General features: G+C 43.2%; 1 protein-coding gene and 1 pseudogene across 10 annotated transcripts; one reads left to right on the top strand and one right to left on the bottom strand.

Moving 5' to 3' along the window:
- Nucleotides 1-9067: 9067 nt before the first annotated feature.
- LOC138843967 (eukaryotic translation initiation factor 1 pseudogene) lies at nucleotides 9068-9559 on the bottom strand (annotated as a pseudogene).
- Nucleotides 9560-12536: 2977 nt separating this feature from the next.
- PTPDC1 (protein tyrosine phosphatase domain containing 1) lies at nucleotides 12537-116336 on the top strand. 10 transcript variants are annotated; one of them, XM_089336030.1, is made up of 11 exons: nucleotides 12672-12810; nucleotides 46684-46771; nucleotides 78097-78268; nucleotides 80534-80614; nucleotides 80801-80919; nucleotides 82178-82315; nucleotides 86416-87671; nucleotides 96594-96779; nucleotides 98964-99074; nucleotides 104764-104952; nucleotides 106335-108659. In XM_089336030.1, exons 2-10 carry the CDS (start codon nucleotides 46690-46692, stop codon nucleotides 104935-104937), a joined length of 2319 nt encoding a protein of 772 aa, XP_089192156.1. In that variant the 5' UTR covers nucleotides 12672-12810; nucleotides 46684-46689; the 3' UTR covers nucleotides 104938-104952; nucleotides 106335-108659. The 10 variants fall into 10 exon arrangements, 8 of the variants coding, with proteins under 8 accessions (XP_008255514.1, XP_089192159.1, XP_089192156.1 ...); XR_016236323.1 differs by lacking the exons at nucleotides 12672-12810; nucleotides 46684-46771; nucleotides 104764-104952; nucleotides 106335-108659 and adding exons at nucleotides 77290-77611; nucleotides 113652-113756; nucleotides 114712-114837; nucleotides 116012-116336; XM_008257292.5 differs by lacking the exon at nucleotides 104764-104952 and having other exon boundaries at nucleotides 12537-12810.
- The last annotated feature ends 7203 nt before the right edge of the window (nucleotides 116337-123539 follow it).

Below are 123539 nucleotides of genomic sequence, written 5' to 3'. Positions count from 1 at the left end.
TCCATTAATTGTTTCCTTAATGCCTTTTATTTTGAGGCATGCTTAGCAATACCTTTCCCACCTAAGAGTATAAAACCTCTTCTATCTGTGTTCTAAAATTCTTACAGGTTTATGTTTACATATTAATTATTCTGCAATTACTATAGTGTAAGATTGATTGGTTTAGTGGCTGTGACAAGTTTTTTTTTCTTTAAGATTTATTTATGGGGCCAGTGCCGAGGCGTGGTGGGTGAGCTGTCATTTGTGTTGCTGACATCCCATAAGGGTGCAGGTTCCTGTCCCAGCTGCTCTACTTCCAATCCAGCTCCATGCTCGTGCACCTGGGAAAGCAGTGGAGGATGGACCAAGTGTTTGGGTCCCTGCACCCATGTGGGAGGCCTGCATAGAGCTCCTGGCTCCTGGCTTTGGCCTGGCCTGGTATCAGCCTTTGCAGCCATCTGGCCACTGTGACCATCTGGGGAGCGAGCCAGCAGATGGAAGACCTCTCTCTGTTTCTCCCTCTCTCTCTCTCTCTCTGACTCCCTAGATGGCCACAATGGCCTGTGCTGGACCACATCAAAGCCAGGAATCAGGAGCCAGGCGCTTCTTTCAGGACTCCCACATGAGTACAGGGGCCCAAGCACTTGGGCCATCCTCTGCTGCTTTCCCAGGCCATTAACAAGGAGCATCAGAAGAAGAGCAGCTGGAACTCCCAACTGGTACCTATATGGGATGCCAGCATTGCAGCAGTGAGTTTACCTCTTGCGTTGTTTTTTAAAATTGATTTATTCTAGATTAATAACTCTGAGCTATATTTTTGAAAATATTTATTTATTTATTTAAGAGAGATCCAGAGAAAGAGAGACAGTCAGGGAGAGAGAGTGAGCTTCCATCTGCTGGCTCATTTCCCAAGTGGCTGTAATGGCCAGGGCTGAGCCAGCCCAAAGCCAGGAGCTTCATTTGGGTCTCCTGCATGGGTGGTAGGGGCCCAACCACTTGGGCATCTTCAGCTGCTTTTTGCAAGCCATTAGCAAGAAGCTGGATCACAGACGGATGCCCACAGGGGATGCCAGTGTTTCAGGAGGCAGCTGCTTTACTCACTACACCACAACACAGTCCCCTAAAGCTATTTTTTTAAATGAGCACATTGATGCTGCGCAGTTTTAGAAATTCAAGAACAAACTAACACTGTGGAAAATTTTCTTCATCATGTGATTCTCTAAGTACTTTTTTTTTTCCTTTCCCATCAACGTCTACTTTTTCCTAAAATTTTTTGGAAGTGTGTCACTTACGCTGTAATAACATTATATGAGAGTACTTAGCAATGAAGTTGACAACAGACAATGCTTGACTGGGAGGACATGGGACACCGACCAAACCACAAAGCCCTGGATTAGGAAGACAAGATGATCTTGCAGCAACACAATTGCTTATAAAAGTAGTAATATTTGGCAAAGGGTACAGAGGCTTCTGTTGACAAAGTGGAGTCATTAGTCAGTGCCAATGGACTATTGAATAAGGACAGGGAGGAGAAGGAGGCGGCTTAGGCCTTAAAGGATGAATATATGAAATAAAAAAAAAATTGGAGGCAGACGGCAAATGTAAATGCTGTGACGTGTCTGCCTGTGATTCCCAGCCTGTAATCCAGTGCCGGCTCAATGTTGAGTTCTCAGTAAATGAACATTCCCTTCCCTTTTCTCTTATCCTCTGGTTTCTCCCAATCCCCATTGTCCAGCACCGTCACCAGCATGTGTGAGGCACTTAGCGTTTGATTTCAAGTTTGAAGGACTAAAAGTACAGGTAACTCAGGTGAGAGTCTTGTTACATACTAATAATTATAGTCGCCCATGTGTTGAATACCTGTTCTACATCAGTCACTTTTCATACTTATGTTCATTTAATCTTTGTGGTAGCTCTGCAAAGCATAATTCTTGGTATTTCCATTTTACATGTGGAGAAGCAGGCTCAGGGAGGTAAAAGGGACGAGTTACCCAGTTAACATGGGAAGAAGGGGCAGGTGCTTTGGAGAAGTAGTTAAGCTGCCTAGTGCTGGTGACGTCTGCATCCCATACAGGAGTGCCGGGTTGAGTCCCAATGACTCCTCTTCCAGGCCATCTCCCTGCTAAGCTGGGCCATTTCGGGAGTGAACCAGCAAGTGGGGGCCAGTTAAGGTATGAAACACCGAGCTGCCTGACCACAAAGTCCAAGTCATTTTCCAGTACTCCTTTATGGCCTCTAAGGTCCACAACTCCCGGCGGCACAAGTACTCTAATCATTGACCAGGCATGTGCACGCCCGAGGTATTCCAAGTGGGTGTTTGTTTTCTCAAATCGACGAGACTCAGACCCACAGATTGTGCAAGACCACATGTGCCAGAGAGCTCATTAACCTCCGTGAATTCCTGCAACTCTACTCCCCAGAGAAGCAAGGCGGCAGATGGTCAGCGTGCTGCTCACTTCCTCAGCCGCATGGCTATTTCTAGACAGTTTCGGCCCCGCAGACGGGCTTGGAATTTCTAGGGAGTGTTGGACTGGCACGTTAAGTTTAGTTAGAACCTTAATAACCACTTATTATCTGTTGAAAAGGTAGCCAGCCGGCCAATATAGTAGGCAACTAGAGTGTACTAGAAAGAATGGCCAATGGGGAGAGAGGAGAACTGAGTTCCAGCTCACTACTTTTAAAACAAAAGTATTCATGAAACGCTGTTTGAAATATCTGTTAATGTGCCAGGCTCTGTGCTCTGTTCTACGTATTTAGCTAGAAAGGCTTGAGGGAGACCATCACATAATGATTCCTAGTGCTCATGGGGGGAACGGGGTGAATACACTTTAGTTGGCATACTTAAGCGAGTTACAGCAAGGTCTGTGTGCTCCCTTCTCAGAAAGCAAACGACATCGTAGGGAAAGAGAACACGAGGCTTCTGCAGACGATCGTGCTGGCCGACTGTCAGACTAGAGAGGATCTTGCACCTCAGTGCTCTGAAAGAAGAGCTACAGATGTTGTGGATGTTCTCATAACTCACAATTTCTCCCCTAAGGAATGCTTAGCAGAGGAAGGGGTGGATAGACTATCCTTGCTGACCTCTGTAGTGCTTTACTGTAATCCGTAGCACAATATGAGTTATGAATTATGCCCTGACTCTACATGATGAGCCATCCCGGTCACTTGCAGAAATCCCAGCTTCAGCTAAGGGCTAGAAGCAGTGCCGAGGGATCTGAAGGTGGCTTAGCATTACCTTGGATAGAAAATACGTGGCCATTTGAAAGCTTTTATCTGCTATTTCTTGGTGTCCTAAGAGTCCATCTTATTGTGACTAAAAGAAAGTCTCATACTGCAGGGGGAACACCCCCTGATTTTGTCAAAGCCAAAGATACACAGCCTCTAACTTGAAGGAATGGAGAGTCTAACGGTGCATACCACTTCAGTTAGGCCCTGCCAGTTAGTATTTTGCATATTACAAGCACTTTCATATCCATCTTCTCATTAACCCTTACACAAACCCTTCGGGTGTTTGCTATCCTCATCCTATAGATGAACAAGCACTGGCTCAGTGAAATGTAGTGATTTGTTTAGTTGCAGATATGTTGAGTTTTAGAACTGATGTCAAGTCCATTTGTGTGGTAGACAGTGTTTCCACATCTCCCAGAACTCCCCGCCTTGCCACCCCCATGTACACATCCTGTATACTCCTTGGGATGTGAGCACTTAACGTACAAAGTGCTTTCATGATTGCACAATGGGCAGTTATGCAAAGATAATTCACAAAACACAATGTCTGGTAAGCATGAAAATATGCTTGACTTCACTAATCAAAGAAATATAAATTAAAACAATGCTATACATTTTCACCCAAGCTTGTCAGAAATTAAATTGTGGATACTGCCAATGTTGGCAAGTCATGTGCACAAGTTAGCATTGTTATACATTCTTAGAAGTATAAATGAGGGGCTGGCACTGTGGCATAGAAGGTTAAGCCTCCACCCTTGGTGACAGCATCCCATATGGATGCCATTTGTAGTCCTGGCTGCTCCTCTTCTGATCCAGCTCTTTGCTGACAGCCTGGGAAAGTAGCAGAAGATGGCCAAGTGCTTGGGCCCCTGCCCCTGCGTGGGAGACCTGGAAGAAGCTCTTAGCTCCTGGCTTTGGATTGGTGCCGCTCTGGCTGTTGGGGAGTGAACCAGCAGATGGAAGACCTCTCTCTCTTTCTCTCTCTAGCTCTCTCCATAACTCTGCCTCTCAAATAAACTTTTTTTAAAAAAATTAGTACAAATGAGATTATTTTTCTGGAAGGCTATTTTGCAATATGCAAAAAAAGTTTTTTAAAGAGGTATATAGATTTGATTCAGCAACTCTATTTCTGGGCATTATCCTAAGGAAACAGCCCAGGAAGTCACAAAGTAACATTGTAAAGAAAAATTAGAAGCAAATGAACATCTAGAGGTTAAATTATGTCACAGCTATGCGGTGAAATACTATGTTACCATTAAAAATGAATTTCTTGGGGCTGGCACTGTGGCATAGCCAGTAAAGCCATCACCTGCAGTGCCGGCATCCCATATGGGCACTGGTTCAAGTCCCAGCTGCTCCACTTCAAATCCACCTCTCTGCTATGGCCTGGGAAAGCAGTAGGAGATGGCCCAAGTCCTTAGGCTCCTGCACCTGTGTGGGAGACCAGGAAGAAGCTCCTGGCTCCTGGCTTCGGATTGGCACAGCTTTGGCTATTGCGGCCATTTGGGGAATGAACCAGAGGATGGAAGACCTCACTCTCTGCCTCTCTCTAATTCTGTCTTTCAAATAAAACAAATCTTTTTTTTTTTTTTTTTTGACAGGTAGAGTTATAGACAGTGAGAAAGAGAGAGACGGGGAGACAGAAAGAAAGGTCTTCCTTCCGTTGGTTCACTCCCCAAATGGCCGCCATGGCTGGCGCTGTGCCGATCTGAAGCCAGGAGTCAGGTGCTTCCTCCTGGTCTCCCATGTGGGTGCAGGGGCCCAAGCACTTGGGCCATCCTCCACTGCCCTCCTGGGCCACAGCAGAGAGCTAGATTGGAAGAGGAGCAACCGGGACTAGACCTGGCACCCATATGGGATGCTGGATGCTGGCACTGCAGGCGGAGGATTAGCCAAGTGAGCCACGGTGCCAGCCCTCCTTTTTTTTTTTTTTTTTTTTAAAGAATTTCTCTCCCTTGGCTTTTTTTTTTTTTTTAGCTTTTTTTTTTTATCTTTTATTTAATGAATATAAATTTCCAAAGTACGACTCATGGGTTACAATGGCTTCCCCCCCCATACCGTCCCTCCCACCCACAACCCTCCCCTTTCCCACTCCCTCTCCCCTTCCATTCACATCAAGATTCATTTTCGATTATCTTAATATACAGAAGATCAGCTTAGTATACCTTAAGTAAGGATTTCAACAGTTTGCTCCCACACAGAAACATAAAGTGAAAAATAATAGATGATTTTTTTTAAATGATGATGAAATCAGATCAGACCTATTGTCATGTTTAATCCCAGTGAGAGTCAAGTTGGGAATTGATAATTTCTTTTTTTTTTTTTTACAGAAGATCAGTTAAGTGTACATTATGTAAAGATTTCAATCGTTTGCACCCCCATAGAAACACAAAGTGAAATATACTGTTTGAGTACTCGTTATAGCATTAAGCCTCAGTGTACAGCACATTAAGGACAGAGATCCTACATGAGGAGTAAGTGCACAGTGACTCCTGTTGTTGACTTTACAAATTGACACTCCTGTTTATGGCATCAGTAATCTCCCTATGCACCAGTCATGAGTTTCCAAGGCTATGGAAGCCCCTTGAGTTCTCCGACTCTTATCTTGTTTAGATACGGTCATAGTCAAAGTGGAGGTTCTCTCCTCCCTTCAGAGAAAGGCACCTCCCTCTTTGAAGACCTGTTCTTTCCACTGGGATCTCACTCACAGAGATCTTTTTGCCAGAGTGTCTTGGCTTTCCATGCCTGAAATACTCTCATGGGCTTTTCAGCCAGATCCGAGTGCCTTTAGGGCTGATTCTGAGGCCAGAGTGCTATTTAGGACATCCGCCATTCTATGAGTCTGCTGAGTATCTCACTTCCCATGTTGGATCACTCTCCCCTTTATTTATTCTATCGGTTAGTGTTAGCAGGTACTAGACTTGTTTATGTGCTCCCTTTGACTCTTAGTCCTTTCATTATGATCAATTGTGAACTGAAATTGATCACTTGGAATAGTGAGATGGCATTGGCACATGCCACCTTGATGGGATTGAATTGGAATCCCCTGGTATGTTTCCAACTCTACCAATTGGGGCAAGTCAGCCCGAGCATGCCCCAAATTATACATCTCTTCCCTCTCTTATTCCCACTCTTATGTTTAACAGGGATCACATTTCAGTTAATTTTCAACACTTAAGAATAACTGTGTGATAATTACAGAATTAAACCAGTCATATTAAGTAGAACAGGCAAAAAAAAATACTAAGAGGGATAATGTATTAAGTTGTCCATTAGCAGTCAGGGCTATGCTGATCAAGTCACCATTTCTCATAGTGTCCATTTCACTTCAGGAGGTTTCCTTTTTGGTGTTCAGTCAGTTGTCACCGATCAGGGAGAACATATGGTATTTGTCCCTTTGGGACTGGCTTACTTCACTCAGCATGATGTGTTCCAGATTCCTCCATTTTGTTGCAAATGACTGGATTTCGTTGTTTCTTACTGCGGTATAGTATTCTAAAGAATACATATCCCATAATTTCTTTATCCAGTCTACCATTGATGGGCATTTAGGTTGGTTCCAGGTCTTGGCTATTGTGAATTGTGCTGCAATAAACATTAGGGTGCAGACCGCTTTTTTGTTTATCAATTTAAACTCCTTTGGGTAAATTCCAAGGAGTGGGATGGCTGGGTCGAACGGTAGGGTTATATTCAGGTTTCTGAGGAATCTCCAGACTGATTTCCATAGTGGCTTGACCAGTTTGCATTCCCACCAACAGTGGGTTAGTGTCCCTTTTTCCCCACATCCTCGCCAGCATCTGTTGTTGGTAGATTTCTGTATGTGAGCCATTCTAACCGGGGTGAGGTGAAACCTCATTGTGCTTTTGATTTGCATTTCCCTGATTGCTAGTGACCTTGAACATTTTTTCATGTGCCTGTTGGCCATTTGGATTTCCTCTTTTGAAAAATGTCTATTGAAGTCCTTGGCCCATCTCTTAAGTGGGTTGTTGGTTTTGTTTTTGTGGAGTTTCTTGATCTCTTTGTAGATTCTGGTTATTAACCCTTTATCTGTTGCATAGTTTGCAAATATTTTTTCCCATTCTGTCGGTTGTCTCTTCACTCTCCTGATTGTTTCTTTTGCAGTACAGAAACTTCTCAATTTGATGCAATCCCAATAGTTGATTTTGGCTTTGACTGCCTGTGCCTCCCGGGTCTTTTCCAGAAATTCTTTGCCTGTGCCAATATCTTGAAGGGTTTCTCCAATGTTCTCTAATAACTTAATGGTGTCAGGACGTAGATTTAGGTCTTTAATCCACGTTGAGTGGATTTTTGTGTAAGGTGTAAGGTAGGGGTCTTGCTTCATGCTTCTGCACGTGGAAATCCAGTTTTCCCAGCACCATTTATTGAATAGACTGTCCTTGCTCCAGGAATTAGTTTTAGATCCTTGATCAAATATAAGTTGGCTGTAGATGTTTGGATTGATTTCTCGTGTTTCAATTCTGTTCCATTGGTCTATCCATCTGTTTCTGTACCAGTACCATGCTGTTTTGATTAGAACTGCCCTGTAGTATGTCCTGAAATCTGGTATTGTGATGCCTCCAGCTTTGTTTTTGTTGTACAAGATTGCTTTAGCTATTCGAGGTCTCTTGTGCCTCCATATGAATTTCAGCATCATTTTTTCTAGATCTGCGAAGAATGTCTTTGGTATCTTGATTGGGATTGCATTGAATCTATAAATTGCTTTTGGGAGAATGGACATTTTGATGATGTTGATTCTTCCAATCCATGAGCATGGAAGATTTTTCCATTTTTTGGTATTCTCTTCTATTTCTTTCTTTAAGGTTTTGTAATTTTCATCGTAGAGATCTTTAATGTCCTTGGTTAAGTTTATTCCAAGGTATTTGATTGTTTTTGTAGCTATTGTGAATGGGATTGATCTTAGCAGTTCTTTCTCAGTCATGGCATTGCTTGTGTATACAAAGGCTGTTGATTTTTGTGCATTGATTTTATATCCTGCCACTTTGCCAAACTCCTCTATGAGTTCCAATAGTCTCTTAGTAGAGTTCTTTGGATCCTCTAAGTACATAATCATATCGTCTGCAAAGAGGGATAGTTTGACTTCTTCCTTCTTGATTTGTATTCCTTTGATTTCTTTTTCTTGTCTGATGGCTCTGGCTAAAACTTCCAGAACTATGTTAAATAGCAGTGGTGAGAGTGGGCATCCCTGCCTGGTGCCAGATTTCAGTGGAAATGCTTCCAACTTTTCCCCATTCAATAGGATGCTGGCTGTGGGTTTTTTATAAATTGCTTTGATTATATTGAGGAATGTTCCTTCTATACCCAATTTGCTTAGAGTTTTCATCATGAAAGGGTGTTGAATTTTATCAAATGCTTTCTCTGCATCAATTGAGATAATCATATGGTTTTTCTTCTGCAGTCTGTTAATGTGGTGAATCACATTGATTGATTTGCGAATGTTGAACCATCCCTGCATACCAGGGATGAATCCCACTTGGTCTGGGTGGATGATTTTCCTGATGTGTTGTTGTATTCTATTGGCCAGAATTTTATTGAGGATTTTTGCATCTATGTTCATCAGGGATATTGGTCTGTAATTTTCTTTCAGTGCTGCATCTTTCTCTGGCTTATCTCCCTTGGCTTTAACAAAAGCAAGCTGCCACACTGTGGGTTCTAATGAGAGGCCACATGGCAGAGAACTGAGAGTAGCCTCTGGAGCTGAGAGCAGTGCACAGCTAACAGTCAGCAAGGAAGTGGGACCTCAATCTAGAGCTGCAAGATGAGTTCTGCCAATAACCCGAGTGTGGGTCTTGCAGTCTGGGGACAAAAACTGACAGGACTTATGACCCACAGAAACAAAATATTTTTTGGTTCTTTTTGGTTTATTGCATGAAGGAGTCAAACTAGTCCAAATTAAAAGCGAACCCCAAATGGTTACATTACACAAGCTGTGAGGTTTTTAAACTTGGGACAAGGGACAGAAAGGCAATTCTACTCGTTGCAAGGAATCCACACTTAGGCTTCTGTGAGCCGCAGGCACTTAAAACCCATGAACCTTCAGCCAGTGCAGTCTCTCCCAGGAGCTGGCGTCCGTTCTTGTGCTGGTCACCCTGCCGCAGAGTTACCTCTCCATGTTCTGGATGCTCCGCTACAGTACCTTTGCAGACAAACTGCTTCCCAAATGCCTTCACTGGTTTCTTTTTACTGTAATCATCAGCGATCCCTCAGACAGTGGTAAGGGTCTTCCTGCTGTTTCTGTGTAGAATTCTTATACGGATATAATCCTCAGCCCCAGCAGGAAGCAGCTTGTCACTCTCACTTGGTTGAAAGAGCGGAGGTTCTGCATAGTGGACATAAAGTACGATTCCCAGCTCAATGCCTGGGGCCAACCCATAGAAACTGAGATAACAAATGTGCGGTCTTTCAAGTCATTAAATTTGAAGTCATTTGCTATGCAAAGGTATCTAAGATACTTTAAGTAAAAAACAGGTAATGGAGTAGTAGGATATGCTCTCATTAAAAATAAATATTTGAATAAATAAAATCAGATTTCTTGGATGATATAAACCACTATATGTATTACCAATACTTCTCTGCTTTTTAAAAAAAGATTTGTTTATTTGAAAGGCAGAGTGACACAGCGAGGGAAAGACAAAAACAGATCTTCCATCCGCTGGTTCACTTCCCAAATGGCTGCAACACCTTGGGCAGCACCAGGTCAAAGCCAGGAGCCCAGAACTCCGTTTGGGTCTCTCATGTGGGTGGCAGGGGTCCATGTACCTGGGCCAGCAAGCAGCTGGATTGGAGGCAAAGCCGCTGGGACTAGAACCAGTGTTCCATTATGGGATGTCAGCATCACAGGGAGTGGCTTAACCTGCTGCACCACAACACCAGACCCTTTTCTGCCTTTTTTTGAGATGTTTTCCATGAACATACAGTTTACTTTTAAAAGATTTACCTTATTTATTTTAAAAGTCAGAGTTAGAGAGAGAGGGAGAGACAGAGACAGAGATCTTCCATCCACTGGTTCACTCCACAAATGGTCACAATGGCCTGGACTGGGTCAGGCTGAAGCTAGGAGCCAGGAGCTTCTTCCAGGTCTCCCACATGGGCGCAAGAGCCCAAGAATTTGGGACATCTTCTGCTGCTTTCCCAGGCACATCAGCAGTGAGCTGGATCAGAAATGGAGCAACTGAGACTCAAATCAGCGCCCATATGGGATGCTGGCTTTGCAGGTGGTGACTTAACCCACTACACCGCAGCACCGGCCCCATGAATATTTATTCTATAATTAAAGAGAAATGTATGTCCATTCTTTTCTTTTAAAAAGTTTTATCTATTCACTTATTTGAAAGGCAGAGCAAGAGAGAGTGAGAGTCAGACAGGGAACTTCCATCCTCTGGGTCACTCCCTAAATGCCAGCCACAGCCAGGGCTGGGCTAGGCTAAAGGCAGGAGCCTGGAACTCCATACAGGTCTCCCTTGTGGGTGGCAGAGGACCAAGTACAAGAACTGTCATCTGCTGCCACCCAGGGTACACATTGGCAGGAAGATGAATTAGAACCAAAGTAAGCACCGGGGCCATCTTCCACTGCTTTCCCAGGTGCATGAGCAAGGAGCTGGATTGGAAGTGGAGTAGCCGGGACTCAAACCAGCACCCATATGAGATGCCAGTGCTGCAGGTGGCAGCTTTACCCACTATACCACAGCACCAGCCCCATTATCCTCATTTCTAAAAACAAACAAACAAAAAAACAACTATTTAAAACTTTGGGAGCAGAGTTTATATGTGATGGTGTCATGATAATGCAGCAGTTTTAAGCACTGAGAAATTTCGAAAGTTAAGAGTTTAAACAATGTAGTAATCACTTTTCTCCCTCACTGAGGAATACTGTTATTGAGTTAAAGCTACAACTGGTTTTTTTTTTTTTTCAAGGCTTTTCAAAACAGCATCACTTATTTTGAAGCACAACTCAAAATTGTAGTTTTAAAAAAATACATTCAATCTTTCATCTTATCCAAAAAGTTAAGTAAACATGGAATGAAAGTAAAGTTGGATAGGCTTTTGCACATATTACCCACATTTTGGTGAAACACTCATCAAATTATATTAATGATGTCTACATAATCCAGATTTCCCATAACAGTGCTGATTTAAAACTTAAATTCTAAGTTTTTGTTATGATTCCAGTAGCTACAACATACATCTTTTAAGTGACTAGAATTCAGTATTTTTTAAAAAATTATTATTTGAAAGGCAGAGTTAGAGAGAGAGGTAGAGAGAGAGGTCTTCCATCCGGTGGTTCACTCCGCAGATGGCCTCAACAGCCGGAGCTGCGCCAATCTGAAGCCAGGAGCCAGGAGCCGCTTTTGGATCTTCCCACGCGAGTGCAGGGGCCCAGCACTTGGGCCATCTTCTACTGCTTTCCCAGGACACAACAGAGCTGGATCGGAAGTGGAGCAGCCAGGACTAGAACTGGTGCCCATACGGGATGCTGGCACTGCAGGCAGCAGCTTTACCCGCTACGCCACAGCACCGGCCCCAAAGAATACAGTATTTATATCAGGTTTCTTCAGGCTCTTACATCACACACATGGCCTCTACTTTTGTGTTTTCATCTCAGTCTCTTCACAGGTCCAAGTGCACCCTCCCCCGCTCCCTAGGGGGACTGTTAATAAACACTCTCAACTCCCTACCGCCTACTAATCTTCCTCACTCTTGGCTGACAATCCGACTGCCTAGAAGTCACCTGTCCACCCACTCGTTGGCAGCATCCCACAGGGGCTCTGCACGAGGCCAGGGAGTTAGCCTGAGAGGACATGGAGAAGAGCGGGCAGCGTGCTGGGGACCACGATGAGGGAAGGTGGTTGGGCCAGCGCTGCCCCCGGGGTCTCGGACAGCCGGCACCAGGAGTCTGCGCCCCGCGTTCCGGCAGAACGGACTTGCAGCCGTCGGCCCCTCATGGCCCGCACCTGCTCACTACCCGGTGCCCTCCCATCCTAGGCATGGCCAGCTTGGTCTCTGCGTATGGCTCTCGCAGTCTTCAGCGTCCCCACGTGTACACCACAGGTTCCCGGCGTCATCCCCTTATACCAACGCACGGATCCCAAAGTCCCAGCTTTGCTCGCCGCTCTCCCACTATCCCCGCGCCTTCCCCTCGCCACCCGCGCCCGTTCGAAAGCGCCGGGAGCCGCCTGCTACGCCACGAGACGACTCATATCTCTATTGGCTGGAGACAGTCACGTGAAGCTGGAGGCGTCCGCCATTGGCTGGAGCGCGGAGGGATGCGCTAGTGACGCGGCCCCAGTAGGGGCGCTCGGCCGCGGTGAAGAGGTCTGAGCACGCGCCGAGAGAGGACGTTGTCCGGCGGCGAGTCCAGGACCGGTGCTGCCCCAGGGCGCGGCGAGGGCCGCGGGGTCCGGGGCGGCCCGTGAGGGTGCGCGGGGCCGACGACGGTGGCGGCCGCGTCCGGGGCCCGCAGAGCCTCGCGGGCGGTGGCTGCGGCCGGCCCCGCCCTGGCAGCCTGCGCCCTCCTGACCCTGGCCGCCGTGGGAGACGCGTACCCGCCTGCGCGAGGGACCCGCTATCTGCAGCAAGAGAAAAGAGGTTCGGAACCCGTACCCTGGTTAGCTGCGGGCGGAGAACGCTTGTACTGATGGATTTCTTTAAACGTCCGGTGGTTAAGTGAGGCGTGCTTGGAGGCGCATCCTGGAGGGCGTGAGCTTTTAGGGCAGAGGTCGTGAGGGTCGCATGTTCAGGTGCCTTGCAGAGTGAGGTGCCGCGGGGGAATCCCCATGCACTCGGGTGGGGAGCGCCTCTCAGCTCCTGCTGGCGTCAGGTTTCTCATGACGAGCTGAATACTTGGATTTTTACGTGGAACCTCTATTTTTAAATGTTGACAGCTAGTTAAAAAAATATATTTACAGGTGGTTCCAAACGGCCAGTTTGTGACCTCTGGTTTAGACCTGATTCTGTCACTTAAATTAGTCCGGTGATCTTGATCAAGTGGCTTCTGTCAGGGGTATGCATTCTCATCAAGAGCGATCTTGGTAACGCTCTTGGAGGGACAAAACGATCTTACATTCTACAGTGCAGAGAGCTGCGGAACACGAACGGGTACCCAGGGTTCAGGGACTTTAAAAAGTTCATGGAAATTGAATTAAAAGATGTTTATTTGGATGCAAACATTTTGAAGTCCACATGAAGGGTTTTTCATAATGCACGCTTTCCATGCATTTTTTTGAAGCTCCCTTGTGTATGCATCTATGGCATTTTCCGAAGGCGGCAGCATAGGAAAGAGTCTTAAAAAGACTTCTGAGAGGGAGAAGAGGAAAAAAGTTCCCAGAAACCTTGCTTTAGGGAATTAGATAAGCGGATTTTCGTGTTTTAGTTTTGTGTGTTAAAAGATTAAAACAAGTTGGCATTCGCAGACTAGGAGCTGGAAGAACAGAGTTCATCTCACAGAAGCTTCCCACTGATCACTGTTGGCTAGCACACACACGCATATCTACATTATTTTACTTGATATCCACAGCAAAGTGTCATTCCGTTTTCTTCATGAGAAGACTGAAGCCTGGAGGCTTTGCCTGACTCACATGATCAGCTGTTAAGTAGAAGAACTGGGAGTTAAATCCACTCGTGTTGTCCCTGACCACCAGCCTGTGTCCAGAACTCATTGTGTTCTGGAATTCTGCCTTGCGACCTTTTAAACAAAGGTCTCCAGCCCTCACTTGGGTGACTCCCCAATTTGTGATCTAGGGACCGTTCTGAGAACAGCTGCAGCACAGCCTTATTTCCTACTCAATCCCAGTATCTTCATGGAATTCCATTCAGGGGACCGAAGTTCCTTCTTCTTCTTCTTTTTTAAGATTTATTTATTTATTTGAAAGGTGTAGATACAGAGAGAGAGATTGATCTCCCATCCTCTGGTTCACTCCCGAAATGGCCACAACGACCAGGGCTGCAACAGGCCAGAGCCAGGAGCCCGGAGCTGCTCTCACGAGGGTGCAGGGACCCAAGCATGTGGGCCATCCTCTGCTGCTTTCCCAAGCTCATTAGCAGGGAGCCAGATCAGAAGCTGAGCAGCCAGGCCAGAGCCAGCACCCATGTGGGATGCCAGCACTGCAGGCAGACGCTTAACCCTCTGTGCCACAATGCTGGCCCCCTAAAATCTCCTTAGCTAAGCCGAGATTCCATTTCCTCTTCCTGTCAGGTGATCATCCGAGCTTTGGTAGAAAATCCTTTCTAGGAGGCAGCCTAGGTTTATGTGGCAGCACCTTGCACTACTTTTTTTTTTTTTTTTAACTTTTATTTAATAAATATAAATTTCCAAAGTACAGCTTATGGATTACAATGGCTTTTTCCCCCCTACAACTTCCCTCCTACCCTCAACCCTCCCCTCTCCTCCCTCTCCCATTCCATTCACATCAAGATTCATTTTCAATTATCTCTATATACAGAAGATCAATTTAGCATATATTAAGTAAAGATTTCAACAGTTTGCACCCACACAGAAACACAAAGTGTAAAGTACTGTTTGAGTACTAGTTATAGCATTAATTCACATTGTACAACACATTAAGGACAGAGATCCTACATGAGGAGTAAGTGCACAGTGACTTCTGTTGTTGACTTAACAAATTGACACTCTTGTTTATGGCGTCAGTAATCACCATAGGCTCTTGTCATGAGTTGCCAATGCTATGGAAGCCTTTTGAGTTCGCTGACTTTGATCTTATTTAGACAAGGTCATAGTCAAAGTGGAAGTTCTCTCCTCCTTTCAGAGAAAGGTACCTTCTTTGATGGCCCGTTCTTTCCACTGGGATCTCCCTCCTAGAAAACCAGGCACAGGACATTTATTTTAAAGTTATTAAACATTTTTAAAAACCACAGTTCACCCACAATCTAACAGTGATTTTTATGTTCTGTTGTATTGCTGGAAAGGTTGAATATCCCTTACCTGAAATGCTTGGGATAAGAAAGTGTTTCAGATTTTGAGCTTTGGAATATTTGCTTATGCATAATGAGATTTATTAACTGGAACCCTGGTCTAAATATGAAATTTGTGAATTTTTCAAATACATCTTATACTTGTAGCCCGAAGGTAATTTTATATAGTATTTTAGTGCCCCTGAGTTTTTTGTTTGTTTTATTATTATTATTTATTTACTTGAAAGGTAGAGTTACAGAGAGAGGAAGAGAGATCTTCCATCCGCTGGTTCACTCCCCAAGTGGCTGCAATGGCTAGGGTTGGGCCAGACTGAGCCAGGAGCCAGGAACTTCATCCAGGTCCCCCATGTGGGTGCAGGGGCCCAAGCACTTAGGCCATTCTCTGCTGCTTCCCTAGACACAATAACAGGGAGATTGGTTGGAAGTGGAGCAGCTAGGACTTGAATCATCGCCCATGTTGGATCATAAGCAATGACTAATGCACTATGCCACAACCCCCGTTCCTACACCTGCGTTTTGACAGGTGTGGAATTTCCAACTTGTAGTTTCATGTTGGTACTCAAGAAGTTTTCATGTTTTTGGATTAGGGATGCCCAGCCAATGCTATTAATTAATAGTATCCCTGTTGCTAATCACATAATTGTTCAAGTTTACAAAATTTAGAAAATTCTGAGATAAAGATTTGAACTTTGAAATTCCGATTGGAAATCTGAAAAGTATCCTGAGGTTAAACCTTACATCACAGTTCTCTTAAAGACACATTGCATTCTTTGCCAAACCAAAACCAAAAACTACCCCAATATCTGAGTATTTTTAGTTCTTAAATTAGAAGTGCAATGTGAGTAAAAATATATACAGTGCCATGTTTCTTCAGAATCATTTTTTCTAGTTATATCTGTTGTTTCCCATATCACTTCAACCTTGACAAAAGATACGTTTACTTAATTTACCTGTGTATTTGCTGTTTCAAAAAGGATGTAAGCTGAATAGTCAAAACACTTCTTTGCAAGTATTAACTGGATCATTTAATGCACTTAGTATGTTGTTACTGAAAAAAAATTTTTTTCTGGCTCCCATAGAGGCAACGTGGGGTAGACTAAATGAAGTGAGTTTTGGTTTAAGAATCTGTGTTTTAATCCCATTTCCAACACTTTCTGGTTGTATGACGTGGCCTGTGACTCCTGTCTTTCTCTTCTCATCTGTAAGACAGGAACAGTGCCTCCAGGGTCGTGATGTTGGGGGAAGCGTGTATTAAGCCTGGGCAGAGTGCTAAGCACAGCGGTTTTTCTGTGGAAGCTAGTTCTCTCTCACTCTCTTTAGGGCAGATTTGTGGGTTACAGTTCTATGCTAGTATTCAGACAATTTTCATTTTCAAAAAAGATAGAATTTTGGAGGATATATTATTTATGATACCAAAAAAATCCATAATGAACCATCAGTGTAAAAAAAAAATAACATCTGGCACAATGGCAAGTTCCTTATCATGTTTTGCTATTTGTGACCATAATCATCCAGTTGTTAATTCAGGAAATATTTATGGATACTTTTGTGTGCCAGGCACTGGGGGAGATACAGCTGATATAACAGTGAAAAAGAAGACAAGGTGCCTTTTTTTTAAAAGAGATTTATTTATTTGAGAGGCAGAATTACAGAGTGAGGGAGAGACAGAGAGGTCTTCCATCCACTGGTTCACTTCCCAAGTGACTGCAGTGACTGGAGCTTGGCCAATCCGAAGTCAGGAGCAAGGAGTTTCTTCCAAGTCCCACACACAGCTGCAGGGGCCCAAACACTTGGGCCATTTTCCACTGACCTCCCAGGCCAGTAGCAGAGAGCTGGATCGGAAGAGGAGCAGGCCTCTATGGGATGCCAGCACTGCAGGCAGAGATTTAGCCTGCCATGCTACAGTGCCGGCCCCAGTGCCTGTATTATTTAGAAAAATATCTAGTCAAGTCCTTTTTGCCTGTTTTATAATTGGTTTGTTTGGGTTTTTTGCTCCTGAGTCATATGAGTTCCTGTTGTATTTTGGCTATTGCTTGTTGAACAGATATGTGGAGCAGTCTTCAAAAAGTTGGTGGCAAATGCATATTATAAAAAAAGTATGCATGGATTTTAAAACTTTTTGAACAAAATAAACTTACCTTTTTAATAGATATTTTTAAAAGATGCATTTATTTATTTGAAAGGTAGAGTTAGAGAGAGAGAGAGCGAGCGAGCGAGCTTCCATCCACTGGTTCACTCTCCGTATGGTTGCAGTGGCCGGAGGTGGGCTGATCTGAAGCCAGGATCCAGGAACTTCCTCCAGGTCTCCCATGCAGGTGTAGAGGACCAAGTGCTTGGGCCATCTTCTGCTGCTTTCCCGGGCACATTAGCTGGGAGCTGGATGAGAAGTGGAGCTGTCAGGACTAAACCAGCAGCCTTACCCGCTATACCATAGCACCAGCCCCATAAACTTACCTTTTAATTCTGTTTGTTTTTTTTTTTAATGAACATTTTAAAGTTCCCTCATATATGGTTTGCAAATATTGCTCTTGTTCTGTAGGTTGCTTTCTCATTTTGTTGTTTGCTTTGCTGTGCAGCAATTTTTCAGGTCCTGTTTGCTTTTACTTTTGTTGCCTGTGCTTTTGGTATCGTATCCAAAAGTTCATTGCCAAGACTACTGTAAGAAGATTTCTCTGTTTTCTTTTAGAAGTTTCAGAGTTTCAATTATTACATTGAAATCTTTAATCCATTTTGAGTTATTTTTCTAAGGGTGTAAGATAAGGGCCTGGTTTTTGTTTGTTGGCTTGTTTTGGGTTTTGCATATAAATACCCACTTTCCCCAACTCCATTTATTGAAGATATCATCCTTTCCCCTTTATGTATTCTTGGTACCCTTGTCAGATATTAGTTAATCATATATGTATAGATTTATTTAGATTACTTTTTTTTGTCATGGTTTAGACTTAACATTTTCCTGTTGGGAGTAAACCTTATGGTTTTAATCCATACACTTTTGAGTGTCAGATTTTACCATAAGGCTGTCACCTCGCTTGATTCTGGCTGCTGCTCTTTGTTTCTTCTGTGTGAGACCGAATGAGTGGCAGCCTCTGGATCAGACTCCTGTCTGGGTGCTATAGTGTTTATACCACTCTAGAAGGCCCACAGGGAATTACTGGAGGCAAATAAAGTCTTGTTTTTGATCTCCAAGAGTTATTTCTATTCATTAGAGTTCAAACAGTACCATTTATTGTGCTGACATCTGATAATTTGTGGCATTTGCGCTTCAGAAGGGAAGTTGCCTTGCCCCATAGATGAACTGGGACATCTTTCATCAAAAGATGTTGAGCACTTATTATGTGCCAAGCATTGTAATGATTTAAATGGATCCACTACAGGATTCTCTGGAAAATTCCTGTATGGTTAAGAAGGGCTAGGTAATGTTAGCTACTCATGGAAACTTTTTATTATTTAGAATCATGACTTTGCAAAGTCAGCCTTGATAGTTTGTTTTTATTCTTTATAAAGACTGGAAAGGCTTTAGTCAAAAAGATTCCAGAGAATTTGCATTTTCTCCATACTCTTGACTCTTCTGTTACAGGGATTAAATTTACTGTTTATTTAATAAGTGTTGTGATTGTTTTTATTTTATTCTATTTCCTGTACTGTTTCCCAGGAAGTTTACAGGCAAATATAATCATCTTTTTAAAAGTGACACTTTTTTCTAAAGGTAGTAAGTGTTGTCAAATTTAGAAAATAGTGATAGAAAAGAAAAAAAAAACACCCATAGTCTACCCATTAATATTTGAGTGTGTATTCTTCTAGTCTTTTGTCTTTATTACATATATGAGTACTTTGAAAAGTTTGTGGAAAATGGAATCAAAAGGCAGATTTCGTTTGGCGCAAAAATTGTTTGAATCCATGTAAATTTTTCCATAATACACATTTTTCATGAACTTTTTAAGAAAGATTTATTTATTTATTTGAAAGTCAGAGTTACACAGAGAGAGAAGGAGAGGCAGAGAGAGAGAGGTCTTCCATCCATTGATTCACTCCCCAACTGGCCACAACAATCGGAGCTGTGCCAATCTGAAGCCAGGAGCCAGGAGTTTCTTCTGGGTCTCCCACATGGGTGCAGGGGCCCAAGGACTTGGGCCATCTTCCACTACTTTCCAAGGCCATAGCAGAGAACCGGATTGGAGGTGGAACAGCCGGGTCATGAACCGGTGCTCATATGGGATGCTGGCACTGCAGGCAGCAGCTTTACCTGCTATGCCACAGCGCCGGCCTCTCATGAACTTTTTTGAAGATCTTACCCCCTTTCTCTATATATATCATAGAAATGATATCATACTCTTCTGTAGCTTTACTTTTTAATCCAAATCTGTGGTAAATAAGTATGCTTTTACTCACATGTTTCTGTTTCTTTTTAAATAAATGTTTTATTGCTAGAATTGGAACCAGAGGAATCTTGTTAATAAATTACTGTACAGGATAAATTCAGATCCTAAACTGTTGACCCAGGAACAAAATCCACTTCTGTGCTCCTTTTCTTTAATTCTTGCCTTACCCTAATACAGAAGGATTCTGTCACGGGAGCGTATGAAGGAAGATTTATCTAGTCAGAGTTATAGTCAGTTAGCACTTTAAATTCTCTTCTTTTCAGACATTTTCATCTAACCTGTCACAGTGCTTAATTTTCACTTTCTTGGGGCTAGTGGCAAAGCATTGAGAGTGAAGTTATGAGGATTTGGGGTAATGTGGGAAAATAAAGTCATATGCTTCAGTTCTTCACAATTGTAGGAAAGGAGGGAGATGCCTGAATAAATATGTTTAAAGTTGGATATTAGATATCCATGTTTTAAATTTTTATATTCCAAAGTAAAAGACCTTTTAAATTCCATCTTGCTTTTTGTCTATGACCTCAAACTTTTTAGAAATTTATGATCTGCTAGTGTGAAGATATATTTGACTATTAAATTATCCCTGTTTGGAAATAATACTTTTGTCTTCATTATAAATGCTTTTATATTCTGTGAGAAATTATATACAAGTGACTCATGCCACAGATTGTTTATACCAGATGTTAAAAACAATGGTAGGAATGTATTTTAAAATGTAACATTAAAGTTCATTTCTAAAAATACACATAATTGTAACCAGCACAATTATAATTATTTGAAATTTGAATTTTTATCCCTATATAAATAGAAGATTGGATGTGAAAATTTAGGAAATACCAATAAGCCAAAAGAAAAAACACATTCACTTACAAGGCTACCACTGTTAATATTCCATTAGTATAGTCGTCTGATTTACTTTCTCTTGCTTATTCTGTGGTAGAGTCTGTTCATAATAGTTTTATAAAATAACAGCTCTCCTGTGAGTGTTTTCTGACCCTTGTTAAAAACAGAATTTCCACCAATTAGTTTAAAGATGGAATTGGCTCTCGTTAGCAAGTCACGAATTCCCCAGCTAGAGAAAGGTGCTTTGTGAGCTGAGCAGAGGTTGGCTTTACATACAGAAAGGGTGGAAGAAAGCAGAAACAAGGAACAAAAAGCAGTTGATCATTACAGTTATTTTCCTATGGGTTTAAAACAAAGACTTTCTTTTCATGGATGCTCAGGTAAACTGGGCCCCTTCTGATTGTTTGCTGTGAATCTCCTAATATTTGGAAAACTAGCCTGTTTCAGAGTTCAGTCTGATGACATGGCACCTAGGACAGGTGACTCCATGCTAGTTGGGGACTGTTGGACCTAGTGTCAGAGCTTGATCCAAAATAATGGCTTCCCATAACTTCTATTTAATACTCTCGGTATTTGAAATGAAAATGTGTACATTAAGTATTTTTAACTTATTTCATGAACAGATGGTCTTCTTCCCCATTTTTAAATCAGAATCTTTTATCCATCCTATGTATAAAACAGATTTTTAATTCCAGGTTGGCTGCCCCTGCATATCTATAGACATCTGGGCCATTGTGTGCTTTAGGGCAAAATATGAGTAAACTAACTGTTTAAGTTTGTTTTAGTCATCTGAATAACCATAAAATAATAACCAAATGAGAAAATAATATAATAATGGAAAATATAAGAAAAAAGGTCAACCATTCTCTGATTATCTGCATTTTGGTCAGTCTCTTTCAAGTCTTTTTCTATACATATTTTTACATACTGTATATACAATTTTACATTTTTCATTTAAATTACAGAAATCCCTACCATTTTAAATTTATTTTTCATATATTGCCAGAATGGGGCCAGTGTTGTGGTGTAGTGGGGAAAGCCACCGCCTGCAACACCAGCATCATCATATTGGCTCCAGTTTGTGTCCCAGCTGCTCCACTTCCGATCCAGCTCGTGTTTCGCCTGGGAAAAGCATGTCCCAAGTGCTTAGGCCCCTGCCACCTAAGTGGGAGACCCAGTATAAGCTCCTGGCTTCTGGCTTCAGCCTAGTCCAGTCCCAGCTGTTGTGGCCATCTGGGGGGTGAACAGCAGATAAAAGATGGATCTCCCTCTCTCTCTCTGTAACTCTTTCAAAATAATAAATTTTATATATTTCTATATAATATCTTATATACTAAATCATATACTAATATAATATATGTCAATATAATATATAATAATATATAATAAAATATACAATAACCTACATAATTAACATGACATACAATACACTAACACACAGCAACATATAATATACAATGTATAACATGACATACAATACAGTGCATAATATATGCAACGTATAACATGTGCAATATATACATATAGCACACACCATGTAATACATAAAATATTGCACTTATATCGCAGATATAGCATGTACAATATGTGGCATATCATGCCCTATAATACATGCAATATGTTATATGTCATAGATCATGTCTGATATAACATGATTGTATGTGATACATTTTATATTGTATGGCATATATATAAATATAGGCACATATTATAATACTAACTATATTACATATATTATTAGATCATATATAATTATTATATAATATATAGCATAATTATACATGGTATATTATATGGCATACATATTCTATATTCTGTAATATATATTATATATATTTTATCATACATCATATATTATGCATCATATGTTATATGAGAATGATGTATATTACACTTGATCTTAGCCGAAAGGCTGAGAAGCAATGTGAATGATGTATATTATAGATAAGATGTCACACATCTTATTATATAGCATTATGTTATTATGTAATAAATCATATATAACTAGTATTCCAATATGTGCCTATGTATGCTGTATAGATATTTGTTACTTGTATATGATATATAATATATATAACATATGATATATATAATACTTAGTAGTATATATGACATGCACTATGTAATGTGAATATGATATATACATTTATATTACATTCCATTTATATATACTATGAATGTATTACATATAACATAACATATATGCATGGCATATGATACATAACATATTACATATATTGCATTGTGCAATTTGCCACATATTGCACATCCTATATGTGGTGTGAATGCAATATCTTACATATTGCATGGTATGCACTCTGTTATGTATTGTGAATGTTATATGTTACACGTGTATATGTCGTGTTATAAACTATTATATGTTGCTATGTGTCATGTGTTATATATTGTCATATTGATTATGCATATTATTGTATTACTATTATATTGTTATATATTATATTGATACATGATACTTGATATTTGATATATAAGATATACAATATTACATATTATATATGATAATGAGCTATGATATAGTAATCTATTATATAGAATGTGTGATTATATATGATATATGTAATAATTGATATATACTTTATATATTTAATTTTATATATTTATATAAATAAATAAATATTTTACACACAGACACATACACACACACAGGGAACACCAGCGTAATGTAATGCTGCTAATGCCAGCATATATCCTGCTCATCTCCTCTCACCTGCAGTCTCCCCTATGCTGACCATAGTGACTTGGATCATTCTCTTGTTGCTGGTACTTTCTGTAAGTGGTCTACCTTCACTCTGTCATATTGAACATTATTACTGGATTGTTACCTCTTTCTGTGTACCCATGGCTGATTAGTATTACCCCATACTGACCAGTCTCTACACCTTCTTCCTCCATTCTGTGTACCCATTTTGCAAAGATCCTACCATGCATTAAACAGCCTGCCTTGTTTCATCAGGAGGCTGTGCAGAATCACCTGACTGTAGTTCAGTGTTTTCTTTCCTGTGAGCAGAAGCTCTTTGAAAACAGAGATGATAAGCAAGGACCACAGGAGAGGCTTTCTTCTCTGATTAGTTGGGCTCCCTTGTGTACATGGGGAAGATATTCTCATTTAGATCATTGACTTCTGTTCCATCTGATGCAAATGGTTAGATAATTCAGAACAGGAAAAACACAGTTCAGCTAATCATTTGTGGATTTGTAAAATGTTGATAACCTTAATGATTTAAATTATCATAGAGATTATAGAGTAATTAAACTTTTAGCCCATACCTTCCAAATTCTGTTTGACCATGGTAGACTCCTTGATAGACAAATGAACTCGATCCCTCAGATTAGTGAAGACATTGATAAAGTTGAACTGTTTGTCTCTATATTTTAGAGTTTTAAAATCTTGGAGGTTTTTAAATCAACCTTTCTAGATTATCACAACGTAGAATGGAAGTAATATCCTTCTGTTATGTAAATTATATTGGTTTCAGCAGAGTGGATCTTGTTGTGTTGGGGAAGTGATCTTAATACAGTGATTGCTTGCTTTGTGCCAGATGTTGAGCCAACTCAGCCTGTCACAGAATCTACCCTTCCTTCACTCCTCAGTCCGCCTCTTGGGTCTAACTGAACAGATCTGATTCTTCTTCCATACAACAGTCCTTCATATATTTGTATTCTTTGTTCTCTGGGTGTATTCTTTCATCCTTTCTGGCAAAGTTAACCTCTTAAGGGCCAGGGACTTTTATTTATCCTTGTGTGCCTCCCACAGTACTTGGTACCCAATAGGGACTCAAACATTTATAAGGGGGATTGAAAAAGTTCATGGTAAAATGGAATTCATAAGTTCATTTCCCATGAACTTAAAGTTATTTTCATGTTATTTGAAAGGCAGAGCGGGACAGAGAGATAGAGATTACATCCTCTGGTTTCTTTTTTTTTTTTTTTGACAGGCAGAGTGGACAGTGAGAGAGAGAGAGACAGAGAGAGAAAGGTCTTCCTTTGCCGTTGGTTCACCCTCCAATGGCCGCCGCTGCAGCCGGCGCACCGCGCTGATCCGATGGCAGGAGCCAGGATCCAGGTGCTTTTCCTGGTCTCCCATGGGGTGCAGGGCCCAAGCACCTGGGCCATCCTCCACTGCACTCCCTGGCCACAGCAGAGAGCTGGCCTGGAAGAGGGGCAACCGGGACAGAATCCGGCGCCCCGACCGGGACTAGAACCCGGTGTGCCGGCGCCGCAAGGTGGAGGATTAGCCTATTGAGCCACGGTGCCGGCCATCATCCTCTGGTTTCATTCCCCTTGTGCCCATAAGAGCCAGGGCTTGGCCAGCCTAAAGCCAGGAGTGAAGAATTCAGTCTGGGTCTCCTATGTGAATGGCAAGGACCCAAGTTCTTCAGCCATCACCTGCTGTCTCACAGAGTTCACATAAGCAGGCAGTGAAACCCAGGCACTCCGTGTGGGATGCTGGTGTCCCATGCGGCATCTTGATTGCTGTGCCAAATGTCCACCCCACCACAATTTTTTTTTAATCCCTCTCACACTGCATTTAATCGTGAGTCCTTAACTTGGTCTCTTCCCTCTAAACATGCTTTTGTTTGTGCTCCTTTTAAGCTGTGTTCTTGATGCATTCTGTTCTCTTACCTTGAAGTAATAGGCCTTTACAGTGACACAATTTTATATGTGTACAAGTTGTGAAAATATGAAGGATAGCTAACTTTATCATTATGAATATGTTAGAGGTTTCTGTTGCTGGCCAGTTATAACTGAATAGTGCATTATCTATTTTAGTACTCATATTGTTCTAGCTTTTGCCATTGGGAACTCTTTAATGTATATATCCCTGTGATATTCCCACCTGTTTGTATTTTGAGCATTTCCTATACTTTCTAGGACCATAGGATGCTACAGGCTCACCTTGTCTATTCCCTGCTCTAGCCCTAAAATCAGCCTTTTCAACAAGGATCCTTGATTTACTTAATTGGAAAATGGTATCAGAAACCAAATTTGCTCTGATGTGCTTATCACTACTAGGGTGTCATTGCTTTTTAGGCCTTGTCCGTGACCAGGGCTAAGAAATGCATGTATGTACATTATCCTGTGTGTGTATACATATCTGTATCATAGTAGTCCTCCTTTATCTGTAGTTTCACTTTCTGCAGTTTCAGTTATCTGTCGTCAGCTGTGGTCTGGAAATATTAAATGAAAAATTCCAGAAATAAAGAATTTATAAGTTTTAAACTACTGTTCTGAGTAGTGTGATGCAAACTCACACAGCCCTCCTCTGCCCTTCCTGGAATGGGAACCAGCCCGTTGTCCAGTGTACCACACTGTGCTACAATACCCCTCAGTCACTCACTAACTGACTTGGTTATAAAATCAGTTGTTGTATCACAGTGCTTTTGTTCAAGTAACGCTTACCCTGTATCACAGTGCTTACATCATTCACCTCACTTCAGCCGATCACGTAGATACTGTATTCTCTCACATCATGAGAAGATGGGTGAGTACAGTACAGTAAGGTTTCTTTTTTATAAATGTTTATTTTTTGAAAGAGTTACAGAGAGAGGGCGAGAGGGGAGAGAGAGGGAGAGAGAGAGAAAGAGAGAGAGATCTTCTATTTGCTGATTCACTCCTCAAATGGCTGTAACAATGAAGGCTGGGCCAGGCCAGAGCCAGGAACCAGAAGCTTCATCCAAGTCTCCCATGAGGGTACAGAGTCCCAAGTACTTGGGGCATGTTCTGCTGCCTTCCCAGGCACATTAGCAGGAAACTGGATCAGAAGTGAAGCATCCAGGACTCAAGCCAGTGCCCATATGGGATGCTGGCATCTCAGGCGGCAGCTTTACCTGCTTCACCACAGTGCCAGCCATCAATAAGATATTTTGAGAGAGACCACATTGACATAACTTTATTACAGTACATTGTTATAATTGTTCTATCTTATTTTTATTAATTTTATTATGCCTAATTTATAAATTAAACTTTGTCATAGGCATGTATGTATAGTGAAAAACTGATATAGGACTTGATACTGTATGCAGTGTCACACATCCTCTGGGGTCTTGGGACGTAACTCCTATAAATAAAGGAGAACCACTATGTTTCCATTTTTATTCCTCAGGGCCTACATTAATCTAAACAGGAGTTTGCCCTGGTGTCTGAGGCTTACATGGCTCATTCTTACTCAACTGCAACCTCCCAGTCCACCGTAAGACACCTGGCTCCTACTATGTGTTTGCTTTTTCAATCCTAGTGTATAGATACAGAGTATCAGAATTGTTAACCTATCCATACATAGGAAACAGAATTACTAACTACAGTACAATGCTTTTGTGTAGTTCTTGTTTTCTCTTTTACTTTCCGTTCATTTCCAAGCTACTTACACTCTATCTTTATCCCTCATGAGGTCATGTCCCACATTAGTACAATTAAATCCTTTAGTTATAGTCTGCATTCTGTATAAGATCTAGCCCACTCTCCTAGTTTTTTAAATTTGCATTTTAAAAATGAAATTAAGATCTATTCTTAGTTGTGAAGATCCATGGGTTTTGACAACTCGATAACATCATATATCTGTCACTACAGATATACTACATTAAACACAATTGCTTCCTGGCCCTGAAAAACAGTGTGTGCTTTCCATAACCAGCCCTGTGCTTTCCCATACCCTGGCACAGACTGATGTTTGTTGTCTCTGTAGTCTGGTCCTTTCCAGAAAGGCATATGAATGCAGTCATAGGGCATGGAGCCTTCTCAGGCTGAATATTTTCACTCGAGCACGGTGCATGTAAGATTGCACATATTAATGCTCTTTCCCTGGGATCATAGATCAGTATTGTTAGTATGAATGTAGCATCTTGGTGCTTGTAATTTTTGGTGAATACCAAACAGTGCTGCTATCCAGACTTGTATATAACTTTTTGAGTAGACATAGTTTTCACATCAGTTGGGTAAATACCTAGGAACATAATTTCTAGTTCATGTGGTAAGCTATGTTTAGCTTTATGAGAAACTGCCAAAGCATCTTCAAAGTGGCCATGCCATTTTTCTTTAATCTCACCAGTAGCAAAGAGAATGTCTGTTCCTTTCTAGCCTTCTCAGCAACTGATAGTTTGTTGTTTAGGAAGTGTTTTTTAACCATTCTGATATGTAATGATGTGTCATTGTGGTTTTTGTTTGTACTTCCCCTCTTCTGAGCATATTTTAATATGCTTATTTGCGATCATTATATTTTTATTCTTTTAAGAATTATTTTTTATTTATTTGAAAGAATTACAAAGTGGAGAGGTCTTCTGTCCACTGGTTCACTCCCCAAATGTCCACAACCAGGAGTTCCTGGCTGAAGCCAGGAGCCTGGAACCTCTTCCGGGCCCAAGCACTTGAGCCATCTTATGTTGCTTTCCCAAGGATATTAGCAGCCTTCTGGACTGGAAGTGGAGCGGCCAGGTCTTGAACAGATGCCTAAATGGGATGCTGACAGTGCCACCCCTATCTTTATAAATTTTTTGGTAAGGTATTCAGATCTTGAGCCCATTTTTTTTTTTTGGTAAAGATTTCAGTAGAAATTTAAAGATATAGTATCAAGCTTTAGTGTCAAGGTGTTATTTGTAATTTAAAAATGATTGTAAAGTACAAATAATACAGAAGTGAATAAGGGCCGGCGCCACGGCTCACTAGGCTAATCCTCCGCCTTGCGGTGCTGGCACACTGGGTTCTAGTCCCGGTCGGGGCACCGGATTCTGTCCTGGTTGTCCCTCTTCCAGGCCAGCTCTCTGCTTTGGCCAGAGAGTGCAGTGGAGGATGGCCCAAGTGCTTGGGCCCTGCACCCCATGGGAGACCAGGAGAAGTAACTGGCTCCTGCCATCGGATCAGCGCGGTGCGCCGGCCACAGCGTGCCGGCAGCGGCGGCCATTGGAGGGTGAACCAACGACAAAAGGAAGACCTTTCTCTCAAGTCTCTTTCTCTCACTGTCCACTCTGCCTGTCAAAAAAAAAAAAAAAAGTGAATAAAGGGAATAAATTAGGATGTACTCTTTCTCCTTACTTTGAACCCAAATCTCCTAAAATAAGTGATAATAACAGATTGGCATATATGCTGTCAGTTTTTCACCTATGCCTCTAGTAACACAAGTGCATTTTTTATGTGTGTTTGAAATTTTTTACACCTAGATGTGACTACACTAAAATTATTACTCTGCAGCTTGTCAAGTGGTCCCTATATAACAGTCAGTGTCCCAGGTCAGTACACATAAATCTAACTTGTTAAAAACATAACTGGTGGGGGCTGGCACCATGGCACAGCAGGTTAATCCTCTGCCTGCTGCGCTAGCACCCCATATGGGTGCCGGGTTCTAGTCCGGGTTGCTCCTCTTCCAGTCCAGCTCTCTGCTGTGGCCCGGGAAGGCAGTGGAGGATGGCCCAAGTGCTTGGGCCCCTGCACCCATAGCGGGGGAGACCAGGAAGAAGCACCTGGTTCCTGGCTTCGGGTCAGTACAGTGCCGGCTGTAGCAGCCATTTGGGGGGTGAACCAATGGAAGGAAGACCTTTCTCTCTGTCTCTCTCTTACTGTCTGTAACTCTACCTGTCAAATAAATAAATAAAATCTTAAAAAAAATAACTGGTTTATATTCCATGAAAAATATACCCTATAATTTGCTCAATAATTTCTTTAATTTTAATTTTTATTAATATCAAGAGAACAGATTTCATGTCATAGGTACAGTTCGGAGAAGGTAACCATACTAACTACTTTGATGGTACCAGGTCATAGCTTTTTAGATCCTTGCTCCATTCTGAGTTGACTTTTGTATAAGGTGTAAGGTAAGGGTCTTGTTTCATTACTGCTGCATCAGTAGTTACAATTCTCCCAGCACCAGTTGTTGAAGTGATTGCCCTTTCTGCAGGGATAAATTGTAGCTCATTTGTAAAAGATTAGTTGATTGTAGCCACATGGATTAATTTCTGGGGTTCCTATTCTTTTCCATTGGTCTATGTGTCTATTTTTGTGCTAGTACCAGGCTGTTTTGATTAAAACTGCCCTGTAGTATGTCTTGACATCTGTCAACCATTTCTTACTCAAAAATTAAAATCATTAACCACTATTTATCTCCTACAGCAAAGATACAACAGACACACTTTTATAGGCACCAATGGCCTTGTATCATGTACATTTTAGCTTATTTCTTAAATAAAAATATAATATGGGCTGCCGGCACTGCAGACAGCGGCTTTACGTGCTATGCCACGGCACTGGCCCCTATTATCTTTTTGATATCCTCAAGATTAGTAGTGGTGACCTCTCTGGTATTCCTAATATTGATAATTTTGTGTCCTCTCTTTTTTGTCTTCTTTCCTTCTGAATCCTTTAAGTTTAGTTTAATTTGGTTTTCTTTATTTTTTAAATGGAAGCTTAGCTTATTGATTTTAGATCTTTTTTCTTTCTTTTTTAAAATATGCCTTTAAGGTGTCGGTGCCATGGCTCATTTGGCTAATCCTCCGCCTGCAGTGCCAGCATCCCATATGGGTGCGGGGTTCTAGTCCCGGTTGCTCCTCTTACAGTCTAGTTCTCTGCTGTGGCCCAGGAGGGCAGTGGAGGATGACCTAAGTGAGTGGGCCCCTGCACCCTCATGGGAGACCAGGAAGAAGCACCTGGCTCCTGGCTTCGGATCAACGCAGTGCTGGCCGTAGTGGCCATTTGGGGAGTGAACCGACGGAAGGAAGACCTTTCTGTCTGTCTCTCTCTCTCACTATCTACAACTCTACCTGTTAAATAAAAATTAAAATAAAATATGCCTTTAATACTGTAAATTTCTCTCTAAGCACAGTTCTTGTTGCAGCTGCTACATTTTTATTTTGTATTTTTAAGTTATTTTTAATTGTGGTAAAATACACATAATATTAAATTTACCATCTTGAGGCAGGTGTTTAGCAGTTAAGATACCAGTTAAGGTGCCTGTATCCCATGTTGGAGTGCCTAGATTCAGTTTCCAGCTGCAGCTTCTGATTCTGGTTTCCTGTTAATGTAGATTCTCAAGGAAGTGGGATCCTGATACCAACATGATAGATTGAGTTCCTGGTTCCTGGCTTAGGCCTGGGCCAGCTTCAGCTGTTATGAGCATTTGGGGAGTGGACTAGTAGTATCTCTCTCTCTCTCTCTAAGTTTTAAAGAAAAATAAGTTTATTTTGATGCACAATTTTTGAAGTTGATTTATAGCTTTTTCATAATATGCATTTTTTCATTTTCAATTATCTTTTTATATACAGAAGATCAACTTAGTATATACTAAGTAAAGATTTCAACAGTTTGCAACTACACAAATACACAAAGTATAAAGTACTGTTTGAGTAGTAGTTTTACCATTAATTCGCATAGTACAACACATTAAGGACAGAGATCCTACATGAGGAGTAAGTACATAGTGATTCATGTTGTTCATTTAATAATTGACACTCTTATTTATGACATCATTGATCACCCAAGTGATCTTGTCATGAGTTGCCAAGGCTATGGAAGCATTTTGAGTTCACCAACTCCAATCTTATTTATGCAAGGCCATAGTCAAAGTGGAAGTTCTCTCTCCTCCCTTCAGAGAAAAGGTACCTTCTTCTTTGATGGTCTGTTCTTTCTGCTGGGATCTCACTCACAGAGATCCTTCATTTAGGTTTTTGTTGTTGTTGTTGTTGTTGTTTTGCCAGAGTTTCTTGGCTTTCCATGCCTGAGAAACTCTCATGGGCTTTTTAGCTGGATTCGAAGGCCTTAAGGGCTGGTTTCTGAGGCCAGAGTGCTATTTAGGGCATCTGCCATTCTATGAGTCTGCTGCATAATATGCATTTTACACAAATATTTGATAGTCCCCTGAATGCATAGATTTCAAGGGTTTTTAAGACCAGAATCAGTTTACCCCTTAATTCCGTTTTTCACAACTTTTGAAAAGTACTCTGGGGATTACCATCTGAGCTGTTAAGAAAGCCCTTCAGGTGGCTTTGATGGGTGTTGTAGGAATTATTGACTTATTGATCAATTCAGTAGTATCTGTGATGGTGTCTTTGAGATTGGTTCATGCCAGGTGTGGCTGCTTGTAGAAAAGGGATAGAAATATGAAAATATTTTTTGTAAAAATCAGCTTCCAGGGCTGGTGCTGTAGTGTAGCAGGTAAAGCCACTGCCTGTGCTGCCAGCATCCCATATGGGTGCCAGTTCAAGTCTTAACTGCTCCACTTTCTGCTAATGTGCCTGGGAAAGCAGTGGAAGATGAGCCAAGTACTTGGGCTCCTGCACCACATTGGAGACCCAAAAGAAATTCCTGGCTTCAGATTGGCCCAGCCCCTGCCATGCCAGCCATTTAGGGAGTGAACCAGAAGATGAAAGATCCCTCTCCCTCTGCCTGTCTCTCTCACTGTAATTCTGCCTTTAAAATAAATAAATCTTTTAAAAAAGAAAAGAAAACCAACTTTATCTGTTTTATCATGTGTGGTTTCTGGAAAATCTGAATCAAGGAGCATATTTCTTTAAGTGATGAAATAGGATTCCTGCTGAAGTGTTGTTTTTCCCTCTTCTGTGACTGGTCTCCTGAGAACCTTGGAGCCTTCCCTAAGGTGTGCTGAAGGTGTGAGATCACAGAAGCCCATAAAGTTAGAAGTGAACTGCCAGAGCTAGCACAACTTCAGGGTGGCACTTAGTCCTGTCTCTGAGGACTAACTTTGCCAAATGCTGCAAAATTTTGGAAAAGGAAAAGACATTTTTAAAATGTTGCCCAACTACCTGGGATGGGAGTGGAGTGTATTTGAGAAGAAAAGATATTTTATATGGTTTTTGTCATTCATTGAAGGTTGCAGATTTAGAGATGAAGCCATTTCATTTTAAAAGAACTCTGCTTTTGTTTTATAAGGGATCATTGGAGTAGTTTATAATAATACTATGAATCTGGACTTTGGGTCAGTTTCCACCAGTTGTAGTCACAAACGGACCAATGTGGTAGGGGATGTGGATAGTGGGGAGGCTGGGGGGAGGGAGGTGGGAGGAGGGCAGGGATATGTGGGAATTCTGTTCTTTCCACTCAGTTTTGCTGTGAACCTAAAACTGCACTGAGAAGTAAAGCCAGCTTTAAAAAAACAAATGGGAATAATAGTGATGCGCACTTCAGTGTGTGGTGAGGATTAGATGAGTTAAGATATGAAGCACTTGGAGCAGTGCCTAACATGAGTGAACTTATGTGATTTAGTCATTGTCATGTTCTTAATGGCCATAAAAATATTTATATGGCCTTCACAGATTACTCATGTGCTTGGGCTTTTATCCATATTCCCTGCCCTAGCAAGCTTAAGCTCTTCAACCTCAAATTCATTGGCTGTGACGGCTGCCTAGGATCTAGTCATCTTGCCAGTATTTCTTTAAGTGTAGATAGAGGATCTCCTGCATCAGAATGACCTGGAATGTGAATTCATAAGACAGATTGTTTTCCAGGTTGAGCATCCCTAATCTGAAAATCTGAATTCCAGAATGCTGTAAAATCTCAAATTTTTTGAGAACACACATGATTCCACAAGTGGAAAATTCCACATCATGAAACTGTTTCATGCACAAACTTATTAACTATTAAACTTATAAACTATTGTATAAAATTACCTTCGGACTATGTGTATAAGTTGTATTTGAACCCACATGAATTTTGTGTTTAGACTTGAGTCCTATGCCCAAGATATCTCATTATGTATTCACAAATACTCCAAAGTCCAGAAACACTTCTGGTCTTCAGCATTAGGATACAGAATACTGGACCTGTACTCCTACAGACTGAGGTTTTAAGGGTAGAATTTGCATTTCTGCAAGCATCCAGAGTAATCATGATGCATTCCAAAGTCAGTGCGGGTGCTGGGAGCGTCTGGGGCCGATTACACCACTTCTGACCTCCCAGGCACTGCTTAATGCAGCTCCCCACAAATTCTCTCCAAAAAATACACATGGAGATTTTGGCAGAACACCATGTGTCTGGAAAATAGAAGGGAATGTAGTGACCTAAGAATTCTTCAGCTTGTGTCAGAACCCAGACTCTTGTGTGAAACAACTGTCTTATGAAACAGAACATTATGTCAAAGTCTTATTTCGTGACTACTACTCTTAACAGTGTGAGTAATAGTACATTGCTGCACTTAACGTTTCAGTATTAGGTACTAATTAGCTAGTGTATGACTAATTCTAAACAACTGAGTCATTTTGGGGGCTTTTAGGGATAAAAACAAACTGAATGATAGAGTGGGCAAAGGATCTGTCATTGGCAACAGGAAGTGAAATTACATAATACGTGATTGTGCAGTGAAACGACAGGATTACTAGCCGTCTCTCCTGACTCCACGGCCCTGTGTATGAAATAAATTTGGTTGTGAGTGATGGTAATGTTTTCCTAAGTCTTCCTGAGAAGCTCAACTACTACTAGGACTGTTGGGAAGGTAGTGAGTAGAATCCTTTGTAAATTCTTACAAAAAATAAGAGGAAGGGGGCCGGCGCTGTTATGTAGTATGTAAAGCCGTGGTCTGCAGTGCCGGCATCCCATATGGGTGCCGGTTCAAGTGCTGGCTGCTCCTCTTCCAATCCGGCTCTCTGTTGTGGCCTGGGAGAGCAGTGGAAGATGGCCCAAGTACTTGGGCCCATGCACCGGCATGGGAGACCAGGAGGAAGCACCTGGCTCCTGGCTTCAGATCAGCTCAGCTCTGGCTGTTGCGGTCATTTGGGGAGTGAACCAGCAGAATAGAAGACCTCTCTCTGGCTCTGCTTCTCTGTAACTCTGTCTTTCAAATAAATAAATCTTTAAAAAAATAAGAGGAAAATGAACTGAATACAGACTAGGAATGGAAAAAAACAAAAAACTATGACCAGTACTGGTTTCCCAGTGACAATAGCAGGCATTTATTGGGTACCTATCTGCCAGGCACTGTACTAGAAACACACACACACACACACACACACACACATTCTCTCTCCCTCTCTGTCTCTCTCTATTGTACTAGAAACATACATATTATTCATGAGTTACACACAGAGTCTGTCTTCATCCTCATAACAACCTAAGAAAGTAGATAGTCTAATGCTCATCTCACAGAGGAAAATGGAACTCCAGATTGTCCCTATAGCTGACAGTGAAGATGATCGGGGGCATCCACATTTCCCACCAAGAGGAAGTAAGAAAGACCAGGTTTACCCTTCTGCCTTACACAGCTAGAGGATTGGACTGCTTCCTTAAAAAATGGCATTTGGAGATTGGAGAGCAAGCAGTCAGGACTGCCATCTCTGGGAGAAGACAAACGAGCTTGCAGTTGCACCAGCTGTCTCCCTGGGAGCAGTTTCTAGGCCTTGGTGCAAAGTGGGGGCCCCAGACAGAGGCTTACCCGAGATGGGCAGAGGGCAGTGGTCAGTGTGGTCAAGGTGGGTGGAATTTGCAGAATAAAGTCTCGGCAAGAAGGGAGCAACACTCAGAGCTTCAGGGTGTGCAGCAGATTTGTCAGGTGTTGTTATTGATCTCCACAAACTCTGAGGCCTGCAAAAGACAATTTCCTGAGTAGACACAGTTTCTGAGTAAACAGAACAATTCCAGGGCTTTCCAAGGGCTGGCAGTACTTCGTACTCCTACAAGCCAGATTTGCAAGGCCTCATGATCCCCAGAGCAGTAGGGAGAATCCTTGGAAAGGTGTTGCCTTGGCAGTGGCAACACAGGCTGCTCTGGAGCTGCCCTGACCACACTTCAAAAAACAGACCTTGAAAAGATTCATCAGACTCCTAGTAACTGTCTGCTAAGACAAGGAAAAGAAGCCTGTGTTGAGGCCTGCTAAATAAGGAATGTGGATTTCCTAGAATGGAAGGAATTAAGGTAAGAGGAACAAAGTAACGCTCGTGTTAAGCAAAGGAGAAAGCTGAGGCAAGCAGACTGAGACAAAGGCAGATGATCAGCAGACACAGGCGCGTGGCCAGGGGAATTAACTGTGCTGTGGTGTGCTCCTTAGTACGGCAGAGGTGAAGTTAGAGCTGAGTTTCCGTTCACAGTGCTAGTACTCTGCAGAGACAGGTAGAGCTGACTTTGTGTTTCAATGCGCAGACTTGGAAAGGTCTTGAAATATTTTGTTTTTCAAACTAAATGTTTTATTATATGTCTCTGGAAATTGGCACTTTAGGCATGTAATGAGACCATTAAAAGAATCTTTCCATTCTTCCACTGTTTTTCCTAGGTTAAAAAATTTTATTTATTTATTTGAAATTCAGAGTTACAGAGAGAAGCGGGGGGGGGGGTATCTTCCATCTGCTTGTCATTGCCCATCCTTGGCCATATAGTTGCCACACTCTTTCTGCATCTATTTATACCATGTGTTTTAATGCCCCTGTTCATTTTGTCTCTAACAGAATACAAGCCATCCAGCTCCAGGTGGTCCTGAGGCAGGGCTTCCAGCCTGTCCCATCAGATGAGATAACTAGTCCTCTGGATTGAGCAGGACAGTCTTTTTCCTAGGGCAACCTCAAATACCTTAGGACATACAGCAAAAGAATACTCGTAAGCAGCTCTATATCCACTTGTCAGCTGGATGAAGACACAGAAATTGAGATTTTGATCCATTCTAACCCCATAAGATTAGGGGTAACTTCTCTTGGGGAGGGGAATGTTAGGTAGGAAGTTAGAAAATTAGCCTGAGGATGGGGGGTAGGCAGCCTGAGGAAAACAAAAGGTTCTTCAGAGAGGCATGTACAGCCCATACCCCAGTAACTTTACAAGTGGTCTCAGCCTTCCCCCCAAGGAAAATCTCCCCAGGAGAATGCTCTCTACTGCACCAAATTGGTTACCTAGCCTGGTAACACTAGGCAATAATAAAACCTTCACAGCCTTCTCCCAAGGGAGGCACCCTAGGGGAAGCTCTTCTGCCAGGTGCCAGGTGAGCTGCTCGGTCTGACAGCACCAAGTAGTGAAACGTCGGGAGGAATTTTACCCAGTTCACGTTCAGCAAGCCCTTTGTCCTGGAGAGGTGGCGGGGATGGAAAAACAGCAGGAAGAACTGGATCTCATTCACTTATAAGCCCCAGTCTGAATACAGACTGCAAGCTCAGCTCTCAGCTCTTTCCTGAGCTGCCCACATTGCCTGTTAGATATATTCTCTCCGTTAAGTCATCTAACTTTACTTTCCCCAGTCTGTATGGACACTCTCTTGCAGATTCTGTTTGGAGAGGTGCCCATCCATTCTGATGGATGCCCTACCCCATTAAACCTTGCTACCTTGCTTACCAAAAAAAAAAAAAAAAAAAAAAAAAAAAAAGATGGTCCAAAGAATGCCCCATATTTCCTAACATGACTATAAAACTGTTATTTTTAAAAAAGATTTATTTATTTATTTGAAATTCAGAGTTACATAGAAAGAGAAAGAGGTTTCCATCTGCTGGTTCACTTCCCAAATGGCCGCAATGACCAGGGCTGGGCCAGATATTCCAGCCTTGTTTGGCCTGATCCTGGAGTTGTCTGGCCTTGTCCAAGAAAGTATGAACATGATTTTGTACCTGTCTAGTTTGACCCATAAACATTTTTGGAGCAGACACCCCCTTGGGCAGCACTTAGCAGGTCCAGGGCCTGCCTCCTTTGAAAGACTGGGTTTAGCAGTTCTGTGGTGAGGGCCCTCGTCGTGGCAGCTTTCACTGGATGGAGGCTGTGTTCCGTTTTTTTTTCCCCAAAGGAAGTGGCCCTGTTTTGATTTGCTCTTGAGAGCCTGGTTTAGGAACTTTGCTATTTCCCTGCACCTAGGAATTTGTAACTTGTTAGGGAAATGCTGGGGCTGTCCTAAGGTTACAGAAGTAGGAACTTGCTTCATGGCCTGCAGCCTCTCTGAGGCTAGTCTTCTCTTCCCAGGGAGGAGGCCAAGCCCTGAATAATTAAGCTTCTGGTGGACTAGCTGTGCTTTTCCCCCAATGCCTGCTAGGAAGTTAAGAGTTTTAGTTAATGCACAAGACCAAGTCTCAGGTTGTAGAACAGACTAATAGATCATCGACATTCTGGATTATTTTGCAACCTCCTCAAGAGACAGATCCTTTGAGTCCTCTGTGAGGGCCTGTCCAAATAGGTGTAGGACTGTCAAGTTAGCTGTTACTGTAAGCCCTGTTTTTTAACCCACTTAAAGGCAAATAGGAACTGGCAAGAGGGGGTTTTTAGGTTTAATAATAATCAGGTAGGCTTTAAGGCCTGGTGAGGTATGTGTGAGGCTCAGACCTGTGTATCTTTTTTTTTTAAGATTTATTTATTTATTTGAATGTCAGAGTTACACAGAGAGAAGGAGAGGCAGAGAGAGAGAGAGAGAAAGAGAGAGAGAGGGAGAGGTCTTCCATCTGCTGATTCACTTCCCAAATTGGCTGCAACAGCCGGAGCTGCGCCAATCTGAAGCCAGGAGCCAGGAGCTTCTTCCAGGTCTCCCATGTAGGTGCAGGGGCCCAAGAACTTGGGTCATCTTCCACTGCTTTCCCAGGCCATAGCAGAGAGCTGGATCAGAAGTGGAGCAGCCAGGACTCAAACCGACGCCCATATGGGATGCTGGTACTGCAGATGGCGGCTTTACTTGCTATGCCACCGCACCGGCCCCCTGTGTATCTTATCACATAGGATACTGGAAGAGACATTACAGGAGAGGTGTGAATCTTCTTAAGGAAAGCACCCCCATTGACTCCCAGTACCTGGCTGGACTAGGAGGAGAGCTGGGCAGTAGATCATCTTTAATTCTGTAGATTGCCTATTACATTTTAGAATATTACCAACTTGAAACAAAGAGAACATTTATCATCCAAAAATAGAAAACATTAAATTGGGATTCATATTTCAAGTTGGAGAAAGACGTTCTAAGTGTGTATCTAGCACCAGAGAAGATAAAGGCAAGGGGTAGGCATTCACCAGAGTGATCAGCATGTGCTTGGAATACCCACATCCCATATCAGAGCTCTCCTAATTCTGGCTTCCTGCTAATGTGCACCCTGTGAGGCAGTGGTGACAGCTCAGGTAGTTAGGCCCCTGCCACCCACATTGAGTTCCTGGCTCCTGGCTGTGACTTGATGCTGCCTTGGCTTTGCTTGCATTTGAAATGTGAACCAGCAGATGGGAGTTCTGTCTGTCCTGTTGGTCTGCCTTTCAGGTAAATAACAAGTAATTTTTAAAAATTCATTTTTAAAAAGTTAACAAAATTTTATAAGTTAGACTATAATGAAAAAGTTAAGGCTGCTACATAGAACACTTACCATAATTAATACATATTTTAATAAAATTTGCTACATGTATGATGAAGAATTGATATATAATATTAATTATATGAAAACAAGGAATTGAGATGTTTATAGAAAGAGGCAAATGTCCCAATAGGAAAAAAAGACAAATTCTGTAGCATTTGTTAATAGGAAATTCATAAGAAAAAAACCTCTGGAAAACTACTAAGTAAAGAAATGCAGAATAAAACAAAGAGAATTCTGTTAAGAGTATTTAAAATGCCCAACATTAATGAAGGTAAGAGAAGATACACCTAATAGGCTGGTGCATACTGGATTGGTATTGAGAATAGCAGCTTTGCAGGCTGGAGTCACAGATAAGGTGTCCCACCTGAGAAAATGGAGATCATAACAGTGCACATCTCAGAGTATTTCTGTGAGAGTGAATAGATTTGATAAAGCAAAGCACTTAATATAAATTGTGGTACAGGTACACAATCAACTAAAAGGATACTACAAAAACTAATCAAAGTAAATTTAAAAAGCTTGCTCCCAGTCCACAATTTTGCACAATTTGGGGACATGAAAGAAAAAATCCTACCACTTACCTTTTACTGGTCTCTGATTGGTATTAAGCTTCATATCAATATTATTGTTTGCTAGAACACTATAGAAAATTACTTTAAAAATTCTTTTATGGTTAGGGCTTTCAGCCTAGAATTCTGCAGGTAGCCAGCTTATCAGCTAAGTATGTGGATAAAATAGACATGTTTTTTGATAGGTGCAGGCTTTTGGCCTAGTAGTTATGATACTGGTTGGGAAACCCACATCCCACATCAGAATGCCTAGGTGCAAGTCCCAGCTCTGCTCCCAATTCCAGCTTCCTGCTAATGTGCACCCTGAAAAGCAGCAGCTGATGGAACAACTAGTTGGATCCCTGTCCCCACATAGTAGACCTAGATTGTGTTCTGAAATTCAGCTGTTGCTGGATTTGGGGAATGAACCATAAGATGAGAGGTTTCTGTCTCTCTATCCCCACTTCCTCTCTGCCTCTCAAATAAATTAAGTAAATAAATTCTTAAAATGTGTGTGTTTTTTTTTTTCAAATGAAAAGACTTTTTAAATCAACAGATCCAGAGCAGAATCCAAGCAACAGAAGCCCCCACACAGGGCTGTAGTTAGAATCCAGGAAGACAACTATTTAGTAGGCCTAGGAAGCTTTGGTCCTCAGTCCACAGAGCTCAGAAAGAAGTATCTTCAAAGAGAAGGTAGGGAATATGATGTGGCACTGTTTAAGGCTTGTAAGCATGTGATTTATGTTACTTTTGTCACCAAGAAAAATATGATTAAAAACCAGGGAAAGTCTGTAGAAGAAATGCGTTCTCCCAAGTTTATAATAAAACAAAAATATGCCCTTGTTTTAAACAGCTGATGAGTGGAAAAAAGAATTCATTGGACACTGAAGCTTGGGGTATTTTCCTTTGAGCAGTGTAGGTTTAGTGACACAAGATGGTTATTTAAATGTATTATACTTCTTGTGTTCAAGCACAGTACTTGGTTTTCTTTAAAATGTGTGTACAGAATACAATAATTTAATTGTATTTTATCTTAAATTTTAAAGTAAAAGCATGACAAAATGACATGAAACTGAAAAATGAAACTTCAAAGTTGACAGTCTCGGGGCCAGTGTTGTGGCATAGCAGGTAAAAGCTGCCGCCTGCATCCCACATGGGCTCCAGTTCATGTCCCAGGCTGCTCTACTTCTTGTTTTTTGTTTGTTTGTTTTGTTTTGTTTTGTTTGTTTTTAAATTTGAAAGGCAGAGTTGGGGGTGGGGGGGAGAGACAAGGAAAGAGAAAGAAAGAGGTCTTCCATCTGCTGTAACGGCTGGGGTTGGGCCAGGCCAGAGCCAGGAGCTTCATCCCGGTCTCCCACATGAGTGCAAGGACCAAGCTGTTGGCTATCCTCTGCTGCTTTTCCAGGCACATTGGCAGTGAGCTAGATCAGAAGTGGAGCGGCCACGACGCAAACCAGCACCCATATGGGCTGCAGATGGTAGCATAACCCATTACACCACAGCACCAGCCCCTGCTCCACCTGTGATCCAGCTCCCTGCTAATAGCCTGGGAAAAACAACGGAAGATGGCCCAAGTGTTTGGGACACTGCCACCCATATTGGAGACCTAGATGAAGCTCCTGGCTCCTGGCTTTGGCCTAGCATATCCCTGGCTGTTGTGGCCATTTGGGGAGCAAACCAGTGGATGGAAGATCTCTTTCTCTCTGTCTCTTCCCCCTCTCTGTGTAATTCTGGCTTTCAAATAAATAAATAAATAATTTTTTTTAAAAATTTAATAGCTCTGGGGAGGCAGCCTATTGGGTTTCCCCCACCTGACAATAAACATTTTCCATTAAAAAAAGTTAATAACTCATTGTAAATGTCCTAGAACAATACAGTAGGTTTAAATTAAAAAAGTTAAAATCTCAATATAAAAGAAATGATATAGTTGGAAGAACTTAATAATAGAAGAGTGAACAGTGATACAGGTTAACTGATTTATCTGTTTTACATAGAATCAAAATTGACAGAGTAAGTAGTGATTAAAGCACATTAGAAGTTGTTAAAATACTGTGATGGGGGTGAGCTTTGTGGCACAATGAGTTAAGCCACCCCTTGGGACACCTGCGTGTCTTATTGGAGTGCTTAGTTCAAGTCCTGGCTATTTGATACTTCCAGTCCACCTTCTGCTAATGTGCTTGGGAGGCATTGGATGATGGCCCAATTCCTTGGACTCCAGCCACTTATGTAGTAGACCTGGATAGAGTTCCTGGCTCCTGGCTTTGGCCCAGTCCAGTGCCAGCTGTTGCAGACATTTGAGGGAGTGAACCAGCTGGTGAGATATCCCTTCCCCTCCCTCCCACTCCCCCCACTCTTTATCATACTTTCAGGTAAATAAATACATCTTTAAAATAAAATATTGTGATATATTAAATGGGGGCAAGGGAAAGTTTGGCATGGTGAGAAATAGGATAAAACTAGGCAGTTTCCTTACTTTTAATAGCAGGCATTCAGTTGTATGGGACCTAGCTGTAGTGAGTATCTCCCAGGATAACCAGAGCATTTACCTCTGGGGAAGAAACTTTGGCTGGGAGGATAAGGGATGGAGGCTTTTACTTTCATTACGTGCTGTTTATTCACTTTTAACTCACATATGTTTAATTATCCCCAATGAATTTCTGATTCTTAACCTTAAAGTGTCTTGCAAATCATTTGTAGCCAGCTTTTTCTTTGTTGATGTATCCTGATGGGTCTTGAGACTGCTGAAAATACTAATGTGATGACGAGACACATCTGCTGTGCAGGGGAGCGCGAGATGAAGGAGGTGACCATTTTTGTTCTTATGGGGGTAAGATGTCAACTCTGGGGACTAGCATATTTTTAAAAGATTTTATTTATTGGAAAGAGTGACACAGAGGGGAGAAACACAGAAAGAGATCTTTCATCTGCTGGTTCGCTCCCCAAATGGCTACAGTGGCGGGGGCTGGGCCAAGCCAAAGCCACGAGTCCAGAATTATATCCTGTTCTCCCAGTTGGGTGGCAAGGCCCAAGTGGTTGGACCATCATCTGGCTGCCTTCCCAGGTGCACCAGCAGGAAGCTGGGTGAGAAGTGGAACTACCAGGACTTCAACCTGCACTCCAGTATAGCATGCCAGTGTTGCAGCTGGCAGCCCGACCTGCTGCACCATACCACCAGTTCTGGGGTCCAGCGTAGTAATGACATTAGCGTGTAAATAAGATCAGGCACCCAGGCTGGTGACAGGGTCTAGAATCATTCCAGGTGAAGACTGGTAAAAGGAGCTGATGAAGACCATCTCGGGGGACCATCGTCACCAGCTCTAGATCTGTGTGGGAAGGAAGTGTATTCTGTGTGGGCAGACATGGGAGCAGTGGGTGGAAACCAGAGTACAGCATTATGAGGAGTCTCCAGCTACCATGCCTACATATGCGGTGGCGTCCTGCAGTTGTTCACACAGACCTTGAGCTTCTGAGACAAATTCTGAAGATAGTCTGAGACCTGGATTGCATTCTGGCTACAAATTCAGCCCCAGCTGGTGGCAGTTGAGGGCCTTGGGGGAGTGAATAAGTGGGTAGGAATGATTCTCTCTCTCTCTCTCTCTCTCTCTCTCTCTCTCTCTGCTTCTGAAATTTAAAAAAGCTTTTATGAAATAATCAGGGCTAGAATTCCAACTGCTCCAAAATTCCATGATTCTAATAGCTGTGTGTAGGAATTTCAAAATGTTTTGCAACCACATAAACATTATCTTTGAATTCCATTTTCCACAGACTTTTAAAAATTGCTCTTGTATGGTAATAATTGTTTTGCTCATCAAAATATGTTTAAGAGAACAGTCCAATTTTATAAAAAGTACTGTGGTGAAAATGTTTCCTCTAAGTGTAATTTTAATGGTCATTCTTTGAAGCTAAGTGTTCGCTAATGAGTTTCCTGAAACAACTTGTTCCATTAGTCCTTTTACTTCCTGTCTTTATGTAATACTCATTTTAAATGTTAGGCACAACATAGTATTTTGCATTAATTAGTATTATACTCAATTTGCAACATTATTAATTATAGAAAGCATTCTTCTTTTTAATGGCATTTTAGGTCACTGTTATGATTTTAATTCCTATATTTCTTTTGAAAGAACAGCTTCCTCAAATAGGACTTTAGATTTTAAGTTTTGTTCTTTTAGATCTGCATTTGGGGAGTGAACCAGCAGATGGAAGATCACTTTATCTTGGCTCTTTTTGTTACTCTGCCTTTCAAGTAGATGAAGAAACTTTTTAATACAATTTTATTTTATAAATAAATTTTAGTGGACATTTTCAAAGAATCAGAAATTCGTGAAGTGATTGTTTTTCTAACAAATGAACAGATGTTCCAAGAAAAATATCAGTTGGGGCTGAATTGAATAACCACTGTTCGTTTATCAGTGCAAGAAGTTTCAACAGATTTTTAGAGCCTTTTAAAAAATTAAAATCATTTAATAAATCAATCAAATTAGTGTTGGCTCCCTAATCATTGATGCTCCAAAAATAAATATGATTTGGTAAAGAAATGTTACTGCCGGCGCCGTGGCTCAATAGGCTAATCCTCCACCTTGCGGCGCCGGCACACCGGGTTCTAGTCCCGGTCAGGGCGCCGGATTCTGTCCCGGTTGCCCCTCTTCCAGGCCAGCTCTCTGCTATGGCCAGGGAGTGCAGTGGAGGATGGCCCAGGTGCTTGGGCCCTGCACCCCATGGGAGACCAGGAAAAGCACCTGGATCCTGGCTCCTGCCATCGGATCAGCGCGGTGCGCCGGCTGCAGCGGCGGCCATTGGAGGGTGAACCAACGGCAAAGGAAGACCTTTCTCTCTGTCTCTCTCTCTCACTGTCCACTCTGCCTGTCAAAAATAAAAAAATAAAATAAAAAAATAAAAAAAGAAATGTTACTATTGTTAGAAAAAAGCACTTAGCATTGTATGATTTTCTGTTGTACCATGGTCAACTCTATAAACTTCTCTGGGTTATGTGGTTGCACTTCATGAAAATAACTATATAAAATTTCACAACTTACTTGTTATTGTTTTCCTCAGTACTTAAGTTGAGCTACAGTTAGTCTGTGACTACTGAATTGTTTTACAAAATGTGTTTGTTTACAAAATGTTTGCATCATCTTTATTAGAACTCCTTTCATTTTTTTTGACAGGCAGAGTTAGAGAGAGAGAGAGAGAAGGGTCTTCCTTCTGTTGGTTCACCCCCCAATTGGCTGCTACGCTGCGCCGATCTGAAGCCAGGAGCCAGGTGCTTCTTCCTGGTCTCCCATGCGGGTGCAGGGCCCAAGGACTTGGGCCATCCTCCACTGCACTCCCGGGCCACAGCAGAGAGCGGGACTGGAAGAGGAACAACCGGGACAGAACCAGCGCCCCAACCGGGACTAGAACCTGGTGTGCCAGTGCCATAGGCGGAGGATTAGCCTAGTGAGCCGCGGCGCTGGCCCTGAACTCCTTTCATTTTCAACTGTGTAATAGTGAAAAACACTAAACTCTAAAACAAAAGATGGTATCAGCTGCTACCCTGGTATTCAGTGTGCATAATGACCCAACGAAATAATTTCACAGCTCTGTAAAAAGGGCTAATAGCTACTTTGTAGAGTTACTGTTATAAAAAGGTAATTTAATATTTGTGTCTAGCACATAGTAAGACCTGAAGGAAGATGATCATTTCTGGTGGTTTTTTTTTTTTTTTTGGACATATAGAAGATTTGCTTAATCCTTACTGGGAACCCTATCATTTGAGCAAAGCAGCAGTCAGTTAGCCATATGAAGGTACTTCAAAAAGTTAGTGGAAAAGGTAATTAAAAGTTCATTTGGGAAAAATTGAAATCCATGCATATGAGGGATCTTCAAAAGTTCATGGAAAAATGTATTATGAAAAACTGATGTATGGGTTTCAAAATTTTATACCAAAAATAAACAACTTTGTTTTTAAGATTATTTATTTATTTTAAAGGCAGAGTTACAGAGAGGCAAAGAGAGAGAAAGAGAGAAGGTATTCCATCTGGTGGTTCACTCCCTAAATGGCTGAAACAGCCAGAGTTAGGCCGATCCAAAGCCATGAGCTTCTTCCAAGCCTCCTCCTAAGGACTTGGGTCATCTTCTGCTGCTTTCTCAGGCAATAGCAGAGAGCTGGATTGGAAGTGGAGCAGCTGGGACTTGAACCAGTGCCCATATGGGATGCTGACACTGCAGGTGGTGGCTTTACCTGCTATGCCACAGTGCTGGCCCCTAAACTTATCTTTTAATTCCATTTTTCCACAGCTTTTTAAAGTACTTTTTTTTAAAAAAAAATATTTATTTATTTGAAAGAGTTACACCAAAGAGGAGAGGCAGAGGTTTCCAACTAATGGTTCACTCCCCAATTGGCTGCAATAGCCAGAGCTGTGCTGATCCAAAGCCAGGAGCTCCTTCTGGGTCCCCCACACGGGTACAGGGGCCCAAGGACTTGGGCCATCTTCTACTGCTCTCCCAGGCCACAGCAGAGATCTGGGTCGGAATTGGAGCAGCCGGGTCTTGAACAGCATCCCATATGGGATGCTGGTGCTTCAGGCCAGGGCGTTAACCCACTGCACCACAGCGCCAGCCCATAAAGTACTCATGTATAATTTAGCATGAGCCTGATGAAGACTGTTAACTACCAATTAATGTCCTTCAAATGCAGCAGACTATCATTTGGTAGAATTCTGTTCCTCAGTAGAGTGAAGGTTTCATCTCAGTTGCCTAGTATACCCTCATGTCTACAATAAGTATTACTCCTTGAGCCTTGTTAAAATGCTGATTCCTCCCTGAAGCTGTCTGCCTACCCTCAGGCTGCGCAGCCTTCCTCCTTGCCCCAGCCTGGCTTGTGACACTTAGCACTTATTAGCATTATTTATGTCTACATCTTATCTTCCCCATAGGCACTATACATACATAAAAGAGAGTATGTCTTTTCTTTGTAATGTCCTTACTATCCAGCTTATATGAGTCATGTATTAAGTAAGTTAAAAAAATAACATTAAAATTTTAAAAGAAATTATCCGAAGCCAGGTGCTTCCTCCTGGTCTCCCATGCAGGTGCAGGGCCCAAGCACTTGGGCCATCCTCCACTGCCTTCCCAGGCTACAGCATAGAGCTGTACTGGAAGAGGAGCAACTGGAACAGAATCTGGTGCCCCAACCGGGACTAGAACCTGGGGTGCCGGCACCGCAGGCGGAGGATTAGCCAAGTGAGCCACGGCACCGGCCAATAATTTCTTATTATTTTTTTAACCCAGTGTTCAAAAACATTTCAGTGTTTAATCTGTAAAAATCATTAGTGAGACGTTTACACATTTTTGTGCTAAATCTTCAAAATTTTGTATTTTATTCTTATAGCACAGCTCAGCCTGAACCAGACACAATTCAATTATTAGTAAACACTTAACTAATGACTGCTGTAATGGACAGCAGAGATCTAGTTTATTATAAGTGATTTGTAAAGAATATCCCAAGGCAAACTTTAAAAATAATTTTTTTTTTCCCAACAGGCTATCATGGCTGCAGGAGTCTTACCTCAAAACCAACAACCATATTCCATGTTGGTGAATAACAGTGGGTATGCTGCAAACATGGAAGGTAATATCTCTTTAATTATTTTTTTTTGGAACAGATTTTTATTTATTTGAAAGGAAGAGAGCTCTTCCATTCCCCAGTTTACTACCTAAATGTATGCCACAACCAGCTGTGGACCAGCTGAAAGCCAGGAGACAGAAACTCTAGCCAGGCCTCCCACATGAGTGACAGGGTCCCAATCCATTGGGCCATCTTCACGGCCTTTCAGGCACTTTAGAAGGAAGCTGGATTGGAAGTGGAGCCTCTGGGACTGCAGGCTTAGCTCACTTCACCGCAACACTGAACCTCTTCAACACACTTTCTATGCCTCTAAGAAAAGTGGTGTTTAATAAAAGTAACTCTGAAAGGACATAAAAGGAAAGGCTCTATACCTACTGGATCTCAAGTTGTGGGTATTATTTACAGGTTTTTGTTTCTTTCTGCCTTCCTGTTTTGACCTGTTAGAATTCCTTTTCAAATCTCTGAGAAAGTAGGGGGCATTTATCCTCACGGTCAAGATGCTCACATCCCCTATCAGAGTACGTGGGTTTGAGTCCCAGCTTTGGCTTCTGACTCCAGCTTCCTGCTAATGCAGACCCTGGCAGGCAGCGGCGATGGCTCAAGTGGTTGGGTTCCTGCCACCCAAGTGAGAAAGTGGGATTTAGTTCCCAGCTTTGGCTCTGGCTTCAGCCCAGCCCTGGCCTTTGCAGCTATTTGAGGAATGAGTCAGTAGGTGGGAGCTCTCTTGATCTCTGTCTCTCCCTCTCAGTTAAACACATTTTTTAAATTAAAAAAACCCTGAGTAATGATGCTGTCCTGTTAAGAGGAATTGTTCGCAATGCTGTTTGTCTCCTGCATTATTTTAGACTGAGATGAAGTATGTATTTCTGCCTCAAGCACCTATTTGTGAATCCAGCTTTTATTTCTTTCTCTTTAAATTACTTGCAGATGGCCGGCGCCGCGGCTCACTAGGCTAATCCTCCGCCTTGCGGCGCCGGCACACCGGGTTCTAGTCCTGGTCGGGGCGCTGGATTCTGTCCCGGTTGCCCCTCTTCCAGGCCAGCTCTCTGCTGTGGCCAGGGAGTGCAGTGGAGGATGGCCTAAGTGCTTGGGCCCTGCACCCCATGAGAGACCAGGATAAGTACCTGGCTCCTGCTATTGGATCAACGCGGTGCGCCGGCTGCGGCAGCCATGGCGGCCACTGGAGGGTGAACCAACGGCAAAGGAAGACCTTTCTCTCTGTCTCTCTCTCTCTCTCACTGTCCACTCTGCCTGTCAAAAAAAAAAAAAAAATTACTTGCGGGTGCCACTTAGAAAGCACATTCAGAACCTCTGAAGCCCTACTTTTCCTGTCCTCAGGTGCCTTCCCACTGTTTTCATTTTTCTGTGGCATGGTAGGCAAGGAAGCACGCTTGGACTCCTGTTGCCGCACTTGCCCCTCTTTTCTGCTGCAGTCTGAGCAGGGAGCCACCTGATTCCACTTGAGCAGTGCTGGTCTTTCTGCCACCAGCAGCCGGCGGCCAGCATTGAGTAATTTTTCTTGGCAATACCCTTTGCAGTACCTTCTGAACGCTCAATCTGGGCTTTACCCAGGTTCACTTTTGTTTTACTGTATAGGGAACTTTGAAGAATTCCTTGCCTAAAGTATGGATCAGATCATAAAGGAAGAGTAAAGCATTAAGCGTCAAACTAGAGGTATTGGAGTTCAGCACTGGGAACCATCGGTTGTCAGTTGTGTTCTTGTTGGGCTCTGACCACCCCACCAGAGGGAGCTCTCTTTCTTCAAGAAATCCAGTGTTTCCCCATTGAGGAGCCTCATAGATTGTCCTTCATCTGTCTTTGCTGTGTCTGACTCTGAAAGTGCTAATACAGCTGATGACTACCATTTGTGTACATCTTTTGTGTGCCAGACTTACTCTATCTTGGTCTTCTGGTCTCAGAAAGAAATGCTGTCTAAAACAAATACAGTAATGATGTCAACTTGCTGCTTCCCTTGTAGAATAATGTACATTTTCCCCCTGAGTAACACTCCAGACTTTTTCCCTCTTGTACCTTCTGTTAGGATGTTCCTTCTTAGGTGGTGATTCTCAGCAGGACCCTGTTGGTATTTGGGGTGAGTAGCTCTTCCCTGAACTTCAGAGACCTCAGTACCAAAGATATTCCTGTCCCTGGCCCCACCCACTAAATTCAGCAGTGTCCCCAGGTACCAGTGACAACCAGAAATCCTTATACCTTTCCATATAACCCCAGGAAGGTTGTACCACTTCTTCCATTGTGATCCACTAGAAAAGCTGATTTTTTTTACCTTTCCAAAAATCTTAATTAAAATTTTTTCACAGTATAACTATAGCTGACTTTTAACTAGGGAACTTGGAAAAATAAAATTTACTTTGTATCTTACTTTCTTAAAATATATTTCATCTACAAAGATAGTCATTTATGCTTTATTAGGTTTGAGGCTAGACGGTAGTTTTTGTTTTTGTTTTGTTTTGTTTTTTTGAAGATTTTATTTATTTATTTGAAAGTCAGAGTTACACAGAGAGAAGAAAGGCAGAGAGAGAGGTCTTCCTTCTGTTGGTTCACTCCCCAACTGGCTGCAACGGCTGGCACTGCGCCGATCTGAAGCCAGGAGTCAGGTGCTTCCTCCTGGTCTCTTATGCAGTCGCAGGGTCCCAAGCACTTGGGCCATCCTCCACTGCCTTCCCAGGCCACAGCAGAGAGCGGGGCTGGAAGAGGAACAACCAGGACTAGAACCCAGCACACATATGGGATGCCAGCACCACAGGTGGAGGATTGACCAAGTGAGCCACGGCGTTGGCCCAAGACAGTGTTTTTTTAATGTTGGCTAATGGGGAAATGTAATTGGGGCAGAAAATAGGAAATTTATCAAGTTTTAGAATGAGACAGACATAGATTTAAATAATGGTTCTACTGCTTAAAAAACATTTTTCATAGGGCAATTTCAAATGTTACTGAAGTATACAGAGTAAAATAAAGATCCCTGTGTACATATCATTCCACTAAAATGTGCCATCAGTCTGCTTTAGCATCTCAGTCACTTGCTTCTCCACTCACTTCCCTACCATCCATATTTTGAAGCAAATTCAAGGCTTTGTGTCATTTTATTTGTTAAATGGTTACATAATCATTATAACAACTAAAATAATAATGAATGATTAATATCAAGTACCTGCACGGTGTTCAAATTGCTAATTATTTCGTAGTTATATATCATAGGCCTAGTTTATATATGGTGTATTTACACACACACACACAGAATACTTCAAAAAGTTCATGGACACATGGAATGAAAAGTTTTAGTGCAACAATTTTTTCATAATACATGTTTTCTGTTAACTTTTTGAAATACCCTTGTGTGTCTGAATTGGGATCCAAAAGAGGCCAGTATACTGTAAGTGGTTGCTGTATAGCGTAAATCTCTTAAACTTAGATTTCCCCCTCTCTTTTTTTCTTACACTTTATTTGTTGAAGAAATTAAGGTGTTTTTGCCCTGTACAGTTTGCCAGGATCTGTTTTACTGATTATATCCATGTGGCATTTCCTATAAATTGGTAGACAGATGTGGAGTCTAGTCAGACTGTTGGGTTTTTTTAATTAACAAAAATATTTTGTGGGTGGCGCCATATTATCCCATCAGGATGCCCCTGCTGTCTGGCTTTCTCGTTTTTGGGATGTGAACTTCTTGTTCTGAAATGATTTTTTGAACTTACAGAAAAATTAGAAGAAAAACACAGTGCACACACACACAAAAAACCTATAGGTCATTCAGCCAGAGACTCCCATTCAAGTTTTTTTGTTTTGTTTTTTTGACAGAGTGGGACAGTGAGAGAGCGAGACAGAGAGAAAGGTCTTCCTTTTCTTTTCTTTCTTTTTTTTTTTTTTTTGACAGGCAGAGTGGACAGTGAGAGAGAGACAGAGAGAAAGGTCTTCCTTTGCCGTTGGTTCACCCTCCAATGGCCGCCGCAGCTGGTGCGCTGTGGCCGGCGCACCGCGCTGATCCAATGGCAGGAGCCAGGAGCCAGGTGCTTTTTCCTGGTCTCCCATGGGGTGCAGGGCCCCAAGCACCTGGGCCATCCTCCACTGCACTCCCTGGCCATAGCAGAGAGCTGGCCTGGAAGAGGGGCAACCGGGACAGAATCCGGCGCCCCAACCGGGACTAGAACCCGGTGTGCCGGCGCCGCAAGGTGGAGGATTAGCCTAGTGAGCCGCGGCGCCGGCCTTTCCTTTTCCATTGGTTCACCTCCCAATGGCTGCTACGGCCGGTGCGCTGTGGCCGGCACACCACGCCGATCCGAAGCCAGGAGCCAGGTACCTCTTCTGGTGTCCCATGTGAGTGTAGGGCCCTAGGACCTGGGCCATCCTCCACTGCACTCCCAGACCACAGCAGAGAGCTGGACTGGAAGAGGAACAACTGGGACAGAACCGGCGCCCCAACCGGGACTAGAACCCAGGGTGCCGGCGCCACAGGTGGAGGATTAGCCTAGTGAGCCGCAGCGCCGGCCATCCCATTCAAGTTTTGACAGCTCTCTTAATAATATGCTTTATTAGCAAAGAATTCTCATAAAGATTTTTCAGTCTCTTTCAAGGACCTTGATTGGTCCTTTCTTGACCTTAATGACTGCCAGTTTTTAAGTTTACAGGCTAGTTATTTTGTAGCATGTTCCTCATTTTGGGTCTGTCTGCTGTTTCCTCATGATAAGACTGAGGTTATACATTTCTGGTAAAAATGTCACAGAAATGACCATGCTTTTCTGTCTGTATCACATCAGGTGACCCAAGATGTCATTTTGCCCCATCAGTGGAAACGTGAGGTTTGACCACTTCAGCAAAGTGTATCTGCCAAAAGTTATCCATTATAAATTATTATTTTTCTCTTCATAATTAATATTTTATGGAGATATGTTTTGAAGTTCTGTTGATATCCTGTTCCGCAGCCAACTTCCACCTAGTGATTTTATTTTTTATTTTTTAAAAAGATTTATTTATTTATTTGAAAGTCAGAGTTACACAGAGAGGAGAGGCAGAGAGAGAGAGAGAGGTCTTCCATCTGTTGGTTCACTCCCAGATGGCCGCATCGGCCGGAGCTGCACCGATCCAAAGCCAGGAGCTTCTTCCCAGTCTCCCACACAGGTGCAGGGGCCCAAGGACTTGGGCCATCTTCTACTGCTTTCCCAGGCCATAGCAGAGAGCTGGATTAAAAGTGGAGCAGCCAGACTCGAACTGGTGTCCATATGGGATGCTGGTACTGCAAATGGCGGCTTTACCTGCTGTGCCACAGTGCCGGCCCCCAGCCACCTAGTGATTTTAGCATCCATTGATGTTTCTTGCCCAAATTAATTATTACTATGATAGATAACTAAGTGGAAGTTTTCTAATTCCATCATTCCCTCTGCATTTATTAGTTGGCATCCTACTATACAGAAGTATTTTCTACTCATTTGTTCAATTATTTATTCCAGTGTGGACTCCTGTTTTATCCAGTGGAATGTAATTTTCCCACTGTCATTTATTTTGAAGCTTCCCATATTTGGCTAGTAAGAACCCCTTTAGGCTATTTGCAGTGTCCTCTTGCCCCATTCCTGCATTCTCCACTTTCTTGTACAGCCAAGTCTTCCACCTCATCTTGTTCTTTCCCTGCCCGACCCTGAAATCAGCGCTTTCTCCAAGGAGCTCTGATTGTTTTTAATGGGGGAACAAATGGTACTTAGGAACTAAGATTTGGGCATATTCAGTACTCCAGACTGTCATGTTCCAAGTCCTCTCAGGGAACAAATCTAGGAAATGAATATTATACATCTGTATTGATGTGATAGTCCAAAAGTTTTGGATTTCAGAGCATTTCAGATTTTGAATTTTCAGATTAGGGATACTCAGCCCGTGAATTCTATGCAAATATTCCAAAATCCAAAACAACTCTGAAGTTGGAAACACTTTTGATCTTAAACATTTCAGATGAGTATTCCCAGCTTGTTCATATGTATCTGTCCACTTTCACATGTGTATTTATTTCTCTGTCAGTTTACATCAAAGACCCTGAGTTTGGGGCCAGTGTTGTGGCCTAGCAGGTTAAGTTCTGCCTGCAGTGCTGGCATCCCATATGGGCACTGGTTCAAGTCCTGGCTACCCTAGTTCCAATCCAGCTCCCTGCTAAGACCTGGATGGAGTTCTAGGCTCCTGGCTTTGGCCTGGCCCAGCCCCAGCTATTGTACCCATTTGGGGAGTGAACCAGTGGATGGAAGAGCGATCTCTCTCTCTCTCTCTGTATCTCTGCCTTTCAAATAAATAAATAAACTTTAAAAGAAAAAGAAAACCCTGAGTTCATGTTCATATTTCCAATTCTAATCCAACATTATTTTACTATAATTCCAGATTTTCCCAGTCTTACATTTATAATCTCCAGGAATAAGAAATTTGGCTCTTACCATTCTTAGTATGTTTACCTATTTACCCAGTCCTCTTTTTCTTAACCAATCTTCCCCATGCTTCCCAGCCATCACTCAGCTCAGTGTTTTTCCCCATGGGGCCTGTACCCTGCGAGACAAACATCATGTACCCCTAGTTGCTTTCTCTTCCTTGGCCTTGACCTCCAGTAGGTGGCCTTGGCTCAGGCCTGCCTAGCAGCTTTTTTCTTTGATTATATTTACATTTTTAGTTAAAATGTTGAGATTATTATGCTTTCACAGGGAGTTGTAAGAAATAATACAGAGGGATCCTATTTATCTTTACCTGGTTTCTATCAAAAATAACAACCTGAAAAACTATATAATAATAGTAACATCGCAGCTAGAATATATTAACATTTTTATGGGCCAAATGCAGAACGGTTCTGTCAGCACAAGGTCCTTCCCATTTCCAAGCCCACCTGCAGCTGTGACTCTGGTCATAAATGTGTTCCCCGGATGTAATTTTGTCATTTCAAGAGAGTTGTGTAATGAAATTTTATAGTATGTAACCTTCTAGAGTTGGCTTCTTTCAGTCGGCATAGTTCCTTTCAGTTCTGTCCAGGTTGTGGTGCATATCAATGGTGTATTCCTTTCAGGTGCTGAGTGAAAGCATTCCATGGTCAAGGACATACCAGGGTATTGGCACTGTTATGAGTAAAGCTTCTCTGAACATTCATGTACAGTTAAGTTTTTATTACTGTGGGATAAATGCCTATCAGTGTATTTCCTAGATCATATGATAGTTACATGTTTAGTTCTATATGAAACTGCCAGACTTTTCCAGAGTGGTTTTGCCATTTTTCATTACTACCAGCAGCATATGAGTGATCAAGTTTGTCTGCATCCTCACCACCATTAGTATTGTCATTATGTATTTTTAGCCTTTCTAGCAAGTGTGTAATGGTATCTCTTTGTGGTTGTAATAGGCATTTCTCTAATGGCTAATGATGATAGTCAGCTTTTCATTTGCTTATTTGCCTTGAAAGTGTCTCTATATTCTCTTTTTATATGTGTCTGCATATCTCTTTTCCACTCTGGTTGGTTGGACTTTTTTTTTTTTAAGCAGTTCTTTATATTTCTTTATATAGTCTGTATGTTAGTTTTTTCTCCGATGTGAGGTTTACAGATATATCCTCTTAGCCTGTAGCTTTCCTTTCTATACTCTTCATGACCTTTTTTGAGAAAGTTTTTAATTGTCTTCAGGCTCAATTTTCCTTTTATAGATTATACTTTTAGTGTCAAGTCTTAAGAACTTCACATGTACCAATGTCTGGAAGTTCTGTGGGGACTTTTGTAGTTTCTCTGTTCCCTTTCATTGATCTGTATATGTCTGTCCCTCCACCAATACCCCCAATGTGATTACTGTAGGTATGGAATAGGCCTTAGTATCAGAGTGATTCTTACCACTTAATTATTTTTCAAGATTATTTTAGCTAGGACCTAAGGCTTTCCATATAAATCTTAGAATAAGCTTAACTATATCCACAAGCAACCTTGCTGGGGTTTTTGATAAGAATTAAACCTGGAGTGGGTGTTTGGCACAATAGTTAAGATGCGCTTGGGATGCCCACATCCCATACTGGAGTCCCTGGGTTCAGATTCTTGTTCCTTAATTCTGATCCAGCTCCCTCCTGATGTGCACTCTGAGAGGCAGCAGATGATGGCCTGAGTACTTGGGTCCCTGCTATGCATGTGGGAGACCTAGGTTAAGTTCTGGGCTCTTGGCTTCAGCCTAACCCAACCCTGGCTATTGTGGGCATCTGGGGAGTAACCAGAGAATAGAAGTTCTTTCTTGTCTATCTTTGTGTATCTCTTTGCTTTTCAAGTAAAATTAAAATAAATAAATTTAAAATTTTCAAATCTATGATCATGACAGCTCTTCATTTCTATTTTTAAAATTTATTTATTTATTTATTTGAAAGGCAGAGTTACAGAGGGAAGGAGAGACAGAGAGAGACCATTATTTGCTGGTTTACTTCCCAAATGGCTGCCCCAGCCATGGCTGATCCAGTCTGAAGCCAGGAGCCAGGAACATCCTCTGGGTCTCCCACATGGGTGGCAGGGGCTCAAGCCCTTGGGTCGTTTTCCACTGCTTTCTGAGGCACATTAGCAGGGAGCTGGATCAGAAGCAGAGCAGGTGGGACTTGAACCAGTGCTCTGATATGGGATGCCAGTGTTCCAGGTGGCAGCTTAGCCTGCTGCACCACAATGCTGGCTCCTTTTATTTTTATAGGACTATTCAGATTATGCCATTCATCTTGGTTGAGTCTTGGTTCAAGGAATTTGTCCATTTCTTCTAACTTGTCAAACTTACAAGCATAAAATTGTTCAAACTTTAAATAATACTTTTTAAAATTTATTTATTTTATTGTGACAGGCAGAGTGGACAGTGAGAGAGAGATACAGAGAGAAAGGTCTTCCTTTGCTGTTGGTTCACCCTCCAGTGGCCGCCACGGCTGGCGCACTGTGCCCATCCGAAGCCGGGAGCCAAGTGCTTTTCCTGGTCTCCCATGTGGGTGCAGGGCCCAAGTACTTGGGCCATCCTCCACTGCACTCCCGGGCCACAGCAGAGAGCTGGACTGGAAGAGGAGCAACTGGGACAGAATCTGGTGCCCTGACCGGGACTAGAACCGGGGTGCCGGCGCCGCAAGGCAGAGGATTAGCCTATTGAGCCACGGCGCCGGCCTCAAACTTTAAATAATACTTTAATAATAAAGTAGTGATACTCCCTGTTTCATCTCTGATATTGGTGATTTGTCTTTTTTAAAGTTTTTGCCAGTATTGTTAGAAGTTAGTTTTATTGTTACTTTTCATAGAGCCAGTTTTTTATTTAACTGACCTTTACTGTAATTTTTCTGTTTTTAATTTTACTGATTTGTGTTCTTATTTTTATCCTTCCAGAGCTTATTCTTATTTTTTATTTTCTCATTATTTTCCTAGTTTACTTAGGTTGAAACTTACATTACTGGCGTAAGGCATTTTCTTTTCTCTAACATAGCATGAAGTGGTATACATTTCATTCACATGTCTGCTTTTCCGTGTATTTTATGTATGTTTTATTTTGATTCACTTCTATGGATTTCATAATTTTCTTTGAGACTTCTTCAATTCATGAATTATTTATAAGTTTGATGTTTAATTTTCAAGTCTTTGGAAGTCTTTCCTGTTCTCTTTCTGCTACTGATTTCTGGTTTGATTCCATTATGACTGAAGAGCTTTCTCGTTCCAATTCTTCTAGAAACAGTGCCAAAACATTATATTTAAGATTCTTATTATGTAATTTCAACATTTGATTTCTATTTTAATGACTGTTGATTGTTTTTTCTCATTGAAATTGTAATTTTATTAGTTTTTGGTGAAACACATGATTTTCTCTGTATTCTCTACATTTTTAGATTCTGTTTTTTCTTATTTAGCAGATGTTGCAGTGTAGCTGGAGAACCAGGTGAGTGTGTATGCTCACCTTCCCCCTCAGCCTTACTGACGGCATCCAGCAAAAGTGGGTGCTTATTCTGCCTCATTGCATATGGGCAGGATGGAATGTCAGCTCTTCCCCCAGCTCTGTTGACTGTCATGGTGAAAGTGGGGCGTTGCTGTACACTGTCATGAGCCGTTGAGTGGGAGTGTAAGGTCAGCTCCCTGAGAAGGAAAATGATCTGGGCCCAGTGACACCTGGGAAGGGGAGGTAGAGGTTGACTCATACCTCCTTGTTGTTGCAAGGTACGGCTGAACCTCATTTCCCTGCTGGGCTCTGCCCACCTCAGGGGAAGAGCAGGTGGGAAGCATAATGCCAGCTGTTCTTCCTGCCACCTCCTTCCTCATGGGCTCTGGTAACACCAGTCCATGGCTGGGGGCATGTGGCTTTTTGTGTTTCATTGAGGGCAAGTAGGTGTCGGGGCCAACACCTCTGGGCTCCTCTGATACTGAGGACATCTGGGGGAGATGAGAGTCTGCTAGCCCTGCCTCACATGCTGCCTTGTTCAGCCTCATTGCTGCCAGCTGGATATGGAGGTGTCTGCCCCCACCCTGTCTCACTGAGACCAAAGCATGGGGGAGTAGAGTGCCTGCTAGCCACGACCTGCCCTGCCTTGTTCACTCTTTCGTTATTTGAAAAGCAGGGTTACACAGAGCACCAGGACAACTCGAACTGGCCCTCGTCAGATGCTGGCACTCGTATCACTTGGTGGCTTAATCAGCAGTGCCACAGCGCAGGCCCTGGTTCAATCTTCTTGATGCTAGGTAGAGATGGAGGTTCTGGTCCCCTCTGATGTAGGAGAAGGCAGTGTTGATAGCCATATTAAGACCTATGACTGCCAGGAGAATGTGGAGGCTTAGGTCACAGCTGGGCCCCATGACACTCTCCTGGCATGGGAGTTGCAGCACTGCTCACTTCCACCTCGGGAAATGGGCAGCCATCCTCTGCTCTGCCCACCGACACCACCCTCTGCAGGAATCAGCCCGCCTGCTTCTTCCAGATGGGGAGGAATTGACTCCTGATCAGCCCCACCGGTGCTGTGCAGGGGGGGAATCAGGACACCATAGGCTACTTCTAGGCAGAGATGGGAAGGTTAGCTCCCTGCCTTTACCTCTGGCACCATCTGATGAGAGTAGAATCCACTTTCTCTTCTGCAGAGTAGAAGCATTTGGGAGATCGGTTCTGTTCAAACCCCCTGAAACCATGGGTGGAAAAGATATGACATTTGCATTGGTACTTGACTGCAGCAGCGTGGGTATTGCCAAAATTATTTTACGTTATTAGGTCATAATCACCTTTTTCCCCAGACCTTTGGCTAGGGGAGAAGGCTTTTCTTGTAGCTTGCTCTGGGTTGAATCTTCTGTAGCACCCTACTTGGGGTATACGGAAGGCTGTCAGGAATCCCAGGGAGCTCACAACCTCATTGTTCTTCCAGTCCTGAGGTCTCCAGACCAGCAGTGGTGAACCTTTTTTCTCTCAACTGCCATGTGGATATTTATAACATCATTTGCAGGCCATACAGAATTACCAAGTTAAATATTAGCCTGCCATTGGATTTATTGAATTTTGACTCCCGCCTGCTGTTACTTTGGCAGGGCGGGACCAAATGATTTGCATGCCTTATACTTCCCACAGGCCAGATGTTCCCCATCCCTGCTCTAGATGCTGGCCCCTTGAAAGTCCTCCTGTGTTTGTCTGTTCTGTTGTGTTCAGAGTATTTTAGTTGTAAGAAGTTAAAGCTGGGGTCAATGCAGGGGCATAGCAGGTAAAGCTGCCACCTGCAGTTTTGGTGTCCCATATAGCCACTGATTCAAGCCACAGCTGCTCCACTTCTGATCCAGCTCTCTGCTATGGCCTGGGAAAGCCCAAGTCCTTTAGCCCCTACACCCATGTGGGAGACCCAGAAGAAGCTCCAAGCTCCTGGCTTCAGGTTGTCCCAGCTCCAGCTGATGTGGCCATTTGGGGAGTGAACCAGCAGATGGAAGATCAGTTTCTCTGTCTCTGCCTCTTTGTAACTCTGTTTTTCAAATAAATAAAAACAAATCTTTTTTTTTTTTTTTAAAGAAGTTAAACCTGGGAGGAACAGAGGGCTACTTTGTCTTGACTGAATGAGAAATATATCCAGTGGTTTTTTGATGTATTTATTAAGGAAAAGAGAACAGGAAAGAAAGGAGGGAAAATTTCATTTCATTACTTGGTGGTATAATTCATTTTGATTTGCCACTTAGAGGTTACAACCCACTGTCTTTAAATATGTTTATAGAGTTATAGAAGCAACTCCACAGTTTATTTTTTGAGAGTTATTTATTTATTTGAAAGTCCGAGTTACAGAGAGTGGGAGAGAGATCTTCCATCCACTGGTTCACTCCCACAAATGCCCTCAGCAGCCTGTGGCTAGACTAGCCTGAAGCCAGAAGTCAAGAACTCTTTCCAGGTTTTCTGTATGGGTGTCTGGGAATCAACTACTTGAGCCGTCACCTACTGCCCCGCAGGATGCATATTAGCAGGAAACTAAGGAGCAAGGGAGCCAGAACACAAACACAGGCACTCTGGTGTGGGTGTCCCAAGCAGCATTTCAGCCACTGTGCCAGATGACTGCCTCCATAATCAATTTTAGAACACAGTTACCACCCCAGAAAGCCCCTGTGTGTCCTCCCCCTCCCCATTAGCCCTAAGAACCTGTAGTCTGCTTTGTCTCTGTAAAGATTTCCTTTATCTAGACATTCCATATAAATTGAGTCATGCAGTAGGTGCTTTTTTGTGTCTAGCTTCTTTGCTTAGCATAATCTTTTTTTGAGATTTTTTTATGTATTTGAAAGGCATGCTGGGACCAGTATTGTGGCATAGTTGGTAAAGCCACTGCCTACAATGCTGGCATCCCATATGGGCACCAGTTCCAGACTTGTCTGCTCCACTTCCAATCCAGCTCCCTGCTAATGTGCCTAGGAAAGCAGTGGAAAATGGCTCAAGTGCTTGGGCTCCTGCACCCACGTGGGAGACCTGGGGGAAGCTCCTGGCCCCTGGCTTTGGCCTGGCCCTATCTTTGCCATTGTGGCCATTTGGGGAGTGAACCAGCAGATGGAAGACATCTCCCTCCCTCTTTCCCTCTCTCTATAACTCTGCCTTTTTTTAAAGAGAGATATATTTATTTATTTGCAAGTCAGAATTAAGCAGAGAGAGGAAGAGACAGAGACAGACAGAGAGAGAATCTTCCATTCACTGGTTCACTCCCCAAATGGCCACAACAGCCTGGAGCTGGTCTAGGCCAAAGCTAAGAGCCTGGAACTCCATCTGGGTCTCCCATATGGGTGACAGAGGCCCAGGTACTTGAGCTATCTTCAGCTGCTTTCCCAGGTACATTATCAGGAAGCTGGGTCAGAAGTGGAGCAGCTGGCACTTGGACCTGTGCTCCTATGGGATGCCAGCATTACAGGTGGAGGCTTAACCCACTGTGCCACAACACTGGACCTAGTATAATCTTTTCAAGGTTCACTCATGTTGTATAATGTGGCAGTACTTTTTATGGTAGAACTTTTACATTATATGGATAGTCCACATTTTCAATACATTTATCAATTGATAGATATTTGGGTTGTTTCCACTTTTTGGTTCTTATGAATAGTGTTGCTTTGAACATTTGTATCCAAGTTTTTGTGTGGATATACGTTGAATATTTCTTGGTTAGTTACCTGGGAGTAGAACATTGGGTGGTATGGCAACTCTTTGTTTAATCCTTTGAGGCTTCTCCAAAGTAGCTGCACAAGTTTACATTCCTAGCAGTAGTGTGTGAGGCCAACACTTGGTATTATCTGACTCTTTGACTGTAACCATCTAATAGATATTAAGTGGTATTTTTTTTTAAGATTTATTTATTTGAAGTCAGAAGTAGAGAGAGTCAGAGGTAGAGAGAGAAAGAAAGAGAGAGGTCTTCCATCTGCTGGTTTACTCCCCAGATGGCCACAATGGCTGGACTGATCTGAAGCCAGGAGCCTGGAGCTTCTTCTGGGTCTCCCTTGCAGGTACAGGGACCCAAGGACTTGGGACAACTTCTACTGCTTTCCCAGGTTATAGCAGAGACCTGGATCAGAAGTGGAGCAGCTGGGACTTGAACCAGTGCCCATATAGGGTGCCGGCATTGCAGGCAGCGGCTTTACCCGCTGTGCCACAGCACTGGTCCCTATGTGGTCTTTTTTTGTTTGTTTGTTTTGTTTTGTTTTGTTTTGACAGAGTGGACAGTGAGAGAGAGAGAGAGAGAAAGGTCTTCCTTTGCCGTTGGTTCACCCTCCAATGGCCGGGCCGGCGCTGCAGCCGGCACACCGCGCTGATCCGATGGCAGGAGCCAGGTGCCTCTCCTGGTCTCCCATGGGGTGCAGGGCCCAAGCACTTGGGCCATCCTCCACTGCACTCCCTGGCCACAGCAGAGAGCTGGCCTGGAAGAGGGGCAACCGGGACAGAATCCGGTGCCCCGACCGGGACTAGAACCCGGTGTGCCAGCGCCGCAAGGTGGAGGATTAGCCTATTGAGCTGCGGCGCCGACCCCTATGTGGTTTTAATATGCTTTTCTCTAATAACTAGTGATGTTGAGCATCATTTCATGTGTTTATAGATCATTTTTATATCTGTTTTTGGAGAAATGCTCATTCAAATAACTTGCCCATTTTAAAATTATTGAGTTATAATCTATATACCACAAAACTCATCTTTTCAAAGTAGTCAGTGGCTTTTAGTGGTGTACACACAACTGTGTAATCATCACTGCTATCTAAATCTAGAACATTTTTATCAGACAAAAAGAAGTCCTGTACCAATTAGCAGCCAATTCCCCTTCCACCCTCTGCCTAGTCCCTAGCAATCACTGGTCTACTTTCTGTACCTCTGAATTGGCCTATTCGGACATTTAATATAATAGAATAATACTGTGTGGGGCCTTGTGTCAACTTTGCCTTACATAGCATAGTGTTATAATGTTTTCAGGGTTCATCCGTGTTTACTTATTTAATGATCTATTTATTTGAAAGGCAAAATGACACTCAGAGAGAGAGAGATCTATCTGCTGGTTCACTCCCCAAATGTCCACAAAGGCTGAGGCTGGTCCCGGCCAAGGCCAGGAGCCTGGGTCTCCAACATGGGCGGTAGGGGCCTAAGTATTGGGCCATCTCCCACTGGTTTCTTAGATGCTTTAAGCATGGAACTAGATCTGAAGCAGAGAAGCTGGGACTCAAACTGGCTCTCACATGGGATGCTGGCATGGCAAATGATGGCTTAACCTGTGCACCACAGCACCGGCTCCAAGGCTCATCCATGTTTTAGCACGTATCAATACTTCATCTGTTTTATTGCTGAATAATATTCCATTGTATGGCTACAACACATTTGGTTCATCTTTTTGGATTGGTGTACACTTGAATTGTCTCTGCTTTTGGATATTATGAACAATATGGTTGTGAACATTCACATACTTTTTTTTAAAGATTTAATTATTGGGGCTGGCACTGTGGCATAGTGGGTAAAGCTGCTGCCTGCAGTGCCAGCATCCCACATGGCTGCCGGTTCTAGTCCCAGCTGCTCCATTTCCAATCCAGATCTCTGCTATGGCCTGGGAAAGCAGTGGAAGATGGCCCAAGTCCTTGTGCCCCTGCCCCCACATGGGAGACTCAGAAGAAGCTTCTGGCTTCTGGCTTCCAGTTGGCCCAGCTCTGGCCATCAAGGCCATTTGGAGAGTGAACCAGCAGATGGAAGACTTTCTCTCTCTCTCTCTCTCTCTGCCTCTGTGTAACTCTGATTTTCAAATAAATACATTTTTTAAATATTTAAAAGTTTAATTTATTTACTTGAAAGAGTTATAGAGAGGGAGAGAGACAGAGACAGAGAGAGATATCTTCCATCTGCTAGTCCCACCCCCCCCCCAATGGCTGAAACAGCCAATGCTGAGCCAAGTTGAAAACAGGAACCAGGAATTTCATCTGGGTCTCCCACATGTGTAGCCGGGCCCAAACACTCGAGCATGTTTCAGCTGCTTTTCCCAGCCCATTAGCAGAGAGCTGGATTGGAAGTGGAGCAGCTGGGCTCCAATTGCTGACCATATGGAATACAGGCGTCACAGGTTGCGGCTTTACCCACTGCACCACAGCGCCAGCCTCCGTTGGTGTATTTTTAATTGCTCTTGGGCATACACTTAGGAGTGCAGTTGCTAGGTCATGTGGTAATTCTATGTGTAACATTTTAAGAAACTGCCAGCATCCCATGTGGCTGCCGGTTCTAGTCCCAACTGCTCCATTTCCAATCCAGATCTCTGCTATGGCCTGGGAAAGCAGCTGAAGATGGCCCAAGTCCTTGGGCCCCTGCCCCCACGTGGGAGACCCAGAAGAAGCTTCTGGCTTTGATTTTTCATTTCCCTAATTACCAGTGATATTGAGTATCTCTTCATGTATCTGATGGTCATTTGTACATCTTCTTGAAAAATAAATTTATTCAAATATTCACCCTTTTTATTTATTTATTTATTTTTAAAGGTTTATTTTATTTATTTGAAATACTGAGTTAGAGAGAGAGGTAAAGACACAGAGAGAGGTCTTCTTTCTGCTGGTTCAGTCCCCAGATGGCCACAATGGCCAGAGCTGCACCAATCCAAAGCCAGGAGCCAGGGGCTTCTTCTGAGTCTCCCACGTGGGTGCAGGGACCCAAGGACTTGGGCCATCTTCTACTGCTTTTCCAGGTCATAGCAGAGAGCTGGATCAGAAGAGGAGCAGCCAGGACTAGAACCGGCGCCCATATGGAATGCTGGCGCTTCGGTCCAGGGCTTTAACCCACTGCGCCACAGCGCCGGCCCTTACCCTTTTTTAAATTGGACTATTTTTTTGTTGTTGTTTTAGGAGTTTTCTATATACTCTAAATGTAAATTTATTATATTAATATGCTTATTGCTATTCCTGGTTTTCTAAATTTGTTCTTGTAAATTTGAGTCATTTGTGTTTCTTCCTTAATCTGGTATGACTACATTCTCATGTACCTCTTTTGTACTTACTGTCATATAGATGATATTTTACATGTCATAGGCCCAGTAGTACAATGACATGCATATTGTTCTGTACAGTCTTTTAAAAATAACATTAAGGGGCCAGCACTGTGGCATAGTGGGTAAAGCCGCCTCCTATAGTGCGAGCATCCCATGTGGGTGCTGGTTTGAGTCCCGGCTGCTCCACTTATGATCCAGGTCTCTGCTATGGCCTGGGAAAGCAGTAGAAGATCACCCAAGTACGTGGGCCGCTGTACCTGTGTGGGAGACCCAGGAGAAGCTTCTGGCTCCTGGCTTCAGATGGGCGCGGCTCCAGCCATTGTGGCCATCTGGGGATGGAAGACCAACGGATGGAAGACCTCTTTCTCTCTCCCTGCCTCTGCCTCTCTGTAACTCTGCCTTCAAATAAATAAATAAATCTCTAAAGAAAAAAAATTAAAAAAGAATACACAGCTGGCGCCATGGCTCACTAGGCTAATCCTCTGCCTGCGGCACCGGCACCCCGGGTTCTAGTCCCGGTTGGGGTGCCGGATTCTTTCCTGGTTGCTCCTCTTCCAGGCCAGCTCTCTGCTGTGGCCCGGGAAGGCAGTGGTGGATGGCCCAAGTCCTTGGGCCCTGTACCGGCATGGGAGACCAGGAGGAAGCACATGGCTCCTGGCTTCAGATCGGCACAGCGTTCTGGCCGTATCAGCCATTTGAGGGGTAAACCAACAGAAGGAAGACCTTTCTCTCTCTGTATCTCTCTCACTGTCTAACTCTGCTGTCAAAAAAAAAAAAAAAAAGAAAAAAGAATACACATTTATACTGTTTTATATAATTACTACATTTTATATTTTATATTATACCACTAGTGATGTGATCTACCATTTTTTTTTCCTCTTATGAATTCACATTATCATCTTGGGAAACTTGCTTTCAACCTGAAAGACTGCCTTTAGTGTTTCTTATAAAGTGGACCTACTAGCAATGAATTCCTTTTTTTTTTTTAATCTGGAAATGCCTTTAATTCTCCTTAATTTTTGAAAGATAATCTTGCTGAATTTAGGATTCTTGATTGACAGCGTCTATTTTAAGCAATTTGAATATGTCATCTCTCTCTGCTTTTTGGTCTGTGGTGTTCTGAGGAAAAATCTGTTAATCTTATTGAGGTTCCCTTGTACATGAGGAGTCATTTTTCTCTTTGGGAGTTTTTTTTTTACTATGTGTATCATGGTTTGGGTTTCTTTTTTGTTTATCCTACTTGGAGTTTAAGTCTGTAGATATGTAGATTTATATTTCTCATTTGGGAAGCTTTAAGCCATTTATTCTCCTAATAGTTTTCTACCCCTTCTTTTACTCTCTTGGTACATTCATTATGTGTATGTTGGTCCACTTAGTGGTGTGACACATGTATATCTCTGAGACAGTGTTCAATTTTCATCATTCTTTATTCTCTCTGTGCATGAGTATGTTGTGGGGAGCAATCCGGACTATACTGAGTTACTGGAATTAAGACTTATTCTATGCATCTGCTCTCCCACAATATGGTGCTGGGAGAGAAGTAAACAGCTTCCGCACAGCTGCCTCCAGTTCAACCAATAAACTGTAGGACTTGCTCCTGATTGGAGAGCAGCGTACTCGGCGTGTGGGCAGCCGAGTTAGGATTGGCGGAGGAGGACTATAAAGGAGGAGAGAGACGGCATGCACCAGGAACATCTATGGGGAACATCTAAGGGGAATATCTGAGGGAACACCTGTGCAGCCCCCAAGAAAGCCGGCCTGCGGTGTGCCGCTCCCCTGCGGAAGTGGGGAATGTGGCCAGGGGGAACTGCCCTTCCACGGAGGTGGAAGGGATAGTAGCCAACCCGGGAAGAACCAGCAGCAAACCCGGGGAGGGCCGAGCAGATGAAAGAACAGCGCAGGGTCCTGTGTCGTTCCTCCACGAAGAGGGGGAGCGACATAATGGTGCCGTGACTCGGATAGGAAACTTAGGACGGAAAGGAAACTTAGGAGGGAAGAAACGGGAAGAACTGGGAAAATACCGGAGAGAGAGACTAGCAAACAGCCTAGGGAAAAGCCGGACGAAAGAGGTGCCGGAGGAAGCTGTTGAAAGCCTAGGCATAGACTCAGATACAGACTACGGACTACGGGGGGAAGCTGGGAGAAATCTAAGGTCGAAAGCGAAAGTGAAACCTAGAACAAACAGGCTCGGATGCGGACTGTGGGGAGAGGCCAGGAGAAATGAGGGAGGAGTATTGTTGGAGGAAAGTTTGGGGAAACATACCGGGTAGAGAAAAATGTTAGGGAAATTGAAGCCGCGGGGGGCAGGCCAAGGCGGAAACGAAAGCCACTTTGGGATTCTCAAGTTAGCCTGGGAATAAGGGGCGAAAAGTTGAAACCAGAAGCTGAAACGTAAGCCTGGTTGGGATCCGTCTGATTAGCCCGGGGAGCAAAGGACGGGAAGCCAAACCGTGGGGCGGAGACGTATGCTGGGTTGAATTCGCCAGGCTAGCCCGGGGAACTTGGATTGAATGCTAGTGGTGGAGACGCAAGCTACGCTGTGTGACTCGCGGAAGCCGCCGCGTGCAGAGAGAGCACGGGGCGTGAATAGATAGGGAACGGGGCTGGCGCGAGGCCGTGGTTCAGACGCGAAAGGGTTAAGTGCGAGACCGCGGAGTGTGCGCGCAAAGCCGAGCCGCGCAGATGAGAGAGACGCAGGCTGAAGCAGGTCAGCCGGAAAGCCACCGAGAAATAGCCTCGGGGTGGAGCCTGCCGGCAGGGCGAGGCGCCGGGAAGCCGCAGGGATAAGAGAAACAGAAGTTTAGAAGTAAAAGAGAAATAGGAATGTTGGCAGACAGAAGTAAAATGGGAGAGATAGGAATGCCCGGAGATAGAGAAATAGAGAAATAGAAAGGCCTCCCCTCAACATGGCAATGAGAAAGCTTGGATTCGGTCTGCCTGATTAAGTGAGGCGATGAGCACCTGCGGGCGGCTAGCAGCTTATGCGCCGCAGGTCACCGAAGACAGGCACGAATTAACATCAGTAAGGCCTCCCCACAATACAACAATTAGGAGGCTTGGATTCGGTCTGCCTGATTAAGGCGGTAAGCACCAGCAAGCAGCTCGACCAGAGTATGAGCTGCAGGTCACCGAAGATAGGCACGAACCAACACTAATAAGTCTCCCCCACAATACGGCAATGAGAAGGCTTGGATTCGGTTTGCCTGATTGTTAGGGCTTGTAAGCCCCTGCGGGCAGAGCAGAGCATGCGCTGCAGGGCACCGAATACAGGCACGCATCAGCGCCTAAAAACCTCCTCACAACATGGCGAAGAGAGGACCCGGATTCGGTTTGCCTGATTGATAGGACTTGTAAGAACCTGTGGCAACTCTAGCAAGCAGAGCAGAGTGTGTGCCGCGGGACACCGAAGACAGGCGCGTATCAACGCCAAAAATAAAAAGAAAGGGGGATCTGTGGGGAGCAATCCGGACTATACTGAGTTACTGGAATTAAGACTTATTCTATGCATCTGCTCTCCCACAATATGGTGCTGGGAGAGAAGTAAACAGCTTCCGCACAGCTGCCTCCAGTTCAACCAATAAACTGTAGGACTTGCTCCTGATTGGAGAGCAGCGTACTCGGCGTGTGGGCAGCCGAGTTAGGATTGGCGGAGGAGGACTATAAAGGAGGAGAGAGATGGCATGCACCAGGAACATCTATGGGGAACATCTAAGGGGAATATCTGAGGGAACACCTGTGCAGCCCCCAAGAAAGCCGGCCTGCGGTGTGCCGCTCCCCTGCGGAAGTGGGGAATGTGGCCAGGGGGAACTGCCCTTCCACGGAGGTGGAAGGGATAGTAGCCAACCCGGGAAGAACCAGCAGCAAACCCGGGGAGGGCCGAGCAGACGAAAGAACAGCGCAGGGTCCTGTGTCGTTCCTCCACGAAGAGGGGGAGCGACAGTATGTAAACTCTATCCGATTTCTATAATTCTTTTTCCTGCCACTTCACATCTGCTGTTCAGTTCCTCAAGTGAATTTTTCATTGTTTTTCTACTTTTCAACTTCAGAATTTTCATTTGTTTCCTTATTTTATTGCTTCTTCCTCTTTATTGATCTCTGTCCAATGAGGTGTTATTATCACAGCTTCCTTTACTACTTTGAGCGTATTTATAATGGCTGCTTTGAAGTGTTTGATATAATGAATGCCTGGTTCCTCTCACAGATAGTTTCTATTTGTGCTGTCTTTCCTGAGTATTTGTCTCATTTTCCTGTTTCTGTGTAATTTTTTGTTGAAAGCTGGCTGTTTTGGGCCAGTGTTGTAGTGCAACAGGTTAACCCACTACCTAGACACCAACATCCCATATTTGAGCACTAATTTGAGTTCAGCTGCTCTGCTTCCAATCCATCTCACTGTTAATGCACCTGTGAAAACATCAGAAGATGACCCACATGCTTGGGCCTTTGTCACTTGCATGGGGGTCTTGAACAGTGTTGTAGGCTTCTGACTGTTCTGCCCCAACCTCAGCCATTATGGCCATTTGGAGAGTAAACCAGTAGATAAGACTGTATCCCCCTCCCCACTCTCCCTCTCCCCCTTTCCCACTCTCCCCCTCTCCCTCTCGAATAAGTAAAATAAATCTTTTTTTTTTTAAGAAAACTGGATATTTTAGGTAATGTGTTTGTAGCTCTAGGTACTTACTGATGCCCTCCCTACCCAGACTTGTTGTTTGTTTAGAGACCTAACTAGACCATATCAGAAAAGTCTGTTTACACTCCATAGTTTGAAACCTCAATGTGACCCTGGCCTCGGTCAAGTCGACATGGTCATCTGGAGTCTTTTACTAATAATCTGTCTGTTAAGCTGTCTCCTTCAGTTCTCAGCACATAACCCATTGTATGCTACTAATTGCCTTCGGGTCTCTCTGTTGTGCTGGACAAAGCCCTCTAGCATCTATTGCTCCATAGTCTGATCCAATGAAGTCTGGGTGCTAATGGTTTTGAAGTCACTCTGAGGTTTGTCTTACTCCCTGAGAGTCACTCTCATTGTCTTTCTCTGGGTCTCTGGGAAGCCAGCTGGCCCACGGGTTGCCTTGTGGCTCTCTTGAAGCGATCAAGAATCCTCTCAATTGCTTGACACCAAAGCCTCTGTTGGTTTTGAAAGCATCTTTAGGCTTGAGGTTCCCCTACTGTGTTTCAGGTAAAGAATTTCTTTGGGCAGAAATTAGTTTTTAAGGTCTGCTTCTCCCTGTGGGCAAAATTTCCTAGCCATGGCTCAGGACTTTGAGTCAGGGATACCAGCCCACTTCTCTGATTGATATTTTTGCTTTGCTAGCTGAGTATCTGCTTGCCCAAATGTGGAGCCTCTGACCTGCAAATGAAGTGAAGCGAGGGCACTTGGGGCCTTACTATTTTCAGCTTACTATCTGAAACTCCAGGTCATTGCTGAAGGAAATCAAAGATCTAAATAAATAAATCTAAATAAATAAAAATAACCCCATGTTCATGGATTGGAAGATGTTGTTTGGATGTCAGTACAACCCAACATGATATTCAGATTCAATGCAATCCTTGTTTAAACTTCAGCAATGGTTTTTGCAGAAATAGGAAATAATCCATTCCAGGATTTTTTTTTTTAATTATTTTTTTTTATTTATTTATTTTATTTTATTTTTTTTTATTTTTTTGACAGGCAGAGTGGACAGTGAGAGAGAGAGACAGAGAGAAAGGTCTTCCTTTGCCGTTGGTTCACCCTCCAATGGCCACCGCGGCCAGCGCGCTGCGGCCGGCACACCGCGCTGATCCGATGGCAGGAGCCAGGAGCCAGGTGCTTTTCCTGGTCTCCCATGGGGTGCAGGGCCCAAGCACCTGGGCCATCCTCCACTGCACTCCCTGGCCACAGCAGAGAGCTGGCCTGGAAGAGGGGCAACCGGGACAGAATCCGGCGCCCCAACCGGGACTAGAACCCGGTGTGCCGGCGCCGCTAGGCGGAGGATTAGCCTAGTGAGCCGCGGCGCCGGCCATTCCAGGATTTATAAGGAATCTCAGAGGGCTTCCAAAGATCCAAGCAATCTAGGGGGATAGCTTCATAATACTGGATTTGGCAGTGATTTCTGGAACGTGAAACCAAAGAAAGAACAGATAAATTGGGTTTTATCAAAATTAAAAAACTGCATCAACGGACACTCAATTCTATATCAGTAAAATGACAAGGCAACCTACAGAATGGGAGAAATTATTTGCAAATTATATCTAATGAGGTTAATATATATTAGATATTATACACTATATATAATATATAAAATGCCTAAAAATCAATAACCAGAAAAAAAAAAAAAAGCCCAACTCAAAAATGGGCAGTTGACTTAAGTAGGCATTTCCCTTTAAAAGACAACCACATTCCATATCAAAGTATCTGGGTTTGAGCCCTAACTCTGCTTCTGATTCTAGTGGTTGGGACCCTGCCATTCATGTGTTACCTGGATTGAATTCCCAACTTTGGCTTGGACCAGCTACAGCCATTGCAGACATTTAGGAACTGGATCAGTGGATGGGACCACTCTCACACCTGTTCTTTCCCTCACCCTCATTCCCTCTCTCTGCCTTCTAAGAAAATATTTTTTTTTTCCAGTAAGGAAGATTTAGTTCAAATAAGGAACATCTTGGAGAAGTTCCACCAGTATTTGAAAAACTCATAAGTCAAAGAGATGCTTTATGTTACATTTTCAGAGGGAGAAACTAGAACCATTATGTGTAAAGAAATGGATTTTGAGTCACCATTAGAAAACATGTTGAGCAGGGGCAGGTGCTGTGGCGCACTGGGTTAACGCCCTGGCCTGAAGCGCCGGCATCCCATATGTGCCTGGTTTGAGATCCAGCTGCTCCACTTCCAATCCAGCTCTCTGCTGTGGCCTGGGAAAGCAGTAGAAAATGGCCCAAGTCCTTGGGCTCCTGCACCGGTGTGAGAGATTGGAGGAAGCTCCTGGCTCCTGGCTTTGGATTGGTGCAGCTGTGGCCAATTGGGAAGTGAACCATCGGATGGAAGACCTCTCTCTCTCTCACTCTTGCTCTCTCTCTGCCTTTCCTCTCTCTGTGTAACTCTTTCAAGTAAAATAAATAAATCTTAAAAAAAAAAAAGAGAGAGACAGAGAACATGTTGAGCAGGATGTACCACATGGCACTGTGGTACAGTAGGCTAAGCCTCTGCCTGCAGCACCAGCATCCCTTATGGGTGTCGGTTTGTGTCCCAGCTGCTCCTCTTCTGATCCAGCTCTCTGCTATGGCCTGGGAAAGCAGTAGAAGATGGCCTGAGTGCTTAGGCCCCTGTACCCACGTGGGAGACCCAGCCAGAAGAAGTTCCTGGCTCCTGGCTTTGGATCTGCCCAGTTCTAGCCATTGCAGCCATTTGGGGGGTGAACCAGCGGATGAAAGACCTTTCTCTCTGTCTCTCTCTAACTCTACTTCCCAAACAAATATCTTTTAAAAAAAGAAAGAGGACTGGTGCTGTGGTGCAGCGGGTTAATGCCCTGGCCTGAAGCACCAGCATCCCATATGGGTGCTGGTTCAGGATCTGGCTGCTCCTCTTCCGATCCGGCTCTCTGCTATGGCCTGGGAAAGCAGTAGAAGATGGCCCAAGTCCTTGGGCCCCTGTACTTATATGGGAGACCCAGAAGAAGCTCCTGGCTCCTGGTTTCGGATGGGCGCAGCTCTGGCCATTGTGGCCAATTGGGGGGTGAACCAGTGGATGGAAGACCTCTCTCTCTCTCTCTCTACCTCTCCTTCTCTCTCTGTAACTCTGGCTTTCAAATAAATAAATAAATCTTAGAGAGAGAGAGAGAGAGAGAGAAAACAAGAACACGTTGAGCACTCTAACAGTGGAATAACTATTGCCTTGTGAGAAGTGAGCATCCTGTGACAAAAAGTGGAAATCGTGAAACTGAAAAACCAGGTTCCAGAAATGGCTCCTTGCAGACTTCAGAATGCCAGTTGGTGGGCCCCAATTCCCACTGCATTCTTGGGTCTGTTGTGTATGAGTTTGTCTGAATAGGCAGTAATAGCCCTTTCTGAAATCTTGGGTATAGAAGGAAATTTCCCATTTGTGATGTTCCTTGTCTGCTTAGGATTTCAGTGTTTGAACAGTTCAGTTATAGAAGTGAAAGGGGAAAAAGCTGAATTCTCACAGATACATTTCAGTGGACTTCTTTGCTGTGTTTATGGTGTTTATTACAAGTATGGGTAATCTCACATTTGTAGTGATTGGTGTCTCATTTGGTTCCTTAAATATTATTCTGAATTTGGTCCTGTTTGATTGTTCTTCTGCAAACAGGCCAGTGGCCCCAAAGGTGTTGTGTCTATGGAAAAGCTCAGTACCCATCAAATTGACATTTCAAATGCAGTGATTACGGAAGCCCAGGGAGTATAGGCTTTGTGTGCATATTACCTTGTGTGGCCTTCAAAAAATTATTATGAAAAAAGATTATGAGAAAACTATGTGTGGATCAAAATTGTTTGCACCAAAACAAACTTATCTTTTAATTCCATTTTTCTCACAAGCTTTTTAAAGTGCCTGCATATTATTTTCCTACTTTTCTTGGAGCATGCACTTTTTATAGAGACAGCGTGTTTAGAGATGGGGAGAAGAGAGTAAGATAGGAACCCTAACTCCATGATTTTATGTCCATGAAATATAGAAAACTGAGTTTTTGTTTGTATGTTTCTTAATTTTTTAAAAAAATGGATGTATTTATTTGAAAGAATTACAAAGAGAGGGAGAAACAGAGAAAGAAATCTTCCATCCATTGGTTCACTTCCCAAACGGCTGCAATAGAGCCAGGAGCTTCTGGGTCTCCCATGTGAGTTCAGGGGCCCAAGCACTTGGGCCATTCTCCGCTGCTTTGCCAGGAGCATTAGCAGGGAGTTGGATTGGAAGTGAAGCAGCTGGGACTTGAACCAGCACCTATATGGGATGCTGGCACAGCAGACAGCAGCTTAACCTGCTGTGCCACAGCACCAGCCCCTTGTGTGTGTTTAGAAAAATATGGTCATAGGATGAAAATGATAGATCAGTTCTTAGAAGGTAAATGGTAAAATAGCAGTGGTGTTGGTTCTAGGGACCTATAGGTAAGTTCTACCTGGAGGAAGGAGGAGAAACCAGATAGTGAACATAGTTACTGACAGTTCTTCTTCTTCTTCTTTTTTTTTTTTTTTTTTTTTTTTTGGACAGGCAGAGTGGACAGTGAGAGAGAGACAGAGAGAAAGGTCTTCCTTTGCCGTTGGTTCGCCCTCCAATGGCCGCCGCGGCTGGCGTGCTGTGGCCGGCGCACCACGCTGATCAATGGCAGGAGCCAGGTACTTATCCTGGTCTCCCATGGGGTGCAGGGCCCAAGTACTTGGGCCATCCTCCACTGCACTCCCTGGCCACAGCAGAGAGCTGGCCTGGAAGAGGGGCAACCGGGACAGAATCCGGCGCCCCGACCGGGACTAGAACCTGGTGTGCTGGCACCGCAGGCGGAGGATTAGCCTAATGAGCCACGGTGCCGGCCTACTGACAGTTCTAAAGATGTTTTCTGTGGCCTCTGTAAAAGGCCTCTAGGGCAGGTGTTTGGCTCAGCATCCACTGGTTCATTCCCCAAATAAATGGCTGCAACAGGCCAAGGCTGGCCAAGTTCAAGCCAGGAGCCAGGAACTCAGTCCATTCTCCCACATGGATGGCAGGGTCCCAAGCACCTGGGCCATCTTCTGCTGCCTTCCCCAAACACATTTTTCAGGGAGCTGAACTGGAAGCAGAGCAGCTGAGACTTGAACCAGTGCTGTGATATGGGAAGCCAGCGTAGTAAGAAGCAACTTGACCTTTTTAAATAAAAAGATTGATATTAGTCTAAATGTTCAGCAGCTAAGAAATGAGTAGGTTAGGATATATCAGCTTTATGTGTCCTAATTGTGCTTCTATTAAATGAAAATTATGAGAAGACAAAAGAGAATGGGAAAATGTTACTATAGTGACTGGAAAAATCAGGAAAAATCTATTTGCAATATGATTACCAATGTATAGAAAGTCCAAAAATAAATAGACAAGGACAAGAGGGGAACTACTGTAGAGTTTTGGTGGGACTGAAGGCAGATTTTCCTACTGTAAAGCTTTTTTGTGGCACAAATTAAAAACCAGTTTTTTAAAAATGAATTGTGGGGGTGAGTGTTTGACAGCATGGTTAAAACACTGATTCAGACTCCCTTGCATCACATCAGGTTCCCTCGGTTTGATTCCCAGCCCCAGCTCCTAGTTAGTTTTCTGAGAATGCAGACTCTCGGAGGCAGCAGTGATGGCTCAGGTAATTGCCACCCTTATGGGAGACCTGGATTGAGTTCCTAGATCCTAGCTTCAGCCCTGTACCAGCCCTAGCCATTCCCAAATGTGGGCATTTGGGGAGTGAACCAATGGGTAGGAGCTCTTTCTGATTCTGTCTCTGTTTCTCTGCCTCTCAATTAATTTTTAAAAAGTTTTTAAACTTATTTTAAAGGCAGAATTACACAGAGAGACATAGAGAGATCTTCAATCCACTGGTTCACTCCTCAAGTGGCCGCAATGGCCAGAGGTGGGCCGATCCAAAGCCAGGAGCCAGGTGCTCCTTCCAGGTGTCACACATGGATTCAGGGGCCCAAGCTCTAGGGCCATCTTCCACTGCTTTCCCAGGTCATTGGCAGGGAGCTGCATCAGAAGTGGAGCACCTGGGGCTGGCGCCGCGGCTCACTAGGCTAATCCTCCGCCTAGCGGCGCCGGCACACCGGGTTCTAGTCCCGGTTGGGGCGCCGGATTCTGTCCCGGTTGCCCCTCTTCCAGGCCAGCTCTCTGCTGTGGCCAGGGAGTGCAGTGGAGGATGGCCCAGGTGCTTGGGCCCTGCACCCCATGGGAGACCAGGAGAGGCACCTGGCTCCTGGCTCCTGCCATCGGATCAGCGTGGTGCGCCGGCCGCAGCGCGCCGGCCGCGGCGGCCATTGGAGGGTGAACCAACGGCAAAGGAAGACCTTTCTCTCTGTCTCTCTCTCTCACTGTCCACTCTGCCTGTCACCAAAAAAAAAAAAAAAAAAAAAAAAAAAAAGTGGAGCACCTGGGACTCAAACTGGTACCCATATGGGATGCCAGCCAGCACTGCAGGTGAAGGCTTAACCTACTACAGCACAGCGCCTGCCCCAAGTAATTAATTTAAAAATGGATTGTTCTGCGATTTGGTCATTTAGGCAACATTTGTTTTGGAGCCCTTCAGACACAGGCAATGGGGAATTCTGTGCCTGTCTGTCAGGCCCAGAGATGGACAAAGTCACACTTTGTCTGCCAGATGGGTAAGAGTTTTATTCCCAGTGCTTTCACCTGACAGATTCCTGTTTGTGTTGGGCTCCACTTGCTCAGCTCTGACACAGGGTCACTGACTGTGTAGTAACTGGGTCAGCTCAGTTCTCTCTTTATTTGAGATCAGCCTAGTTCTCCATATTTCACAGTAGAAACTAATTTTTTTTTTTTACAGGCAGAGTTAGACAGTGAGAGAGAGAGACAGAGAGAAAGGTCTTCCTTTCCATTGGTTCACCCCCCAAAAGGCAGCTACAGCCGGCGCACTGCGCTGATCCGAAGCCAGGAGCCAGGTGCCTCCTCCCAGTCTCCCATGGGTGCAGGGCCCAAGCACTTGGGCCATCCTCCACCGCCTTCCCAGGCCACAGCAGAGAGCTGGACTGGAAGAGGAGCAACTGGGACTAGTACCTGGTACCCCAACCGGGACTAAAACCCGGGGTGCCGGCGCCGCAAGGTGGAGGATTAGCCTAGTGAGCCACAGCGCTGGCTGAAACTATTCTTGAGGTAATACGTAACCATCCCTTCTTAGCTTAGTCCAAAAACATCTTACCTGTCAGTACAAGTGGAAAGAGAGCCATTTAGAACTTCCCTCTGTGACATCATTCTATGCCAGTTCTCTGGACATCACTCATTGACCAAAAGGGTTCCTTGTTACTGCTTTAACTGCCTTGGTCTGCCACGGAGCTGTCGATTGCTCTCACCCTCTGTGTGAGGTCCAATGTGAACAGGTCCTAGCATCAGCTCCAGCACCATGGCAGTTCACGGCTGACGTGTTCCCCATCCCTGTGGCCACTGTCCTCATCAGGCCCCCTGCCTTTGTGTCTGCAGTGCTGTCCAAACAGCACCCTCTCAGAGGCACTGAGATGTGCCCAGGAGGCTCAGACTTCCATCGCCACAGGGCAGTGCACAGCTTCCTAGCTGAGCATTTGGTGCTGTTGCCATCAGGTGCCACTGTGCTCTCTGCACCACTCAAACCTCTGTGAGCTGCTGTTCCCATGTGGCCCTTAGGGGCCCTGCCTAGAATACTGCTCAGAGCATTCCTCCAGGCAGAGAAGCTTTCTGAATTGGTGATATTAAAAAAAAAGAAAAGAAAAGAAAAGAAAGGAACTCTTCTTCCGTTGCTGTGTACCAAATAACAAGGGCATAATACTACACATGGAGTAGGAATTTGGGCACCAACTTGGGCTTCTGTGTTTCTGCCTTGTTTGACAAAAGTATATATTGTTGGGGACACGGGGGTGGCATTTTAAAAGGCTTGCTTATCGCATTAGTAATTGTTAAAACAGAAGAGGGCTTTATCTATGGCAGTAGTTTGTTCCATCCGCACACGACTAAAATACCGTTTGTTCAGAGAAGGAGTGAGTGAGAGCAAGCGCGGGCGCAGCCTGACATTAACCAGGGAGGAGGCGGACAATGAATGCATTGGCGGTTGTTGCAGTTTCTGTTTTCTTTATATCCTTTATACTCAATTTGCAACCTCCCCCTCATCTAGTTCCTTAAAAAATGTGATCCTTAGTGAGTTTTGTTCATATACATCCGCCAAGGCATTATGGAAGCAGCTTCTTGCCTCATAGCAAAAAAAGACAGGAAGTTGTGCTTGAGTTTGTGAGAGGCTGACTGCTCTCAGTTACTCAGACTCACAACTAGTAGCTGTCATCCGGCAGAGACATTACCAGGAATTGGGTTTTCATGCTCCGAAAATAAAAATATGAAATTAAACGTCTTCTGCTAATGCATGCCCTCTAAAATGTCCTTGTTCTACCCAAGTGTTTCTTTAGGAGTTCTATCAAGAAAATATAGAGTGTATTTGGTTATGAAAATTCTATTTTTTCCTAATGTTGTAAGGCATCAAGCATATCCCACTTTATTAGAATTAACTTTTTGTCCACTCTATCCCAGGGAGGACTAGGAAGAATCTTTCAAAACTATCCAGAGAATAGCTAGGAAAGGAATAACAGAATTTAAACCTATTCATAGGTGTAAAAGGCAGTGATTGCGTCATGAAAACATTTCTTATTTCATTACAGTCTTTTGGAGGTAATTCTGAGTGGTCAGAACTCTTTAAGTATGTTTGAGAAAGAAAATAAAGTAGTCTAGATTTGGGATAATCTACTTAGAATACACATTACTCTTCCGTATATTTGAACAATTTGTCCAAAACACAATCCGTTGGTGTAGAATTTTGCCTGTTCAGATCTAAGTGGGAATCAGTACTTTCTTTGTTTGTCACTATGGAAACGAGTCAGCCTATCCTGAATAGCTCTTAGATCATACAGAGCGATGCCCGTGTCTCCACACACTTCCTCGCTGAGCAGCCGGGGCTGTCTTCTCCCTGCCTCCAGCTCTCCCCTCCCCGGGGCCAGCGCCATGCAGGTACAGGAGGCACCACGGCGGCCCTCAGCTGTGCACTTCCTCAGTGCCTTTTTGCAGGGTCGCCGCCACTCTACCTCAGACCCAGTTGTGCGGCTGCAGCAGGCCCGGCGGGGCTCCGGCTCTGCCACGAAGCTGCTGTCCTCGTCCTCTCTGCAGGTGATGGTGGCTGTGTCCTCTGTGAGCCGTGGTGAAGGGAACCCAACTTTCCCGGAGAGAAAAAGTAAAGCCGTCTTTCTTCTTTTACATTGTCACACCTTTGTGTCTAAATTTAAGGGAATGGGACTGGGCTGTGTTGTTTTTGCCTTTCTAAAAATTGACAGGTGATTCTATTGTATACTTCTTACTTTCTGTTGTGCTAAGAATTTTAGTGAATATATAAAAGGAGGTAAAATGATTGTTTTCTGTTTTCTCATTAGAAATGTAATTTTTGAACAAAATATCCTCTTTTAAAAGATTTCCTTCACAGCTTCTTCCTTCTCACCACCAGTGTAATGTTTGGAGATTATTTAGTGAAAGCTTTTTTTTTTTTTTTAATAGATAATGCGCTTAGGTGAAAAGGAAACAGTTTTCTTTTCTTGATTTGATGAAAGGGACTTACCACTGGCTGATCATCTTCAATCCTGAGATAAAATGGAAGCTGTTTCCCATGTTGCCATTACATTTGGAGAGTGGAATTTGGAATCTTTCCTTCCTTGTATGTTCTAGGAAATTCAGGACGCCCAACACCAAAGTACACGAAAGTGGGCGAACGTTTACGGCATGTCATCCCCGGACATATGGCGTGTTCCATGGCATGTGGCGGCAGAGCGTGCAAGTATGAGAACCCAGCCCGTTGGAGCGAGCAGGAGCAAGCCATTAAGGGGGTGTACTCATCCTGGTGAGTGAGTGGTCATGTGGGTGCCTGCAGCCACACGCGATAAAGGAGGTGAGGGAGGAGTGTGGGAAGAGCCAGGCAGGCCTTTGGAGTCAGGGGTCCCGCCTCCATCCCTGACTTTGCCGCCAACCAGCCATGTGATCCTGAACTACTGAGCCCCAGTTTCCTTATCTGTGAAATGGAAATAATGAAACCAAAACTAAAGGTTTTTTTAGTTAAGTGAAATGTGCAAATATCTTAAATGTACAATTACATAGCTCTTAAGTTTCAAAAATTGCTAGAAATAGTAAAACTTTTGTGATGCAAGTTAAAGGGAACGATAAGGTATACGTATAGTTTTCCAGTTACATTCGGGTGAGCTTTAGCCTTACTTCTATAGTGTTCCTGTGTTCTGTACGAAAGGGCACATCTTCACCCATTATGCTTCAGTTTGCCTTTGTACAAGTTGCCAGCTTTTGTTGGAGATGTTTCTTGGTCAGTTTATTAGCTTGTAACTTGTACTTTTTCATATTGGATTTGCTGGATATATCTGCAGGGGTGCAGTCTGGAATCTGCCTTCATTACTGTTCTCCACAGATCATATTCTGGTCTATCACTGTTACAGCAACGGTGTAAAGAAGCAGATATTATTCCTGAGACATAATTAGACAAGTACATTTCAAACAATGTCACTCAAGATCACATTAATCTTTCTGCTTTATTGTTGACCAAAGTGTGTACAGAGTCCTTTTCACCTCTGCTGCTTCATATCATACCCTCCTCATCTTAAGCTAAGTACTATTTAGTTTGGGGGGTCCCAAACCTTTCAGGTCAGTCCGTACTAAATTTCATGAGGGGGAGGTGTCTTTTGTGGTCTGCCATGCTAACCTGATGTCTCCATTATTCCTCTGAGATTGGGTGACCCACAACTTCCTGTAGACCACCTTCCATTTCTTTCTCCAGACTACTGGTTAGAAACTTAACCAAAGTGCAGCCAGAGCCCAGAGGCCTAGTGAGAATGGCAGCCCTTTATTGGGCCTCTGTCATTAGCTTGGTAAACATCCCTTTGGCTATCAGCTGGGCACTGTACCAGCTGCTTTCAAATTATTATCTCTCCTCTTCATAAAATTCATAGGAGTTGTTACTGCCATGTTATTGGTGAAGGAATTGAGTTCTAGAGAAAGCAATTTGCAGAGTTTCTAGAAAGCAGCATTTGAAGCACTTTCCTTTTACATTGTATCGAATTGTCACACCCACCCTGGGAGGCGGCAGTAGTATCCCCATTTAATACCACCGGTAACAGATGCAGTTAGTTGAGTAATTAGAAGTGCACCTTTGGCCTTTTCCTTTGGTCGCGCTGTTAGATGACTAATCCAGACTATTACCTTTGCCACCACCTGAGCTTTCTTTTCCTTTTTTTTTTCTTAAAGATTTTATTTTTTTATTTGAGAGGTAGAGTTACAGACAGTGAGAGGGAGAGACAGAAAGAAAGGTCTTCCTTCCATTGGTTCACTCTCCTAATGGCAGCTACAGCTGGAGCTGTGCTGATCTGAATCCAGGACCCAGGTGCTTCCTCCTGGTCTCCCATGTGGGTGCAGGGGTCCAAGGACTTGGGCCATCTTCTACTGCTTTCCCAGGTCACAGCAGAGAGCTGGATTGGAAGAGGAGCAGCCGGGACTATAACCAGCACCCATATGGGATGCCGGCACCGCAGGCGGAGGATTAACCCACTGCACCACGGAGCCGGTCCCTTCTTTTCCTTTTTAAAAGATTGATTTATTTATTTGAAAGGCAGAGTTACACATAGAGGGAGAGACAAAGAGAGATCCTCCATCTGCTGATTCACTCCCCGAAAATGGCCACAGTGGCCAGGGCTGGGCCAGGACAAAGTCAGGAGCCAGGAACTTCATCCAGGTCTCCCCACATGGGTGGCAGGGGCCCAAGGACGGGAGCTGGCTTCCACTGCTTTCTCAGTTGCGTTAGCAGGGAGCTGGATCAGATGTGGAGCAGCTGGGCCTCAAACCAGTGTTCATGTGGGATGCCAATGTCACAGGTGGCAGCTTAACACTCTGCAGCATAATGCCAGCCCTGCAGCTAAGCTTTTTAAATCATCATGTCTGCCAGATTCTCTTGAGAGTCCACAAATACTTCAATGTCCTGATTTTTTTTCCAGAGATTTAAGAAACTGGGGAATATTATTACAGAGTTGTTAAACTCCTAGAAAAATTGGTTCTCAGTGCTGGTAGCTGGAATAGGTTCTATGGTCCTCACCCGGCCCTCCCCCTACAGGGTCACTGACAGCATCCTAGCCATGGCCCGCCCATCCTCGGAGCTCCTTGAGAAGTATCAGATCATCGAGCAGTTCCTCAGGTGAGTGCCTGTCACCACACACTGGAGAGACAGACTCATGTGTCTCTTTCTTTGCTTTTGACTTCAACTGAAGAACTTATGCAACTAAGAAGTAGCCGTTTTGAGAATACTCAGTAATGATTGTTAATGCCAAAGATGATTGGTTTCTCAGCTCCCAGTATGACTCATTGCTCTTCTTCCTTTAAGCCATGGCATAAAAACAATAATCAACCTGCAGCGCCCAGGAGAGCATGCGAGCTGCGGAAGTTCTCTGGAGCAGGAAAGCGGCTTCACATACCTTCCTGAAGCCTTCATGGAGGCCGGCAGTAAGCTCCTTCCCAGCCCGTCTGAGGATTATCAAGATAGCACTCAGAGACTTGGGTCTGCCTAGCTCTTAGGTTTTAAAGGCTATAGAAATAGACACCCAGTGCATAGCGAGGGCTCATAAAACTGAAGATGAGTTAGCTCTGACTCTAAATAATGCTGCCATTCTTCTTTAGCATGACTCTTCAGGCACAGGTGTTCTGTTTTCCTGGAAGGGGGATGTTGGAAGAGACCCTGGAGTAATAATAGCTCACGTTCAGCTATTGCATGCAGTTTGTGGGACACTGTTGTCTTGCTTGTCCTTGAAGCAGTTAGTGACATATGTGGTTGTTACTTCTGGTTTATTCATGAGGCCACCACGGCTCAGAGAGATACTGACTCGTCACAGGTCCCACTGCTCAGAGGTGGCAGGATTGGGTTGGAACCTAGACGTGTCGTGCTTTTACTACAGCTAGCCTTGCCTCCAAAAGGCACCCCAGGATTCTTGAGAAAGCCCCAGGGTCAACTCACTCCCAAGATCTTTGGGATGGAATCTGCCCACACCTGTCATTCAAACCAGGCTAGAAAGGATAATCATGAACTCTTGGAACTTCTTTTTAAGAAAGTTGTATCCAGCTTTTATTATTTTTAAGATTTTTTTATTTACTTGAAAGGCAGGGAGAGAGAGAGGTCTCCCACGTGGATGCAGGGGCCCAAGCACTTGGACCTTCTTCTGCCGCTTTCCCAGGCACATTAGCAGAAAACTGGGTCAGAAGTGGAGCAGCCAAAACTTGAACTGGCTTGTGGGATGCCAGCATCACAGGTAGCAGCTGAGTTGGCTGTACCACAGCACCCCAGCCCCAGCCCTAGCTTTTTTTTTTTTTTCTAACACTGGATAGAAAATCTGTAAATGCTGTCATTAGCCATTTATCAGTCATCTGGACACATTTCCATGCTTAAACAAGAGTATATGGTTTCCCACCTTAGCTAAGTAACTTTAGTGTGGATCATTGATACTTTATTAACTTGTAATTTTACTTTTTTCTGGCTGAGTTTCAGCAGGAAATGTCTCAGGTAGTGTAGAATGTGTGCTGTGAGAAATATTAACCATAAACCTAGTAGAAATGTAATAAACTTGTTATTTTAGGCCTGTATATCCAATGAGATATATGTACCTTTTAGCTTTATACTTTTCATTAATTCATTTGTTTTTCCCAAGTGTCTTTGCACATATTTTTCCTGTGTGTTGATTTTTTTCCTTTTCTCTTTTTCATTGCCTAGTTTATTTCTACAATTTTGGATGGAAGGATTATGGTGTGGCATCTCTTACCACCATCTTAGACATGGTGAAGGTGATGACATTTGCCTTACAGGAAGGAAAAGTAGCCATTCACTGTCATGCTGGGCTTGGTCGAACAGGTAAATTCTACGAGCTGGTCTTACTGCCTTGTGGGTGTATTTAAACATGCTTATTTAAATAAGCTTTCCTGATACTAAGGGTAAGCGTTTTTCAGAATGCTACCCAAATGGAAGAAGTAAATGAAAGATATTTGCAGTATCTTAAACAGGTAGTTTACAGTGACCATATGTTGGTAAGAGTATTTTTTTAAACAACTTAAGACTGAAAACTATCATATTTGGTAAACAGGTGGATTTCTAAAACTAGCTAAATAACCTGGTTTTTTTTTATTTTCGTGAAAAGGGGAAAAATCAATACCTTTATTTATTTTTGAAAAATGCTCAAAAAGTTAAAGTGGTGTTCACAACTCTCAGTCATTCTGTTATTGTCTGATGACAATCTGTGGGATTAAAACAAAAACATCAAAAGATAAATCATTCATATTTTCTTAAAATATTGGAAGGGTGAGTTAGATATCTGAGCACAAAGTTGTACAGAATGAAATTTATGAATTTTACAGCTTCTTTGTCTCTGAATGAAACAGGGTGCTGTGATCTTTGAGGAGGGAAGTAAAAATAAACAAATAAAAGAAGGGTAAATTAAATTAAAAGAATACAGGGACACAGGTACATAACAAAATCTAGACTGGTTATCCAGAAAGCATAATGAAGTGGCTTAAGCAGTAAATACACAAGCTAAGAGCCATAAAGAGGCAAAGTGTTCTCCATGTATCATATTTTTTAAAAATATTTTATTTATTTATTTGAGAGGTAGAGTTACAGACAGTGAGAGGGAGAGACAGAAAGAAAGATCTTCCTTCCATTGCTTTACTCCCCAAATGGCTGCAATGGCTGGAGCTGCGCCGATCCAAAGCCAGGAGCCAGGTGCTTCTCCTAGGTCTCCCACGTGGGTGCAGGGGTCCAAGGACTTGGGCCATCTTCTACTGCTTTCCCAGGCCATAGCAGAGAGCTGGATCGGAAGTGAAGCAACTGGGACTAGAACTGGTGTCCATATGGGATGCCGGCACCACAGGCAGAGGATTAACCTACTGTGCCACGGCTCCAGCCTCATGTAACATATTCTTATAAAATGTCTGAGATAAAGTGTGCCGAGTTAGATAAACATGCATACCCATAAATACACACTCACACATATACAGAAACAAATTTAGTCACTAGGCTGGTGAATGTTTTAGAGAGTGTCCTATTGCTGGGTGAGATACATATAGCAAGCCATAGAAGAAACATACAATTCAGTTTTTGTAAATATATACACGTGCTAAGATCTTAGATCTGGAAATTTAAACATTATTAGCATTCATGAGAAATATTGCAGCTCACTGACTATTCATATCTAGCATAGGATTAGGCTTTACATATATATGTTCTCATGAACCTAAATATAACCATGATTTTTTCTCAGCTTTTCCTGCATAAATGTTTATTCAGAATTCTTAGCTAATTTCCTATTTTCTTGGCTATGCCTGAACCTAGATCTTATTTAATTCTAAAGGGCCTCTAAAATAATAGCTGAAATACTGTTCACCAGTGTTTTCACAGTATTTTACTACATATAACATGTGCTTCAAAATGTCTGCAGCTTTATTCTAATTATCTAAATCTAGAAAATCTTGACATTTTGTGAATAAATGTGGCATTCATATTTTTAAACATAAATTATAAACAAAGCTGCAGATAACAAATCACACAAATGGCAGTTCTACATTTCAAGAGGTCAGCTCTTCATAGAAGAATGTCAACAAGGAATTTTACATAAAATGGTATACACAATGCACATTTAGGAACATCCAGGAATTTCAGTAACTGTGTTACTTTGATTAGGGTAGGCCATTGTGTTACAGGTTCCAGGACAACACAAGCACAATTAAATCTAAATGCCCAAGAGATGAGTAACTGAAATTGTACATTTTAGCAAACATCAAATATAGAATTACAAACAACATTTTATTTTAAATCTATACTCAATACCTCATTTTAATATATTAGTATATATATATAAAATATATGTATATATTTAAAAGTCATCTCTAGTTATTTGAAAAGCACAGTTTATAGGGGCGGGAGGGAGAGAAGTCTTCCATCTGCTGGTTTACTCCCCAAATGGCCACAACATCAGGGGCTGGGCTGGACCAAAGCTAGAAGCTAGGAGCTTCCTCTGGTTCTCCCACTTGGGTCTCCCTCTAGATCTCCCACTTGGGTGTAGGGCCCGAAGTACTTGGGCCATCTTCCACTGCCCTCCTGCAGGTGTATTAGCAGGGAGCTGGATTGGAAGTGGAGCAGCCAGGACTTGAACCTCTGCCCACATGGGATGCTGGTGTCATTGGCAGCGACCTTACCCACTATGGCGCAATGCCGGCCCCACGTTAGTATATTTTAAAATGAACTCTTCCTAGCCAGAATAACGATGAAAGAAGCAACCATTATTTCACATGTTGTGTTCTGAATACACTATGTTTGCTATCTTTTCAAATCTTCAGCAACTCTGAGTTGAAGAAACCTAAGTTTGAGAGAAGTTAAGTAATTTGCCACATTTAGTAGATGACAGCACCATGATTTAAACCCATGGCTGTCAAATTCCAAAGCCCATGTGCTTTCTACTCTGGGAAGTGTAAGGAATTTGTGAAAGAGTTTTATCTGTACCTAGAATTCTGTATAAAAATAAGTGATTTTGGCAGGCGCCGTGGCTCACTTGGCTGGTCCTCCGCCTGCGGCGCCAGCACCCCAGGTTCTAGTCCTGGTTAGGGTGCCGGTTCTGTCCCGGTTGCTCCTCTTCCAGTCCAACTCTCTGCTGTGGCCCGGGAAGGCAGTGGAGGATGGCCCAGGTGCTTGGGCCCTGCACCCGCATGGGAGACTGGGAGGAAGTGCCTGGCTCCTGGCTTCGGATCAGCACAGCGCGCCGGCCGTAGCAGCCATTTGGAGGGTGAACCAACGGAAGGAAGACTTTTCTCTCTGTCTCTCTCTCTCTCACTGTCTAACTCTGCCTGTCAAAAAAAAAAAAAAAAAGTGATTTTACTTAAAAAAAATCAACAGACTCTGATTAACATTGCTGATCTGAGCACCTTAGGAATGAAATTCTCCTTGTCCTCTGGTCCAGTCCATCCAAACACCTGCAGCTCAGCATTGTCCTTGATGTACCTGGGCATCTGCTGGGGTGTCTCTCCCCTATCTGGGATGTAGCACTGCTCAAGGTTGTGAGCTCTCAGGGTAGAGCTGGAATCTCAGTGCTCCTGGGCATTGCACGTGATAATCCCTGCAATGTGTTACACTAGACTCAAGATCTGCGCTGGCCTGGTGTATGTTGTGCCCAACCGTGAGCCGAAGAGCATGTGATTTGTCAGCATACAGCAAGAGTGAACATCTTGCAAATCCTTTTCGGTTTGCCTTTTACTTTAATTTTAGTTGACTAGTACATCTGAATGAATTGATTATTACCTTTTCATTAGTTACTTGTTTTAATTAGATGTTAACTAATAGGAATCCATCATGATTACACTGTTAAGGCTGGCTTCCTTCATGTCACGTGCTTATGGGAAAAAAGTTATAGTGTGGAAACAAACACAGCTAAGTATATACACAAATCTGGGAAAAGAATTATCAGGACGAAAAGTTGGTTATGAGTGTTACTCATACCCAAAAAAAAGACTTTTCAGGTAGGGAGCATGCCAGAGTGCTGGCCGTTGACGGCAAAGATGGCAGGGGTAGGAAGTTCCATACACAAAGTGGATGCATGGACTGGGTAGAAATTCTCAAGAGCTATTCAGAGTGAGAGATAAAAGTGGTATTTGCCTTCTTCCATGTTGGAATTTGGCAAGATGGTGGATGGACAGAAGAAATTCAGTTCATTCAGCCATCCCTCGTCTCCTCCATAGTACTTGTGCTAGCTCGTTTAGATACAGAGATAACTGGGCCATGGGAGTGGATGCCACTCAGACATGTAAATAAAGTTCTATACAATAAGGAGAGTGCAGTAATAAATACCTGTGTGAAAGTTACAACGTAACCATTGTGTTATCATTATAACTGTCCTTTAAAGGTGTCACATGTTCAAATTTTAAGTCCTCAAAGACCAATTCATTAATTATCTCTTCTTCAATGTTCAGGTGTTTTAATAGCATGTTATTTAGTTTTTGCAACGAGAATGACTGCTGATCAAGCAATTATATTTGTGCGGGCAAAGCGGCCCAATTCCATACAGACCCGAGGGCAACTGCTTTGTGTACGAGAATTCACTCAATTTCTGACTCCCCTTCGCAATATCTTCTCCTGCTGCGATCCAAAAGCACATGCCGTCACTTTAGCCCAATATCTGATTCGCCAACGTCATCTGCTTCATGGTTATGAGGCACGACTTCTGAAACACGTGCCAAAAATTATCCACCTAGTGTGCAAATTGTTGCTGGACCTGGCAGAGAACAGGCCGGTGGTGATGAGGGATATGTTGGGAGGACCAGGTCTGTCTGCTGAGATTGAAAAGACTGTGTCTCAGATGGTCACGATGCGACTGGATAAAGAGTTACTGAGACACCACAGTGTTGGGTCCAACCCATTTACTGCCCCTGCCGGAGTGGCAGAGTTTGAGAATCAGCCTGTGGTTCTTTCCAGTGAGCAAGAGTTTGACCCGCTTTGGAAGAGGAGGAATGTTGAGTGCCTTCAACCCCTGACATGTCTGAAAAGGCGACTCAGCTACAGTGACTCAGACTTAAAGAGGGCTGAATCTCTCCTGGAGCAAGGCGAGACTCCGTGGACAGGACCAGCCCAGGACTTGCTCTGCCACAACCTCAAGCAGCAGAAGGCTGTTGGCCACTGTTATATCCCACAGTCTCCAGAGCTCGACTTCAGTAAGGAAGCTTCGGTCCACAGTACATTTTCTTTCTGGAGTCAGTCTAAGTGTGGTGACTTGGAAGAGCTCAGAGAGGACCGGTTGCCACTTTTCCCTAGAAGGAGCACTGCCAAGGAGGTGCAGCGGAGTAGAACCTTCTCTGTGGGCGTCTCAGGTTCACATGAACCTGGGGAACCAGTCACACCCAACTTTGCAAATGTCCAGAAGAACTCAAACTCTTCTCACCAACAGTTGGCCCACTATCAGTGTGAACCTCACAGTGGCTGGGACCCCAGCTCTGCCACGGAGGGCGTGCCTTACCGTAGCCCTCCATACTGTGGCTCCAGTTCCCTGGCACAGTTCCCAGCTGGACGTGAAACCCAGGACAGCAAAGACCTGTCTGAAGCAGCACCACACACTGCTCTGCCATCTGAATTGAGTGTTGAAGCAAGGAGAATACTGGCAGCCAAAGCCCTGGCCAATTTAAATGAGTTTGTAGAAAAGGAAGAAGTGAAAAGGAAGGTAGAAATGTGGCAGGTATTTGTATTTCATTTAACTGTGTATGTAAGAAGTATTTGTGTCAGCAAAAACAGAACACATTTCCCAAACTTAATTGTTGTGGAACGTGATGATATGTTTGCATGATGCTTAACTTTCTAACTTCAGTTTTCCCAGCTACAGTGTGAACCTGTTGTTAGAGAGAGGGTGCAGGGTGGTTGTGAGGTTTCATTTTAGTGCCTGTGTACAAAAAAAGAACGTGTGCCTTGATGCTTGACGCTTGACTCAGACAATGCATTGATGCTGGCAGTTTCTTCCTTTCTTGCCAGGTTTGTGGGGCAACTAGCCCCCAGCAGAGGAGCTAGCAACTGATGTGAAGTATTGCTGACTTGAGGCTGACGAAGAATAGCCAGCCACACTCTGAGAACCACTAATCGTTTTCCATAGCTCATGAGCATTAGTGTTGAATGAGGTTAGAAATAAAGGGATGCTGTCTTCTCTGTCTCCTCCTGCTGACTTGCCCATCCTGCTCCGATAGTCTAATTCTTGGGATTCATGAAAGCAAGTGGGAGTGGCACATGCTCCCCTTGTGCCTTCATTTTCATGTCAGAGTAGGTCCTTAGGGTCCACCTCTTGATTTTGATGTACATCAGAAAGTGAGATTTGAATTTCAGTCCCCTTTTGTTTTACAGTTACTAGAAAGACAGTGTTAAGTCTAGACACTCTGCCCTGAGTGAGCAGGTGGTCTGGAGAAAAGACAAGCCTTTTAAACCTAATTATTAGAAGCAGGTGAACTGCCCCAGAGTAGGAGTGATAATGGAGAGTCCTGACACAGTGAAAGCTTAGCTTGTCAGCCCATAATCTGGGAATTACTATATAGCTGCTCTTTTATATTGCACTGTTGATGAACACTGTGTATAAACTTTCTGAGTGCCAGTGTCTATCCACATACAGACCTTTGAAAATTAAATGTGGAGCTTTACATCAACTTAGAGTAGAGAACTTTAGATACAAGTTTTATCCATCAGGCTTATAGTTGTGTCTAATGAATAGTCAAAATATATTATTTTCTTAAAACATTGTTTTCTTTATTTCCTACTCCAAACTGGAAAAATCTTTCTAAATATTTCCTGTGCAATACTATGTTTCAGGAGTTAGCAAGCAGGGCCAGTGTTGTGGTGCAGCAGGTTAAGCTGGCATCTCACATTGGGGTGCCAATTGGAGTCCCAAATGGTCTGTTTCCCATCCAGCTCCCTACTAATGCACCTGAGAAGGCAGCAGAGGATGGCCCAAGTACTCAGGCCACTACCACCCACGTGAGAGACCAGGATGGACGTTGGTCTGGTCCAACTCAGGCTTGCCATTTGGGAAGTGAATCTGTGAATGGAAGTTGGCTCACTCTCTTCTTTCTCCATCACTCCTGTCACTCTGTCTTCTAAGTAAATAAATAAATAAATCTTAAAACGTAGTTAGCAAGCAAGAGGATCTTCTGTTTGAGGCCAAGAATCTCACGTCCTCACTGCTAGGTCAGCCTACGTGAGCTGGACTTGTGCTGATGAGGGCAGAACTTGATTTGGTCCTGGCTGTTGCAACATGTAGTATATATGAAGGCATTTTCTTGAGGCAAATACAAACCTTTCATTAGGATAGGTTTACCTTTGTTTTTTACTTTCTAGATTTTATTTTAGTCCTTTGAGTAATGAAAAAAATCAGTTGAATTCTGGAAAAGAGTAAAATGAACGTTTTTGAACAGTGTAATACCTCTTGTGCCTCTACTAGGCCCTTTCATACATGTTGTTTCATATGTTTTACTCCATAAGTAAGATGATGTCATTCATAGAGATTCTTTTTTAATCTTAGGAATTCAGAGAGAAGTCCTGTGTTCATTTCTGCCTCACTATCAGCGTGCTGTAAATGTTAAGTGGGTGTGAAGTAGTGGTAGCAGTTATGATTACTACTATTGCAAAAATGCATTTGATTTGTTAAAACATAAATATGAACCCTGTCAGAAAATGAAAATTCATGTCTCACATCCCCTGCCCTCTTTATCTTACACAAGCACACACACACACACACACATTAACTTATTTGAGAGATACACAGGGATAGCTCCCATCCACTGATTGACTCCCCAGACACCTGCAGTGGCTAGGGCAGTGTTGTGCTGAGCTGAAGCCAGAATCCAGAAACTCAGTCCAGGTCTCCCATGTGGGTCTTAGGTACTCAACTACTTAGCCATGACCTGTGGGTCTCTCATGGTCCACATTATCAGAAAGTTAGAATCAAAAACAGAGCTGGAGCATGAACTCCCCCATACTCCCAGGGAGGATCCAGCATCCCAACTAGCATCTTACCTGCTGCACCAGACTCCCACCCCAGTGAGCTAAAGATTTAAAAGCTTTTGTTTCAGGAATTTGGAGTGTTAACACTTCATACTTATTTTCGCTCTAGCAGATTTTCAGGTTGCAGGTGGATTGTTTATGAACTTCTACATACAGTTCCAAAAAAGTCTTTTGAAAGAAGCATTACCAACTTTCAGGCATTTTGTGGGTGTGAGTGTGGGTGTGTGTGTGTATAAACCAGTTTCAATTAAAAGCTTTTCCTGAGATTCTGGATTAATTAATTTTAAAATGTTTATTCAAATTTTATTTTTTTCCCATCAGTATCCTTTTTCTGTTTCAAAGTCAATCCAGGATATGATATTGTATTTACTTATTGTATGCCTTAGTTCTCTGTTACTGGTGACAGCTTTTCTGTCTTCTCGTTTCTCATGAGCTCAACACTTTGGAAGAATACAGGTCAGGTATTTTGTTGATTGTTGATTGGTTTGGGTCTGTCTGATATTTTTTTCATGATTAGACAGAGGTTTGGCGAAGAATACCAAGGTGGTAAAGGGCTCATGTTACTCAAGTTACATCAAGGGATACGTAATATTGACATGGTTAATCACTGGCAGTGTCAGCCTTGAACAGTTCGTTGAGGTCCAGCTAATTTTTTTACGTGTCCACTTTATCAATGCATTACCATCCTCTTTATTTTTTTCCCAAGGAAACCTTTTATTTAATGAGTACAAATTTCATAAGTACAACTTTAGGAATATAGTGATTCTCCCCACCATACCTGCCCTCCCGCCCCCATTCCCGCCCTTCTACCTCTTCCTCCTCCCTCTCTCATTCGCAGTCTCATTCTCCATTAAGATTCACTCCTCTCTTGGTGGAGTCTTTTGGATCCCCTGTGTATAGAATCATGTCATATTCAAATAGGGGTAGTTTGACTTCCTCTTTCTCAGTTTGAATTCCTTTGATTTCTTTTTCTTGCCTACTGGCTCTGGCTAAAACTTCTGTGTCTATTGAATGGCAGTGGTGAGAGTGGGCATCCTTGTCTAGTTCTGGATCTAAGTGGGAATGCTTCCAACTTTTCCCCAATTCAGTAGGACACTGGCCATGGGTTTGTCACAAATTGCCTTGATCATATTAAGGAATGTTCCTTTTATACCCAATTTGCTTAGAGTTTTTATCATGAAATGGTGGTGTATTTTATCAAATGCTCTCTCTGCATCTATTGAGATAATCATATGGTTTTTGTTCTTCAGTTTTTAATGCGATGTATCACATTGATTTATTTGCAAATGTTGAACCATCTCTGCATACCAGGGATAAATCCGACTTGATTTGGGTGAATGATCTTTCTGATGTGTTGCTGGATTCGATTGGCCAGAATTTTGTTGAGTATTTTTGCGTCTGTGTTCATCAGGGAAATTGATCTGTAGTTCTCCTTCTCTGTTGCATCTTTTCTGGCTTTAGGAATTAAGGTGACACTGGCTTCATAGAAAGAATTTGAGAGGACTCCCTCTCTTTCAGTTGTTTTGTATAACTTGAGAAAAATTGGAGTTAGTTCTTCTTTAAATGTCTGGTAGAATTCAGGGTTGAATCCATTTGGTCCTGGGCTTTTCTTTATTGGAAGGATCTTTATTACTGATTCAGTTTCTGTCTTGGTAATGGGTCTGTTTAGGTTATCTATATCTTTATGGCTCAATTTAGGGAAGGTTGTATGTGTCCAGGAATCTATCCATTTCTTCTAAGTTTCTGTTTGTTGGCATACAGCTCTTTGGTAGTTTCTGATGATTCTTTTTATGTCTTTGGTGTATGTTGTTATGTTTCCTTTTATCTCTGATTTTATTGATTTGGGTCTTCTTTTGGTTAGTTGGGCCAATGATGTGTCAAATTAGCTTATTTTAAAAAAAAACAGCTTTTCATTTTGCTAATTTTTTGTTTCAGTTTTGTTGATTTCTTCTCTAATTTTAAATATTTCTTTTATCCTACTAGTTTTGGGCTTGATTTGCTATTGTTTTTCTAGACCCTTGAGATGCATTGATAGCTCATTTATTTGGTGCCTTTCCAATTTCTTTTTCTTTTTTTTTAACTTTTATTTAATGAATATAAATTTCCAAAGTACGATTTATGGATTACAATGGCTTCCCCCACATACCGTCCCTCCCATCCACTACCCTCCCCTTTCCCACTCCCTCTCCCCTTCCATTCACATCAAGATTCATTTTCGATTATCTTAATATACAGAAGATCAGCTTAGTATACATTAAGTAAGGATTTCAACAGTTTGCTCCCACACAGAAACATAAAGTGAAAAATAATAGATGATTTTTTTAAATGATGATGAAATCAGATCAGACCTATTGTCATGTTTAATTCCAGTGAGAGTCAAGTTGGGAGTTGATAATTTCTTTTTTTTTTTTTTTTTTTTTTTTTAACAGAGGATCAGTTTAGTATACATTAAGTAAAGCTTTCAACAGTTTGCACCCCCATAGAAACACAAAGTGAAATATATTGTTTGAGTACTCGTTATAGCATTAAATCTCAATGCACAGCACATTAAGGACAGAGATCCTACATGAGGAGTAAGTGCACAGTGACTCCTGTTGTTGACTTTACCAATTGACACTCCTGTCTATGGCATCAGTAATCTCCCTATGCTCCAGTCATGAGTTTCCAAGGCTATGGAAGCCCTCTGAGTTCTCCGATTCTTATCTTGTTTAGACAAGGTCATAGTCAAAGTGGAGGCTCTCTCTTCCCTTCAGAGAAAGGTACCTCCTTCTTTGAAGACCTGTTCTTTCCACTGGGATCTCACTCACAGAGATCTTTTGCCAGAGTGTCTTGGCTTTCCATGCCTGAAATACTCTCATGGGCTTTTCAGCCAGATCTGAATGCCTTTAGGGCTGATTCTGAGGCCAGAGTGCTATTTAGGACATCTGCCATTCTATGAGTCTGCTGAGTGTCTCACTTCCCATGTTGGATCACTCTCCCCTTTATTTATTCTATCGGTTAGTGTTAGCAGGTACTAGACTTGTTTATGTGCTCCCTTTGACTCTTAGTCCTTTCATTATGATCAATTGTGAACTGAAATTGATCACTTGGAAGCCTTTCCAATTTCTTGATGGAGGCACCAATTGCTATAAACTTTCCTCTTAACACTGCTTTTGTGGTATCCCATAATTTTTGATATGTTGTATTGTCATCTTCATTTGTTTCCAGAAATTTTTTATTTCTTTTGATTTCTTCTATGACCTACTGTTTATTCAGGAGCATGTTGTTCAGTCTCCATGTATTTGAATATGTTCTAGAGATTCCTGAGTTGCTGATATCCAGCTTCGTTGCATTGTGGTCTGAGAAGATGCATGGAATGATATTGATTTTTTTTTAATTTGCTGAGACTTACCTATGGCTTAGCATGTGGTCAGTCCTAGAGAAAGTTCCATGCACTGGTGAGAAAAATGTGTATTCTGTGGCTGTAGGTGGAAGGCTCTGTAGATATCTGTTAGGTCCATTTGGTCAATAGTGTCAATTAACTCTGTTGTTTCCTTGTTGATTTTCTGTCTGGTTGAACTGTCCATTGATGAAAATGTGTTATGAAGTCCCCATTACTGTTGTATTTGAGTCTGTCTCTCTCTTTAAATCCATTAATGTTTCTTTTAGATAGCCAGGTACCCTGTAATTAGGTGCATAGACATGTATAATAGTCACATTCCTGTTGAACTGATCCTTTAATCATTGCATAGTGTCCTTCTTTGTCTCTCTTAACAGTTTTTGTGTTAGGGTCTATTTTGTCTGATATTAGGATGGCCACACTAGCTCTTTTTTGGTTTCTGTTGGCATGGAATAGCTTTTTTCCATCCTGTCACGTTCAGTGCATGCATCTTTGTTGGCGGAGGTGTTTCTTGTGTTTCTTGTAGGCAGCAGATAGATGGGTTTTATTTTTTAATCCATTCAGCAGCCAGTCTGTCTTTTAGCTGGAGAGCTGAGATCATTTACATTCTGGGTGACTGTTGTTAAGTAGTGACTTTGCCCTGCCATATTTCCATTAATAGTCCTAAGTTTTTACTTTGGGTTTCCTTTGTACTTTTACTGGGTTATTTTCTACATTCATCTTCTTTTGTAGTGATGTTTCTGTTTCTCTGTTTCTGTGTGTAGCACATCCTTGAGCATCTTTTGTAGGGCTGGGTTGGTAGTTATAAATACTTTCAATTTCTGTTTGCTGTGGAAGATCTTTATTTCTCCTTTGTTCATAAATGAGAGCTTTGCAGGGTCCAGTATTCTGAGTTGACAGCCTTTTTCTCTTAGGATTTGAACTGTATTTCACCATTCTCTCCTTGTCTGTAGAGTTTGCGGTGAGAAGTCTGCAGTGAATCTAATTGGGGTTCCTCTGAATGTTTGACATTTCTCTCGCATATTTTAAGAACTTTTCTTTATGTTTTATATTGTGGAGAGTTTTGCTACAATATGTTGTGGTGAAGACCTTTTCTGGTTGTGTCTATTGGGAGTTCTGTGTATTTCCTTTACTTGGATGTCTCTCTCTTTCTCCATACTGGTGAAGTTTTCTGTTATTATTTCATTAGGAAGGCCTTCTAGTTATTTCTCTCTTTCCACACCTTCTGGAACCCCTAGGATCCGTATGTTGGGTCATTTGATAGTATCTTGTAGATCTCCTACAGTGTTTTTTAGTTATCTATTTTTTTTCTCATTCTTGGGGGGGGGGGGTCCTGACTGTAATATTTCAAGAAATTTATTTTCTAGTTCTGATATTCTTTCTTCTGTCTCACCTATTCTGTTGTTAAGGATTTCTATTGCATATTTTAATTTGATCTATTGAATTCTTCATGTCTGTTATTTCATTCTGACTTCTCTTTAGTGTCTCAGTTTCTTGGGAGAACTTTTCATTTAGATCGTGAATTTTCTTCTGATTGCTTCTAAGTAATCTGACAATTAATTTTCTGTATTCCATTTCTGGCATATCCTCGATCTCGTCATCTTCACCTTCTATTATTGAAGAGTTGTAGTGTTTTTTTAGGGGGCTCATAGTGTCTTCCTTATCCTTATTTAGGGTTTTTCCTTTGTTTTTTAGAAATTGTGTATTTTTTTCTTTTTTTGTCTGGTTGCTTTTCTCTTTAATTTGTGTCTTTGTGATTTAGTGGGATGTCTATACTTTTCAGTGAGTTCCAAGAGGTGTGTGCTGGATATGGCCTGGGAGCTCTGTTCAGTATTCTGGGTGGAGGAGGTAGCCAATGTAAGAACCCCCATGGGGCTTTGTATCTTTCCTCTGGATTTTTGGTTAGAAGAGGTTGTTCACTTCTGTTGGTGTGATCCACTCTTTTCCTCACAGTTGTGGGACACACCGGTGTTAGTCTCTGGTGTGTTCAGGGTTATATCACCCTGCTTAATGAACTGCACCTGTAATCTTTGGAGATTTTCTTATCGTGAGGTTTCCCTCTCTTATGAACTGCTGTGTGTGTGTTGCAAGTGGAAGCATGGAGCCCAGCCTGCTGGGGCCTAGCTCGCTTCTCAGTTGTGGGGGAGATAGATACGCGCTCCCGTGCACACCTACTGGAGCCTGGCTCACTTCTCAGTGGTAGATGAGCAGGCTCGAGTTTTCGATATTCAGGGCTTCTCCTTGTACAGCTTGTGTGGTGGGGAAGAAATTCTTCTGAAATGCTGGCCTCATTCCTGGTTAGGGGGTGTGATGTGGTGGCTCCCGCAGTTGATGGGCATGAGCACAGGAGGCAAAGGCAGCAGTCCCCTGCTTATGTTTGAAAATGTAAATAAGCAAAATGGCTTCTCCCAGCCAGCTGCAGGTCTCGGGGAGGGCGGGAGGTGGGTGGGCAGGGAGGTGCCCGACCTCACTGTTTGGTCCTCTATACCTTCTCTCCCCACCCCACCCCCCCAGCATGGAACTTCAAACACAGTTCGCCAAGCTCTCCCTCCTGCTGCTATTTGCAGCTCCATGGACCTGTGATTTCCCATCTCACCTGGTCCACTGGGGGCTGGCGCCAACCTCCCCAGTCCAAGCCTCCGCCGCTTCCCTTTCTTATTTGCTCTTTTGGCATGGACCTGCCCAGTCTCTGTTGGACTTCTGAACTTCGATCGCGAATTTCCCATGGCTCTATCTCCGGCGTGTGTCTTCTCTCCTTTTTTAACTATCTGTTTTGCTCACTGTGACTCAGATCGTCCTGTTGCTATACCACCATCTTGGGACTCCCTCCTGGATTAATTTATAAACATTTCCTTATTACACTTTTTGATCGGCCATTCTACTTCATTGAAGTCAGTATTTCTGTTTTGCTCGCCATAAACCTGAAAATGAAGATTCCCTCTTCCTGAACTGTTAGTATGGTTTCTGAATGAAGTGGAGAACTTGGGTTGACTAACTCCCTTCTCCAGGCTAGAGCTTTAAAAACTCTTCTTACTAAGATGACTTAGCACATCAGGAGGCAGGCAATGAACTTCACAGTGGCAGATGGAGCCATAGAGAAGTTCTGTCTTAGCCTAGGTCTTGCTAAAAGTACTAGGACCGGGAGGGGCCCTGGGCCTTTGACCATCATGGATGGTTTAAGGGTCATCCAGTGTCATCTAGACATCTCTCTTCTCCCTCTTTCTTTCTCTTCCCTTTTAGAAAGAACTAAATTCCCGAGATGGAGCTTGGGAAAGAATATGTGGCGAGAGAGACCCTTTCATCCTGTGCAGCTTAATGTGGTCTTGGGTAGAGCAACTGAAAGAGCCTGTGCTCACCAAAGAAGATGTGGACATGTTGGCTGACAGCCAGGCGGACGCCACAGAAGCACTGTTCTTACTAGAGAAGGTAATGAAGTTAACCAAGGCCCTCCAAGTCAGTCTCACGTACCAAAATAATCCAGGACAAAAGCAGGAATTTCTACAGAATCCCATATCTAGGTCTAATTTAATAATTTCTCTAAGATGAGAGAAGAAAATGATATCCAATATAGACATTTAGAAAATACAAATCTAAAAAGGGAAGCTAACCATAATCCTGGGAGAGCCACTTTAAATTTTTTAATCTTTTTAAATCTTTTCATCTTCCCAATTTGTGTATTAAATAGTAAAAATCATTTTAATGTATACAACTTTATATTTCATAAAAGCATAATGTGGGTATTTTCCCATGAGTAGTGTAGCTTTTCATAATTACTGTAACAGGTGTGGGCTGCTCTAATGTGGGCATGTGCCATAATTAGCTCTTTGTTTCTACTTATTTACCATGAGTATACCTAGGTGAGAAACTGTGAGGCCCATTAGAATACGCACTCTATTTGTATTCTTAAAAAGAGATGTGTGTCACTTACATACATATGTGTAGATAATCTGTATACGTGAAGTACAGAAGAACATAGATGGGAAAAATAGTAATCTGGGAATGGTGATTGCCTTCAGGGAAGGAGAGTAGGAGTCAGTGGATCTGGGAAGGAAGAGGAACTTACTTCTAATTGTAGATCCTTTCACGCAATGTGCTTAGGAAGAGTGTTTCCTACTTCGAGTTAGCGACTGTGCTACAGTAGAAGCATCTCTCCATTGTTTCCAGAGCTTCATTAGATATAAGAGTGGGCATAACAGAGGGAAGAGATGTGCAATTCGGGACATGCTCAAGCTGACTTACCTCAAACAGTAGAGTTAGAAACATACCAGGGGATTCCAATTCATTAGAAGTCTTTTATAACTACAAACACACACCCCACTTGCTTGCACACATACTCACGTGTGCACATGGAAACAGTACACATGGACAACCACACGCATGGAGCCCACACACAGTTATCCACTGCACACCTTTTAAGATGAGGTTTTTCCTGTATCTAGAATTCTTTTCATATATATTTTTTTCAGCAATTAAATTACCCAGATAAATCAGGAGAGGGTGATAGGGAGAGATTAACCTTGGTTATGGTAAGGCTTGGTGAGGTAGAAGATGGTGTCACAGGCCAAGGCAAGGTGAAGCAGCTCTCCCAAGCAAGCACATGACATAGCAGGATTCGAATGGAGTGCTCTCGTACCAGCTCATGCACTCTATCATGTCGTGAACTCTATTTTATCCTAATTCACCCCAACTCCCAAGGATGGGGCATTTATACTGTTTCAGGTTCTTGCTTTTATAATGCAATAATTACCTGTATTTGCAGGTTTTCCTGTATTTCAGAATGTGCTCTTGGAAGAGGTTTCCAGCAGGGAGATTAGCTGGTCTGAATACATTGTATGCTGGATACGTACTGCTCACAGTGATAGAATTTCCCTTTGCTGATGTGGATGGCCCTAGAGGTCAGATCAGTGAACAACATGTTCTTAAGGGGTCTTCACCCCTTAAGCATAGTACTGCTTTCGTGAGCTGGTTGTCTTTCCCTTCCTCTGCCTACCTATGCAGCATCTGCAGTAGGCTGGGCTAACAGGTGCCTAACTGGTTAGTGCACGTATTACCATGACTGTCTCTATCTACTAGCCAAACTGACTTGATTATATCCAGAAACAAGTAGAATGGAAAAGTCTGTTTAGTTCACTGCAAGAGAAACTTTGAGTTTTAATTTAGACCCATCTACAATTCAAGTTGTGCTTTGTGCAATAACTAACTGATTCTATCTCCTGAAAACTTTCCAAATTATGTTATTACACAGTAAACATCCGATAGGAAGGAAAAAGATATTTTCAAAGTTGTTAACATACACTAGTGCCTGTGTTTGCTGTTCAATTATCAGTTATTTAAAAACATGGAAATATAATTTTGGCCTTAAAAATAATGGTGTGGTATTCATTAATATCTCAGTGTCTTAAGTTACCGAGGCATCATTGCTAAATAAAACTTGGGAAAATGTGAAAAAAAATATCTGGTAGGGCTCTTGGTAGACATTATAGCATTTGAGATGATGAGTACCCGGTCACAAATTAGTTCCTTACTTTGACTCTAAAGCTATAGCTATTTTGAGTTGATGTCTTGAGGCATTCTTCAAAGAACTTTTTTTTCTAATTTCTGCAAACACAGGGACAGCACCAGACTATCCTTTGCATCTTACATTGCATAGTGAACCTGAAGACAATTCCCGCGGAGGTGGAGGAAGCTTGCCTTGCCCATGCCATTAAAGCATTTACTAAGGTGAGTTGTACCATTCCTCCCTTCCTGCTGCGCTTCCACAACACAGGTCATCGTCACTGTAAATCAGAATCCAGAGTTCACTCTGCCTCTGCAATAAAACTTGTAGTTGTGTTTCCCCTCATTGGAAATGCATCTGACAGTTCTTGAAAGTGGTTGCAGATTTTTGCCCCCCCGCCCCAAAAAAATCACTGTTTCCAAACAGTTATATTAGGAAAATCTCAACTGTGGTCTTGGGTGGTTGTATTTTTTTTTTTTTGAAAGAGAACATGAGGCTGGCACCGTGGCTCACTAGGCTAATCCTCCGCCTGTGGTGCCAGCACCCCGGGTTCTAGTCCCGGTTGGGGTGCCAGATTCTGTCCCGGTTGCCCCCTCTTCCAGGCCAGCTCTCTGCTGTGGCCCGGGAGTGTAGTGGAGGATGGCCCAAGTACTTGGGCCCTGCACCCCATGGGAGACCAGGAGAGGCACCTGGCTCCTGGCTTCGGATCAGTGCGATGCGCCGGCCAGAGCGCGCTGGCCTTGGCGGCCATTGGAGGGTGAACCAACGGCAAAAGAAGACCTTTCTCTCTGTCTCTCTCTCTCACTGTCCACTCTGCCTGTCAAAAAAAAAAAAAAAAAAAAAAAAAAAAAAAGAGAGAGAGAGAGAGAGAGAACAAAGAGCTTTTGTACAAGAGAAGAGAGAAACAATTGGGTGCTGAGAAGTATGTTTAAGTCGCATGCCTAGTGGGAATCAGAGACTCTTTCCTCGTCAGACTAGCTCCACCTTGAGTTTAAACAAGAAGCCCTCTATGGAGAATAAAACATCCCACATTGCTGGTTTAGTATTGTGTCCTGGTTGGAATCCTAAGCAGCGACTTAAAAAAAAATCTCTCTTTTCTGTGCACATCAATTTGGCTTGCAGTTTTCCTGGCTAAGGAAAGAAGCCAGGATCATGCTAAGAGAAAAGTTTCCCCTTACCCTTTGAGTTAATTTGCATGATATCTTTCATACAAGGGAACTTTAAACAGTTTATGGAAAATGGAATAAAAGGATAAATTTATTTTGGTGTCGAAAATTTTTTAAATCCATGCATATAAAAAGGTCATCAAAAATTTATGAAAAATTTTATGGATTTCAATTTTTAATTCTAAAATAAACACCTTTTAATTCTTATTTCATGAATTCTTTGAAGTGTCCTTATATATGCTGCAAAAATGACACTAAACAGAGAACGCAGCTTTTTAATGACAACATCTGTGGTTAATGTTAATGATAATAGCAACCCTTTGTACTCATTCCCACGTCCTGAAGAGTCTTCCTTTTTTGTTTTTATCCTGTCTCCTTCCCTCCACTCTGCAAAGCAATGTCCTCCTTGCAGGCTTCACTGTTGCTAATCGGCGTTTTATGGCACTAAGTATTCGGTAGCCTTTCAGTCTGTTCTCTAGAGACAGTGGTCTCCAATCCCAGTTACATGCTCTCATAGACTTAGAGGCCACCGGCGTAAGAGGAGGATTGTTTAAAAAAGTAAACGATTGCAACCATTGTTAATGTTAATGAGGAGCTTTTGCAAATATACAATATAGTGGTTAACATAAAATTAAATTTCCTGAATTTGAAAAAATAAATCTTAATATTGTCTCTAAAACAATAGGTGTTCTTTACCACTTCTCTTGGCCTTTTAAGGGGACACTAAAGCAAAGTCAAATATCCATTTTTCAAAATTTGTCTTAAAAAATAGTAGAAGACAGCTCTTCTTGGGTGTCGCGTCCTTGCACAGTGTGATGAGCAAAGGCACTGCCAGATCGTGTTTGGGACCAGCTCCACCTACAGGGCAGAAGGTGCATCTTTCTACCTTCCCTTGGAGAGATATTTCCCTCCAGGTCAAAAATTGGCAGTTTAACTTGGAGCCGCTATGTAGAACTAGTCAGACTTCCTACCCTTAGAGCTCCTCAGCTGTGAAGCAAACCTCCTGCTTGGACAGCCTCCACCAGGCCCCCTGAGTGCCCCATGGGACTTGAGGGGAAAGGGGAACCCAGATGAATACCAAGTGCACAGTGCTATGAAGACTAAAGTTATCTCTGACCCAGGAGCCTCATGTCTTCTGCCAGTGTCCATAACACTGGCAGGCTCACAGGTTAGCCTGCAAGTAAGGCAAAATCATCCTTCACAGTTGTTGAGAAGGAGAGCAACCTTTTCATTGTCAGTTTATCAGAGGAGAGACTCCCCTGCAGCCCCCACACCGCCCCACCACCAGATCCTGATTCTTCCCAGTGATGCTTGCTCTGCTGCTCTGTCCTACCATCACTCTCAACCCAGAGTATAGGGAGCTTGGGCATTCCCAGCAAGGGGAAGGAGTTTTCACTTTACTGAGGTTCTTAGATTTTATTTGTTTATTTGCTAGGTAAGTTGTGTTTAATAGCTTGAGAAGAATTGGAATTAGTTTTTCTTTAAATGTCTGGTAGAATTCAGCAGTGAAGCCATCCAGTCCTGGGCTTTTCTTTTTTGGGAAGATCTTTATTACTGATTCAATCTCTGTCTTGGTTATGAAGCCGTATAAGTGTTCTGTGTCTTCATGACTCAATTTAGGTAGGTTGTATGTGTTCAGGAATCTATCCATTTCTTCTAGGTTTCCTGGTTTGTTGGCATACAGTCTTTGTAATGATTCTTGATGATTCTTTTTATTTCTGTGATATTTGTTGTTAACATTTCCCTTTTAATCTCTGATTTTATTGATTTGGGTCTTCTCCCTCTTTTTTTTTTTTTTTTTTTGTTTAGTTGTGCCAATGGTGTGTCAGTTTTGTTTATTTTTTCAAAACAACAGCTCTTCATTTCACTGATCTTTTGTATTGTTTTTTGGTTTCAATTTTGTTTATTTCTTCCTTAGTTTTAGTTATTTCTTTCCTCCTACTAATTTGGGATTTTGTCTGTTGTCATTGTTGTTGTTTTTCTAGATCCTTGAGATGCACTGACAGCTCATTTAGATGGTGACTTTCCTGTTTCTTGATGTAGGCACTAATTGCTATAAACTTCTTCCTTAACACTGCTTTTGTGGTATCCCATAAGTTTTGATATGAGTTATTGTCACCTTCATTTGTTTCCAGAATTTTTTTTATTTCTTCTGTGACACACTGTTCATTTAGGAGCATGTTGTTCAGTCTCCATGTGTTTGCATATGTGTATGTTCTTGAGATTCTTGAGTTGTTGGTTTCAAGCTTCAATTTATTGTGATTAGAGAAGGTGCATGATATGATTTTGATTTTTTTGAATTTGCTAAGGCATGCTTTGTGGCCTAGTGTATGGCCTGTCCAAGAAAAAGTTTTGTGCACTGCTGAGAAGAATGTGTATTCTGCCACTGTGGGGTGAAAAGTTCTATAGATATCAGTCAGGTCCGTTTGGTCCATAGTGTCGATTAGCTCTGATGTTTCTTTGTTGATTTTCTGTCTGGTTGATATATCCATTGATGAAACTGGGCTGTTGAAGTCCTGCATTTCTATTGTACTGGAGTCTGTATCTCTCTTTAGATCTGTTAACAGTCCTTTTAAATAGCCAGGCGCCCTGTAATTTGGTACATATACATTTATTATAGTCACATCTTCCTATTGTATTGATCCCTTAATCATTACTTAGTGTCCTTCTCTGTCTCTTTTAGCAGTTTTTGTGTTAAAGTCTATTTTGTCTGACTTTTTCTTTTTTCTTTTTTTCTTCCCATTAGTGTGAAATATCTGTTTTCCATCCTTTCACTTTTAGTCTATGTGTGTCCTTGTTGGTACTACCTGTATCCTTATTGGTTAGTGTGTTTCTTGTGGGCAGCAAATAGATGGCCGGTCTATATTTCTTCACCGGAGAGTTGAATCCATTTACATTCAAGGTAACTATTTAGAAAGGCAGAGGCAGAGAGAGAGAGAAAGAGGTGGGGAGAGAGAGAGGGAGGTTTTCCATCTGCTGGTTCATTCCCCCAATAGCTGCAATGGCCAGAGCTGCACAATGAAAAGCCAGGAGCCAGGAGCTTCTTCTGGGTCTCCCACATGGATGCAGGGCCCCAAGCACTTGGGCCATCTTCTACTGCTTCCCCAGGCCATAGTAGAGAGCTGGATTGGAAGTGGAGTAGCCGGAACTCGAGCTGGTGCTCACATGGGATGCCAGCACTACAGGCTGCGGCTCTGCCTGCCACACCACAGTGCCAGCCCCCAAGGTAATTATTGATAAGTAACTACTTGGCCCTGTCATTTTTCTGTGAATATTCCTGTCATTTACTTTGCATGTCTTTTGAACTTTTACTGAAGGATTTTCTGATGATGGCTTTCTTTCTGTGTCTCTGTGTGTAGCACCTCCTTTAGCATCTTTCGTAAGGCTGGACAAGTGGTGACAAATTCTTTCAATTTCTGTTTGTTATGGAAGGTCTTTATTTCACTTTCATTCATAAATGAGAGCTTTTCAGGGTACAGTATTCTGTACTGTTGACAGTTTTTTTCTCTTGAGATTTGGACTTTACCTTGTCAATGCCTTCTAGTCTGTAGGATTTCTGATGAAAAGTCAGCTATGAGTCTAATTGGAGATCCTCTGAAATTAATCTGGTGTTTCTCTCATTCATATTTTAGAATCTTTTTCTTTATGCATTACTGTGGAGTGTTTGACTACAGTGTGTCATGGTGAAGATATTTTCTGATCATATCTGTTAAGAGTTCTGTGTGCTTCTTGTGCTTTGACATTCCTTTCTTTCTCCAAATTAGGGAAGTTTTCTGTAATTATTTCACTAAGTAGGTCTTCTAGTCCCTTCTCTATTTCCACACCTTCAGGCGTTCCTAAGACTCATATGTTGGGTCGTTTGATAGTACCCCATAGATCTCCAGCACTGTTTTTAAGTTTTCTAATTTCTTACCTTTTTTTTGGGGGGGGGGGTGACTAAAATTTCCACAGATTTATCTAGCTCAGGTATTCTTTCTTCTGCCTCACCAACTCAGTTAAGATTTTCCACTGCATTTTTTTATTTGATCTATTGAATTCTTCATTTCTATTAGTTCTTTTTGACTTCTCTTTAAAATCTTAATGTCATGGGAAAAAATTTCATTCATATCACATATGGTTTTCTTTAGTTCATGGATTTGGTTCTGATTGCTTTTGAGTTATCCTATGATTGAACTTTTAAATGCCATTTCTGAACGTTCTCAATCTCTTCATCTTCACATTCTAATATTGAAATGTTGTGTTTCTATGGGGGGTCATAGTGTCTTCCTTATTCTTGTTTCTTGAATTTATGCATTTATTTTTAGACATTCTTTTCCTCTGATGGCTTTTATCCTTGAGATATGCCTCTGTGGCTTAGTGTATTGTCTACACTTTCAGTGAATACCAAGAGGTGTGTAGTGGGTATTGTCAGGGAGCTCTGGTCAGTGCTGCAGGATGGGGCGAGAATCCAGGCTTACATTCAGGTTGGGCGTGGTAGTCCCCCTTTGGTTAACTAGATGGAGAGGAATGGTCACCTATGTTGATATGACCACCACGTCTCCTCCAAGCTGAGGAATGCTCAGGTGTTAGCCCCAGCATGTTCAACACTGACCCGCACCACTGTATAAACTGCTCATATAATCTGCGCAGCCCCTCCTGTGAGCACGGTTCCCTCTGCTGTGAGCTGCTCTAGGCAGCCGAGGAGCTGTGATCGCCCAGAGCCTAGCTACACTCTGCCTCCTCTCACCCGATCACAGTGTTTTCTCAGTCTCAGCACCCAGGGCTCTCAGGGCCAAGGAGTGCAAGTGGGGCCAGTCTGCCCCGCTACCCCATCCTGCCTGCAGGGAAACTGAGGCGTTTCCAGAGCTGCTGTTCGTGTGTGTTCCAGCCCACTGGATTGAGCCCAGTCCTCGCAGCCGGACTCAGTGTCAGTGGGAAATGAGGATTTTTCTGTCTGGTAAGATCTCTGGAACACAGGCATGCTCTGTACCCACCAGCTGCAGCCCCACTTGCTTCGCAGTTCTGCTGGGTGCGTAGGAGAGTTCTGCAGGTGGCACTTCTCTTCTGTAGGGATGGCTCCGCCTCCCCACCCATCATGGCTGAATGCAGTTGGTGTGGTGGAGACCAACCCTGTCAGCTGCTCTTAAACTGCTATGGTTGACCCTGCTGACTGGGCGGAGGGTGGTCCTGATAGTTGCTGGGTGCATGCAGAGCTGGAGCAGCTGCTACCTGCTAATGTCCAAAAATGGTGCCAGCACTTCCACCACTGGCTGCAGGTCACTGTTGTGGGGGAAGAAGGAGAGAGAGAGAGAGAGACAGAGAGAGACAGACAGACAGACAGACAGACACCACTGGTTTTTGTTTTTTTTTTCTTTGCTTCCTCTCTCTGGGTAAGCAGTTGTCCTACTGCCCTGAGGGATCCAGGCCAGACTGAAACGGTGCAGTCCACTAGGCTCTCCCTCCACTCTATCAAGAGTGGTGTGGGCCCTGCAGTCTGCCTCCACCTTGTTTGCCAGATCCAGCGGCTCTGGGTCCTTGGGTCTTGCTTGTTGTGCGTGTCTGCGCCTTAACACAGGTCCAGGCCATTTCCACCGCCTTCGCAGGACCTCCCACTGCACGTCCCCTGCAGGTTTGCCTGACACTGCACTTTCTCCACTTACTTAATATTAATTTCACTTAGCCTAGATGAGACCATGCTGTCACTATTCCACCATGTTGGAACCTCTTTTTTGTTGTTGTTTTTAGATATATTTCATTTATTTGAAAGGCAGAGTTACAGAGAGAGAGGGAGAGGGACACACAAAGAGAGGTCTTCCATCGTTGGTCCACTCCCCAAATGGCCACAACAGCCAGGGCTGGGCCAGACCAAAGCCAGGAGCCAGGAGCTTCTTCCAGGTTTCCCACATGGGTGCAAGGACCCAAGCAGTTGGGGCATCTTTTACTGCTTTCCCAGATGCATTAACAGGGAGTTGGATCAGAACGGGAGCAGCCAGGCCCAAGTACTTGGGTCCTTGCTACCCACATGTGAGACCTGAGCTGAGTTCCTGGCTTCCAGCTCTGGCCCCAGGCCCAGACTTGACCATCACATCTGGGGAATGAGCAAAGCAGATGGAAGATTTCTCTTTCTCTCTCTCCCTGTAACTCTGACCTTCAAATAAATAAATCTTTAAAAAACCAGGCCGGGGTGGGGAAAAGGAAGTGGAGTAGTCAGGACACAAACCAATGCCCATGTGGGATGCCAGTGCCTCAGGTGGTGGCTTTACTTGCTACACCACAGTGCCAGCACCTGGTTAGAATTCTTGTTACAGTGTCCTAAATATAAATTTGCTTTGTTTCTAGGTTAATTTTGATTCTGAAAATGGACCAGTAGTTTACAACACCCTGAAGAAAATATTTAAGCATACATTGGAAGAAAAAAGAAAAATGACAAAAGATAGCCCAAAGCCTGGCCTCCAAGGAAACTAACTTTCTCTCGTGATGAGTATTTCAGACCAGACGACCTTTCTGTTCATATGAGAATAAGCTGAAGTCTGTGGAGCTACTTTCTCTCATAGCACTTTATTTTGAATGCTGTTGGTTTGTGCTGAGAGTGATCATTCCTGTTTGGAGCATTTATTTATTTAAAAATATCTTTGAGCTACATTTTTGTTTTGAAAACTTGCCATCGAGTTGGTGCCACTTTGTTTTATTTATTTGACTGAATGAATATTATTAACATTTCAAGTATGTGGTGTTTACATTCTTATTCTTTTTGACATTTTGGAAGAAGTCGTAGCTCTTCTTTCCAAAATAGTTATTTTCTTGATCAAATGCTTCCTAGATATTTTACCAAATAGATGATTTTGGTAGCAAAACCTCACTGTGTATTCATCCCTCCCCACCCCCCCGCAAAACATGACCTAAGAAAGTCACCAAGTGTCTTAAACCATTTTATATTTGTTACTAAGAAGGCTATTGATATAACATTTTTAAAGGGTTTTTAAAAACTGTTTGAAAATTTCTGGTTTTTGCTTTTCTTTGTGTAATTGTGACCGAGATTTCCAAAGTGTGTTGTTTTCTAGAGTGATCCCGCTTTCTCTTCATGGACTGACTGTGAAGCGGTTGGGGAATTTTACTTGTAGAAAGCAGAGTTGCTTTTTGCCAGGCTGCCAGATGACCAGCAGCCTGGGCTGTCACAGGAGCAGTTCTCGACACAGCAGGCCTTGTTTCCCTCTGCCTCGGGCCGCTGCTGAGCCCAGGATGTGGATCAGAGGCAGGCAGTGGGGGACATTGCTCAGAGGAGGACCTGCCTCTGTCCTGCCGGGGACTCCACAGAAGGGGCAGCTGTGCAGGATGGAGGTCCTGCGCCAGCCCTGCACTCTCTGGCACATTGCAGACTGGGGCAGCTGGAGGGAGTCAGGATCAGGCCCCTGTCTGCTGACGGGGTCTTAGCCAAGAAGCCTGGCCCAGGCCCCGTATTTCTAAATCTGTAGGTCCACATACCCATTTATCTCAGGGCTCTGTTGTTGGCTGCTTGTTATGAGGATTATGGTTTTTAAATTGAATTTGACCCATTCAGGTTGTATTCACACTAGGAGGCTTCAGATAAGAAAAAGTGACTACCTGAACTAGTTCCTTGAAGACCAACTTGTCAATCAACAATGGAAGCCATACCGTTTCTTTAAATTAACATATGGGAATAGTAGAGGCCAAGCCATAGAGAGGAAGGTTTCCGAAGAAAGGGAATATTAACCAGACCACTTCCAGACTAAAGAAACTACTACTTAAAGACAGAGTTTCAGGGGAAACAAGACTAATTTAGAACAAATGAAATTACTCCAACGTCCCTGATTTAAACTCTTATACATCAAGAATATTTTAGTCATTATTGGTCTCATTAACTCTAGTGGCAAATGCTAAATGCAGTTTTCCTCCATACCATTTAAATTTTCTTGGGCAATCATTCAGTGGATGTTAGTGAGCTGTCTTGTCTCCTGAAATATCTTATTTTCCAAGTGCCTGGCGCGAGGAAGCAGAGGGAACAATTGCATTTTGTGCAGAAGTACATTATAAAAACAGAGTTGGTGGGCCGGCGCCGTGGCTCACTAGGCTAATCCTCCGCCTAGCGGCGCCGGCACACCGGGTTCTAGTCCCAGTCGGGGCGCCGGATTCTGTCCCGGTTGCCCCTCTTCCAGGCCAGCTCTCTGCTGTGGCCTGGGAGTGCAGTGGAGGATGGCCCAGGTGCTTGGGCCCTGCACCTCATGGGAGACCAGGAAAAGCACCTGGCTCCTGGCTCCTGCCATCGGATCAGTGCGGTGCGCCGGCCGCAGCGCGCCGGCCGCGGCGGCCATTGGAGGGTGAACCAACGGCAAAGGAAGACCTTTCTCTCTGTCTCTCTCTCTCACTGTCCACTCTGCCTGTCCAAAAAAAAAAAAAAAAAAAACAGAGTTGGTAACAAAACAGATGTTTGTCCTCATCTCAGCTGGCCTCACATGGGCAGGTGCACTGTTCTGTTCTGAGGAGCCAGCTGTTTGCCTGTTTCAAATTCTACCATCCTGATGTGACCACCAGTGCATGTCGAAAACTCCAAGTACACCAGCCTGAAAGGGGGATGTGACGGGGAAATTAGTCAGGCTACATACAACTGCTGTATTTGTCTGAATAAAAGTGAAGAGTAACCCATAACCCTAGTCTTGCACTTCTTTGCCTTGATGCCCTTGCGTCGTGCACACCCTGCAGATACAGGCCAAGTGGGGCTCTCCAGTTACCCTGATGGGCAGATTGAGTTGTAGCCTGAGTGGTCAGCGTGTCGGACCCTAGCTTGTCCTGACTCCATCTTGGTCCGAATGAGTTGGGGATGTGAGGGTGGGGAGAGGCTAGGTCTGGGAGTGGGGCTCAGACTGTTTGAGGAAATAGGTCATTAAAAGACAGCACACATTTTCCATGAACATACAGAAGTCTCCCTGGACAGGGAATGGTTGAGGAAAATCCCCAGGCCTGTAAGATTCCTGCTCTCCTACATTTGAATGGATGAGGAGTTCTTTGTAGCTCAGAGAACAGAAATCGTATGTATTGGGAGAAGTTTGCAAAAATTGGGTCAGCTGAAGCCAGAAGATCAAGAACACGTGTACTAATTTCTTATGAGCCAGCTGCACCTGTTACCTCGCTTAATTCTTTCGACAGACTGACCAAGATACACTATTCATATCAGCGGGGCAAAGGACACCACATCTTACAAACTATTCTGCACCCTCGCTGCTGCCTGTGGACTCTCAGCCATGTGGAGCTGCCCAGCCTGCAGCATTCTTGGAGACCTCAGGATCCCTTTGGACGTGATTCCATGATCGCATTAGGGAGCAGCATATTGTCCAAACCTTCTGTCTCCTGGAAAGGCTGAACTGGCTCTGTCTGCTGCCACACCACCATCGCTAGCATGTCACACTTAGAGGAAGTGCCTGCTTTCTTGCCACTTGTGGGTGTTGCCACTTCAGAGAACTTGCTAATGCTCTTGGAGACAAATTGCTGGTGCTGTAGCACTTGCTTATTCCATTTGCATAACTCAAACTATGCTGATCTACTGAATCATAATTTCAACCAGCTTTCTGTTTTTTTTTCTGAGTGCTTCATCACTCTGGAGTCCATAAAATAATATAATTCAAGTGGGATAATGTTTCTTTATTTTCTCTGGACTGGGAAGTTCTTCCTGATAAGCTAAGATGTTATTTCAGACATTCTCTAGATGTCTGAAAAGTAGCAAGAATGTATGCCCAAGTTCTTGATATGAAAAGGCCCCCAAATAATGTTGGGTGGTAATTCAAAGTGACAAATCACTCATAAGACTGTTACTGTCTCTTTTTAAAAATAATTTTTTGGATTTTATTTAAAAAAAGATTTATTGATTTGAGAGACAGAGTTACCGAAAGAGGGAGAGACAGAAGTCTTCCATCCGCTGGTTCATTCCCCAAATGCTGCAATGGCCGGAGCTGGGCTGATCAGAAGCCTGGAGCCAGCAGCTTCTTCCTACTGCCATAGCACAGTAGGTTAATCCTCCGCCTGTGGCGCTGGCATCCCATATGGGTGCTGATTCTAGTCCCAGCTGCTCCTCTTCCAGTCCAGCTCTCTGCTGTGGCCTGGGAAAGCAGTGGAAGATGGCCCGAGTCCTTGGGCCCCTTCACCCACATGGGAGACTGAGAAGAAGCTCCTGGCTCCTGGCTTCGGGTCGGCACAGCTCCGGCCATTGTGGCCATTTGGGGGGTGAACCAACGGAAGGAAGACCTTTCTCTCTGTCTCTCCCTCTCACTGTCTGTAACTCTACCTCTCAAGTAAATAAAATCTTTAAAAAAAAATTAAAAAGTGGATCAGCCAGGACTCGAACTGGCACCCATATGGGATACCAGCACCACAGGTGGAGGCTTAACCTACTACACCAGAGGGCCAGCCCCTATTGTTTCAAAGTTAATAAACATTAATATCCTTTCAGTTCAGGTAAATAAAAAAGGACATTCCCTTTGGTGCTTTTATTTTTAGGAATGTGACCCAAAATAATAATACATTACTTAAGGTAGCCCTTTGGAGTGCGAGCTGGTTGAGCTGTTTACAGGTAAAGTGACAGGAGAAAAAGTCAACATAGGTGTGTTCCTCAGGAACGTTGTTATTATTATTGTTTGGTTGTGCTTTTAGGCTTGAGCTGATCTCTGAGTCGCACAAGAGTGACAATAGACTGGTTTGTAAGGAATCACAGAGCAGCTATTCAGCGGGGGAGCTTGATGAGCCTCCGTCCTAAGCCATCGGGTCCCTGAAATCGACATCTCAGTAAGAGTGCTGTCATGAGCCTTTCACGATGAAAGCACAAGTTTTATGTATTCACAAGAGATCATTAAGCCCCTGCGCCCTGGCTTTCTTGATCAAAATAAAAAGGTGTTTTGCTCTAAGAGTGCCTGTTGGGGGAGGACATCACATCTGTGGGGTATGTTCCTACATCCCTGACCGTTAGGTTGCAGTCCGCCTGTACCCTCGGGTGTTGCTGTAGTGAATTGCTTTACCATTGTCTCTCTTAAAAATTCAAAGCTGACTGGGCTGACACGGTTGTACAGTGGGCGAGGCCACTTCTTGAAACAGCAGTTTAAGTCTGGCTACTCTGCTTCTGATCCAGCTTCCTGGTAATGCACCTGAGAAGGCGGAGGAAGATGGCCCAAATGCTTGGGCCTATGCCTCCCATGTAGGACACCAGGGTGGAGTCCCTGTCTCCTGGCTTTGGCCTGGCCTGGCATTCTCTCTGTCTCTCCATCTCTCTCTTTCTCTGTCACTCTGCCTTTCAAATAAATAAATCTTTAACAAAACGGGCCATATGAAGTAACTGTTCTTGTGAGTGAGAAATCAAATACTGGCCATGTCCTGTGGTTCCAGCTGATATTAAACTTAATGTTCCTGGGAGTGGTGGGTGACATTTCCTGAGTCAATTTTGGCAGGGTCCAGATTAGATGATCAGTGATTTTCTACGCATGTCCTGTAAGCCCACAGTGGAGTTCCAGTACAAGAGAACCTGGATGCTGTCTTGATGAGTGGCTGCTGCTCATTGTCTCCATGGCCTTGCCACACGTCTTACATGGAAATGCCAGTTTGGGTTCTGTGGTGACTATCTATAATCATTTGTCTAGTCACCAAATCCAGTGGCTCTGGCCTCCCATTACCTGACACTGCTTTTTGTGCTTTCTTGAAATGCAATAATGTATGCTCGTTTCCTTCTTAAAACTTGGCTTGTATTTTTCCTGTTGCTCCTGAACTTTAAACCTTCCCTCATACTTTGGGACTCTGCTTTTCTCTGTTATACAGTCATTCGCTTACAAAACTTACAGATAGACTTGACTTTGCATGTCATTATCTCTAGATCGGATTTAACCCCTAATGACAACCCAGTCCTGCCCTCTACCCTGAGCACCAGGTCTGCAGCAGCCAGGGCAGATAAATGCATGGTCTGTGCGCCCAGAGTATGAATCAGGACCATAAAGGTAAATACAATATAACTCTTTCTAACGAGAAACTTTTAGTGCCTAACCTTGGAATAAAGAATTATATAATTGAAAGAATTAACCATTTTTTAAAGTTCTCTTTCAGGGGGAGGCAATTGGTACAGTGTTTAAGTTGCCACTTGGCACACCACAGCCATATCAGAGCACCTGGTTTTCTTCTTCCAATCCAGCTTCCTACTAATGCATCTGGGAGATAGTAGGTGATGGCACAAAGATTTGGTTTCCTGTCACCCATATTGGAGACCCAGATGGAATTATTGGACTTCTGCCTTTGGCCTGGCCCTAGTTGAGGGTACATTAGCCAGGAGCTGGGTTGAAAGTGAAGCAGCCAAGACTCAAACTGGCACTCATATGGGATGCCAGCATCACAGGCAGCAGCTTAGCCCGCTGTACCACAATGCCAGCCCCATGACTTGCTGTTTTTCTTGGCATGTTCCTTGCATCTATCCATATTGACATGTGAGATTTGTGTTCACTGTTGTATAGCATTCCATTGTGTGGATATTCCACACTTTATCACTTTTATTAGTGTTGGAAATTTGAGTTGTTTGTGTTTGCATTTGTCTCTGGGTGCCCACAGGCAAGTTTCTCTAGCTAAGAAGAATTTATGAGCTTAGGGGTACGAACAGGTTCAATTTCCTATGGGATGACAAATTATTTCTCAAAATTATTGTCCCAGTTCACACTCCCAGCAGCAGCAAATAAGTTTCCAATGCCCTACAAGCTTGACCGACAGTTAACATTGTCTGACTTCTTGATTTTTCCCAGATTCAGTTAGTATGAGATAGTATCTCAGTGTGTTATCTTAAAAGTTTTTGGGGCATTTGGGTTTTTTCTTGGTCATTTATGTGTCTTCTAAAATTTTTTTTATTCTGATAAAATACACGTAACAAAAGTCACTATCTTAATGATACTTAAATGTGCATTTAGTGCTATTAAATACTTGATAAATTTTTTTGTAAAAGAATTATTTTATTTATTTTGAAAGACAGAGGAGTTAGAGAGAGAGAAAGGTTTTCCATTCCGCTGGTTCACTCCCCAAATGACCACAATGGCCAGAACTGAGCTGATCTGAAGCCAGGAGCCAGGGGCTGCTTCTGGGTGTCCCATGCAGGTCCAGGGGCCCAATGAGTTGGGCCATCATCTACTGCTTTCCCAGGCCATAGCAGAGAGCTGGACTGGAAGAGAAGCAGCTGGGACTTGAACCAGCACCCACATGGGATGCCGGCCCTGAAGGCTGGGGCTTTAACTCGCTGCACCACAGCACCAGCCCCAATACTTGCTAATGTTTTACGACCATCACCATCATCGCTTTACATAACTTACCATTTTGCAAAACTGAAACTCAATTCCCATTCAACATTACCTCCCATTCCTCCTACACCTCAGCACCTGGCAGCGGTGATTCTACTTCTGTCTCTATGAGTTTGACTATTCTAAATACCTCACATAAATGGAATCACAAATATTTGTCTTCTTGCAACTGGCTTTTTTACTTAGCATTATGCCCTCAAGGCTCATGTGTGTTGTAGTATATTCTAGAATTTCCTCCCCTTTTAAGTCTGATTAACCCTCCATTGTGTTCTGTAGCACATGTTGCCTGTCCGTTCATCTGCTGAGGGATATTTTGGTTACTTCCATGTTTCAGCTGCTGTGAATGATGCTGCTGTGGACAAGGATATACCACTGTCTCTTCAAGGCCCTGCTGTGAATTGTTAGGATCCTACTGCTAGTGCTGTGGCCGAATCATACGGTAATTTTGTTTAACTTTTTGAGGGATTTCCGTATTACTTTCCACAGCACCTATGCCATTTTACATTCCCACCAGCAGCACACGGGGTTCTGATTCTTCCACGTTTACCAACACTTGCTGTGGTTTGATTTGATGGTAGCCTCCCTGTGAGTATAAAGTGTTATCTTGTTGTAGTTTTGATTTACATTTCCCTAATGATTAGTGATACTGAGTCTCTATGTGCTTATGGTCAGTTTGTGTATTTTCTTTTTTTAAATAAAGATTTATTTTATTATTTGAAAGGTAGAGTTAGACAGAGAGAGAAAGGTCTTCCATCTGCTGGTTCACTCCTCAAATGGCTGCAATGACCAGGGCTGGACCAGACCAAAGCCAAGAGCTTTTCCAGGTCTCCTACATGGGTGCAGGGACCCAAGCACTTGGCCCATCTTCTGCTTCTTTTCCAGGTGTATTAGCAGGAAGCTGGAGCAGAAGTGGAGCAGCCAGGATATGAACCGGTGCTCATAGGGGGTGCTGGTGTCTCAGGTAGCAGCTTTACCTGCTACACCACAGTGCTGCCCCTGCCCCCTGTTTGTCTATTTTCTTTGGAGAAGTGTCTGTATCTCTCCTTTGCTATTTTACAGTCAGGATGTTTTTCTCTTTGTTGCTGAGATTTAGGAGGTATCAATATTTTTTGGATATTAATCTCTAAGTAGATCTATGAGGATATTTCAGGAAGTTCATAGAAAATGTATATTATGAAAAAAACTATATATAGAGCTTAAAAATGTTTTGCACCAAAAATAAACTTACCTTTTAATTTAATTCCATTTTTGTACAAACTTTTTGAGGGACCCTGATATGATACACATTTCTCCTGTTTCTTTGGGTTACATTTTATTTGGTTGACAGTGTCTTTTGATGCACAGAATTTTTGTTTCATGTAGTCCAATCTGTCTGTTTCTTCTCTTGTTGCCAGTGCCTTCAGTGTCATAACCAAGAAATCACTGCCAAATCCACTGTATCGAAGTGGTGTCTGTATGTTTTCTTCTAAGAGTGCTGTTGTTTCATTAAGTCTTTGATCCATTTTGACTCAGAGTGGCAGGTAAGGAGCCGGCGTCGTTCTTTTGCGTGTAAGTGTCCTGTTTTCCCAGCACCCAGTGTTGATGAAAAGACTGTATGATGCCCATCAGATGGTCTCAGCAGTCTTTTCCAAAGTCATCTGTGTAAGCCAAATTGCATTTCTGTGCCTCGTGGTCTTATCCATTAGTCTGGATAATACCTGTCTCCATGCCAGTGTTTTGAATAATGCAGCTCTGTAGGGAGTTTTGAAATGAGGAATTCTGTGTCCCCCAGCTTTGCTCTTCTTTTTCAAGATGGTCTTGGCTATTCGTGGTCACTTGAGGTTTCATATTAATTTCAGGATGGATTTTTCTGTTCAAATATTGAGATTTTGATAGAGATTGCATTGAATCTGAATCTGGATCACCTTGGGTGGTACTGACGTTTTAACAATATGAGCACGGGTTATGTTTCCATTTATTTATGTCATTTTTCATTTCAGTATAGTTTTGTGGTTTCAACTATAGAAGACTTTCACGTCTTTAATTGTGTTTTGCTCTTTTGATGCTGTTGTATATGGAATTATTTTTATAATTCTTTTTCAAATTGTTCATTGTTAACTATATTGAAATGCAATTGTTTTTTTTTGCATGATGACTATTCCCTGATATTTGCTGGATTTATGTAGTAGTTCTAATACATTTTTATAGAATCTTTAAAGTTTTCTACATATAAAATCATGTTATCTGCACAAAGAGATAATTTTACTTCTTCCTTCCCAATTTAGATGTCTTTTATTTCATTTTCTTGCCTAATTGCTATGCCTAGAATTTCTAGTGGCAAACTAAGCTAACTTCCTTTTCTTGTTCCTGATCTTAGAGGAAAAACTTCCAGTTTCACATGGATGTTTGCTTTGCATTTTTCTTATATGGCTTTTATTTTGCTGAAATAGTTCCTTCTATCCCTGGTTTGTTATGTTTTTGTTTTTAATCATGAAAAGGTATTGACTTGTCAAATGCTGCTTCTTAATCAGTTAAGATGATTATGTAGTTTTTCCTCTTCATTCTGTAAAGTGGTGTAATACATGGATTTATTTTCCTCTATTGAACTATCCTTGCATTTCTGGAATAAATCCTATTTGTTTATGTTGAATAATACTTTTTAAATGTTACTGAATTTGGTTTGCTAGTAGTTAATGTTAAGATATTCTTTATAAGGGGCTATCACTGTAGCATAGTAGGCTCGGCCTCCGCCTGTGGCACCAGCATCGCATATGGGCACTGGATCGTGTCCCAGCTGCTCCTCTTCTGATCCAGCTCTTTGCTTATGGCCTTGGAAGGCAGTGTAAAGTGACCCAAGTATGTGGTCCCCTGTGCTTGTGTGAGAGACCTGGAGAAGACCCCTGGCTCCTGGCTTCAGATCAGCTCAGCTCCAACCATTTGGGGAGTGAAGCAGCAGATGGAAGATCGATCTCTCTCTCTCTCTCTATCTCTGTAACTCTACCTTGCAAATAAATAAATCAATAACTTTTTCTTAAATAAATGGTCACAATGAACTGCTTGAGCAAAGAATGACTGGAGGGAATTCTATAAGAACCAAATGATAGCAGAAGATTTGGAACTTCAGAAAGAAAAAAAAAATCTTTGGAATGACCATATATAACTTATTCTCGTGAATGAATTAAATCATATAATTGGATGAAGCAAAAATTATAGCACCATCTGATATGTCTAACGTATACAGAAGAAATACATAGGGCAGTTATATTTAAGAACTAAAGACATTAGGGAAGTAAGGCTTCTCCATTTAACTCAAAGCAATAAAACATCAATACCAATAGGCCACACTGCATTACATCTGGATATATGTAAGAGCTAGAGCAGCCTGGCCGGCGCCGCGGCTCACTAGGCTAATCCTCTGCCTAGCGGCGCCGGCACACCGGGTTCTAGTCCCGGTCGGGGCGCTGGATTCTGTCCCAGTTGCCCCTCTTCCAGGCCAGCCCTCTGCTGTGGCCAGGGAGTGCAGTGGAGGATGGCCCAGGTGCTTGGGCCCTGCACCCCATGGGAGACCAGGAAAAGCACCTGGCTCCTGGCTCCTGCCATCGGATCAGCGCGGTGCGCCGGCCGCGGCGGCCATTGGAGGGTGAACCAACGGCAAAGGAAGACCTTTCTCTCTGTTTCTCTCTCTCACTGTCCACTCTGCCTGTCAAAAAAAAAAAAAATAAATAAAATAAATAAATAAATAAATAAAGAGCTAGAGCAGCCACTAGAAAGTACAATCTTTCCTTACAGAGATAGTAAAAAGTTTCTCCATTTTGGCCAGTGCCATGGCTCACTTGGCTAATCCTCCACCTGCGGCGCCAGCACCCCGGGTTCTAGTCCCAGTTGGGGCGCCGGATTCTGTCCCCGTTGCTCCTCTTCCAGTCCAGCTCTCTGCTGTGGCCCAGGAGTGGAGTGGAGGATGGCCCAAGTGCCACCTGCATGGGAGACCAGGAGGAAGCACCTGGCTCCTGGCTTCGGATTGGCGCAGCGCACGGCCACTGTAGCGGCCATTTGGGGAGTGAACCAATGGAAAGGAAGACCTTTCTCTCTGTCTCTCTCTCACTGTCTAATTCTGCCTGTCAAAAAAAAAAGGTTCTCCATTTTATATAAAAAGGCCACAAGCTATATGAACATATGAACATAGAACAGTCTCAGAACTGATCCAAGTCCTTCCTGAGGAATCTTCCATACCAAGGATAGGAAAGTTTGGCCTCCAGGCCAAACCCAGCAAATACAGGCCCAATTCCTTTTGTGGCATATGAGTCATACAAAAGCTAAGTAAATATCCATGAGTACATTTTGATATAAATTAATGCTTGAATAATAAATAAATGGGGAAGATGAGACAAAGCTTCTGTCCAGAAGAATTCCAAATTAAGTAAATACTCCGGTCTTCCCCTCTTAAATATGGGATGTACTTAATAACTTGCTTCCAGAAAGCAGAGTCTGGAAGTGAGCTTGGCAGGGGTCGTGGGTGGGGTGGCAACCCTACCAGCTCTACCTCAGCCAGCTGATGGAAGTTGACATCATCAGTGAGAAGCCGTGTTGATAGCCCATATCCATTACATGATGCCATGTGAGTGATACTTTACCCCTGCGGTCTTCCAAAAACCCATAACTCAGACCAAACACAAAGGAAACATCCAGGAAGATCCAAATGGAAGGGCATTTTGAAAAAAACCTGGGAAGTGCTTCTCAAAACTATCAAGGTGAGTAGGACAAGGGAAGGCTAAGAAACTGTCACAGACCAGAGGTGGCAAAGGAGACATGTATAAATGTAATGTGTCATCCTGGAACCAAAAAAAGTGACGGGAAGGGTATTTGGCACAGCGGTTATGTTGCTTCTTGGGACACCCACCTCCCAAGTCAGAATGCTAGTTTGAGTTCCAGCTCCTCCGCTTCCTATCCAGCTTCCTGCTAATGCACACCCTGCAAGGTGTGATGGCTCACGTAGTTAGGTCCCTGGCAGCCACGTGAGAGACCTGGGTTGAGTGCTGGGCTCCTGGGCTCACATTTAGGGAGTAGACCATCAGATAGAAGATATCCCTCTGCCTTCCAAGTAAGAAATGAAAAGAAACATTTTAAAAAGAATAACTCCTATTTTTATTTTTTAAAAATTTATTTATTTGAAAGACAAAGGACAGAGAAGGAGACTCAGTGATCTATCAATCACTAGTTCATTCCCTATTGCCTACAATAGCCAAGGCTAGGCCAGGCTGAAGCCAGGAGACTGGAACTCATTCCAGGTATCCCACATGGAAGACTGGATTCCAAGTACTTAGGACATCGTTTGCTGCCTCCCAAGGTGAGCATTAGTGGGAAACTGGAGTAGCAGGGATGTAAAATGGCATTGTGATCTGGGATGCTGGCACCCCAAGTGGTAACCTACTGAGCCACAATGCTGCCCTTCATTCGAAATTTTTAGAAAAGAAAAAGGACAGCAATAAAAGCTTGGGGGAAATCTAACAAAAGTGTCAACTTTAGTTAACAGCAATGTATGAATGTTGATTGTTTTAGTTGTGACAAAAGTATCATGGTGATACACATTATTGGCAATAGGGGAACTGGGTCAGGAGCCTACAGGGATTCTCTGTGCTATCTTGGTAACCCTTCTGTTAACCTAAAACTGTTCTTTAAAAGCCCTGTATTTAAGAAAGACAATTTTAATGTGTGTTATGTTTCCCCAAAATTTGTATATTAAGGTCCTAACCACTATATTTGGAAATACAGCCCATGAGGGGCAATAGAAGTTAAATGGGCTCAAGGCTGGTGCTGTGGCTCACTTGGTTAATCCTCTGCCTGAAGCACCGGCATCCCATATGGCCGCTGGGTTCTAGTTCCAGTTGCTCTTCGTCCAGTTCAGCTCTCTGCTGTGGCCAGGGAGTGCAGTCGAGGATGGCCCAAGTGCTTGGGCTCCTGCACCTGCGTGGGAGATCAGGAAAAAGCACCTGGCTCCTGGCTTCAGATCGGCGCAGCACTGGCCGTGGCGGCCATTTGGGGAGCAAACCAATGGAAGGAAGACCTTTCTCTCTGTCTCTCTCTCTCACACTGTCTATAACTCTACCTGTCAAATAACTTAAAAAAAAAAAAGAGTTAAATGGGCTCACAAAGGGTGTAAGTTAATCTAATAGAGATGCTGCCTTTGCAAGAAGAGGAAGAGACATCCACGTGCTTCCTCCACCACGTGAGGACACACCAAGAAGGCAGCCAAGAAGAGGGCCCTCACCAGGAACCAGTCCTGCCAGACCTTAATCTGGGGCTCCCAGCCTCCGACCTGCGGTGTTTGCTCTGGCTGTCTAATACGACATACATGGTTGTACAGTGGTGGGGGTGCCAGATGCTACCAGAACACCACAGAGTAAGACAATAAGACAGTAGGAATTTCTGATGATACTATATGCCAAAACTGCTGAAAAATTTGTCAAAAACTAGAACCTGAACCACACTGAACTGTTTAACAGGGAACAGAGAATCTTGTTGAAGATAACAAGGAGATGCAACCAGGGATGGCCATTCTCTTGGAAATGATACCAGACAACGTGCCCATTTTCTTCAATAATAAATTACAAGGGGAAAATATACACTAACAAAGAAAAGTACAAAATTAAAATTGAGGGGCTGGTGCTGGCAGTGGGTTAACACCCTGGCCCCTGAAGCACCGGCATTCCATATGGATGCCAGTTCCAAACCCAGCTGCTCCACTTCCGATCCAGCTCTCTGCTATGGCCTGGGAAAGCAGTGGAAGATGGCGCAGGTGCTTGGGCCCCTGCACCCACGTGGAAGAAATCGACAAGTTGATTGTAAAATTCAGGTGGAAAAGCAATGGCCCCAGAACAGCCAAAACAACTTCAAAAAAGAACAGGGTGGAGTGCTAACACTACCTGACGTTAAGAGCTGCTACAGATGCTCTAAACAGCACTCTCGCCTCAGAACCAGCCCTTAAGGCATTCGGATCCAGCTAAAAATCCCATGAAAGTTTCTCAGGCACAGAAAGCGAAGACACTGTGGAAAAAAAAAAAAAAAACCCACAAACCTAAATGAATGATCTCTGTGAGTGAGATCCCAGTGGGAAGAAGAACAGGCCATCAAAGAAGGCAGTACCTTTCTCTGAAAGGAGGAGAGAAGGTCCACTTTGATTATGGCCTTGTCTAAACAAGACTTGAGTTTGTGAACTCAAGAGGCTTCTCTAGCCTTGGCATCTCATGACAAGAGCCTGGGGTGATTACTGATGTCATAAATAAGAGTGTCAATTGTTAAATCAACAAGAGTCACTGTGCACTTATTCCCCATGTAGGATATCTGTCCTTAATGTGTTGTACCATGCCAATCAATGGTAAAACTACTACTCAAATAGTACTTTATACTTTGTGTGTTCGTGTGGGTGCAAACTGTTGAAATCTTTACTTAGTATATACTAAGTTGATCTTTTGTATATAAAGCTAATTGAAAATGAATCTTGATGAAGAATGGGATGGGAGATGGAGTGGGAGATGGGATAGTTGTGGGTGGGAGGGAGGTTATGGGGGAAAAGCTGCTATAACCCAAAAGTTGTACTTTTGAAATTTATATTTATTAAATAAAAGTTTAAAAAATATAATTAGGAGTACAAAAAAGAAAAAGAGCTGCTACAGAAGCTGCTTCATCATGGTCATAGAAGGTGCATAGTGGGAGGAAACTATGCGTAGATTTAAAAAAATATTTTCACCAAAATAAATTTATCCTTTGATATTATTTTTCCACAGACTTTTTGAGGTATCCTCCTAAAGCTGCAGTAATAAAAAGTGAAGATTTTTGTATGCAAAAAAAAAAAAAAAACACCCTGTGTCCATATCTTGTATAATATAAAAAAGCAACCCAGAGCTGGTGCTGTGGTGCAATGGGTTAAAGCCACAGCCTGTAGCGCTGGCATCCCATATGGGCAGCTAAATATAAAATCTAACACTATAAAATTTCTAAGAGAAAACATGTGTGACCTTAGGATAACCAGAGATTTGTTAGCTACAACACCAACAGTGTAACCCGTGAAAGAATAGGCTGATAAATTGGATTACACTAAACGAAAACCTTTTGTTCTTCAATAGACACTGTTAAAAGAATGAAAAGACAAACCAGACTAGGTGAGAATCTTTGCAAAGACTACATCTAGTAAAGGACATGCATCCAGACTATATAAAACCTCTCAAAACTCAACAATAAGAAATGTAAAAGCCTAAACTTTAAAAAGTGCAAATGAATAGACCACCAAAGATACACAGTTGGAGAGTTAGCACATGAAAAATACTGTTAGTCATTAAGAGACATGCACATTAAGACCACAATGAAATACCACTGCATACCATTATCATGGTTAAAATTCAAAAGACCAACAATACCAAGTATTGGTGAGGAGGAAAAGAAACTGAAACTCCTTTATATTGCCAGTGGGAGAATAAAATGATCCAGTCTATTTGGAGAACAGTGTGGCAATAACTTCAAAAGTAAAATATGCACCTACTCTGCAATCCAGTCATCTAGGCATTTACCCAAGAGAAAAAAAATATGCTAGTCCCTGCAAAGACCTGGACACCAATGTTCGCAGCAGCTTTAGTGGAATAGCCAAAACCTAGAAACAGCACCAGTGACCGCGGCCAGGTAAAGGGATAAACAGCAGGGTTATATCCATGTGTGGCATCCTATTCAGCAATGCAAAGGAATAGGCTATGGATACATACAAAGAGAAGAACAAAGCTCAACCTATTGGTTCTGAATGAAAAAAGCCAGAGGGAGAGAATGTACTGTATGGTTACATATAAAACTCCAGGAAATACAAAACAGTCGGTAAGTGGCAGAAAGCAATTATGTGGTGGCCTGGAGGTGCGTGGAGGGACAAGAGAGAGGCTTTCCAGAAAGACTAGGGAGATAATGGAGACATTTACTGCACTGAGTGTGGTCTTATTTTCATGTATGCAAGCAAATGTCAAAACTTAGCAAGCTGTACACTTCATATACATATTCATGTTTACCTCAGTCATGTCAATTTTACCTCAGTAACACGGTTAAAATAAAGAAAATTAACTATGCTTGTGAGATTATAGCATTCTGGAGGGAGGAACATTTAAGTAGCCCTGGCGATTTTCTCTGGGCCGGGATTGAGACGGGCAATTACTTCCAAGGTGCACTTGCGTTCCGACTGCATTACTGGCATCTTTATGACCCAAGTGTGCCCAGAGAGGACCTGTGCTGTTTTTTATAGTTGAAAGAGAAAGCCTGGCTTACAGTTGAGCTCTGATGGTGATTCTGAATCTGAGCAAACCTCATGAGTTGTAATAGTTTACGGCTGGGAGCTTTGTTTTTGCAATCCAAAATCTCTGTTAAGTGAATTGAATTTTTTTTTTTTCCGGAGAATTTATACAGGGAAGAGTGCGTGGGGGAGAGAGCTGCGTTTAAGGGATGTCTTACATTCTGTCCTCAGGTCTGTCTCTAAATATTACTTGGTAAAAGTAAAACACTGTTTCTCTAGACTCTGACTAATGCTTTCTTTCCCCCCGGGGTGTTTTTGGCCACCGCCCATTCAGAACACAACCTCTCTCACCAGATGTTTGGCTTCCGGCTTTGTATATTTAAAAGTTACAGAGGCGAGGCAGCTGCCACCGCCACCGTTTTATCGGCTGTCGACAAGGTGACTTTCTGACAGTCAGCACTGACAGGCTAATTGGAAGGCTCCAGTCGCTCGCGAGGCGACGAGAGAGCTGAGGAGAGGGGTCCGGCGCGGCCCAGGCCGCCTCCGCAGGAATCCTGACCGAGCGCCTCCTGGCCGCGGCCCAGCGGCTGAGTCATGCAGAAAGCCTGCGAGGAAAAGCGGCCTTCCGCAGAGAGGGCCGGAGCGGGCCACAGGCTAGCCCGCTTTCATTCAGCCTGCATCTGCCGAGCGCCCTCCCCCGCCCCAGGCCTTAAGAGGACACACACACACACACACACACACACACACACACACACAGGCATTGTGCAGGAATACAGTGGGGGGGGGGAGGCTGGGGGAGGGAAGAGAGAAGAGGGGTGTAACTGCTCTGCGCACCCCTCCCAACTGCCGGCCTCTTCGGAGTTTGGGAGGGGTCATGGGTAGGTGATACCTGGACCTCCAGGTGAGGGGAGGTGCATCCTGGGAAAGGGTTATTTGACAGGTAGGCAGATAGGATTACATAGGGTGGGGGAGGTATGGCTTCCT

Source organism: Oryctolagus cuniculus, chromosome 1 (assembly GCF_051225735.1).
Source record: "Oryctolagus cuniculus isolate XC-2025 breed Fujian yellow rabbit chromosome 1, ASM5122573v1, whole genome shotgun sequence".
In the NCBI taxonomy this organism is placed as follows: domain Eukaryota; kingdom Metazoa; phylum Chordata; class Mammalia; order Lagomorpha; family Leporidae; genus Oryctolagus; species Oryctolagus cuniculus.
This window is presented reverse-complemented; position numbering and strand designations above follow the sequence as displayed.

What these genes read in the sequence shown, in the direction of transcription:
- PTPDC1 (XM_089336022.1), top strand. Translation starts at nt 77,299, where the DNA reads ATGCCCGTGTCTCCACACACTTCCTCGCTGAGCAGCCGGGGCTGTCTT. An exon ending in AGCCTTCATGGAGGCCGGCA is followed by an intron (nt 80,920 to 82,177) that starts GTAAGCTCCTTC and finishes TTCATTGCCTAG; the next exon opens with TTTATTTCTACAATTTTGGA. An exon ending in GGAAGGTAGAAATGTGGCAG is followed by an intron (nt 87,672 to 96,593) that starts GTATTTGTATTT and finishes CTTCCCTTTTAG; the next exon opens with AAAGAACTAAATTCCCGAGA.